Source organism: Indicator indicator, chromosome 2 (genome assembly GCF_027791375.1).
Source record: "Indicator indicator isolate 239-I01 chromosome 2, UM_Iind_1.1, whole genome shotgun sequence".
NCBI classification, from domain to species: Eukaryota; Metazoa; Chordata; class Aves; order Piciformes; family Indicatoridae; genus Indicator; species Indicator indicator.
Genome location: NC_072011.1, coordinates 15,796,206 through 15,940,384, shown reverse-complemented (window position 1 = coordinate 15,940,384; position 144,179 = coordinate 15,796,206). Strand labels below are relative to the sequence as shown.

At 39.3% G+C, this 144,179-nt stretch overlaps 1 protein-coding gene across 1 annotated transcript; it reads right to left on the bottom strand.

Moving 5' to 3' along the window:
- Positions 1-30,676: 30,676 nt before the first annotated feature.
- ADGRG6 (adhesion G protein-coupled receptor G6) lies at positions 30,677-136,011 on the bottom strand. Its single transcript, XM_054393684.1, has 25 exons — positions 135,912-136,011; positions 97,281-97,622; positions 91,208-91,828; positions 86,059-86,127; positions 82,941-83,024; positions 78,748-81,489; positions 75,784-75,869; positions 74,536-74,588; positions 74,402-74,455; positions 65,137-65,279; positions 63,685-63,799; positions 61,240-61,301; positions 59,592-59,799; positions 58,961-59,126; positions 56,423-56,563; positions 52,767-52,883; positions 51,593-51,638; positions 49,820-49,926; positions 45,492-45,619; positions 43,988-44,256; positions 42,359-42,473; positions 41,087-41,370; positions 35,920-36,021; positions 33,956-34,108; positions 30,677-30,855 (listed from the first exon to the last, which is right to left on the bottom strand). The coding sequence occupies exons 1-25, from the start codon at positions 136,009-136,011 to the stop codon at positions 30,677-30,679; spliced, it is 6,486 nt and encodes a 2,161-aa protein (XP_054249659.1).
- Positions 136,012-144,179: the final 8,168 nt, after the last annotated feature.

Below are 144,179 nucleotides of genomic sequence, written 5' to 3'. Positions count from 1 at the left end.
GTAATGACTTTATTTAAAATATTTATCATTATTTTAAACACATATCATTATTTAAAACATGAAAACATGCCATCATTGAAAAGAAAAACAACTTTAAGCAGATCATCTTACAAATGACTCTGGTTTCTCATTGTACATTGCTCAGCATGTAACTTACAGCTCTCTAAAGTGGCCCAGATTCTCTAAGCCTAAATAGCATCCAAATAGTTTAAACCTCAATCTCAGAGGAAAGGACCCAGAACAAAACCACTCTTCTTGCAGGGACTGTGATGCTACAGTCTGAGCTGGGCTTCCCAAGCTGGCACAGTGCAGAAGGCAAAGCGTGGCAGAGGAACACCAACAGTTCCATTCTAGAATGAGTGTAAGGAGTGCGCAGCATGGTCCAAGGCACATGTTAAAATTACCAGGAAAATCTCAGGCAGGGACTCTCCACTTTCCCTTTCAGGGTACGAACCTTTTGGGTATCCCATGTTGCCTGGAGGGCAGGAGGGGTGTGTTGTTTGTGTATGATCCCAAGAGCCTCCTCCCCATGATGCCATGCAGCTGCAAGACCAGTGCTGGCTGGGTTAAGGATTCCCAGCTGTGGGAACTGATCAGGGTACATAGACTCCCTCACCAGCTGTTTGGGATTCAACCTCAGCTTGACTTTTTCATGCCAGGTTTTGCACTGAGGTGTGCGAGCAGGTCCTCGGCAAGCAGCAGGCTCTGCCTGGACACGTTCCTGCTGTGCCTGGCACAGCTGAGGCTCCAAAGGCCCTGTCCACTCTGCACCGTGCAGTGGCTGCCCTTTAACTTGAAAGAAATACTCTCACCCCAAAGCACATTATGTTTTGTGAGGGGTAGTCTGCAGAAAGAGAGGTTATGCACACAAATGGTGACAGCATCACACCCTGACACACCAGGACTATCAGGTCTTAACTTCACATTAATTTTAAAAGACACTTTAGTGATTTAGGCACTGCAGGGTTAGGCTAAAAATATTTGATGAGCTTTGTTCCAAATTCTATCCTGATATCATCAGATATTCTGAATCATAGACAAGGATGCAAATGAATGGAATGGAATTATTCTCCAGAGCCATTAAAAACAGTAAGCAAGGCATGCAAAAAAAATACATCTGCGGGAAAATAACGTGATTATTTATCACAGTGTATTTTAACTGATTTCATCAGCTTTTATACCACTGCTAATGAGCAGGAAGTTTTACAAATAACTTACAAATTCCTTTTCTAAAGTTGCTTCATTGATATCCAATGTTTCATTGTTTCATTTGTAGTAGTTCATTGGTAGCCAAAAATTTCCTTATTTTAAGGCATTACATGGGATAACAGAATCACAGAATCAACCAGGCTGGAAAAGACCTGAGAGTCCAACCTATTGCCTAATACCTAACACTTACTGACGACTAAACCATGGCTCCAAGTGCCACATCCAATCTTTTTTTGAACACCTCCAGGGATGGTGACTTCGCCACCTCCCTGGGCAGCACATTCCATTGGCCAATTACTCTTTCTGTGAAGAACTTTCTCCTCACCTCGAGCCTAAACTTCCCCTGGCGCAGCTTGAGACTGTGTCCTCTTGTTCTGGTGCTGGTTGCCTGGGAGAAGAGAGAGACCAACCCCCACCTGTCTACAACTTACTTTCAGGTAGTTGTAGAGAGCAATAAGGTCTCCCCTGAGCCTCCTCTTCTCCAGGTTAAACAACCCCAGCTGCCTCAGCTGCTCCTCATAGGGCTTGTGCTCCAGACCTCTCCCCAGCCTCGTTGCCCTTCTCTGGACACGTTCAAGTATCTCAATGTCTTTCTTAAATTGAGGAGCTCAGACCTCGACACAGTACTCAAGGTGTGGCCTAACCAGTGCTGAGTCCAGGGGCAGAATGACTTCCCTGCTCCTGCTGGCCACACTATTCCTGATGCAGGCCAGGATGCCATTGGCCTTCTTGGCCACCTGGGCACACTGCTGGCTCATGTTCAGTCTACTATCAACCAGTACCCCCAGGTCCCTTTCTGCCTGGCTGCTCTCCAGCCACTCTGACCCCAGCCTGTAGCACTGCACGGGGTTGTTGTGGCCAAAGTGGAGCACCTGGCACTTGGACTTGTTGAATGCCATCCTGTTGGACTCTGCCCATCTGTCCAGCCTGTCAAGGTCCATCTGCAGAGCCCTCCTACCCTCTAACAGATTGACTCCTGCCCCAACTTGGTGTCATCTGTATACTTACTAATGGTGGACTCAATCCCCTCATCCAGATCATCAATAAAGATATTGAACAGGATGGGGCCCAGCACTGATCCCTGGGGGACACCACTAGTGACAGGCTGCCAGCTGGATGTGGCACCATTCACCACCACTCTCTGGGCCTGGCCCTCCAGCCAGTTCCTAACCCAGCACAGAGTGCTCCTGTCCAAGCCACAGCCTGACAGCTTGGCCAGGAGTTTGCTGTGGGGGACAGTGTCAAAGGCCTTGCTGAAGTCCAGGTAGACTACATCCACAGCCTGCCCCACATCCACCAGGCAGGTCACCTGGTCATAGAAGGAGATCAGGTTGGTCAGACAGGACCTGTCCCTCCTAAATCCCTGTTGGCTAGGTCTGATCCTTTGGCCATCCTGCAGGTGTGTTGTGATTGCCCTCGAGATGACCTGCTCTGTAATCTTGCCTGGCACTGAGGTCAGGCTGACAGGCCTGGAGTTTCCAGGATCCTCCATCCGGCCCTTCTTCTGGATGGGCACCACATTGGTCAGCTTCCAGTCACCTGGGACCTCTTCAGTGAGCCAAGACTGGTGGTAAATGATGGACAGGGGCTTGGCCAGCTCATCTGCCAGTTCTCTCAGTACCATAGGATGGATCCCATCCAGTCCCATGGACTTGTGAGGATCCAAGTGGCTCAGCAAGTCTCTAACTGCTTCCTCCTGGATTAGAGGGGGACTATACTGCTCCCTGACCCCATCTACCAGTTCAGGAGGCCAGTTATTAATTTGCTGATAGTCATTGTAATGGTGATCTTCTCACTTATGATTAAATATGTATTGTAATTTCAGTTCATTGAAACACAAGCATTAGAGAAGATATTCTGGAATAATATAAATACTGTATTAAATGTATAAAATTACTACCCAATAATTTGGTGGACATTTTGGATAGTGAAGAACTGCATTTCCTTTACAGAAGCACAAGCAATGTGCAAGACATTGTCATTGTGTTCACATAATGCAAGTGACCTGATACTTTTGTGTGGGATGCAGAAGGAATTAATCAAATTTTACAACCCAGTCAGGATTTCTGAGTGCTTAATAAATATACTGTGAAAATGGTGGTATAACATCATTGCCAGTGACAGCTTGAGCTGTGGAACCCAGAATCTGAATAGGAACATCAATTTCACTTTTTACTTTCAGATGGCATCAAAGGTCCATGGGAAAGTTGCTTTCATTAATGCATTCTTCACTGTTATTCTGGGGAAAAAATAAATTTTTTTTAAAAGCAGTGAATATCCATAAGTTTTTTTTAAATTTAAAGCTTCCTCAACATATGCTTGGCATTCTACTGTAGTAAAGACTTAAAAATGTTACATCAGATATTTTCATGTTTTTCTTACAGTCCTGCCACACAGCCCTCCCTGCCTCTTCTGTGAGAAGTTATTTTGGTACCTAACTGCAGCTGAGGCCTCAGCTTGAATAACAAGCATGAGGTAAAGCATAAACTGGGACTACTACTGACCATAACACACTGTGGAAAAGATCACAGTATTTTCTTGTGTCCTATGTGCATAGAATGTCTCACGTAAAAGAGAATCCAGGAACAGGTGCGGTGGGAAGGGACCTCTGGAGATCATCTAATTCAGCTTCCATGCTCAGAGCAGGGTGAATTGGAGCAGGGTGCTCAGGGTTGTGTCCAGCTGGCTTTTGAGCATCCATAAGGATGGACATTCCACAGCCTCTCTGGTCAACGTTTTTCCTGTGTTCTCTGAGCCATACAGTAAAAAAAAAAAAAAGTTTTTAATTATATTTGAGTGTAATTTTCAGTATTTCATCATTTGCTCAAAAAAGGAAATGTGATGACACTCACTATGACTGCTAAGTGGTCTTTCAAATTGATTGACTGAACCAAAGTCACTGTGCCCCCTAGGAAATTAGAAGAGGTACTACCTAAAGAAATGAATGTATAGGCTGGCGTGCTTAGTGTTAAATTTCGAAGAGAGGGAGACATCCACATAGAAGAGCAAACCTGGGTTAAAGCACAGACAGAAAGACAGACATTTTTCACTTGCTCCAGGTCATAAGGTTGGAAATCGCTTCGCAGGTGACCTGGCAAGGTCATCTGCTGCATAGACAGGCACAGAGTATTCAAATGCCAGAGCAGGTCTGAAATGCAGGCTGCAGGGGAGTGCCTGCAGGTTTCCATCAGCTATCTATGATGAATGTGTCAATTTTGTCCCAGTCAAACCACGGGAGAAGTAACAAATGCATGCAGCCTTGCAAAGACAGAAATTAAAGGTCTCTAGTTGTAAGCAGGACAGTTTATTTGTGTCTGAAATAATTTTTGCCCACTACCACAGTACCACAGTACATTAGTGGTTGGAAGGGACCTCAAGAGAACATCAAGTCCAACCCCCCTGCCGGAGCAGGATCACGTAGGGTAGTCTGCACAGGAATGCATTCAGGTGTTTTTGAAAGTCTCCAGAGAAGGAGACTCCACAACCCCTCTGGGCAGCCTGTTCCAGTGCTCAGTCACCCTCACTGTAAAGAAGTTTCTCCTCATGTTGAGGCTTGAATCCATTGTTTCTTGTCTTATTACTGTGCACCACAGAAAAGAGCTTGGCCCCCTCCACTTGACATCTACCCCTCAGATATTTCATATTTCTGCATTTATACACATTGATGAGATCCCCTCTCAGTCTTCTCTGCTCAAGACTAAGCAGCCCCAGGGCTCTCAATCTCTCTTCATAGGGGAGATGCTCAAGTTCCCTAATCATACCTGTGGCTCTCCTTTGGATTCTTTCTGGCAGTTCTGTGTCTTTCCTGAACTACTGAGGAACTCTCTTCAGCAGACTAACATTCTTTGGTCAGAGGAATGCCACAGTGTGCATCCTCAGTTCCCAGAGCATTGAGGTGGCCAGCTGAGTAAAAGCTGGAGAGCTGTTCCCTGCAGGCATACCTTGGGTGGGGAAATCTGGGCTCCATGCCCAGAGTCACCCATTTATGGACCCTAGGAGGCCTGAGGATGAGATGGATACAGGGAAGCTCAGTATGATCAAAGCTCAAGGAACCTTGCACTGCCCAGGGGCACACATTTAGAGACTCTGGTAGCCAATGGCAAAAGCTAAGGAGATACAAAATGACAGGCAGAGCCTCTGTCCCTATGCATCTTTTTACAGCTGTGCTCAGTGCCACCTGCAAACACACCTCTTTTCTCAAAAGATGTAGGCATTATGCTCCTGATTTATCTTTATCTATTTTTTTTACATTATAGTTTTTATTCACTCTAAAAACATATTATAGAAGAATGCAATAAGGATCTTACATCCCATAGCAGAATTTGGTCCTTCAAATCATCTGGTTGCTAATAGAAGTTCTATCCTGAGCCTTTCTTTCCCTTCTCCAACTGAGTTTACTTCTTTCATGTGCAATGGATAGACAGAATGAAACAACTGTGTCTCCTCCCTATGTATTTTGCTCATTTTCTGCAAGCTCAGTCTCTCAGTGTTTGAAAATTAGGGAAAATGTTTTTTTACAACAAATGTCGAACATGCAGTGAGCATGTCTAGAGCACTAGTCTGAATTGTTAGGCAGTAGGAAGAAAGACTTGCTCTCAAGACACTTAAAGTTATAATTACTGCCATGTTGAAGAAAAAGGAGGGCTTATACAAATGTTTAAATTGATCAGGCAATTTCATGATAAAGTTGTTTTTTTTATTCCTATTCTCCTCTCACAAATATTTGTTGGAAATCAGTAGCTTCATTTCACTCCAATAAGCACCAGATTCCTTTGGGGGAAAGATTGGCTCTAGGCAGATGCTCTGTTCAGTCAACTTCTTTTCTTTGGAGGGAACAGGAAAAGATGTCAACACAAACTCAACTCTGATTGATGAGAGGTTTTAGGGCAGTGGGGAATATTTCCAGTGTTAATTTATTATGCCCTTAATGATGAAGAAACTAAAGACATCCTGAAAGCTTATTTAACTTGCTTAAACTTATTTTCTCTGCCTCCTAAAAGCTAGACTTTTGCCAAGAATGAAATAAAACACAATAAATTAATTTGGTTTCCTCTGTTCAGTCAGGGATTAAAAAAATTGTGACATAGTTTTTGAAAGGCATTATTTGCACTGGTAAACAGATGTGCCAGCCTGGCACTATGAATATAATTAAGAGTGTGGTAATGAACCCTTGAATGGGCTGCTTTTTTTTTTTTCTCTCTCTTATTTGGCCACTCTGTCTAGCACAAAACTGACAACTCTTGTGGGCGATGTCAGCTGTGAGACCAAGAATGCAGTGGCAGATCAGCATCTAGTCTATCTTCTTAGAAAATCAGGATTGATTTTCTAAGAATGACTGAGCACTGCAACCAATGGGTATTGATTATTTCAGGGAATAGCTACCTCCTATTAGACTTGCTCCCTTGCCATTAATAAGAAGAAACTTAAAAGGGAGTTGAATCTTGAACAACTACACAGGAAGGGACTTCTGTCACTCACATCAGCTCAGATTTGTGTAGATACATTTGTTGCATTCACTCATATAAGAAAGAAATTTTTCCTTAGAACTTACATGGGTCAACAAGGAAAAAATAAAGTATTCTATGATATTAAAGTATTATTCTTTTCACATCTAGACAAGCCAGTGATGCCTTCCTAAAACGACCTTCTCAAGTCTGAATAAACTGCCTCATTTTCCAACCATCAGACTGATTTACTCAATCCTGTCTTAGGAACATATTATTTCTAGGAATTTTGCTCATTTGGTTTGTTAAACAAATGGAACTGTAAAATTAATGGGTTTTTACTGCCCTTGTGTTTTAAGACCTCATTCAATACTGGAAAGAATAAAAAATATTCTTCTACTCTATTTCTTGTTTTGATTTCCTCTAGGTTCTCTTCTAAAAAATTGTAATTCTTATGGTACAACACCTTTCATTCAAAAGAAGGAAAAATGTTTTCTTTACTCTTCACATCCAGTAGACATTCTTGATTTTACCTTTCTCATTTTTACCTCATTTACAGACCTGTAAGATTTCTTTTGCTTCATGGCTGGAGGCAGTGCCACAAAAAAGGCACATCAAAATAAGTTACCTTGGCCCATAGCAGTTACATGAAGGAGGGGGAATGAGGATGTACCATGTTAACAGGCAGCACCTGCAACAGGCAGAGCTCCTGGTATATACTGTAGCTCTTTCAACACTGTGGCCAAGGGATCTTTCAGCTGCTGAGCCTGTGCTTGAAACAGGTTCTCTGAATACGGTCAAGGTTCTGTTCATGCTCACAGATCCCAACGAGCATGGACTGTCTAAGTCTGAAAAGTGTTCACTGTGTGAGACATGGCAGGTCATACTCCATTTCCAGTCAAGCTCTTGATCATTGCATTTGACTTTAGGATTATTACCTAGAGTCTGTCTGACTAAAAGGAGAATGATTTCCTCATCAACACACGTGGTATTATTGGTAATTTGATTTCTTCTCCCACCAACATCAACATGCAGTCCCAAACTAGAAAGGAATTTTTTGTATTTGAGTGTTTCTTGTGGGGTGGGTTTACACCAGAATGTGGAATTTGCCCTAAAAGGGGAATTAACCACACATACTCATAATCTGGAAGTTAAATGAAAATAATATTTACAAAAGTAGACTAAATACAAAAGGTAATAAACATATTCAAATCATATGTACATACACAAGTAGACAATAGCTCAGCTGTCACCCTGTACAGACCTCCCCTTGTACACAAAAGGAGCCCACCCCCCCAGTCTGGACAAAGCCCAGAGGGCTGTGTGCCAGGTAAGTTACCTCCCTCTCATCCCAGCCAGTGTTCTTACCAATAGCCCAAACAATGATCAGCAGAGAGAGATGAAAACAGAGTTCAGAAAGGAGGCAAAGAGGGAAAAACAGGAAAAGAAGAGAGAACAAGCTGTGCTCCCAAAATATATAGAAATTTGCAGAACCAATGAAATGGGATAAATTTATCTTTTATATTCTGTTCAGTCCCTTTGAGATCATCCATCCCACTGGACTCAAAATCCCTGGAAAAACTTATTTACAATTAGGACACTAGTCAACCTGTAACACTCTTGTAATACAGAATTCTACCTTTCTTTTACAGAGAGCTATTCAGCAAATGTGTCAGCAAACTGCAAGCGCTGTCTGCAGGAGCAGTGTCAGTAAGACCCCTTGTGAAATATGGAACTCTCCCTAAACACTTCTCAGCAGCCAACAATTTAAATATTCAAAAACATATTTAATGACTTGCTGGGGATTTTTCTTCACTGGTGTGAATTTCCCATTACACACCAGAGGGACCTAACAGAAGAGCCAAGTGGTTTGCATGCTGCCAGTAAAATGGCAAGTTGGATGATTTGATAGGCAAAGAACACTAAAGAACATATCAGCTGTGAATTATTTCTTCTCCCTGAGTAAGGGGGCTTGCAGGACAACTATAATAAAGCCACATAATCTTGGGCTAGGAATGATAAGGAAGTTGGAGAAACTACTGAAAAGATCTGACAGAGTCCAGAAACAGCTCCCCCATATTGTCTAAGACTGCATAGTTAACATCTATAGTCAAGCCACAAACTGCTTTACACTCTTCTGAGGAAGAGGGAGTGAATGAAGCAGATTGGGACAAAGTCTCAGGAAAATCTACATCTATTCTCCTAACACAGCAAATATTAGATTTTTCTGAAGAAAGGTGTGTATGTGGGGAAAAGCTGTGGATTAGCACTCTTAGCAGACTATGGAAAAATCTTAGTTAACAGATGAAAGTTGGAGATGGAAAGATCTTGTTAATCCATCTAATTCAGAGTTATCATTCCAGGAGGGCTCCCTAATGATACTTTCTAATGACTCATCCAGCCTCACTTCCATTTGTATCTTTGAGTTTATTACTTTCTCTTGCTTTTTAGGAGTCATGACCATGGAAGGTGGGAATCCAGGCTTAACTGCTAAGAAGTTGAAATTTACTGCATCAGAATGCATGACTCAGCTCCAGCAGAATGCTCCCTTGTCCTTCCTCAATTAAAAATGAGAGCTTTTTCACCTGCTCCACAAATGTCATAATTCATGATGTCTTGTACCTTATATACTCCACAGAGCATGCCTAGATTTTTCTGGTTAGCTATTAGGGAACATGATTCCTTCAGTACCCAATTAGCTGCAGCATACCTATGGAGCAATACCAACAACAGGCCTTGATGTACACAGACTTTATTGGAGTTATGGTTAGAGTTATGGCTAGAGTGGCAACATCCCACTGCCTAGATCATGCTGGAAGATGTCCATGTGGGTTTTGAAATTCTCCAGGGAAGGGGACTCCATGACCTCTCTGGGCTATTTTATCTTAAAATGTTTGAATCATTAGTATTCTAACATTAGCAGAAGACAGACTTACAGGGCAATACATATGAATTGTTTCATGCTTACCATGCAATCAAAAAAGCAGATGAAACTCAGATAACGTTGCAAAGGTGATTGGATTCAGGAATATAACGCTAAGTAAATACCTGAATGCTTTTAGTTTATGACAGATACAATCCCCCATGTTTTCAATCTCTTGATCACTCATTTCTAATCCTGTGAGACACAGATGAAGTACTATGTTTTGGACAAGAAGTCAATTTTAATACTAGCCTGGCTATATCTAGCATGAATGATCATATTCTATTAATGTAGCTGTCAGAGAAAATTATAACCTTTTATCTTTGGTTTTATTCTGAGTACTCTAAGTGTTCCTGTAGAGATGCAGGAACACTACAGATGCACTTGCATTTGTGACATTCCCCTGGTGTTTTAAGAGCTCCTACCTGTGCCATTTCCAGAAAGATCTTGGTTGCCTAAACTGTTTCACAAAAGTAAAAAGCATCATCATCAGTGAGTTGTTCAGTCTGATTCTTGTCAAGTTGTCTTGCACTAAAAAATGTCTGCCAGTGGCTTTTATGCAGCATCTCTGACCATTGAAGGAGCAATGGGAGTGACTGGCAACTTGAAGACCACCCCCTCTCACAAGGATGCCCTCTAGAAATGTCCTAGCTATCTCTCTTTCTCTCTTCTGTAGTCTATATACAGTGTTGGATGGCAAGGTGGCATCAGGGATTGATACCCACCTTCAGAGAGAAAGAGAAATTACTGTGTTTTCCCTAGAACACCCTCTGCATATGGAGAGCCTCAGTGGAACAGACACTGTTTACTGTGCTGTACGGTCCTGGCCAGGCAGTAGCAAAAGGGTCATCTTTTCTCCTGTTTCTTGATTTTTATTTTTCCTGCTTTCTCTTCTCCCAGACATTGTCATCAGTCCTATACTGGAATACGCTGCACATATTTGAAAAGCATTATCCTGGAAAATTATATGCTTAAGAGTTGCAAGTATTTTGTGATCCTTATGTAGCAGTCAGTGAAACCTGGTTTATTGCTTAAACAGAACCTCTGGAAAGGGAGGAGAAATAAATCAGAAAATTGTTTCTGTCTGGTGAAGTAGAAAAAAAAAAATCTGTGGAAAGAATTCCCCTTCCTAAACTGTAGATTTTGCTTGCAGTTTATCGACCCCAGAACAAAGATTTGATATCAATTTCCTTTCTATTACAACTTGTGAACTCACAACTGGAATTTGCTTTTTTATAAAAGAATAAAAGAAGAACTAGAAAAAGTGCAGTGAGCCAGCTCATAAAACAATATTGGACTCCTTAAAATTACATTATAATCAACATTTTTAAACCTATATAGAATCATTACTGTAGTGAAATAGCTGAAATAAGATATTTTCAACAGAAAAGTTAAACAAAAAGAAAACCCAGTAGTATAGGGTAGGAAATTACAAATTGAAGCACACAGTTTCAAGGGGATTATGGATAATGTAAAATAGGCCTTTCACTTGACACTGCTCTGCTACTTTGGCAACTATGCATCAAGAGATAGTTGGAAAGCTGCGTTATTATATGATAGGAGTGAATTACAGAATATATAAGCTGAGAAAACAAACTTTGTGAGGAGTCCTCTTACGCCACTTGGGCATGCTTCTGTCCCAACAATGGTGAGATAGAAAGGAACACCAGAACAGGCTTCCTAATAAGGGCAAATGCTGAGAGTCAAGATCACAGAAACCTCTGATTCTCACTTTACATTCAATTATTCCAGTCTGTGTTCTGGGATAATTTTTCTGACAGATGAAGGAATAGCTCTGATTTCCAGTGAGGAAACAGCACACAGAGCCCACAGGACTAGAGCTAGGGCCAACAGGTTCATACAGTCAACAGCAAAGGGACTACAACTTTCCCTGGCTGGGGTCCAGCACCTTTTCCCCCTTCCCCATCTTGCAGTTGTGGTAAGGGCGACTGTGCCCAGAATTATGCCCCAAATATTGTCAAAACTTGTTCCTAGATGTTTTGCTCAAAGCCTCCTTCTCCCTCCTTTTGGAGTGGGTACTCAGCCAAAGATGAGTAAACCAAGGGCCAGGTGTCAACAAGCTGGGGTAAACAACCCAATCAGCCTTTTTTTTTTTTTTTTTTTTTTTGATAAATAAGATCACACAGCCATCATGTGGGATGCTTGTTCTTCTTCCAAATATAGGCATATTCTGACCATATGCTCTGCTATTGGCTACTGGTGTTACCAAGTACAACTATTCGCTAAATCCAAGCCTCGAGCAAATTATACATATAATATTTATAATATACATATTATATATATAAAATATTGTAATATAATATACATTATATTATATATTTTTATATTTATACAATATTTATAATATTTACAATTATAAATGTCCAAGTTATACATAACTTGCTCTTTTGCTCTATTGCTTTTGCTCTGCTTCTGCTCTTGCTCCGTGCTCTGCCTTTGTCCAGAGAGAAGCCTGCTACCCAGGAAGTGCTAGTGTGCCTCAGTTTACTGGAAGCCAGCAAAGAGTCCTTTGTGTAAGCTGCACTGAAACTACAGCTTAGAGCTGTATCTGCAGTCTTGCCGGAAGGAAGAAGCTGCCACCACGCCCCGAAGGGACAGAGACCCTGCTGGCAAAGCCTCACCAACCAGGGAGAACTTGCCCGAGTTCCTTTCGGCAGTTCTAAGTGCCTGCTGCGAGCACGAAGCTGCAGACCTGCCAGCCAACAGCCGGCCCATGCTCCCACAGCCCCACAGCCCTACTAGCTAAGTGCCAGGGTGATTCAGAGCACCGCCTGTGCTCTGCCGGGACTGCCTGTGAGCACCCCAGACAGCTTCACAAAGGACTGCCCCATTAGAAATCGAAAGCAGTCACCGAGAGGAATCTGCAACGCTCACTCATTGCCAAGCAGAGCCAGGGAGTGTGGGGGTTTGGCCCTGGCATAGGGGCCAAATGCCCACCAAAGCCATTCTATCACTCCCCTTTTTTAAATGGACATGGAAGAAGGGGAAAATAAAACAAAAGCCAATAATAAGATAGAAGCAATTTAATAACAATAATAAACAAAAGCAATAGACCGCATGGAAGCGAAAGCAGGGAGAGAGATATTAGTCACTACTTCCCATCAGCAGGATGATGGTCAGTCTCAGGAAGCAGGGATCTCTAAGCTTAGTGGCTGCTTAGAAGGATAGACACCACGGAAAAATCTCCCCACTTCCTTCTTTCACTTCGTTCTTATATCTGAGCTGACGTCATATAGCATGGAATACCCCCTTGGATCAGCTGGCTCAGTTGTGTCCCCTCCCAAGATCTTGCCCACTCCTCAGAGTACTCTTGGAGTGGGGAAATGTTGAAAAGACGAAGCCTGGATAAGTTATTCAACAGTAGCCAAAACACTGCTGTGTTATCAACTACTGCTGCAGAGCACAGGCCTATGAGGATGCTTTGAGAATTAACTCCAGCTCTGCCAAACCCAATACAAGGGGAAAGCTGCGCCGCTCTGTTCCTCCCCCCGCCCCCCGCCATGCTCTCCAGCTGCTTTGGGAGAAGAACCACCCCCCCAACAGCATCCTGCAGACTCCACAAGACTGCCAGCACTGCCAACACCAGGAAGCGCCTGAGAGCCTGTTCCAGATGAACCAGCCTCCAGCGTGCCCACGCCACGCCTCCAGAGTGATGGGAGAAAGCTGCCTGCACTGCGTCCGGAAGGGACCACCTCCTGAGTCAGCTACAGCCCCGCCGAGCCCCCTGAGCCTTGGTGGCAACCAGGGTAACAACCAGCGTGGCAACCAGTTTAGCAAGTGAAACTGGATCTCTTTTCAGTGTTCACATGTTTAACACCAGTTTGGGTTCTGTTTAAAATCCCCATGCTTTAGCCCACATAGTATTGTAATCTGTGGATTAATGCAGCAGCCCCCAGAACGCCCAGATCCATAACTTGTCATCAAAAATGGGTTTAAGTCTCTGAGAGGTTCCTTTAAAATTGCAGGTGCCTGACACCTATCCTGACTGCTGTATTCAGCTGTGCCGGTTGCTTGTCGAATCGACCCCTGGTGGGCAAATGGCAAAACTTCATCCTTTGTTCTCACTGAATAACTGTTTTGTATTCGAATTTGGTTCGAAATTGTTAAACTGTACCAGTTTATGGAGAATATATCCACAATCATACACTAGAATCTGTGTATATATACTGTTAAAAGGTTATTAATACTTTTATATTAATAAATTTACCTGGACCTGAGCATAGCCCAGTGGAGGCCAGTGACAAGCGAAGTCCCTCAGGGCTCACTCCTGGGACCAGTCTTGTTCAACATCTTTGTCGGTGACATGGACAGAGGCATTGAGAGCACCCTCAGCACGTTTGCTGATGACACCAAGCTGTGTGGTGCAGCAGACACGCTGGAGGGAAGGGATGGCATCCAGAGGGACCTGGAGAGGCTGGAGAGGTGGGCACAAGCCAACCTCATGAGGTTCAACAAGACAAAGTGCAAGGTCCTGCATCTGGGTCGAGGCAATCCCAAGCACAAATACAGGCTGGGCAGTGACTGGCTTGAGAGCAGCCCTGAGGAGAGGGACTTGGGGGTGCTGGTGGACGAGAAGCTCAAGATGAGCCAGCAGTGTGCACCTGAAGCCCAGAAAGCCAACCAGATCCTGGGCTGCAGCAGGAGAACTGTGGCCAGCAGGATGAGGGAGGTGATTCTCCCCCTCTACTCCACCTGGTGAGACACCACCTGGAGTACTGTGTCCATTTCTGGAGCCCCTATTAGAAGAGGGATATGGACATGCTGGAACGTGTCCAGAGAAGGGCCACCAGGATGATCAGAGGGCTGGAGCACCTCTCCTATGAGGACAGACTGAAAGAGTTGGGGCTGTTCAGTCTGGAGAAGAGAAGGCTCTGAGAAGACCTTCTTGTGACCTTCCAGTATCTGAAGGGGGTCTACAAGAAAGCTGGGGAGGGACTTTTTAGGATATCAGGTAGTGATAGGACTATGGAACAAAGCTGGAAGTGGGGAGATTCAGATTGGATGTAAGGAAGAAGTTCTTCCCCATGAGAGTGGTGAGAGCCTGGAATGGGTTGTCCAGGGAGGTGGTTGAGGCCCCATCCCTGGAGGTGTTTAAGGCCAGGCTGGATGAGGCTCTGGCCAGCCTGATCTAGTGTGAGGTGTCCCTGTCCATGGCAGGGGAGTTGGAACTAGATGATCCTTGTGGTCCCTTCCAACCCTGACTGATTCTATGATTCCATGAAATATTAATATTATTAATAAACAATAATAATATTTCAAATTTCATAATTTTTAAAATTAATAACCACAACTATCACAGTGCATATGAGTGTCCCAGAGAAGCAAATGAGGAAGAGGAGTAGGACAATCAAATCCACATAGAATGGTAGAAATGAAGATATTGATGCTCCTATGATTGTGGTGTTTGCCCCTTCCAGATCCATATCAGGCCACTGGAGCCCATGGGACTAATTCCAACCTAACCTAATGCCATATGACACTGTTATTAGTCTGCAATTGCTTGTGGTGTTTTGCAAGATCAAAGTGAGACCCTGAGTTAACCACCTAAACCTAACTGAAAAGTTTACCAAAAGTACTTACAGACACTAAGAGAAGATGTCTTGCAATGACCAACTTTCTAGCCCATATCTGCATCACTTATGGTCAGAAACAAAGGGTTCAGATTGTCCCAGCCTAAATATGTTGTTTTATAGACATTCATGTCTTAATTCTCTGATTCATTAGAGGGCTGGGAAAGAAGCAGCATGTGAGATCAATTACAGAATCACAGAATGTTAGGGGTTGGAAGGAACATCGAAAGTTCATCTAGTCCAACCCCACTGCCAGAGCAGGATCACCTACAGCAGACCGCACAGGAATGCATCCAGATGGGTTTTGAATATCTGCAGAGAGGGAGGCCCCCACAACCCCTGTGGGCAGCCTGTTCCAGTGTTCTGTCACCCTCACAGTGAAAAACTTTCTCCTCATGTTTACATGGAACCTCCTGTGACTCAGTTTTCACCCATTGCCCCTTGTCCTGTCACTGGGCATCACCGAGGAGAGCCTGACTCCATCCTCTTGGCACTCACCCTTTACATATTTATAAACATTAATGAGGTCACCCCTTAGTGTCCTCTTCCCCAAGCTAAAGAGCCCCAGCTCCCTCAGTCTCTCCTTGTAAGAAAGATGTTCCACTCTCTTAATCATTTTTGTGGCTTTGCTCTGGGCTTTCTCAAGCAGTTCCCTGTCCTTCTTGAACTGAGGGGCCCAGAACTGGACGCAGGATTACAGATTCAGCCTCACCAGTGCAGAGTAGAGGGGAAGGAGAACCTCCCTTGACCTACTAACCACACCCCTTCTAATACACTCCAGAATGGCATTGACCTTCTTGGCCACAAGAGCACACTGCTGGCTCATGGTCAACCTTCCATCCACTAGGACCCCCAGCAGATGTGACTAAAGATGTATGTAAAGAACCTGTGATTATTAACTGAAACAATTCAGCATAGATTGCAGTTCCATCAGTGTGACTATGCTGACTTATGTCAACGCAAGCTGGGGTGGGTTGTTTGTCTTAAATGCATTTACAAAGTAAAACATTCGTTTCTAATCCTCATGTTTGCAGAGAAGTGCTTGAAAACATAAGCGCATCTAAAATGAGGCAAACCTCATGTTATTATTATTTAATTTCGTGGCATTTAAATAAGAGTATTCCTATTTTAAGATTTTGATAGGAGTTCTGTATAATGCTAGTTGTCCTTGGGTTTTTATTTATTTTTCAAAAAAGTCTCAAAAGACAGTAAGCATTACTTAAGGTAAAATATCTTTAGCATGAAATCAGACAAGTTTGACAGTAGCAGATGTAGTGAAGATAGTAACTGAATTACCCTCTGCTTATCTGGGGGAATTGATTGACTGCATCCTGTACAAAGATTCTGAGAAATCTTTGACTCTAGGATTTGCAAATATCTTTTCTCAGAATTTCACACCAAAATAGTTTAAAAAAATCTCCTTTGTCTGAATTACCAGAAAGAAAAGCACACTGAAATGAATTCAAACTTTTTTATTATTTTCTGGATTTTCTTCCTTTCAGTTTAACATTGTAGACTGTGATGGTCTGATCATAGTAGTGTTTTGAACACACACACACACACACACACACACACACACATACAGACACACACATACAGACACACACGTCTCTGGGACCTGAAGAGATGCATCCCAGAGGGAACTGGCTGATGTAGTTGCCAAGCCAGTCTGCATGGTATTTGAAAAGTCATGGCAGTCAGGTGAAGTTCCTGGTGACTGGAAGAAAGGAAACATTACCCCCATTTTTAAAAAGGGTAGAAAGCATACATGTTTGGAGTTTAGTTTTGCATGTGCAACGTTTAGCTTAGGTCATTCTGTAGATACTAGGCAAGACAAAGTTCATGAATTCAGAGTCATATGAAACTATCAAACAAATAAGATCATTCATGAGGCAGCCTGAGGAGGTGGCAGCTCTTTGACTGCTCCAGCCTTACTTGCCCACTCAGAGAACAGTAAAACTATTTTGAACTCAACCATACAGAACTGTACCCTGGAGTGTCCTTAGTTGTTGAATCTTTACACTTGATGACTTGAGAAGAAACTTATGCTGGTGCCTTGAGTTATTAGATCCACTGCTGGGAATTCTCATTTTAGTGGATTTTCCCAGTGTTAAGCAAGAAAAATCCCAGTATTTCTTTCAAAATGGGAAAAATGTCTTGTCCTTGGTGTTGCTTTGCAGTCAAGTGGCACTGTTCAGGCATACTTGGGCACCTCTAAACATACTGAGGCACAGGCTTGAGACCAGTGTAGAATGAAAAAAAAAACAACCCCCAAACTTCATTTTGACCACTATTTGCCATAGTAATTTTCTTCTGAAAACATAAATAAATAAATAAAACTGCCTGCCAGTGTCTGCAGGTCTTTTGTACATACAAGTTTTGTTTAAAAATAAAAAGTAGAATAATTAAAAATATAGAATTTGTAAGCATGTCCCAGTAAAAAATAGTGGAAACGTTTCCAACATCTTGCTTCTCTTGAATGTCTTTGTTCCTTAAAGCATATTCATCAACTTATCTGTCTCTTTATCTAACTTTGAAACCAATTATACCAGACAGAAGATTAACATCTGGCATGTGAAAGACTCCATAGGAACACTTTTGATCATGAATTTGGGGCTCTGTAGTGTCACTGGTGAATCTCAGCAACATTTGCCTTTTCCTGCTTTCTCTCTGCTGTGCTTCTTCATGAACTGCCCCATAACAGAAGTCAAACTGAGTTTATTTAGCCAAGTATGCATACTAACACTTTTCATTCAAAAAAATGTAAATCCTCCACTTTTGCATTTTTTACAATGAGCACAAGCACAGCTACAGTTGCAACCATCAGCATGGCTTCTGGTGGCAAAGGTTTCCACATGGCTAAGCACAATTGATTCCATGACTGATTACCACAGATTATTGCTCTACATTTCTAGATGAGACTGTCTCTTATTGTTCAGTACCCTGGGCCTGGTTTACATTATTTTTAACCATCTGGCCATCCCTGAGGACTCCCAACTTGCCTGAAGCCCTGGGGCTGCTTGGTGGGATGGTATCAACAGTGGCTCTACCACCTTCCCACATGTGACTTTGTGCTCACAGCTGCACCTGCCACTGGGCTGCTGGCTAATAGTTCTGTAACAGCTAGAGTTAGCTTTAAACTCCTTCCCAAGGAGAACAGATAGCAGAAAACTCAGCACTGCTGAGGGTCACAGAGGAAGCCTGGGGCTGAGATAAAGAGCACAAGGCTCTTAGGGTGCCAGCAGGGTGCTTTGAAAGCTCTATCGCCTTTCTGCCTATGTTTATCTCCATGCGTTGGTGTGCTCTGGGTGCTGGAGTGCTCACCAGAAGATTCACAGGAAGTCTGAGGACAAGATGACAGCTGGATTAATGAACTCACAGAAAGGGAGCTTCTCCTAACACTGCTGTCAGGAGGAAGGTCTTGTTGCAAGTGGCATAGTGACTGCAAGATGAAAAAGAAAAGGCGAGGAATGAGAGGGAAAGATGAGATGGTGTCTTGCTCTGTAATGCAGTTTCCTGATGGGGAAATGCTTGTGATCTCATCTTGTGGTGCTCTAGAAAGACTCCCACTGAGCAGACCAAATTGGGTTCACATAACTCAGGATTTATGAGTGCTCTGTTGCCCTCATAATGCTTTGATGCCTGTCTCACATTGAGCTCTGTTTGGTCTCAGTGCAGAGTGCAGGAGCTCTCCAAGATCCCCGTTAAGGATACACATGGTGTCCACATGTTGGGCTGGAGGCTGAATGCTCGACCTCCTTCTGCTCCCTCATTCCCTGTTTTCCAGGGAAAGGGTGGCTCAGATAGGTGCCTTGGCAGGCCCTTCCTCAGGGGTCTGGACAGGTGCCAAGCCACTTGCCAAGCAGTAAATACAGATTTTCCCATCAGGACTACAGTCAAGGCTGGACCACTCATTGTAAGTCTGGTGCTCTTCCAGCAAATCAACCTCAAGGGCTGTCTGACTGGTACACAGTGTCACAGGAGTCACCCACCACCCATCCTGAGCACAGTCTCACAGGCCAGACCTCAGATGGCTTTTACCCCAGAGTTTCCTGTCTCCAGGAGACAAATGACACAATTTAAGGCTGCCCTTTGCCTTGATTTTTAGCTTTGGTTCATTCCTGAGTCTTAACTATAAACTTGGTTTAAGCTACCTGACAGTTTCTTGCAGTTGGTAGATTTATCAGGGCAACTGGAAACAGTCAGTTTACATTTTGTTAAGTGCGCTTCCAAGTGGTTTTCTGGTCCTCCCAGACAGAAAAATAGAAGATGTTGATTCAGTCTCATGCAGTCACTGGCCAGCTGCAATTCCCTTTTCCTTAAGGCTGTGAAATCTCTTTTCATCTTAAACTCCACTGCCATAAACTTGTAAGCAGCATTGTTTCTACTAATGTAAATATGGTAACTCCAGTATGATAAAGAACTTATTTTCCCTACATGTTATAATGTATGCTACTAAAAAATGTACACATTTTTTAGACACTGCCTATGTGTTATACAATGGTCTTGATGTTCCTGCCTTATAAAAAACTTAAAATATTGTTTACATCTAGAAATCATTCACAAATAAAACTGCCTCATTCATCCACTATGAAATAATTTATTCTTATGACCAAAATCATTGCAAAGACAAGAACTCATTTATTATTTTTTATATATGTCCTGAAGGGTCAAGCCCTAAACATGCTCTAAACCAGACAAGGGGCTAAGCGCCTGTGAATTCACAAACCTGGATATTTTCTGGGGTCCAGATGGTCCAGGTAAATAAGTAGCATGTGTAACTGACCTTGCAACGCACCTGTGAACTATGTGTGCCCCTGGCCATATCTGGACTTGCCCCATTCTATAGGTTAGCCTACAGAGTTTCTCTGTTACCAGTGGACATCAGTTGTCCTCAGAGAGTATTTAAACCATCCGAATTTTGCCTTGCTCTTACTGAGAAAGCAACAAGAGCCAAATGCTGCTGAATTTGCTGCTGAAAAGCTCGTCCTAGCAGGCAAACTACACCTGGGCCCTGTGCCTGGAACAAAGCAAGAGCCAAGCCCCCCCAGCAAGCAGGAGAGATCTTGCTGAGCAGAAAGAGGAAAAACTCTGGGAGAACCGAATCCCAGAAGAGCTGCGCTGCTGTAGCCCAAACCTGCAAACACTCCAAGAGCCCCGTGCTGGAGAAACCACTCACCTGAGAGCAAAGAACCACCAAGTCATGATAAGAATCGGTCTGAGAACCAAGAGAAAAACCCAAGACCTCTCTGCAGCCTCAGCACTTGAGAAGAGAGGAGCCATCCACCACAGACTGTGAGCCAACCAAAGCTCTGAGAGCCCCGTGCTGGAGTGCATGAGAGGAGAGAAGCCACCGTAGCCCTCTTTCAGCCAAGAACCAGCCACAGCCCGTCAGCCAGGAAGAAACCACTTGAATTATAGTTACAGTGTCCAGAAAGATACCAGACAAAGTAGCAAGCCATGAGTACCCAGCTCATTTGCTATAGGATCCCTCTTGTGAGAAACTGCAAATCGTGGCACCCCAATTTCCAATTTCAATCACCATAGTGGAAATCCTTGGAGTTTTACTTAAATTGTTTAACCTGCCTTCATATTCCTTGTATGTGGAATATATTACCCACAACCGAATATCAGAACCTTGTAAATATACTTTGTAAATAAGTTACAGCGGTGTCTGAAGATACCACCGCCTGAGATATTAAACATAAAACATATTTATATTTTATGACAATATAATTAGTTACACCCTGCTTCGTAAGCACAACAAGAAGACATCAGTACCACATCACACTCCATAAATCAGTGCATTGAGGTCTCAGGCACATGGCTCTGTTACAGCAATTCTGTATGCATCAAATGAGCGAGCACTGGCAGCATGTAGTTCAATTCTTAACTTGTAGCAAGTGTAAGGTAAAACATATTGGAGAGAAAAAGAGGTGGATAAGAACCTTTACCTTGGCAGTCCTAATGACATGGGGGAATTAGGCAGACTTCTAAAATGACAATAACTTGACTGTATGTCTGAGCCACAAGGTTTATGGAGAGGGAGAGATGAGTTTAGGGGACCCTATTCATCCCAAACTGGACAAACAAGTTATGCAAGAAAAGCAATCTTTGTTTTCTGAATTCAGGCACTTAGTCATCAGCAATTATTCAGAATGGGTAAATGGGCCAAAACACTTCATAAAGCAAAATTTTGTTTTGTTTTGCTTTGTTTCTCAGCTATTACATCTGCTGCTTTTCCACAACCACCTTAATATTAAAATTAAAATGCTTCTCTTGGAATTGTGCCAGCCATGGAAGAAACAAGCTGGTTGAAAGTAGCCACATGCCAATCACCATCACAGGACTGCTCTACACACATTGAAATATCTGGTTTATGGGAATAAGCCACCGCAGCTCCTATCATCAGGCAGCCAAAACCTTGTGATTTGTATGTGCCAAGACAATTCAAGGTTTGTGCTCATAGAAACCCTGTTAGCAGAGATTGTCATCTAAGAAGGAAGGACTCTCTGCCAAAGGGAGATTTGGGGTATGAAAATAACAAAAATTTGAGACATTTAATTAAATGCCTAAATGTGGCACTGGGTTGATCCATTTACTTTCAACTATCCTGGAAAACTATGTGTTAGTTTCTGTATCCTGGACTTTGGGGCAATCATAGCTAGTGTTTTGTGTTTGCAATGGATCGTGTATGCAGGGGCTTAGAAAAAAAGGAAGAAACACACTGTCTGTTTTTCAGATCTGTCTGGGATGCATGTATGTGCATTGGGATGTTCCTGCCTCCACATATGGTACCAATATGCATTGTTACTTACATTCTTCTCATCCCACTGCTGCTGAATACCTGCTGAAATGGCTGCTAAATAGGGAGCACTGCAGCAGCCTCTGTGCCTACATGCCAAAGTGTTTGGGAAACTAATCCTTGCCATCCCTGGCAAATGTCCACACTGAGTCAAACTTCTTCATGCTAACATTATCCCTAAAGCTTCTTTCTCACCTTCTTTTCTTTTTTTTCAGCCTTAACAAAAGAAAACACTGAAATGTCTTTTGCAGCATCTTCAGTAATGGATGGATTTATTTTAATTGGTAAACAAAGGACCTGTCAATTTTAGCTGGCAGGGTCAAAAGAGGTGCAGGCCATCATGCTCAAGATAGCAGCTCACACAAGCAACCACATGAATTTAGCACAAAGATTAAGGAGTAAAGCTTTCACACAGGTTTGACCTGTTATATAAAGGCACCATTCAGAAGCCCTGGCTTCTAGTGTAAATAGCCCACTGGATGTTAGTCTGAGTAAAATAATAATGAAAAAGGAAAACAGAACCAGAAAGATTTTTCCTCCCTGCTTTAAGGAAAACTTACCTATGTCAAAATCAGTCCTGATATACACACACACACACAAAAATGTATATATGTACATAGGTATATATGCCTAACAGAGTTTTGCAGCCCATCATTAAAAGGTGGTGGTGGTGGCAATGGTGCCTTCAACTGCCCCTCCAGCACATGCTTTGCCTGCACAGGGCAGGTTACTGCTGACCAGCTACACCGCAAGGATGTGCCAGTGCCAGGCTGCTCAAGGGCTGGGCACTGCTGATGGTGTGGCCATGTCTGCTGCAGCAGAGGCTTCAATAAGTGAGGCTGTTGCTGCAGTGAGGAAGGCTTGTGACTGGGGTGAATAATGGTGGTGTGGAAATGAGATGTATGTGGAGTCCTTTTTTGGGAGGGTGAAGCTACTCGGTGAATGAGGCAATTTCTATGAGCAAAGGGTTTACAGCTGAGAAACTTGGGAGAAGATAAACCATGGAGACAGAGTACTGATATGAACTTACTGTGGGAGCACTTTCCTCCTCATGCAGTGTACTGTGTTAGTAAAAATAGTTACATGAAATTAAAGAGGATCACAGGACATCTGTGTCATCTGATATTGCTGTCAGTGTTGATGGTGGCACCCACATTAGTGAGTTTAGGAAACCCAGGTTCAGCTCGTTCTTAGACATCTTCAGCAACAGAGGGTCACCTCTGTCCTGAAAGTCTTCTGGTGCTTCACCAGGACATATTTTTCACCTTTGCCTTGTTCAAGAGGCAATTTATAGACTATTATAATCAGTCCAGTCTGATTGCAGTTAGAGGGTCTCTGCCCAAATGTAGGAAACATCATATACAGCACCTGATAGAATAAAATATGGTCAGAGGATTGCGTGTTTGCGGAATCAGGGCATGCAACACTTTGGGTGAAAAAGACCCATCTTTGGGAGACATTAAAATCAATGGGAATGAAAGAGCAGGATGCATTAAACTCAGCTGGCTGTTACCCAGCAACAGCATCTGACAGCCACACTCCTTTAGGGACAGGCTGCTTCTGCCTATGCTGATCTTTTTTTGGGTCGATGTGAAATGAAATGTGCATTCAGCTTTTCTCTCATTACTGCCCAGCCACCAGAGTGAAGTGAGAGACTCACTTCACTCTGCCTCCAGCTGGAGCTTGTACAAAGATCTGTAAGTGTGTGGTGTGAGGCTTGAACAGGCTCACCTGTTCTTTGAAAAATCCAGTGAAAGACATCCTGAGTGTGATCCTTTGTCACCTACTACTAGGAGCTCTCAGGCTCGACTCCAGCTTTTTTTTACCTCTAGTGTACCTCAAAGAAATGTAAATTACTCATCCCTAGTAAGAGCCACAACCTAACCAGACCAGTGGTGTGGAGGCTGGTTTGAATCACCATTTTAAGGCCCAGTTTGCCTAAATATATCCTGCTAACCTGCAAGAGAAATTATCCTGACTACTTCAAGTTTTCACAGTTACTACCATCTCTAGGCTACACCAAAGAAATGGTGAAGAAGCCTTCCATAGGCTGAAGTCTAGCTAGGCTGCTGGAGCTTCATCCCCTCAAGCTGCCCTTCCTGCAAAGCTCAGCTTGGACTCAACCTGCACCAAGTTGTTTCAAACTCCTCTGAGAACTCTGAGCTCCACTCTGGACACAAACCCACAGTATTTCAGCCCCTGCCCTCCATCCCTGCAAAGCTTTGAGTACTGGTTTGCCATGCTTGCCCTCCTGAGCACCTTTGTCCTAAACTGTGAACTGCAGCTCCGTTATCTGGGTAGTGCTGTCACCATCTGCCCAGCTCCCTCTGTACCTTGGGTAGTTCTAGAAAATGAACATGTCTGAGCAATGAGACATTTGCAGCCAGATTGAGAGGCATGCTGGCATGTCTGCTTTCCTGGGAAGTGAGCAACAGTTGTAGTGAGCAACAGTTGTAGTGAGCACTGGCAAGGAACTCAAGCTGGCTCCTGCCTTGTGCAGAGCAGTGCTTGTGTAAGCTCACCAAGAGATGATGTGCCAGTAACACAGCTGTGCTGTGACTCTGAACTGCACCAACATCACAAGTTTGGGAGCCATGATGGTGTCACGACCTGTCTTGATGTACTAGTCTTGTGCCCTGCTATGTACACCAAACCCTTACTCTTCTTGGGCCTCCCTTCTGACTGCAATTTCTTCTGACTGCCAAGGCAGTCATGCCTACAGGCTCTTTTGAAAAAAAGGTGAGGCAAAAGCAGCTCATATCCTTCCCTGCCTTCCCCATCCCATCTGCCCTTAGACCACCTCTCTTGCCTTAGACTGGTGTCATCTTGGTGCTGCTGCAGGTGTGGGGTGTGAGGGACACGCCAGTGAGTCTCCTGGGACAACTACAGATGAGGGATTCAAACCACTTCAGATATTTTTCCCTGAAGAATTTGTGAGAATTGCAGATTTTAATTTCAACACAGCGCCTTTTCCAGTGGAGCAGCTCTCTGCTCAGCCCTGCCCATTACAGAGTGGCCTTAGGTGCAGCTGTACAGCTGAGCATGTAGCTGCGTGGTTCTGCACCTTGCTTGAGCTTACCTGGCAATACATGCTATGGGCAAAGAGTATGGGGAACAGAGGACCCAGCTGACAACAGATCTGCCCCTATGCTGTGGAGGAAAAAAGCAGTAGGGAGGTACAAGCTGGTATGCCACCATCAACAGAGGGCTGCTATTTCCTCCCCGGCCCCTCCTGACATTTATGGATATAGTGAATTTCTGAGTGGATTTCTGAGTCACAGGATGGCAGCCCAGCAGATCAAAGAATTTGCCCAGTACTGGAATAAACCAGTATGCAAGCCTGAAATGGTGAGCTGCCTCTGTTTGCTCAGCTGACAGCAGTGTAGCTGTTGCTAATTCCATTGCATCCCGTCAGGGCAAAATGGAGAAAATGTAGAATCCAGCAAGGGAAAAACTGCTCTTCCCACTAATGTGCCCAAATGCAGGCAGACAGCTCTTTTCCCTCACTTCCTCGAGCATGGAGTGTTTGCTTTATCCAGTGATGTAACAGATTGCTAAATAACAGACAAACCTGATATGAACTCTCCTTCTTATCCCTGTGCTGGTGCTTACATGGGGAGGAACCTTGTTGCATTTTTCACTTGATTTTCAGCTTTACAACTAGCAATATGCCAGTGCCCTCTGCTGGAACAGCATGAGAGTTGTGCCAGGCGAGTGGGGAAGAAAACCAGAGTGGAATTTTCTAAGTGCATAATAGTATTGCATTTACTGCACTTGGAACTGGAGTGCTGTGAAACGCAGCATGGTAGGGACAGCAGGAGCCCTTTGCCCATCAGGCAGAGCCAGATGCACTCCCCTGCCAGGGCCCTTTTCTTCCCTTGTGTTGGTGGGCTCGCCAGGATGGGAAAAACCTGGCAGTGGAAGAAAACCTCAGACCAGAGTTACCACATACGGAATGCAGCTGTGATTTTTGAGAAGTCTTTTCTATCTAAAGCTACGTTTGATGAGAACTCTTTCTAGAATAGTCTGGATACAAAGTGCCCAGTTTAGGCTATCAGGTACATGCTAAAAATTCAAGCTAGCATGCCTTTTGTATGGTAGATCATTCAACATACCCTTGAAAAAGCCCTGTCATTCAAACTGCTGTCAGATGGCTGCAGTTATACAATCCATAGGGACATCCCTACAATGTGCATTCCTCATGAGTATTAAATCCAGGACCAATAGCAGTTATTTGCTCTGAGCAAGCAGATGTAGCTGAGGAAGTGCTATCTTTCCAGAAAGGTTTCCATGTGATTTATTTAGATGCTGTGGGACTTCAACTCTATCAGGCTGATTTGTCGTTATGAGGGGCACTGGATTCTTCCTGAACTATACAGAGATCTTATTGGTAGGATAGTCTCTCAAGCATGGAAATACTGGAGTTGCTGCCTTGAAGAACTGTTGCAGATCATCTGCTTAAAGCTGGAGGGTCAAAAATAATAGTTATAATTGACGTGCACAAATAGCCATGGTGGTGTGTTCCACCTATTTCAATGGTGTGCTTCCATCACTGGTCAGGGTGACATATCCTGGAGAAAGGGGGAAAAAATCATGTGGAACATGCAGGGTGATGTAGGGCAGGCCTTGACAAACTACCCTTTCTTTTTGTTCACTTTCAGTTTCCCTTTCTCTTTTGTTCCCCTTTTCCAAGCACTGCAGCACATGATCGCCCTGAGGATGGGAGTGCAGGATATGTAAAAATTAAATGGACTGAGTAACCAAAGACCAGCTAAGCAGAGGTTGAAGGGGCTCCTTAGCAGAGCAGCAGCTGGAGCGCTGGGCAGGAAACATCTGCGCCACTGACTGTTCTGCATGACTGATTTCCCTGATGTTAACTTCTAAGCTCTTTGTCTAATTGGTTGGCCCGTAAATGATTTTACGCCTTTACATATTGTAAATGCACAACAACATTTTATAACGGCTCAGTGAATGACACGATGCTGCCCGTAACTTGGTAGCTGTCCCTGTGGTTGCATACATTAGATCTGTCTTGCAGAAGTAATATAATGAAGTGACACTTTATGTAACTCAATGGGTTACAGTAGGAAGCTGTTAACAGTAGAGGATTAAAATAAAACTGTTCTTGAAATTTAGAAAGTGATGAAACGAGGAGAAAAATAAATCCACCCCCACACGCTGCAAATCACTCCTTACAAGTTTGACATCTGCCAAGATCTTACTTGGAAAAAAACCTTGGGCTCCTTCACTCAGTCTTCCCACGCTGTTCAAGGCATAAAGCTCAGAAGTGGCGTTCACCCGCCATGGACACATATGGACAGACCACCCATAGACGCCCAGCATCCTCATTAATACATGCTACTTATCACTGTGTGGGTTTTTAGATTGCTTTCTAAACAATATTACTGCTAAACCTTCATATTCTGTGCATTTTCTGTGATGAAACTTAAATATAGAGGAGCAGATTTGACATGTTTCAGCAGGTTTCCTTGTTCTTTAAAGGTAAACAATTAAAAGTAGGCCATTAGTGTGTTACATTTAATGTTTATACATCAGTATGTATTAATCAAGTGATTGGCTGACTAAAATACTTCAATAGTAATCAGTCAAAGTATGACTACAATTTAAATCAAGTTATTGGTGATGAGGGACTACATTTAGCTGGAAGGAAATGTATGAATAGAAGCAATGCCTGAGTTTTAGATTATTCTTTTGCATTACTTCTAAAAGATCATCCCAGCATACTGTCTGTTGCCTTCACTTTCCTTTCATTTCCATGACACAACTGCTACCATGAACCTGCATAACATTCAGACTATTCACTAGATGTGGCATTGGGTAAATCACAAAAGGGAAAAACATATTCTGCAGAATGTGTTCCTCTGGTAAGATGGAGTTACCCTTGCACATTTATTTCCAATGTTTTGGCTAGGCATTTACCTGTCTCACATACTTAATAAACACTATTTTCCACAATTCCACTGAGCCGTTTTTGCCATTAAACACTAAAAAATAAAATAAAAATAAAACCAACCACTCACTGTTGAAAGACTTTAATTATCCGGAACACTAACATCAAGAACGTTTACTTGAAAATGTTTCCACTTTAGTCCATCTTCAAACCTGTTACACTATGTTCCACTGACTAGTATTACAAATTTCACTGACATGTTTCCTCATACTTGCCAAAGACAGAACTACAGTAAATTATTTCACAAAGTGTTTGAAGAAAACATATATAAGAAATTATTCTTTCCCTCTTCTTCTATGATGAAGCAGAAACTTAATTTTAAAGTAACAAGAACAGTCATTATAGAGCTAAATATATTTGACATATTTAACCTCACAAATAAATAAATATATACAAGGGAGGTTACAGCATGTCAACTACGAAGTACAAGCTTTCCGCTGTAGAATTGAGAGCATTCAAGAGCATCTAACTGACACAGAGTTTAAGGTTACTACATGGTAGTAAAAAAAAGAGGAAAAAAAAAATCTTAATTTAGCAAAAATATAGGTAGCTGTACATTAAACTGATAGGTTACAGCTCAGCTTCACTCAGGATACTGTGTTTGCTTTTTATATTATGCTGATTTATTATGTTTTACTGATTCCTCATTTTTTTGGGAAGGTTTGATTTTCCTTCTCTTCACTTCTGAACACCTTAATCAGGTAGAAATCTCACAGTAAGCTGCTATATGAACACTATTATCTACAGTAGTTAAGCAAGTGGGATGATAAAATATAAGTTCACTAAATGCTTGTACTTAATCTCTCCCTAAATTAAAGGTATCTGACAACACTCAACCCTGTTAATAATGACATTAGTGACTCGAGTTGACTTTCATTCATACCACCCTATAATGATTTGCAGTTACAAGACTGAGGTTTCATTAAGGTCCATGTAGCAACAGCAGTGTTTCTGGATGGTCAGGTCATCCTCCCCTCACCAGGTTTTTGCAGCCAGGGAAAACATGCCATTTGTGCAGTCACAGCATTAAATGATCTCTGCACACAAAAGTGCATGCAAAGAGCCAAGAAAGGCACAAATCCACATCCCTAATCACTGGACATCCACCTGCCTGCCAACTGAAAAAAATCTCAGCACAACTTCATGGTCACCTTCTGAATGCAATTAAATATTTGGCTAAAGATAATTTGGTTAAAAAGAAAAGAGCCTTTTTTTGAAATGAACATTTCCCTTAGGAGATATTCTCCTCTGGAAACAGTATTTGAAAATACCTTTGGTGTTTTGTCCCATGCCTTCAGAGACATGTGCAGTTACAATGCTTGTATCACCTGTCATGCAGTGAGAGAGATGCACTTTTGGCAGGCATGCCAACATGCTAATGTGTCACACATTTATAGGGACTAGAACAAGTAAGCATGTTATGTTTTTGTCTGCTCTCTGCACATATATGCACCTCAATCGTCATTATGCACACAGTATAGCAGTAGGGAACTCCCTAATGTTGCCTGAACACTGTTTCAACAAACTCTGCCTCCAAACAATCTCAATCAAGTCAACCAACAGGGGGGCAGGAGAGGGATACTGATAATGTTGTATGCCTAGAAAGTTGTTATTTATTTATTACTGCTAAATGTATTCCAGGTTATTGTAATGTTGCAATGCCATCTGATGGAAGTGTTCATACATACAGTATATCTGAAGTACAGAGAGTGACAAAAGAACCCAGGGGTTTACAAAGTATTGACCTTGTTTTTAAATACTTAACTTTTAGCACCATTCATTGTACTTAGATTGTCTGTGCTACACATGGTGGTTTCCTCTGTCACATTTATTGCATGATTATACAAATATATGTGGAGAGAGATCTAGATATGTATTTATAGATCTGTATCGAGTTGAATGTCTTATTTAGTTTAGTGAAAAAGAACATTAAATATAGGACTGTGATGGGAGATGCCACATTTCATATATGCCAGTCGATTACTGTTGAAACATGACTTCATGTAAACTTTGGATTTACCTGTGTACTTGTTCTGCACAGATGCAAAAGATCCATGCCACTGCCTGCTTCCATGTACACCAACAGGCTTAATATTTGCAAGAGTTATTAGCAACCTGCATGCCCTTCTCAGCCAGTACATCTATGTACTAAGTGTGCTTCTACATACATGGATACAAAATAGCCTGAATTTTGAGCACATACTGTTTTGGTAAGCATAGTTTGCATGATTAAGTCTATTTAGTGAGATATGGTTTAAAATAACCCTTTCAACACTGCTGTTAGGGTTTTATTCACTTATGAAAAAAAATGGACAGCATTAGACAGTCAAGAAGCAAGACTCTAACAAGTGTTGTAGGGAAAATCCATACTTTTCAAAAGAAAAAGACCATCAGTAAACTGTTCAATAAGAGCTTGCCTATACTGTGTGGCAGGTCTACTATTTTCCCCAGGAATCAAGACTTGCTTCTGTTTGAACTATATAATTTAGGTTGTTGGGTCTATTTACACAGGATTACAACTAGCTGTTGGCTGGCATGCATTTAAAAACAGCTCAATACCACAGTGGAAAATTGTCTTTTCCCACAATGTTACAAAGGTAGAGAAATTGGTCCTTGAGTGGAAGCTGTTAAGAGATGAACATTAAAAACCAGGAAAAATAATTAAACACATACTATGACATTCAGTATTCCCAATTCCACACAAACTTTGCTTTAAAAAATTCAGAAGAACAGTTAGAACTTTGTGCTGAGAGTAAATGTGTCAGACATGATGATATTTTCATAGAAGTTGTCAGAGTGAGGATTGCAGTATCTCTTAACCTTGACAGTAACATTGTGGACAGGGATGATTGATGTCTGTTCTCCATCCTCTTGAGCAAAATTTGAAGATGCCTTGTCAAGAAAAACATTCTCTAGGAAGAGGAAAAAGCAACAAGAAGTTAGGGCTTCTTAAGGAAACTCATAGCTTAAGAGGTGTGTCACTCCCACACAGATGTGCCATGAATTACCTCTACTGATGAATGAAATTAGTGACCTAATAGCCAGCAAACTACTTTTTGGCTTGGCTTGGCATTGTTTCTTCTAAATTCTTTCAAGGCACCTGGTTTTATGGAAGATCTCTCAGGTCTCTCTTGCAATTATCCTGCTATTCTTTTGCCTAAAGTATAACTGACTCCTACAGTCTTTTAATATATTAACTTACTGTTGATGCTTTGAATCTTACAAACTAAAAACATTTCAATTGGACTGGAACAGGGGTGACCTCCAATACACCCAGTAAATAGCATCTCCACATAATAAAGTAGTGGAAAATGACAGTTAAGCTGATTTAATAACTTAATACAACATTATTAATTTAATAATTTAATAAACAGTAGTGTTTTTTAAGCTATGCACAGAAATAATGTACTCAGCACAGAATGCAGCAGAAGCCAACTTGCATCTTAAAGCAGATAACTGGTCTTGCAACTAAACTTTGTGCTTTGTATTTTCCATAGCGTGCAGGATCTGGACTGAACAACTGTGTGGAGGAAAAGATGCAGAGAATTGGCATCTCTTCAGAGTTCATGTGCTATAACCAAAGGCTGGAACTGAAAAGAAATAACATCAAGGCAATTCCCAGCTGGGCTGAGAAAATCTGCTAGAGTGGCTAATGCTGTTGCTGTTCCGAGAGCAGTCAGTAGGTAGAGCTCATGTACTGGGCAACGAGAAGGAAAGAGCCTGTGTCTCACTTGACGATATCCTAATGAGCTTTCTCATCTCTTCCACTGTAGTAAATAAAGCTGCATTTAACTCTCTTAACACAGGCAAGGTTTGGACTGTCGCAAGCTGACAGTAAGATCCCGCGAAGCAACGTTTTTCTACAGGTGACATTTTTGATGGCTGTTTACAAGACTTTGCTGAAATCACCTTCAAAAATTCCCTGGCAAAGAATTCAGCGTATTGCCTAAACTATGATTTCATACGAAACCTTTTTTTTTTTTCATAGAAAAAATGTAACTAAACCAGAAAAGTAACCCACCCCTGCAGAAGTCATTACATCAAGCCATAAAAGAGTATGAAGTGCTGCAAAGGAGGAATGGATTGCGGAGTGAGAAATCAAAAGTTTCATTCATGAAAAAAGAAACAGGCATGGTCAGACACATCAGAATGAGGTTTTCAAAGCACGCAAGACTGTCCATGAATTGCAGCAAATAACTCCATGTCCAACAGCAAACTTCTGAGTATTGTGTACCTTCCAAATGTATGCATTTATCAGCCAATGGTATCACATTTGAAAGCTTTTCTACATATTCTGTATCTTATTACAAATATGAAAAGTTAATTCTCAGATTTTAGGGAAAGCTTTTGAAATTCCTTGTAGATATGTAGATGTTTTTTCACAAGGCATCATAACATTGTTCAGTACCAGATATTTCCTCATGAAATTTGCATGCACAGGAATTACAAAAGGCCTTAGAACCAGCGGAGCCCTGCTCTTTAGCACAGCGGGCTTCACACCTAAGTTCAGGGTTAAAATCCTGTATCACTGAAGTAACTGGGAGTTGCACCACCAACTTATCTGCAGAAATAATCTTAACTTCTAATTCTTAGATGTGTTATATATGGTATTTAAGTACTATCTACAACAAGTTTTAGACTCATAGACAGCAGCACCACAAAATGCCAAAGTGCCGATGTGATTTCTTGTATCCACCCAGTAGGGTCCACCCCATACTTGTGTCCCAGTCGGTGCATCCATCAGTCAGCCACCAGTTCACAACATGGCTTTTGGGCACATACAGTTTGTCATTCAGAGGTATTTTGGGAGAGATTTGATATGAAAAAATAATGGCTAGAGGACTAATTTCAAAATGGCCGTAGACCAAATAGAAATACAGTCTCTTAAAAGTCCTGTAATAACTTTAAAAAAGACTAAAAGGATTTCTAGGACTCCATCAGATTGGTTTTGCTTTTTTAATGTATGATTTGTGTATGGGTGTTTCAACTTAATCTCTTTTTCCCCAGACTCCTGTACAGAAGCATTAATTTCAGGACATGGTCTGATTTCTAAAATGGTATCTTCCAATTGCTTCATGCCCCAAGCAGAGCGCAGACACCCCGAGTTTGAAGCATGCTTATCCTCTGATTCAGCATCAATGGTGCAAGATAACAATAGTGAGAAACAAGCAGCATTTCGAACTGATTAGCAAAGTCCTTTGTGTCAGTGAGGACATCATGCAAGCAGCATCCCTCCACCCTGTTTAAAACATGCATCAACAAAAGCAATTCTCACTTTACCTGTAACGCTCCACCACTGATGAGGAAAGGGCCTTAGAAGACATTATCTATACCACAAACACATGAATGCTTGTGTCAATTCCAGAGAGCACATTATAACCATATTAACAAGAGCTGCCAAGACATGTAGCTATGACATTATTTGCCTCCAATTTAGCTAAGACATCAAACTGAGAAGTTTAGCTGTATTAAAAATCAGAATCTCAATGTTATTTTGTATTGTTTTAGCACGAGAAGAAATGTCAGTATTTAAAAACCAATTAGCAACAATTCTTTTGGAGTACCACATTAAAATGTGCATTTTTACATGCAAAAGCAAAATGTATTAAAATTTTAAAAATACAGAGAAAATATGTGGTATTCCCTTAATGTTCAGTAAACCATCACATTACAAATTATGATTGTATTACCAATTTTGAATGCAATTTCTCTTTATTTTGGGTGCTCTGTGTTTACAATGGGATAATAAGACTTACCTTCTTTTAGCCAAGAAAGGCTAAAGGCTAAATACAAAAAGCAAAATTTGCTTTCATCACACCTCCTTTGTTAAGTGTGGGAACACACTGAGATTGGAACTATGTATTTGATACAACATATATTAGGTTAGGAGTCCTATTAAACAGTATATTTTAAAAATACCAAAAATACATCAATAGGTGACATCTTCTCACTCTAGCTTTAACATGGAAATACATATTTACAGATGAACTGTGCTGCAGTGCAAGAACTCACCTGTGTGGCTGTTTCGTTTGCAATATGTGTTCGTTGTAGATTTTGATTTGGATGTTAAGTAGGTTGAATTTGAGCCGATAGAACTAGAGGATAAGGATTTCCCAAGATTATCAGAACTCTTCTTTATAATATTGGTTGCTGTTTTGCTCCAGTCTAAAAATGATTAAAATTTTTTACATAATTACCAGACGTACTAAATACCTAATTTATTCAATTATGAACATTTCAAGTATCAGATGTCTTTCTTAATCTAGCTTATAACAAACAACCCGTTCTTTTCCTGTCAGGTAGCCTCCTTGATTCTTAGGAAATACAAAAATTCCAGCTTAACTTATGTTGCTGCTTACAACAGCAGTTAAAATTGGAGCTCTAACAGTCTAAACAGTCATTTGGATGGATGGCAGAACTCTAAGATCTGGTTTGCCAGGATGCAGGAGAGCAGTGAAAATCTGTAGCTGTATAAGAATGCCAAAGTTTTATCACTTCAGGAGAGACATCCCAAGTGATGTATAGGAAAGGGATGGACAGGAGTATTTAGAGAGGTTTTACCATTTGAGGGCTTGATGTACTGAGGCAGATGCTAAATGCTAGTGGATTTGCACTTCCTGTTACAGGGTTTAGCAAATCGGTGCACTATTAATAACAATGGATTATAATGGTTATTCAGTAGTTCAAAACTGGAGAGTTTTGTCCTAACCACTAATACAACAGTTTTTATACTGGAACAACTTCCACAATTAAATTAAATAACTAATACCAAAAAATGTATTGAGGCAGACTGACACTGAAAAATTCTCACAAGTGTCCCAATTTCAGTCAAATAAATGTATCTAATTCCTTTGGTACCATATATTTGCAGGTCAGTACAGACACTTTCACACTGTCTTGTTGCCATTATTCACTGTACTTCAATGAAATTCACAAAATGGAAGAGGAGTACAAACCAAAGACAAAAGGGCCACTTTAGCCTTGATTGAAACCAAGACAAGAATTTTATTCTAAACCATTGCTATAAGGAATAGGTTACTATTTCTCCAATCTATCTCTCTGCAGTCATGAATCAGGTTTTCTTACCTACAAAGCGAAAGCATAAACATTTCATGTTGTACAATGAGAATGCACTCTCTACACAAAACAGAGCAAGACAAAGCAAAAATATTGATGGCAAAGCAGTTACTTAAAACCTTGAAACAAACCTTGGACACCAAGGATGCAAGACTATCTGGAGTTTATGCCACCTTACATGAACAGTAGATTTCAAGCCTGGTCATTGAGATACAGTTGTCTACACAAGAGTCTAAAGCCATCTGAGATTGCCAAAGGTGCAGGAGACTTAGGACACAAGTGTCCTAAATGTTGACAACCAACAGTTCTTCTGTATCTCTGAGAATTGCAGATGAACTTCAGTTCTGGAACTCAATCAGGCTTCTGCTAAAGGCATTTCCTATCATTTTGAGTCTCTAATGGTCTGTCTGAATTATATGTGAAAGGCAGAGCAGTTTGAAAAGGCAACGGTATTTGCCTCAGAGTATTTCCTACATCAATTCAGTCAACATACCGTAATATAGGAGAACAGGATTAATTAGCTTTTGAATGATACAGGGTTTGAACCTGTGGATCTTTATTTCTTTTGTTTGCTTGTTTTTGTTTAAGGGTCCAAAGGGCCTTCCAAAATCATACCTATAGCACTACAAAATTTACCAGCTTTCTTCATTGGAAAAATGAAAGAAAATACTTCAGAATTTTTTATGAAGCGGTATCTGAAAAGTCCCTTGGCAATTGTTATTACTGAAGTGACAGCCTATAATTAATCCATTTTTCCACATCTCTAGCTAACGTTGCAGCATATCAAAAATCATAGAATCACAGAACCAGTCAGGGTTGGAAGGGACACAGCAAGCTGTTGCCTGAACTTTCATGGACTATTGCAGCATCTAAGGAGGGAAGCTGTGAATTGCTTTTACCTGAATTATCTGCCAGTCGGAATCTGCCACAACAGAGATGTCTCCTCCATTGTTTCTGCACATTTTCTTTCATAGCACAATGGAATACAAATATAAACAAACCTGCAACAAAAGTAAATAAACAGTAAATGAACAGACAGATTAACTAAAATCTGCTATGAAGTATAAGGAAAGGAAAACAATCTTAAATTTTTCTTATTGTTATCTATGCTTCATAGAGTTAAATTAATTAAAGCTTTCCCATAGCTGCTGTAAAAGTGTCTGAGATATCAGAAGAGAGAGCACAGGACCCCTTTTATTGATACTGTTGGTTTAGATCCAGCTCAGTGTGTTTTCTTAAATTATTATTTTTGTCTTAGAGGGAAATAACTAAAAGGCTTTGTCTTTGAAACAAATGAGCATTTTATACCCAAAAGGACTGCAAGAGTCAGACTGCAAAGTAAATCCAGGCACTATCATATTATCAAGAAGATATTTTTATCCACCTGTATTCTTTCAAAACTGGAATTCTTGTAATTGGCATTAAAGAGTGCTATGAAAAAGCACACTTGGATTTATATGCATCACTTGAAATGATTATGAAAATGCTAATAATATGCTCATAAATGCTAACTAGGTGTCCAGTTACATGCATGTAATCACAATAAATGTGTTCAAGAATGTTTTGGCAGAGTTCATATTTCTCATGCAATTGTATAATCTTTATTTTCAAGACAGAAGATTAGCATCTACCACATGGCAAAGAAGGACTTAACTGGGTGTATGGTACAATTTCATAATTCTACAGAGATAGTTTGAAGCTAAATATAGAAGTTGGAAATCTTCTATGCTCCTGGCTCTCCCAAGCAGGCACTGATTGTGGAATCTTCCGTCATTCTCAGGTCAGCCTGTTCTTGTTTTACTCCCTGGGAGAGAGCCAACTTGAGCTTTGCCAACTGATGGCAAAATGATATTGCCAAATCCCTCATGATTACAATCTTAAGCATGAATAAATGCTACACAGCGTGGGCAAACATGCTTAAGTGCCATCCTCTAAAACTGTTCCTTTGCGATCATCTTCAGTAGTTCTATATACTAATGCCCACTATGTTTCTGCTGGAAAAACACAGTGTCAGAGTATAGCTTGGAAAAAATACTTTGGAGTATAAAACTAGCCTCTCTTCTCCAAAGTGCTGAGAATGTATGAGTACATGTATGAATGTCATTGAACTGGACTTGTATTTGGTTACAGCCATCAGGCCAGGCAGAGACCACTGAGATCAGCTAACTTTAGGTACAGGCTGTGTCATCAAACATTTTTGCAAAACTTTTCAAGAGCTGATGGGGAAAAAGAAGCAAAAGCACAATTAAAGAAAGGCAAACAGACTTTAAGGCACCCCATATGAAATCTCTGCTGCTTTATGGTTACTGTTGTCTGCATTTAGTAAAATATTTCTCTGTGTGATTTAAGCACAAAGTAATTCCAGTGCTATCACTAGCAGCTCTTATAGGCTTACAAACAAGCAGTTTCTGGCTCCAAGTACTTCTTAAGACTTCTGCACAGGTACAAACTTACTAAACTGATGCTTAATTAAATTGTGGTGAATGTTTGGAACATATTGAATAGTTAAAAATCTGTGTATCTATAGTAATAGAAAACGAATGTACTGCATTAAGTACTTTGCCTTTGCCCTGTCTGGGCTTGATCTCCAATTTTTGTTTTCCTCTGTTTCATTATTCATTAAGTTTACAATGTGCTTTAGTAATTTGGTTTTGTTTCCCAGAGCCAAATCAGACCCTAGGCTTGGATCTATCTTGGCTTTGACTTAAAAGCGTTTGGCTTGTCCAGGCACATATATAAAATAAGCAGCCAAAAAAGAGATGTTCCCAGATTTTCTGCTCTGTCAAAGAGAAAAATCATTTCCTATGTAGATGAAATAGCAAAGTACAGCAACACCAGTAGTTGCTGCAAGTTACTTTTTCACTACCAGTGCACAGAAAACCATTGATGGAGGCTGCTGCTATAACTTAAAATACTCTGCAGTTTTTAAAAACTTGAGAGAATAAAGATATTTACTGAGGCCTCAATAATTAAGCTCATGTTAATAATGATGAAAGACTTGCATACCGAACTACTTTTTGCTGCCTGATAAGAGAATAATAGAATCGTAGAATGTACTGGGTTGGAAGGGACCTTTAAAGGTCATCCAGTCAAACCACCCTGCAGGTAACAGGAATATCCCCAACTAGATCAAGTTGTTCAGAGCCCCATCAAGCCTGACCTTGAATGACTGTAGGGATGGGGCCTCCATCCTGGGCAACCTGTTCCAGTGTACCACCACCCTCACAGTAAAGAACTTCTTCCTAATGTCCAATCTAAATCTACTCTGCTCTAAGTTAAAACCATTGCCCTTTGTCCTAGCGCTGCATGCCTCTATAGGCCCTCCCCAGCCTTCTTGTAGGCCCCCTTCAGGTACTAGAAGGCTGGTATCAGGTCTCCCCAGAGCCTTCTATCCTCCAGGCTGAACAACCCCAAGTCTTGCAGCCTGTCTTCCAGCCCTCTGATCATTCTTGTGTCCCTCCCCTGGACCAGCAGGTCCAGATCCTTCTTGTGTTGAGGGCCCCAGAGCTGGGGTCTCATCAGAATCGATGGACATGATTACCTCCTCTGTATCTGCCGGCTATGATTCTTTTGACACAGCCCAGGATGTGATTGCCTTCCGGGCTGCAAGTTGGCTGATGAGCAGCTTTTCATCCACCAGTACCCCCAAATCCTTTTCCCTGGCTGCTCTGAATCACATCATCTCCCAGCCTGTGTTGATAATGAGGACTGCCCCTACCCAGGTGCAGGATCTTACACTTAACCTCATTGAATCTCATGATACAAATCTCAAATTTTTCTTTGCTTTATTCCATCCCCTTACAGCTGCATGTGCACTCCATAAGTTTTATGTGACTTTAAACATCTTCCTTCTTTCTTCACTTTTGCCTAGCTCTTTTTGACACAGCATCAAGCCTTTTCAGATATGGAATTGCTATCATCCTGTGCCCTATGTGACATGCCTGAGCATATACTGTGTCATCATTTCTACCACAATCTGAAAAATCTCATCACTCTTCTTTTTGCATTTACTCCTCAGGCTTTTCAGTTTTATCTCCTGACCTATTTGCCTTCCAAATACTCATTTTCCACCAAAGAGTGCTATTGTCCCATAGAGACTTTAACAGTGGTGGTCAACCTTGCATGCACTATGCACATACAACCTTAATTGACTGCACTGGAAATTCTGGTTATAGAGAACTTCTTTAATTTGATCCTTGGCATGTTTTTCAGAGTTTTAATATTTTTTCATGCTCTTCCCTTAGTTCTAATCTCTCTAGGCCCATCTAAATTTCTAACACAGGCATATTGGAGCAAATAGTTCATTATGCTGCTAGGGGAGTATCAGAATCTGTCCTTTGGAAAAGAAGTCTTTAGTAAGAACACCACATCTGAACAATTTTTGCCATATTGCCTACATTTTAGATTGAAACTGAACCAAATCAAACTCCAAGCTCAATAAATCTTCTAGTGCAGTAAATACATCTAAACTGTAACAGATAAAATCTAAACAGTGTAATATTAAGTACTTTTCCCATAAAAATGAGGTATTTTGCTGACGCTGGGAAAATTTATTTTTTTATCTCAATATTTGTATGGGACAACACATGTTCCCCCAATGACGTTCTTGGGTTTGGTTTTTTATGATTTTTGGGGGGGGAGCAGATTTATTTTTTATATCAATATGTGTGTGGTATAACATATGTTCTTCCAATGACCTTATTATTTTTTCTTTTTGTCATGTTTTTTGTTTTTCTTTATTAGTGGGTAGAGTAAGTGGAGGTGAACATTCTTACGTCATTTGGTGCATACGCAAATCTTAGATCTGAGATGAAAGTATTTTAAATGTCAACTATATAACTCTGTAATTTGTAACCATTCCATTACATTTTTCAGAAGGACAAACTATGTTGGAAAAGTCAAATATTCAAAATTTCAGTAAAGGAAACAAAAATAAGACGACTATAACAGTGGTTTGATGTTCCTTAAAGAACCAAAGAGCATCTCATACCTCTGTACTGTCTCGCCACACTGAAATAGGGCTGAATTTTGTTTTATGAGCTTCTCATGCCTCAAAATGTGCACTTCAGCCCAGAAGGCCAATCACATCCTGGGCTGCATCAAAAGAAGCATGGCCAGCAGATCCAAAGAGGTAATTCTGCCACTCTTTTCTGGTAAGACCTCACCTGGAGTACTGTGTCCAGCTCTGGGGTCCCCAAGACAGGAGAGAGATGGACCTGCTGAAGCGGGTTCAGAGGAGGATCACAAAGATGATCAGAGGGCTGGAGCACCTCTCCTATGAAGAGAGGCTGAAAGAATTGTGGCTACTCAGCCTGGAGCAGAGAAGGCTCCAGGGAGACCTTATAACAGCCTTCCAAACCTGAAGGGGACCTGCAGGAAGACTCGGGAAGGAGTGTTTAGAAGGGCTTGTAGCGATCGGACGAGGGGCAATGGTTATAAACTGGAGTAGGTTGGACATAAGGAAGAAGTTCTTTATAATGAGAGGCAAAATACTGGAACAGGTTGTGCAGGGATGTGTTTGAGGCCCCATCCCTGAAGACATTCAAGATCAGACTCAATGTGGCCCTGGGCAGCCTGACCTAATTGGAGATGTCCCTGCTCACTGCAGGGAGAGGGTTAGACAAGATGACCTGTGAGAGCCCCTTCCAACCTAATGCAATCTGTGAATCTGTAATAAAATAGTTATGAGCTTTACAGATTTCCTACAGGAATAAATTAAGGGAAGCAGCTTCCTATATTTGTTACAATCAATGAGAGGAAATCTTGAAGGTCGTATGGCATCTGTCTCAACAGAGATTACTGCAAACCATTAGGTAGGAATAGCACTATTATAATACAGTGTATTTTATGGAAAAGATCATGAAACAATTCATTTAACTCAGCTATTCAGCCCATATGTAGTTGGTAGCATTATTCCACATAAACGGAAACTAATGACGGTTTAGTATCAAGCGAAAACCTAAAGAGCTTGGATCTGAGCTCCCAAGCCAAATTGCTGGACATAATAGTTTCTAGAATAACAACATCTGGAATATTAATTGTTCACAGAACAGAAATTCATCTTACCTTGCAGTGAATTGAAAATTGAGAAGAGATACATGAAAGGAAGAGTTAAGGGACCCCAGGCAAAAAAGGCAAAGCCCCAAGTCATGCCCAGGAGGAAGGTCAAGCTGACCATGCTACGGAGGTTCCTCAGAATCTCTTCCTTCAGGCTCCGATTAGTTCTTTTCCCATTCCTCCCACATATTTGCACCATCACCACAATAAACATGGCAACATTAATCAGAAATATGACTCCAAAGTAGCCGGCACAAGTCACGTAAAAGACAACTTTACTCTTGATCCAGCAGCTGTGAAAATACATGAAAATAATCACTTTTAGATAACGCAAACTATCTGCCAATTATCTGTATGACTACAAGGAAAATCAGTCTATATCTGATACAACTGATGCTGTGCTATACTTTAAAATGAAACCTTTCTCTACTGTTTGTAAAAAGTATGAAGCCCAGTGGCATCTTAATCTGAGGTTTGCACCTGATTTTAGTTAAAACTAATTAAAAGGAAACCTGACCTCTGATACAAGCTGTGGGAACCGCAATCATGGAAAGTTTAGACTCCATATGAGTACCTTCATCAATTCCATGTGTGTGAAGCTTTAGTTACAGAATGGGCAAATGTAGACCTTTTGTCAAAATCTCAACTTTCTACCATGTGATCTAAAGGAGAATTCATTCATCTCTGGGGAAGGAGGATGATGGATAGTCCTTTAAGAGAGCCATTTGACAGTCTCTCATGTAAGAGACACAGTTTATCCATATAGCAGCAAACTGCTGGAATGCTTAGCATGATACTATAATAAAAACACAGAATGACACTTTTCCCAAAGAAGGAACAGGAAATGAGGTAATAGTCATATAAAAAAGTGGACATTTGCAGATTATTACCTGGACATCCAGAGAAAAACATAGAAAGCTACTGACAAGTCTCATATATTTACAAAGGAGACTGTTTTAATACTAATATTTTCTTTGCTGTTACCTTGAAGATAGAGCTTTTATTTAAGATAAACCAAACCACGTGTTATTTTTATTTTATTTTCATGACAAATCTTAACATTTTTCCTTTTGATAGAGGAGTGGTTGTACCTGGCACTGGGTAATGCATGTTTCCTTCCAATTTTTATTGTAGCCTTCTTCACACTTCAGATTCAAGCAATTTAGAAGATAATTTTGACCACCTTGCTTGTTCAACACACCTCTGACTTTTCCAAAGCAATCTGACCAATGCTATTTTTCAGATTGTAAATGCCAAATTGCAAGAGATTTAAATACTCACAAGTCATCTCCTCCTTGCCCGTTAGCATCTCTGCCATATAAATCTTTGCCATAAATACGACTTGTATTTGTATTAGCACTTGCTAAAACAATTGCTACCACCAGAGCTGGCAAACCTGTAACACAAGAAAACCTGCAGCTTGCTTTCACATCTCATAAACCTTCAAAATCACCATGAAAAGCTGAATTATTGATATCTCCCTCCTTATTGTTTTAGTACAGAGTATCCTAGGTAGTTACATCAGAAAACTGCACTCAGAAGTAGAAGAAAATACTTTGTCAAAAAAGTACAAATATATAAAATTTTCAAAGCACTTAACGTATATTAATGAATAAGCCTCATAATGTTCTGTAAGGTAGAAAATGTTATTTTAATATGGAAACTAAATTAAAATAATCTCTTTTATTTACCTAAAGCTAAATTTGCAATTGCACTTAGGCTCTCATAACATAGTAAGAAGATTAACAAACTATTACAAAAATCAGATCTAATGGAGGGATGGTATTGTGATTTTTCTAAGAGTTTTTTTTTTCATAGATGCTAGGGGCTGCATGATTAGGCTGGGGAACTGGGAAATATGAAGTCTATAATTTCTCCACTGCTTCTCTCAACAGTAAATGCCTTTTTCTACAGCATTATGTATCATTTACTTAAACGTGTCCTCCCAAAAATGAAGTAAACTGTGTATTTTTTCATGAGATAAAGGAAATATTGTAGGACCATAGACAGCTATGTGGGAGAGAAGTCTTTGCAGAACTCTGTACAGCTCACACACAGAAAAAATGTATGTTTCCTGACATGCCTTATTTACATGTCTTATCCTTGCTATGATAAAACAGATTCAAAGGGGAAGAGGTTAATTTGCTTTTCTGACTGCTCATTCCTTGTCCTCTGCTGAGGTTGCCAAAAAGGATGCTAGTTGCCAATGGAAAGGCATAAATTATCAGCTGGACTGAGGTCAGTGCTCTAGTCATGAGGTTAATGGTTTTGTATTGTGTTGTATTATTTCAAACACAATATGTGCATTCAGACAGAAGGCACAGATTCCTGATATAGAAAAAAAGCCTTGCTGCCTGAGCCTTGCAGTTATTTTTCAGTATTACATTTTCCATTTCAGTCCTGCTGTGTACACTGCTTTGGGCAGGCAGGATCTTTCTGTGGTTTATTCAAACAATTTGCTGAAGCACAGGAAATTTTGGTTGTTTCTGAGTCCGGCCATGGGCTTTGTATTTATCAGAAAGAAACATTAAGCTGGATTGAAAGTTTCTGCAGTACCTGCAAGAGTTTCTGAACTTTCTGTGTGCCATGACTCTCCATCTCTGATATGACAGTAACATTTTTCCCCTCCCATTCTGGACTTTCTGGAAAGTTAAGACCAGTTTATCTGGTCTCTCTGCAACTCCTCACACTGTGAGCTGCTCTGGGCGCTGAGTGCCAGCTGCAGTGTATTTGCAAAGAACTATACTGGGGAGCATGGTGACAGAGAGGGTTGGCTGCATGCCAGCAGTGCCAAGGGTGGGGGAAAGGAATCGCCATGCTGATTTTGATCCTGCTCTGCATTTGTGATAGCTTTTATATCCCATCATTTCAAAAGCCATGCTATGTAAATATTGCACCTACTGAACTCACCCCAGCCAATGACGCAAAACTTCAGTATGTATCGCCGGATGTACGTGTTGAACACTTTCACTAGGGCAATGTACATATGAACGGCTTCCAGTCCCATCCATGTAAAGGTGGCCAGAAGAAAAAAGTGCAGAAGTGCAGCTACAGCTATGCAGAGGCCATCTATATTAAATGATGCAATCCAACCATCGAGCAAGAAGATCAAGTTAAGGAAGAACAAGGCTGTGCTCAGATTCATCAGGATTTTGGATGGATAATCTCTTCGCAGCTTCCTAATGAGAGAAATGAAAATGCATATGACTAATTGGCTTCAATCACCCAGGCCACTTGGAGCAGTTGGGTGTATCAGTATACAACATAAATAAAAGCATAGAGCTTTTGTGGCAATAAAGCATAGTGTGATTATCTGCTGTATGTGGTGGGGGAAAGTTACTTCTTTGGGTCCTTAATGAGCTAATTAACTACCACAATATTTTAGCAATGGATTTATTAGCACAAACGTTTCAAATCAAATATAATGCAATGTGTTTTGTACTTTAAAAAAGAACTGAAGAAAATTAAACCTTTCAAAATACAGCTGACCAGATCATCTGTGATAATTTGATACGTAAATTTTTGCTTAACTTTTAGAATATACGGTCCAGCACTTGCTGTTTTATGTTCAGTGGGGGGTTTTGTTAGCTTTCCTTGCTTTTTGTTTTAGGAAGACTGAAGATCAAATCAATTTTCTTTTTTAACTGATGCACATTGAAATGCATGAACTGAGTGGCAATACAACAAATTTTGCTACCTTGGACTAGAACACTATACCATAGGTAATAATACAAGAATGCAATTATTGGAGATATTTAGAACTTGAAAATCCCTTTTCCTGTGCCCCCTAGCACACTATTCTTCTTTAGCAGCTACACTGTGATGTCCTGTTACAGATAGAATGGTTCCTTTGTTTGCTATGACTTCATTTTCTCTTTTCACTGTTCACAGAACTGTACCACTTCAAAACTTTAACATTCCCAGGAGTCACTTTCCTATTTCAGTAGGACTGCTGTTGAAATTGTTGCAACAATTCACAAATTCATTTTATTTCTCTTTCTACTGCCTTCTGAAGGGCTCTAAAATGTAATTATTCTAGTTGGAAATTTCTTAAGACTTCTTATGCTTACACAGGCAAGTTTTGTTTTTACAAAAATCCTGGTTGCAGATTTTAAAATAATACATATCTGTTCAGAAACCAGAGGATACTGTACTCCCAAAAGAGAAAAATTTGAGACACATGAGCCTTATTCCCAGGGCTGAGCAGCAAAGCACATTCATTGGAAACAGGAGGAAAGAGTCTGATCTTAAGTTCCTTTGAAAAACATTCTGACCATGATTTTGCATATTTATTTTCTTAAACATAGATTTCCCTTCCTAGACAAATAAACCACCCTAATCTTCTAACTAATTTATTTTATTCATCACACACAGGTACTTTCTTTGTGATATTTTCCACAGAACTAATACTTACTCAAATGCAATATATGTCAGAAGTGTTGCAGCTGAAAATATAGCAGATATCCCACAGCCTATGTAAGTGATAAAAGTGAGGACCTTAGTATTCTGTGGGTCAATTTCTGCAGCAGCTCTCTGAAGATCCTGTGTGAGAGGGGTAAGAGGCATCAGTTATAGCAAACACCTCTTCCATGAACACAACACTCTTTCTTGATAATTAGTCAAGTAAAACTCAAAAGCACTTTCACAGAATCAAAGAATCACAGAATATTAGGGGTTGGAAGGGACCTTCAGAGATCATCTAGAACAACGCCCCTGCCAAAGCAGGATCATCTAGGGCAGGCCACACAGGAACGCATCCAGACAGGTTTTGAAAGTCTCCAGAGAAGGAGACTCCACAACCTCTCTGGGCAACCTGTTCCAGTGCTCCATCACCCTCACTGTAAAGAAGTGTCTCCTCATGTTGAGGTGGAACATCCTGTGTTCTACCTTGTCTTCACCATTCCTTGCCCTATCAATGAGCAACAACAAGAAGAGACTATGACCTTCACCTTGACACCCACCCCTCAGACACTTAGAGACACTGATGAGATCCCCTTTCAGCCTTCTCAAGACTAAACAGCCCCAGTTCTCTCAGTATTTCTTCATAAGAGAGATGTTTAAGTCTTGCATTCATCCTCGTAGCTCTTTGTTGGACTCTCCAGCAGATCCCTGTCTCTCTTGAGAGAACAATACTGCTATAATCCTGACGTTAAGGTTCACATTTACTGAGTAACCTTAGTCTACAATTGTTTCATCTCTTAATTCCTTCCCATTTCTATCCAAAACATTGCACTTTAAGAATTATAACTGCTGTGATCAGCAAGTAGACAGAGCCTGATACTAAACCTTATATTTCAGTATCAGGAATTCTAATGTCCTTCTCTGGAAAAATCTCCCCTTTTCAAACTTTTTAGTTCCACTGCTCTCTTGAAGAAGATGCAAGATTTAGGAAAATGTAATTTATAGTTATTCATACTGAAATGTGCAATATTCTGGGAGTTTCTGACATCACTGCTTAAACATTAAACACGTGTAAGAGTCAATGTCCCTAACTCATGTATGGGTGAAACCGAGGGCAAGATACTGCTTTTTTGTTTTATGGTCTGTTTGGACATGCAAACTATAGTTATAAATAGAATTGGTCAGAAAAATAGTGACATAGACAGCATTAAAAACAAATAATTTGGAAATGGAGCAGGAACGTTCTGAGGATTTTTTTCCAGTTTTCTGTCCAACTGCAATTGCCACACCATACTGTCTGAGAATAAATGCCAATGTCATTTCCTTTTTTAAGGAGAACAAAAAATGAGAATGTTTGGATCCATATCACTGTGGAGTAAATGTAAGCAAATACTGAAACATAATGGTGCCATTCTACAGTGTCACTGTTGTCCATAGTAAAATCATCCAGCAAAAAGAAATTAATAAAATGCTACAAAACTTGCCATTCTTCATAGAAAAAGGAAGCAGCATTTTTTTCATACTCTGTCCCAACTTTATATTACAGTTTATATATGTATAAGGAGAGTCCTATTTGAAAATAATTTAATAGCTAAATTAAAGTCAGAAAAGATTATTAAAATGAGAAAGTAATTAGAAGGGTCAAAACTGTTGGAACATAGCCCTGATTCAAAGAACTTCTGCCTTATTTCCTACTGCCACAAAAGCGTTCAGGGAAGAGAAGGGACTCATTGAATATATCCTGAAGAAAGCCCTTTTTTTTCTCCCTTCGAGGATGAAAAATGAAACAAGACCACAATTTAGCTTGCAAAAAGACAAAAATCTTGTGGCTTTTTCATATCTACATCTGAGCATGACATGAAGAGAGCAGCTCTATTAAGGAGGATTTGAAAGGCCAAAGCTGAAAAAGTGCACATGGCTCCCTAATGTGGTTAAGTCCTACGTGTCACTGACAAGTCAAATAAACCCCCACTGCTGTGATCAGGGGCAAACACCTTTTCAACAAGTGTGTTTCAGAGGCCAAAGTATGTTAATTTCAGATGGGAAGAGATATTTCAGCCCACTTCTGATCTTTAAAAAAAAAGAAAAGATAGCAGTGTTCCATCTTTTTCATACTGGGAGTTTTTTCCCCTCAAAAACACTTCACATGCAAACTACTGTAGGTACCTGAATGCATCTCCCTAATAGGCTGCTCTCTGCTTATCTCAGACATCCAGTCTGGAGACTTTGCTTAAGGCTCTGAAAGAGTAGAGTTATATATTTCATATCACCCCTCAGAGGGGAGACTTCCTCCAAGAGGCAGCCTGTACTGTGTGGCATCCCCAAATCTGATTAAATTTATAAAAGAACAGCAAGTTCAAATTTACAGCAAGTTCAAGGCTTACACATTTCACCAAAGAAATTATTGCTTCATACTTTTTATCATTAGATCAATATAAATCTGGTCACATTTGGAAACCTACATTTAACTTCTTAAATCTCAGGATGAAAGGGAAGTATTGTGCTCCCCTGACTTTTCATTTCCATCAGCGGTTTTATTGACTGTAGGATATTTTTCTTTCCATGACCGTTTTCCCTAGCAATACAAGTCTTTTTTTTGTTTGTTTTTAAAACAGCACCTCAACTTTTTCTCCTATCTTCTTTTATTCTGAAAACAACTTGCTGCTTTCCAGATTTTGAAATTTCAAAACTACGTAGACTTGTTTCCCATTCATTCCTTTTATGTTACACCTTCCCATCTCAGATGCAAGTCATTTGTACCAGACTGTATTGTTAAGGGAAATGACAGGGATGTTCTGCACCTTAGGCCTCATTAAGATCAGCTCTTTCCATTTTTCTATTGGAAATGTTAGTACTAGGCCTTGGTTTTACAGTCCCTGACTTTCTTCTTCACCCAGCCATATCCCAGCTTTCAAAGAATCATAGAATGGTTTGGGTTGGAAGAGACCTTAAAGATCTTCTATTTCCAAACCACCAGCCATGGACAGCAACACCTTTCACTAGACCAGGTTTCTCAAAGCCCCATACAACCTGTCCTTGAACACAGAATCACAGAATGTTAGGGGTTTGAAGGGACCTGTAGAGATCATCTAGTCCAACCCCTGTGCCAAAGCAGGATCACCTTGAGCAGGCCATACAGGATTGCATCTGGAGAGGAAGACTCTGCAAACTCTCTGGGCACCCTGTTTCAGTGCTCTGTCACCCTCAGTGTAAAAAAGGTTCTCCTCATGCTGAGATGGAGCATCCTGTGTTCCAGCTAGTTCCTGTTCCTTGTCCTGTCACTGGGCACTGCCAAAAAGAGACTATCAATCACCTTCATATTGACACCCACCTCTCAAATATTTATAGCCATTGGTAAGATCCCCTCTCAGCCTTCTCCTCTCAAGTCTAAACAGCCCTACTTTCCTCAGTCTTTCTTCATAGGAGAGATGTTCCAGTCCCCCAATCATCCTTGTATCTCTCCTTTGGACTCTTTCCAGCAGATCCCTATCTCTTGAACGGGGGAGCCCAAAACCGGATGGAGTATTCCAGGTGTGGTCTCACCAGGGCAGAGTAAAAGGGGCACACACAACCATCCTCACGATAATGAACTTCTTCCTTACATCTAACCTAAATCTACCCTTGTTCAGTTTAAAACTCTTATCCTTTGTCCTATCACTACACTCTCTAATAGAGTCCCTCCCACTCTTTCCTGTAGGCATCCTGTAAGTACTGGAAAGCTGCTCTAAGGTCTCCCCAGAACTTTCCTTCTCCAATTTGAACAACCTCAACTCATCCAATCTTCATACAGGAGATGCTCCAGCCCCCTGACCATTTTTGTGACTCTTCTCTGGATCCACTCAAGCAGGTCCATGTCTTCCTTACACTGGAGGCCCCAGAGCTGAACACAGCACTCCAGGTGGGGTCTCATGAGAGCAGAGGGGGAGATTCACTTCTCTCAGTCTGCTGAAGTAGGATGCTATAATACGCTTTTTGTATTTTGGGATCACTCAGAAATCTCAACTCCTTATGGGGCACAATACTTTCAAAATTTAGAATACTCATACCGCCATATTTTACTTTTTATTTTACAGTATTTAGCCACCTGTAAAAACATGGTAATAGTAATACACTTTCATTGTTAACTTTATTCATTACATCATTCTTCAGTATTTATCGCTAGCTATTTTGTTGTGAAAATACAACTTAGTGACAATAAGGAGGAAAATGATGCCATATTATTAAAAATTATGTGCAAAAGGAGTAACACAAGTCATAAAAATGAGAGTTGTCTTCACCCAAGACAAAAACTGCATTGCAGTTTCTTGGAAAGATAACTTAGTGAACAGGGAGTTTGCCTACCATTAGGACCCCGAAGTGTGTGAGGTGGTTGCATAAGCAAATGGTCTCATTTTCATTGGACTCTGTGCCCACTTGGCAGCCCTCAGGGTTCCAGCCACCATTGCCACCTGTGGAAATGAAAGAGGAGAAATTGTTCTTTCCAACAAACTCACGTCACTCTCTCTTTTAACAGATTCCTCACTTTATCTCATGCAAATGCAGAAGTATTTTCTCAAGTTGAATGAATTTACACTAAAACAATCAGGACAGAAGCAAGTGTTCCATTTCCCAGTTTCTGCAAGGAATCACACCACATGAGCACTCCAGTAATGGAGTACTGAGCAGAAGCAATAGATATCTATAGATAGCAGGGAGTCTTTCGGTGAATGAGAGATCAGTAGAGAACTACTTTCTGGGTCATGCCTTAGTTTCATCCAACAATAAGATAGTTTTTAAACTCTCTTTTACCACAGTGATGGGATATCTGTACCTGCCACCCTCCTACCCATATATCCCCAGGCACATGAAAGCATTTGTGACCCAGGAGCAGTCCTGTCCTTCCCCAGAAGCATGTAATGCAGAAGGATCCTCTGAGACCTTAACAAAAAACATGAAGTAAACTACGCCCTACTCATTCCATCTGAAAAGCCCATTCTGAAAAATAAATGGAAATTTATTTTTTGTTAATTAGATGTTAAAAAGTAAAATTTATACTTCTGATTACTTTCCATTTTCCCCTGCTAAAATACTAACTCATTTTGTGATATCGTTCACATGCTCTGAACTCTTAAATGAAATTTTTGCACAACTCCAGACATTCATCACATTATCTGACTGGCCCTGTAACTTTACCTCAAATTCAAGACAGGATCTCTCAAAAAATTGTGAAGATCTTCCAAAACTACTTAAAACTTTCCCCACTCAAGCAGCCACTGAGAACAGTTTTCTCCCTTTGTGTTTCTCATTAAAGTGCTTCTTTTAGTCTTTTTTTCCCCCTCATTTTTATCCTTCTGCATTCTCCTTGATTCTTCTGTCTGAATTTTCTGCTTTCAATTACAACTTTGGACGGTAAATTTTATTTCTCGCAATACTCTCTGTACTAAACCCCTCCACCCAAAATCCTACTGCTAAGGATAGTTACTTCTCCACTCTCTGTTTCAACACGGGGAAGAGTAGCATCTCAGCATTTCAGAGTGATCTCTGAAATAGAAGGATCTGGAATGTTATGTGCAAAGAATGAAGAGCCTGAGTATAAAATCACACACAGGCAGTAGCAATGAAGAATGAGCTAAAATACTGCCTTGTTCATGTGTGTCTGCATATGGGACCTCATCAGAGTGACTGTCATCCATTTATAGGGTGGAAGAAGTGGGTGCAATGTAGTTTCTAACTTTCCTCAAAAGACAAACCAGCTTAAGATGTGTAACGGGCACAATCTCCTAATTAAATAACCCAGTGTTTTCAAACTTATGAGTTAAAAGTATGAGTAAGAACCTTTCATGTGTCTGAGTGGCATTACTATTTAATTTGCACACACAGACAGATCAGTGAAAATCTGTCATCAGATACAGAGGATAATTTTATTTTACAAATTTAAAATGTTAAAAAAATTCAAAAAGGTTATTTAACATCTGCTGTTACAAGCAACTGTACTAACCAGAAGAAATGATACAACCTGAAGACTTCATCTCATTCTGCAAGGATTAAGAAGTAAAATGGCCAAGACTGTGACTGATTTAACTTAATATATCTTTATTCTCCACATAAAAGAAATTACAGTATTTTTAAACTCACCATTTTTGTTCATATCCCAGAAGACACAGGTAGGCTTAGGATCTTCCTAAGAACACATGCAAAAGTAGACTTTGTACACCTTTTCAAACACAAATCTCATCAACATGTACATTTGGAACATGTTTTACTATTTATCTTTTTGTCAACAAGCAGAAGAATAAACATTATTTGGATTGTTCAAATTTCATCTTGTGTCAAATTGGAATTTATTCTGCTAAAAAGACAGATCTGCCCCGATTACAAAATCTAGACCACTGTTCCTCTGTGCCGTTCCCTTTCCACATCAACAGAATAATGAAGTTTTATTGTCTCACTAAAACCATCTGTGAGTATGTGTTTAGAGAGTCTAAATACTTTTAAATGTTTTCTTCCTTAGGACTTCTCAGTGAATTCTCTATGTAACCGGCTTTGAAAATGTGAAAAGCCTGCTGAACCTAAGTGTAAGTTGTTTTGCCTGGCTGCAGAATAATCATTATAATGAAATGCAAGAGAAAAGCAATTTACAAACCAGGTTCTCATAAACAATTTACTTAAGTATTGCATTTTAACATCTACTTTCTTAATTTCTCTAGTACTAATGTCTCTGTTGGAGGAGCTATTGACAACATGTCTGAGAACTGAGTCAACCTCACATGTTTGTTAACTGAAACAGTGTGTGTCAAAAGGTTGCCTGTGGTCTGTATTTCCCTATATTAATCACAGTCTTTTTTTAACAACGTGGCCCAGTCCATTCCTCCTTTGTTGAAAACCACATAATGACAAAATAACTTGGAAAACTATTAACAAATCAATTCATGTTTGACCAAAGAATTTAAGTAATTTTAAAGGTCCAGTGTAATAAATCGTGTCCTTAGTCACTGGTAGTGAACATGGTCATGAACAGAGGTTTTGCCCACAGTTATTGTCACAGAAATTGAAGAATCAACATTCTTTCAGATAAATGTTAGATCATGAATGCAATTGGAATGTGTGAGGATGGCAGAGGTAATATTTGGTTTTCATTTTTGCTTACTTATTTGGGCTTTTTTGTCTTAGAAATTTTATTTCCATTTGAGTTTCTGTTCTTACTCAAAATTCATTCAAATCCATCAGGCTATATGCTTACCCTTTACTATATATAACCTACCCTTTACTATACATAACTTACATTCCTCAATAATAAATCTTATTTTACCTGAACTTTGGTATGTTTAATTGTAACCTTCACATAATCCTGAAGATCCTGAATGGTTACGTTTCCAATACTGCATGCCACCACAAAACTGGTCAAATTGGCAGGATTTTCTGCATCCTTTGAAAGATTCAGAAAAAATATAATAAATGCTTACACAGCACACAACATAAAAGCCAGCACATGCAGTTTCATTTTTGCAGTGTGCCAGAATAAATAAGTTGTCAGCATTTTTACACTTTTGATCACGCAATATAAGAACACTATGTTTATAAAATCAAATTATGGGTTTGTCTCATGGAAGTTTCCGTATTTTCCTTATAGTCATAAACGTATATAGGCACATTGTAGGGAGAGGTTAGAAGGTAGAAGTTTCCTTTTTAATCATTATGTCTGATGCTAACAAAATTGTAACTCAAACAGTGTAGACATTATTAGCTCATTTTCATCAACAAGAATGAACTACCTTTCTTATCTTATTGTTGATGCTATCCTTTTTAGTAGATGCAAAGTATTTGGAAAATAATTTGTTCTCTGTATATAGTTGCTGCATCACTCTCTGTCTTACAATGAATGACTAAGTAGCTGTAGGTAAAGTCAAAGCAATGTCACATATTGTAGGAGATTACATTTTCTACGAGGTCTTATTTGATGGGAATTTAAATAGAAGATTGACACTATCACTGAGCAATACCCTTTCTAACCTGTAGTGAAAAAGCACCATGCTAAGAGATTTCTGGAAGAGAAGTTTTCCTTGGATTGATGATTTTATTAGAATGGAATTGCTTTATTTCCTTTAAATGAGCTTCCATTGAAACCTGCATAGTTACATGCCTGGTTGGCCTTATGGAAAGCTGGTAAACTTGGTCACTCTCTGTGGCAGATCTTACATCAAATGAAATCTATTGCCCCTCACTCTTCCTCCAAAAATCTGGGCTGCCAAACTCCTGAACTTCCCTGATTCCTTCAGTCTAGGGGTTTTGTCATCCTGACAAGATGTCAGGTAGCAGCTCAGCACTGGGTTCATAAGATCCCACTACTCTCGAGAGACAGAATAGCTTTAGCTATTTAGTGCACATTTTTCTTAGAATAATATTTAATTTCTTAAGAACCATTTCAGATTATACTGGAGCTTTGTGATTTAATTTACAGAAAACATAAAAAGTGCAGAGGAATGAAAATGCAGTTTTCTAGACAGTTCCTGAGCATTCAGCTTAAAGAAAACCTCATGGATACAACCTAAATTTCAATATAAGTCTATGAAAACCTTTGGACAGAATTCTATGGGTTTCAGTGGATTCTGTCTCTAGCAGATAACAAAAACTTCTTTTCAGAGAAGAAAATATCAGATGGTCTCTTCAGGGAAGGCAATTTAATATATTCTTACCTGTCCTAAAAAAGGGATAGAAATAATGTGTGTATTAAAATAAAATGCAGATAACTGCTTCTTTAGCTACAAGGCTGTGCTCAACTAAAGTTAGCAGTAAGTCTTTAGACTATAAACCATATAGAGCTACAAAGTAAAGCTATGCTGAGGCTACTGCCAATGAAATAAAACTGGTCAAGCCTACATTACATTTACATATTTGGACATTATCATTGTCTCAGAACTCATGAATCCATTCTAGCATTTCTTAACATAGTTGGTGACAGGACACTGGTACATCCAGGGCCTAATTTATTCCACCTATTTTATACACCTAGGTTGAATATGGGTTGCCTAAAAATAAATCTCCTGTCCAGTTTCCAGCTGCTACTGCAGAAAATCTCACATCTCTTACAGGTTCATTGTTGCATGTCTGCCAGAAATGCCTTTGTACTTTGGGGTGTCTTAAATTGCACTATGCTTCTTTGTCTGGAGAACACTAGGATGTTCCAAAGAACACTTTGTCTGCACTAGGATGAGGTGTCACATCTCAACAGAGTCCTTCTTTTCCATTGACAAGCCTTGAAAGCAACTTATGGACAGCAGTTCAGGCATGGGTATGTACATTGAACACACCTATCTTTGGTGAAATGAATCTCATCTTGAATAGCTTACATCAATTTGTCATATTGTCTTCTAAGTAATACAATGATCAGATATTAATGACTGACAAGATAAAACTCACTAGTATTCTTTCAGCTGCAATTAAAAAACCCTCCAATGCTGTAAGATAAGATATTTCACTGTTATGTGGAATGCTTATAATACAACTAATAGCAATGGGATTTTTTTTTAATTGCAATTGGAATAAATATAGTTATGAAACACATTTATACTAATGGATATTTTGATTTCAATTGGCATCTGTATCAATTTATATTTAGGCTTTATTTTTAGCATTTATTTATTTACTTACTTGTGGGTTTTTTTAGACTTACTGAGTTTTGCACATTTTGAATGAATTCTGTTGAACACATCACATGCGACAGTTTGAAAAACACATAATATAGAAAGAAGCGTGGTCGCAAATTTTCCTGGTTTTTGCTTTTTAATTACTTATAAAGTATCCTCTAGAAATACATTTTAATACCATTAAAGGACACATTCTGACTTCATATGATTTTATGCCATTACGATAAAAACCACCTGTATTCTTCTGGTTTCTTTATTAAATATATCCATCCCTTTTTTGTCAAAAGCAGGCTTAAAAAGAATACGATTTTAAATAAAGATACTTTGGGGTGTATTTCAGAAGGCAACTGAGGGTCAGAGGTATTTTCTTGCCTAGATTATCTGAAGAATCTGGATACACTGCCAACAAAAATGATAATATAGGGACAATACAATACTACAGAGTTCTGCGGATGCACAAGAGCCAAAGGTCACTAATGGGAAAACAAACTCAAATCTTCTGAGGCTTAGCCTACAGTTCACTATGAAACAATGTTTCCTTTTTAATTAACTCTTTTTTTTCTTTTTTTTTCCTTCAAAATAAGTATGTTTTGGGTTGGTTTTCTGTGTGTTTTTTTTTCCCCAAGCTGTGAATATTTCCTAATTTTTTGGCATGTACCACCCAGAACTATTTATAATTATCCTGTGATGGGACCCAAAAGAGAAAAGATCAAATCTTCCTGAGCCCCTTTAGATTTTAGGCACAAGTATTGTTATCTTTATTTCATATTAAATACAGTGTGCTTCTAAGAACACATGTATGAGAAGAACAACTGTATATATAGAATCAAACGTTCTTTGTTTGATGTCTCTCAGCCTAGAGTTTCCAACTAAGTAGCCACATGGGTATGACCAATCAACTCTTTTAACAGAAAAAAAGAGTACTTGGAAGTGTGGAAGACAAAATCTCTTCTGACAGAAAAGAACTTGGCTCCACTGAACATCAAGGACTTATATTAACGCATTTTAACAAATGTTATGCTGTTTTAATAATTGTCTATTTTATTTTGATTATATGGACCTGGAATATAGTTTTCCATAGATTGTTCTAAGAAAAAGTTTCTCTCTCGTGTAACAGGAATCTGCAGCCTTTAATTCAACTTTGCCATTTTCACTGTTTTGTCACTCTGAACGTAACATTGTTTCTAGTGCTTACATCTGCCATCACCTTCTCATTCCTGTAACTCATTAAATGCTGTGAAATTATTACACTACAAAGAACTTTTAGCAGCTGGCTTTGACTCACTCTAACTGTAATTACTTCAGACATATTAAAGTTTACCTGAAAAAGACCATTTTTATTGAAGAAAGTAAATTGAGCCCTGGATATAACTTCAAACTCATCTTGACTTAAATTCTTCAGTAGACTTGGTGGCAGTACGACAGAAGCCAAGGCATTTGTAGGATCCTTGTCAAAATCTATCTGTTAAAGAAAAACAACAGAAGAACATATTCAAACTAACCCCATACAATCCACTGTCCACACTTGGGTTCACAGCCTTATATAGAGACATCTAAACAAGGGACTCAAACCAATAAACACTAACAAGACCTGTACCTGTGCAGGAGTTGATACAATAAATACATTTTTTTAAAAAAGCTTAGGATGTTTTTCCACTATTCCAGAATTATAAAAATGTTTTTCAAAGGACAATTCTACCACAAAAAATAGTGTGTGTGTGATAAAGATGTCCCATTAGGTATTTTCTGCAAATGGAGTGGCAGAGGCTTCTATAAGCATATATGGATATAATATTACAGGAACAATTTAATAATATGAACCACCAAAGGCTAACTTAGTCAAAGGTTTGGCAAGAAACATAAAGACACAGGGGACTGAAATAGAATCTTTCCAAATAGCCATGGATTCATTTGCTTGGTATCTGATTTAAGAAAAAAGTAATGAAATAAAATCTGGAAACATTTTGACATACAGTTCAAAGACTTTAATGCTCCCTGATGATCCTGGGATAGATCATCACATCATTGGTGAAAGACCTGGGCTTTCACAAGGGAATCTCCCTGCAGCAGGGATAGCATGGAAAATATAAAAGGTGACCACAGCTGCTGCAGACTCTTCTGGTAGGAAGGATGCTAAGAATTCCGTCAGCTGTTGGAAATGTGAAATCCTAAAAACAAACTCATGTTCCAATAGGAACATTATAAAAAATTTGACGGAGTTTGGATTTTATGATTATTTAGACAGTGCTGTAATAAATGATTCCAGGGCAAGAAAATTCCTGGATGTCCTCATACCACAGATGGTAATTCTTATACATGCGAACATCCCAAACCTGGCTTCAGAATTTTTCCTTTCCTCTTTCTGTAAATACAGGATGAAATCTGGAGAAGAAGCGTTCCTTTGACAACAATCAAAGAACACTCAGATACTGAGCTTTGTTAATAAGAGAGCTAAATGGAAGAGATTTATGTCCATCAAAATTTTCAAATAAAATAAAATTCATTCCAAGTAATTTTAGCCAAAATGTCCATGAGTATAGACGTGAACACCCAATTATATTAAATCTATGTATCAATTTAAACTCGCATTTGAGTTTTGAAACAAAGTGTATATACACAGCATGTAAAAGACTTGCAGCACATTTTATTTTACTACTTTTTCTAGTACTATTTTCATTACTTGTTTTGATTTTTATAGTACATAGCATTTTAGAAAATGATCAGACATTTATTAGGATTGCTGCCTTGCCAATTTGCAGTGGGAATTAATTCGGTTCCATAAGATGCTTATATTCTAGTGATAAGTGTTTAACCATTTTTATAACTTGTTTTGTTTGAGCTCAGTCTTAGTTCCTCTGGCCCAAACATAGCAGATTTTTAAATTTTCTTGTTTAAGCTTTTCTGTGCATTTCTCCAAGTAAGGCTCACTGTATTTGAACAGTTAGATTCCCAAGAAACTTAAGATTACATTACCTCTGTCACAGACTTCTTACACAACTGTGAAAAATAATGCATTGCAATGACATTTTTAAAAGCATTTCCGTATCATGAGATGCAAACAGGCATATAGTGAAATTAAAAAGAATCTCAGCACCTCATTGCTACTGATTTCAATAGAACCTTTGGAAAATCCCAGCAGGTGTTTATGTACATCTCAAATGCTATTTCACAGGTTTTAGATATCTGAGCTTTTCTATGTGTGAAAAAAAGAAGGAAAAACATTTTTGAGGCAATGACAAATATCTTAACTACCGCAGCCTGTCTAGGTACTGTAGCACTGAAGACCATTCTGCGTTTTAAGTGACCTCTCTTCCTCTTATTTTTCAGGCGCCACGTGAATGTCTTGAACCACCCTGTAAATCCCAAATGGCACAAGTCTAACAACCTATGTGGGGGATACCTGGATCAGTTGTAGGATCTGCTAGCAGAGACCTATACTGGAAAGCTGAAAACCTGAAAACCTATTGTGTATCTGCATAAATCTACATGCAATTACCTACCCCCATTTAAGGTGTTTTATTCTAAAGATGAAATGCATCAATGGAATTGCTAGCTAATGTACAATGGGTAACACAGCTGACTGCTTATTATCTCTTTTCATTAGTAAAAACAACCTACAAAGGATAAAGTCTGTTGTGTATTTGTAAGCAAATCACTTTTCGCCCATACGGAACAAGTAAGTTTATCTGGGTTTCCTGTCACTCAAGGAAATACTACATTAATCTGGATAATTGCAGGAAAAAGGAAATAGAAAGTAGGGGGGGAATTGGGAGTTTTAAGTGGTTTTAGAGGAACGACAGTAAACACACTTGGAACAACAGGTACATTTCATGTCCAAATACAACTGGTGGCTCCATACCTGGAAATCAGATGCATTATTTTGTGGACTGACACTGAAAGAACCACCTCTGAATGAAGCTGAGCTTATAGAAGACACTCCAAGTGCAAGATTTCGTGTTGAAATACTCATGGATGGTCCAGTGAACTGGATCTTTAAAGCTAAGGCATCAATAGTTTTTAGAGCTCTAAAAACAGAAATAAAATTATTCTAAAAAACTGAAAACAGAAAAGAAGAAAATATTATGCTGTGTATGCTCTCCTCATTTAAGATAACTCTCATTATTGACTATGTTTGTATTATCCCTCTGTGTATTCACAAGGAGACTGTCAGGCTGTAAACTTAGGCATCTCTGTTGAAAACAAAAGCTTTTGATTTCCAGAAACTATCTGACTACATGTCACTGGTCTTGAAATAAGTTTGTAACAGTACTTAAATCTCTGCTGTACCATGTAGCAGAAGACTTCTTTTCCATCCAAATACTTTATCTTTGTCATGTGTATTACTTTAAGTACAAGATGAAATATCTGTGTAGCCAAGACGGAAAGTTCTTTTTGATGGAGATCAGAAAAGTTTGATTTTTATACTGCAATTCTTTGTCTAACCTTGCAGGTTACTCTCAAAATCGTGTCCCAAATGCAGAAATACTTACTCTGAGGATGATGCTGCCAATACACTGTCTGAACTGTTTAGAATATTGGAAAAAATTGTCACCACGGTAGAACCCAGTGATTCATCAATTTCTTCATCGTTTACAATTTTTTTTAGCTTCTGCACAACATCATTTACTTTGTCTGAAGTTAGCTGCTGCCCTTCACCAGTAAGATTCAGAAGCTGATTGGCAATGTCAGCTGCATTTTCTGTAAGTATGACGTAAAAAGAGCAAATAATGATTATCAGTTCTAAAGTAAGTCAGAAACACAAATTTTTGTTTTCATTGGGGAAAGCTAGAGCATGTTCTGTGGCACTTACAATGAACATAATATGTTGTCATTCTATCAAATTTATAATTTTATGAAAATATATATAGAATCTGCTGATTATTATATACTGTACTCAACAGTATCTTTTTTCTTTAATTTGAGTTTGTAAATTTAAGGGTCTGACTGAAAGAAAAAAAAAGGGAAAGTAAGGAATTTTCTTTTTTTCTCCTTATGTGATCCTTTCTCAGTGGGGAAATTAGTTTCACTCTTGAAGTGAAAGAACTATATCCAAAGTCACTATTGTGGACAAACTATTCACACTTTTAAGCCTTGGGGAGAAGTTTGACCTCACTGCAAATGGTTCAGTTCCTTCAGAGGATTGTACTCTTACTCAGAAGGTTGGCAAACACAACATACAAGCAAATTTCATCAGAATAATCTTCCTCATAAGGAAAGTTTGATAGTGTGTCCAATGGTAAAACATCAGTGTAAATCCCATGCTAAACTGTAGGTTTGATGCCACCTGGATGGGAAACTGATGCAAACACCAGCATTTTACAGTATTTGAGATTTACTGAAATTTACAAGTAAGACTTTGAAAGATCAGCCTTCTTTAGTCTGCAACTGGTTGTGTTTTTTTAATCTTGTGTTTTATAACAAAGTTTTTAAGTTTACTCCAGAATGTTCACTTTACATGAAAAGATGTTTTCATATTGCCTGATTGAAAGTACTCAATCAACTAAGTTAGGTAGCTGAGCCCCCTTGGACAACTTCTATCAGTGGAGAAAGAAAAAGAAGCTTCTCCAAGAAAGCCATTCATAACAGGAGCTTAGTGTATGTGCTCTGAATTGCTTGTAAGAGTGTAGGAGTATATTTCTCTTCACTAACTCTGGCTCTAAAAAAAAGGCCATAAATTGTTGTCTATTTAATTTATTACTCCTTTAAGGCCAGAATGACATCAAGGGGTATTTTACAAACAGTATAAATCTGAAAATGTCTGATCGTAAGCCCAGTGAAAAGAGTGGGAGTCTTTCCACTGGCACTTACAGGCACTGGAAACATTTAAAAATTTGTCTAAACCTGAATATCAGGCTGAGGAAAGCTACTACCTGCCTCTATTCTAGCTTAAATTACCTCAAGAATTTGATTTATTTAATTAATTGCTATCTAGTGCTTCATATGAGTGGACTGATTTCAGCCTGGTGCACTTCCCCAAGAGTTTAAATATTTATTTTGTACTGATTTTTTTTGAAAGATTTTAAACAACTTAGCATAAAGAAAGAAGATACCTTCCTTAACATAAATTCCTTATAGGAAGCAGTGATCAACAGTTAAAAAATTATTCCTTTAGTCAAAGATCAACATCAATATACTCACCTGTGCAATTTCTAAGATCAGGTTGCCCCCAATATGATGTGTAATTATGCAGACCCAAATAGCTAAAGAAGAAAAATGACAAAATTCATATGAAATACAACAGCAAAGTCATGTAAATGTTTCATTAATTATTTTGTAGGTGTCGCATTGGTCCACTCTTTTCAATTCACTCTTTTCCTATCAGCGTGGCCCCTGGTAAAAAGAAATATGTATGCTTGACAGCGGAAATATGTGATCAATAAAGTGATAATGCTGACAGAAACTCTACTTGTTTTGGATAAATTCCCAGCTGCCTCCTATAGTGATATGATAAGCTGCATCAGTGGAAATTCCAGCCTTGTATTTCAGAAAAGACCTAAATGTTGACACAAATTAATTATTATGTCCCTATTGTGGCCTAACCAGATGATAATTTTCTTTTGATAGCAATGGCTTGGGTCAAATCAATAGCAAGCTGTAACAGCTCTCAGAATAACATGCACAGAAGCTATGTGGAGACATAAACTTAGGCAACCCGGGAAAACTACAGCAGGTCACCATCAGATCCATGTCCAAGGTGAGGGGCAGATACAAAGATACCTGTTTTCAAAACACTTTTTATAAAAGCCTTGCCATAGCAAAATACTCAGATAATGTGTCCAAAATCAACCACATAGAAAACCGCTCCAAAATCAAACACACTTTTCCCTCAGTTTTCTTTAAGGCAATCACATTATTGTTGCATGGCAAAGGCAGAATGGAGAATATGAAAAATTAATCCTTTCACTTAGCACATGATAGAGCCATTCTTCAGGTGATCACCTTTATTATAACAGCACACTAGCAGGTTACCTGCTGTGGGATGCACAGGACTAGAGGAGACCATTAGCAGAGCTTCCTCTTCTCTCAAAACACATCCCACCTGTGCTCCATTCTGGCAAAAGCTAACAGTGTCAGAGCCAAGGAAAGCATAGCACAGTGCAGAATATTGTCATCTTTTAATGAGAAGTGCTGTATACTGACAATTAATGGCATTGTGTAGACCACAAATGAGCAATAAAGATAAGCAATACTGGGGCAGCAAAGGCCAGAAGCCTTAATTTTTAATGATTCTGAGGCTGTGACATGAAAACAATTTGACTTCTGCACTACTCACTCTACAATAAAAGTTGGTCAATCAGAATCCAGCAGATCTTGTACAAGATTAAGAGGCAGAGGAAGCAAGTTAGTTAAATGTAATGCTGGCTGCTTTCCTGTTTGGCACAGAAACTTAAAGATGATTCACACCCATGTTACCATATTGTTTCAAAAAGTAAAAGATTGGGTCTTCTGAGAACACATTCCAGATATAATGTGGGCATAGTAAGACTACAAATGGGAAATAGAGATACAGCATCTAAATTTTTTATAGATATTCACATAGAACGCCTGCATTAGGGAAAAATTATCTTCAACCTTAAAAACACAAACAAATACAAATCTTTAAACAGATTATTCCCACCTTCAGTTAAGACTAACTACTGGCAAAACACTTGTTTCACAGAATTTCTTTTACTTTCCCTTAACAAGATGAAGGGTTCTGGATTAAACCAAATACACACCTCATCTTTGTAGAATTTTGTTGAGAATTTCTTATACATGCCAGATAGTAGTAGTGGAGTGGCCACAAATGTGAAACTTTGGTTTTCATAGAATCATAGAATGGTCTGGGCTGGAAGGGACTGAAGGTCAGCTAGTCCAACTCCCTCTGCAGTAAGCAGAGACATCCTCAACTAGATCAGTTTGCCTAGAGCCCTGTCAAGCCTCACTTTGAATATCTCAAGGGATGGAGCCCCAGCCACCTCCCTGGGCAACCTGTTCCACTGTTCCACCACCCTCATGGTAAAGAACTTGTTCTTAAAATCCAATCTAAATCTGCTCTTCTCTAGTTTGAAGCCATTGCCCTTCATCCTATCACTGCAGGCCTTTGTAAACAATCTCTCTCCATCCGTCTGGTAGGCCCCCTTCAGGTACTGGAAGGCTGCTATGAGGTCTCCCTGGAGCCTCCTCTCTTCCAGGCTGAACAACCCCAGCTCTCTCAGCCTGTCATCGTAGCAGAAGTGCTCCAATTCCCTGATCATTTTTGTGGCCCTCCTCTGGACCTGCATTACTCAAGGAGGGAGTAGAGGTAACATCAACATCATAACTTGGAGAAAGCAGTTTCATTTTGCAAGAATGTGCTGGATTTATTGTCACTTTGAACATGTGTTAACTGTGAGCCTCAGTATGCCCTACAGAAGATGAGCCTTTTTTTCTTACCTATGAAGTACATACTTTTACACTCACACATAATTTCTCACAATATAGAAATCATCTTCCTGAAATAAAATACCAGCCAATAGCAACCATTATGGAGGAGGTAGTTTAACTATTTAACCAGAAAGTTGCATTTGAAGCCTTTGTCTTCTCAGATATGTGAATGCCTACCAGGTTCTGGATGCAGTCTGAACAGAGCTCCCATGGCATAATGTGAAATTGGTCACAGTAGGTCTGGTATCTGGCCAAAAATAATTTGGAGGGTTTTCTTCAGCTAAACATTTTTCTGTAAAAATAAAAGTGTATCAGTGTTAATGGTAATTTCTTCATCCAATCATTTCTTATCCTGAGCTCATCAATTAGTCAATAGCATAAAGCTGCCCTCAAATGAATGCTTGGTTGTTATCTATACAGTAGTGGCAATGGAATGGTGCACAACTGGGGACAACATACACTGCTGCTGCTCAAGGGAAAGGATTGAACATCCATGCTGCATCAACTTGCATTCCCCCAGTCCCTCATCTCCTGCCTCCCAAGGGAAGGGCAGTCTCTGACTGGAAGAAGTTGAATGGAAAACGATGAGAGCGAAAAGGAGATTGACTAAGAACAGCAGCTGGCAGGAGCAGAGCAGCTTGAGGAGAGGGCATGACGGGCCGTGGAGGTCCAAAATGTCTCTCTAGCTCTGGCTGTAAATCCAGTAATAGAACAGAACAGAATTACAGAATCACAGAATCAACAAGGTTGGAAAAGACCTCAGAGATCATCAAGTGCAAACTATTACCTAATATCTAACACCTCATGACAACTAAACCATGGATCCAAGTGCCACATCCAATCTTTTTTTGAATACCTCCAGGGATGGTGACTCTACCAGCTCCCGGGGCAGCACATTCCAATGGCCAATTACTCTTTCTGTGAAGAACTTTCTCCTCACCTCAAGCTTAAACTTCCCCTGGCGCAGTTTGAGACTGCGTCCTCTTGTTCTGTTGCTGGTTGCCTGAGAGAAGAGACTAACCCCCACCTGACTACAATCTCCTTTCAGGTATAGAGCCATGAGGTCTCCCCTGAGCCTCCTCTTCTCCAAACTACAACAACCCCAGCTCCCCCAACCTCTCCTCATAGGGCTTGTGCTCCAGACCTCTCACCAGCCTCATTGCTCTTCTCTGGACACGTTCAAGTATCTCAATGTCCTTCTTAAATTGAGGAGCCGAGAATTGGACACAGTAAATTAACCAGGCTGGAAAAGACCTTTGAGATCATCAAGTCCAACCTATCACCCAACACCATCTAATCAACTAAATCATGGCACTAAGTTCCTCATCCAGTCTTATTATTATAAATCACACCTCTTTCTCTTCTATCAGAGTAGCTGTCAGGAACCATCCCAGCCTCTTTGAATGACTCAGCAAAACACTAACTAAAGCAACCTGGACAACTGTCTTTGTGTTAAAAGAGCTATCTTGAGCACAGCTCTCTGAGATTAGTGGAACACTGAGGCTTAAAGGGGCAATTTAAGATCTGAAAGTCATACTGTTTGCAAATGTGATAGTTTTGACACAGATGATGCTTATTTGTTGACAAGCAAATAAAATCTGTTGTGTAATAAAGCTGAAAGCTACTTACCAACTGGATCGACATCCACAGTATAAAGCCTATATCCTCCTTCCATGGTTCCATTATTATTTATGAGCTTCTGTCGGATGTCTTCCTCTTCTAAATTGATATTGTTGGTAGAATTATAAACCAGAAGAGCCAAAACCTCAAAACTGCAAGGAAAATTATCTGAGTGTTTGAGTCAGAACAGCAGAAGCCAAATATTTGGAAACAAAAATATCTGACAAACTCTGGTTTTCTGAGTATGGAACAGTCTCATCAAAACAATGTTGCTCATTACTATTTTTGTATATACAGGGCCATGACAAGAAAGTATGGTTGGGAATTTTGTCCTTTAATTACCATTAATGAAACAGCTTATCAGAAGAGCTAAGAAACATTTTTAAAAGATTCTGATAATTTTCAAAGGCAAAAGCATAAATCTGAATTGTGAGTTCTAAACAGGCCCTAACTAAATTAAAAAATCTGGTTGCTAATGCTTAGGAACTTAAGAGCTGATTCATCCCACCTCATGGAACATGTCAGGATAGGACAAGCCATCCTTCAGAGGGTCTATCTCTTTGCTGACTACAAAGGTAGAAGATAAACAAAGAACTGATGCCTAACATTTAAATGTCTAAATGCTGATAGAGTGAAACGCCCCCCAATACACTGCTGAAACATTTAGTCCTAATTAGGAAAGTCTATCTGCTCAGATGAGTAAGTTTGAGTAGTAATGACTATTTTGTACTGTAGCCCACTGCTCCTTTCTGGAGTATAAGAACTAGTTCAAAGGGCCCAACTAGTTCAAACTAGTCCCTTTGCTGTGAGAGAAATAAAACAATCCTCACCCTTGTCTAAAAACACAGCTTTTCTGGAAGGGGAAAATGAACACAAAAGCAGTTTTGGCAGAGCACAGGAAAAGAAGTCCCGAGTGGGAGGCTCAAAAATTTCCTCCTGGGACTCAGAAAACACATGTTGGAGGAGAGAATACATTGGTACCCAAGAGCATTGCTTGGCTCTGGCTAGTAGGAGGTGGCGCCACTGAAGCATGGAACATTGGAACTCCATGGGAGCCAAAATGTGGAAAAAAAGAAAAAAGCCTGCTTTGGGCTGTCTTCATCTTAGCTTTGCCCTTGGATACCCAGAAGCCTGAATAAAGACAGACCTTCACAGTGTGTGAGCTATTCCTGGCAGCCTGGCAAGTGGCAGCACTGCCAGCACACACCAAACAGAGCTGCTTTTGCCACTGGTCCCCAGTGCAAGAAAGCAGCAGTGAGATAAAGGGTCTTGTAGTCTACTTAAAAGTCTGCGGTAGCACTGTATGGGAGAAGGACCATACAGATCAGGACTTCATTTCCAAAAATCTTCTAGGAAGACATCCCCATGATGACAGGTCAGAGCTATACTTTCCAGAGGTACCTAGTTTTGTACAGAGTAAAACTACAGCTTAGTATACAGATGTTGTTCTTAGATGGCAGATTTAACCCTCTTTCTGTCAGACATCATTCCAAAAACTGAACAATTTCAACCAGTAACTCTGAAGTACTCTTATTAGTGAAATGGCATTAAAAGAGCTGGCATTAGAAAACAATCTCTTGGTCTACATAAAAAATAATTAAAAAGAGAAAAGTAAAGCCCAAACCTCATTGAGAAGTCATGAACACGGAATAAATATTCCACACATTTCATTGATGCAGATGTAAAGAAATAAGTATATACACAGACCCTGGTTGTGTTTTAGGGTTTTTTTGTTGTTTGGTTTTGTGTGGGTTTTCATTGTTCTTTTGAGTTTGTTTGTTTTTTGCCTTTGTTTTGTTTTGAGGGTTTGTTTTGTTTATTTGTTTGTGGGGAGTATTTTGTTGTTATTGAACACCAGTACACTTTTTCTTCTTCTTGCCATATCCACTGTTTTACTGGCAACATGCTTCTGGAGAAGATGATTAAAATGTGATCACCTGCTGACTTGGCTTGTTTTTTCCTCAAATGATCCATTTTAGCAGAGAAATTCCAGCTATCTCTGGCCAGGTTGCTCCTGCCCTGCCTTCACAGACGCTGAGCTCCTAACAGTCCTTCTGTGTAGAGTGTTCAACAATGGCAATAGTCCCAATAGGGTAGCTGTGCATTAGCAGGCTCTTGCTGTATACCTCAGATATATTATGAGGCACAAGTTTATGATGTCATTTATTTTTAGCAGAAGCATGGAAATTACTTACAAGATTGCCAGTTCTTCAGCCCTCCACTATTTCAGCCCCAGAGTCTCCTGGCACTTAAGCCATCTTTCCTAAAAGATTCTGGCTTCACTCATCTATTCCCTTTACTTCAGAAGAGGAAAACTTAATATACTGATGCCACTCCCTACCTCAGTGCTTTGGCTGTAAAACAGAAGTCATAACTGAAAAGTCACTGCTACTGCTATGCTGCATATTGCAGGACTTTCAACTAATTAAAATTATATTTAGTACCCGCTCAAAAGGATAATGGCAACAAAAAAGAAGGGATGATGATAGATGAGGTAGAACTGGTTATAGTTATCTTGAAAAGTTGTAAAGTATTGGCTATGAAGTACTGATAATCTGTTAAAAAACTTTCTTTTCCTGAGAAACTCTTAGAGCACAAGACTGCGTAATAAGACCCTGTTCCATATTTTGAAAAAATATAATTTCTATAAACTTTTCAGAATCACTCATGCTAGGTTCCCAAATTAAATAAATACCTTTTAGCTTGACAGCTGATGCAATATGAAGCTTGAGTGCTTCCTTCCACTTTTGTCACACTCAAATCTCAAAAAGAAAACAACGAAATTCTCCATTTGGGAAACAGTAGGCTTGCACTCAAATAAACAGGAACACTACCATGCTCTGCTGAAGTCATCGCATTTGCTGCACCCAACCTTACACCTTTTATTGTATGCTGTATAAAAGCAGAGGAATTCTTACAGCAGTAATCAATTACAAATTACAGATCACCTACAGTGACCTGTACTGCTAGTATTACTGCTGCCATGATTAAAAAATGGACTGTGGTGCTGGTAAACACAACAGGAATAAGCACTTATGTCTCTCTTCTCTTTGACTGAACTGGTGACAGCTGGAGCAAGAAGGAAAGCAGAGGAAGATTGGTGTCTGTGCCACTTTGCCCGAGTCTGTCAAGCTAAACTGGATCCGAGAAAGGAGTTTACCAAGCTGCACCCTCACCAGTGGCACAGGAGGCAGTGAGGGAGCCTGCGCTGCCACAGCACATACCACAAAGCCTGCTTTCTTCTCCAGCAGCGTGACTCAGAGCCATTCCAGGACAGTGTGCCTACACACAGGCTGTGGGCTCACTCATGATGTGAGAAGCCTGAAGGAAGGATTACAAACCACGCGGACCGTGAAGCACAGACCGTCTCACACCTGAAGATATCTGTCTGATAGCTAGCAATGCATATTTCTCTTCCTGTTTTGGTTCTACAAGACAGGCTGAAAAACACTGAATTATTGTGGTTGTCAAACTGTTTAACTATTAATTTCTCTTGTTGTAAATGTTACTTGAGTTAAAGTATATAAAGAACACTTTTTAAAGCACCTAAGTAATCAAGAAATCTAAACTTCCACTAAAAGTCCCTGTGAATTTCATTCCTAACTAACCTAGCAGTTTTAAGATGTCAGAACTGAATTCTTTACCAATCTTGCTGTTATGTTGGCTTCAAAGATAAGCAATGATGGGCAGCTATAACTCAAGAGTGGTAGCACAGGTAGGCCTACCTAGTCACCTGCTAACTTCTTCACATTGACTGGACAGACAAAAAATGATCTGACTATCGTGTAAATCACTTAGTGAAAGTGTAACACAAACGGCAGACAAAACATCAAAAACCACACAGAATGAAGCAGAACAAAATATGAAGATAGGGGAAAATTAAAAGCATTCCACAAAAGCATCTTAGTTGTGGATAAACTTCTATGATTTTTTACTATGATGCCATTACAATGTTCAGAATAGAGAGCAAAACATTAGGACTGGTTCTTTTCTCAGCAGAAGCTGATGTTACAGAAAACTACAAAATCTGAGACTTCAGGACACAAAACTAAAAACTGCAACTAATTTTTGGACTACTGAAAATTTAAAAATTCTAAACCTTCCTTTTAAGTTAGTGGCCATTGTAACAGAACAGCGCTGTGAGCAGCATGGTCACGTCTTTGTGCCTGTTCTTTTGTCTCTGGGCCTTACCCCTCCTTGTAAATATTGTGTGGGAATGCAAACAACTGCAGCACTTACCATATGTGATGATGTGGTAGGAAGATTGCTCATTATTAGAGAATATAGCAGAAAGGCAAAGCAGAAAGGACTGGAATCCCTCACATTTCAACAGCTGTTCTTTGCTGAAATAAGTTGTTGGTTATGCTTGAACAATTCACCAAACAACAAAGAAACCCCCCATTCCACAATATACTAATTTCCTAAAAATGGCATCTAATGTCAAACCTACACTTCATCTAATTAAAATCAATGCAAAGAAAAAGGAAGCCATTGGAAGCTGGATCAAGAGCAGGCACCTTCAGCAGGACACTAAGATGGGATCAACCTTTAGTCACTTGGGAAGAATTCCCAAATTCCTCCATCCACAGATGGAGTCAAAGATGAAGTCTTTCTTTACACATCATTGACATGAGAGCAGGGCACAGTGGAGAAACCCTACAAATTTGTGCTTGGTCAGTTTTTCAAGCAGAAATATTGCACATAATGAGGTATTTTAAAGAGCTGTTCAGCACTGCTCAGGGTTGTTCCTTACTGCCTTTGGTAACACTGTGAAGGTGAACTCAGGGTGAGCAGAAGTGAGCCAGCTCCAAGCTGTTCCTAAAATCCTTGTCCTGAAAGGTCAAACCCCAAAACATGCCCTAGCCCAGACAATGAATTGCTGTATTGGAAATGCTTGAATCATTTAACTCTCTTTATATGTGCAGTGTAAACCCACAACTGAATAATTTAACTGTAAATGCACTTTGTAAATATGTCACGGCAGTATTTGAAGATACCACCACCAGGAAATATTAATTACAAAATATATAAAAACATACATTTTATTACAACCTCACCAGAAGAAACCAGGAATTTAAAAATTTTTTAAAATGGGAATAGGCATCACAGGTGCATTCATTTGTAAGAAGAAGAGCATTATTATTTCATAACAAATAATTGAAAGTACATCTATGAAGATTGTAAAAGCCTAATACTTTATTTGGTAAAAAGACTTACAGCTATAAAAGCAAAATTATGCTACACTGATGTTGCTGTCCAAGACTATTACACAATCTAATTAGCTCAATTTTTATCCAAGTGTATTAAACTTTCCATTAAGCCACACAGCATCCAAGAACACAGCATGCAGAAGCCTGAATCTGCCTGACACTGGTGGCAAAAATCCCATGGACTTAAAAAATGCAGCACAAGGCAAGGGCACCACTGATTTCCTGCTTTCCTCTCTATTTTCATCCCTAAGAAGAGATTTCTGTTTAAGTTGAGTGGTCTTTGTACAGATTGCTATCACCATGTTTTTTTAATTTTGTCAAAATTACAATGATCAAGTAGTGAAAGTTGGAGCAACTATAATCTTATCTGTATGTTGAGACAAGCTTATAAATTAATTGGAACCTGACTTCTCAGAATTGCTTGTGAAATCAAACAAGAAAGGAGAAGCAAGGGATATGAGCTGCTTAATAAAGATCAATTCCCCTACAGGGGCAGTGCTGTACAGTCATCTGACAAGACCAAGGATCAGAAGAATCCTTCTGAGAAAAGCAGTAGCAATAGAAATAGAAAATTTTGACAAAGCTGTAGAGACATAAAAGGCAATGAATTTATCAAAGATACAATCACAATGGTAACTTATCTACACAAAATCCACAAATCAGCTTCACTTTCAAACCTTTGTGCAAAATAATGGGGCACAAAGAACAGGTATGCCTGTAGACCATTCTGAATGAGTCTACTTTATTTTGAGCAGCTTAATTAAATATTCTAATTAAGTTTAATAAAGAAATAAAATAATAAAGAAATAATTAAGAAATAAATTGATAAATAAAATAATAAACTTTCATAGCATCATTTACTTTGAACAGCTGCCTTCTTACTAAGAGGGTGGAAACAGTGTGACCAGAGGAAAAAATTAAACACAGACAGAAAGTCAAGTATAGCTGTGATAAAATTCTATTCAAATAGTTAATAATCTACCAAAGCATTAGCTTGATACATCACTGCCATCCAGTATTAAAGGTGCTGATAATGATATGCACTTTTGGACTCAGCACTCTGTCTCTCATCACCATGTAAATAAACTCATAATAAGCACAGTGTACTTTGGATTTCTGCAGCTCATAGAACACAGCAATGAAAGAATAACAATCCACTTCCATATTTTTATTTTGTTATGCTTTTCTCCAGAATGCAGTACAGTTTAAAATATTGATATGGAAAACACCTATTTTTAATGCACCAAAAAAAGTCAGCTTCCCACCTCCCACTTCCAGCTTCTATTTCTTCTCTGAATCATTCTCTCTAATGATTCTTCCTTTCATTGGCAAGAAGACTAGGTGGGGAGTCTGATAACAGAAGTTCCTTGATAAGCTAACAATGTGGTAAATAAAGGTTGAAGCAAGGCAAAATCCTTAGAAAAGGCTGGGAAAGGTTATTTTGTTGTTTAGGGGTTTTTTAACTGCTGTATAAAATACTAATCCAAAAGGTAAGGAAAAAAAAAGATGTGATCTTGATGACAACAAAAATTGTCAATGAGCAATTTCAAGAATTGTAATAATGCCTTAGTAATAAGGCTATGATATTCTGGAAAATTTGGAAAAGAGAGGTAGGATTTAATGAGTTAGAGTAAGAATAATATGTTAACTTCTGTAAAAGATAAAGTTAAGGCCAGGATATTTATGGGTTAGGTCTTAACTTTTAACTGTGGAGTAAGATTCTGTTCAGATGAACATGAAGGTAAGGGGAATACAAAATATTCAAAACTAAGGGAAATGTCTAAAGCTGCAACAGACTTATCCAAACTTGACTATCCAAAATGGAGAAATAAGAAAATCTTTGGGCAAGCTATTCAAAGAGGTAATTTACAGGAATATGTAATTAATTGAAACTGCATGAAATCACATCATAAGCAAGTTACAAACAAGAACCCAGTCATAATATTTCAGGGCATTATCTGTGCAGTGAGAAATTAACGTTATTTTCATCAAGGATTAAGAACTTCCAACCTGTAACCTGCTAATATTTTTTTTATAACCCAAAATGTTACTCTGGTATCATTAAGGATTTCCTTAGAAACATACCCTGGAAAAACCCAAGAAATTGGGAAGTCTAACAAAATGTCTTGAAAACAATGATTAGGAACTGGTAGGGGGGGAAGAAAATTACTTTCTGGATCTTCAAAAATTGAACAGATTTTTTCCTCGCAAAATCTAGAAACAGCTTTGTGAACCCTAAAGAACTAGAAATGTGGTGATGAAAGCCATGAACACTGAAGACTGGGGAGGTGATTCTTTATCAGGTAGCTCAAGTAAAATTTTAATTATCCCTATAGTACCCCACAGGGTAAAAAAAAACCAAACAAACAAACAAAAAAAACCAAACAAACAAGAAACCCCACAGTTTTTCTAAAAAAAAAAAAAAAATATGCACAGCATCGCAATCCTGATCATTTGGAAAACAGTAACGTTTAGTGTGACATGGTTTGCATTCATACTAAATCTTTCAGAATGATGACACAGTGCAGTAGTGCCCATGTGAAGACTAGCTCTCATTAGAGAGCCTCCCTCGAAAACCTTCATGACTTATTACTAACATGCAGTTCTATTGCCTTATGCTAAGGTAAGTAGATAGGAATGGGGTTAACTCCCCGTAACAGTCATGCATTATTAGAGGTAATTCAGTGCCACACGCATTGTATCTCAGAAAGGGAAGAGAAGGAAAGGAAATTACTAGAATAAAATCTTCTGCTTCACCTGTTTTCTTACAGACCTGGAAGAAGAAACAAAACCCAGAGGACAGGATGGTGGGAATATAAGACAAAAAGTCAAGTGTGCTGTGTAGGGGAGAACAGATGCTGACAAGCTGGGCTAATAGCCTTGTAAAAGAAGCAGAAATAAGGACAGGTGAAGTTTTACATTCCTGGATTGTTGGTAAGACCTGAGGCATGGTCTCCACTTAAAAGGTTTTGCTGGCATAACCGTATCATTTATAAGTGTGAAAAAAAATCCCACCCACATCACTACACCCTACTGCAAATGTAGGTCAAGCAGCAAAACAGCCTATTCAGAGACTAGGTTTACACTATACCAGTTTAATAGCTCTGCCAATTAAAGCTGTCTCTGCTGTGGGTATGTGGGAAGGAGATAGTACACATTACAAATCTTTTCATGTCTAGGTAAACTGTAGAAAATTGGAAGCATCAGTATGGTAAATTGTGAATACTGGGCAATCTCTGAAATTAAAAAGCCCAGCTGTAATCACTGTAATTCTCAAGAGTCTGCAGATAAAGTCTTTTCCTATGAGACTTTTGCCTACACTGCAAACAGATATATCACATACCAACTTGTTGCCCCTTTCTCAAGAAGCAAGACTAGTGTTTTGGCTTCCTCTCCTTCAACTGGTCCTAAGATTCACCATCTTCCCACATTATCACTTACAAATCAGCCTGCTTCTTTCAAAGACATCTCCTGAGACCAAATTTTCAGGGGGTGTGACCCATCTAACTTTCTTTGGCTGCCTTTGAGGCCATCCCAACTCTGCTGCCTCTGAGCCCAGCAGAAGTCAGGAAATGAGAGCATATGGTAAATAGTTTAACTCACACCACTTTGGCTTTGAATTCTAGCATGGTTTTTCAGCGTTTTGCATCTAGTAAGATGTTTTTCAACTCAAAAGGCTCTGGTTCAAGAGAGTAAATCCAGTGAGCGCAGATATATACCCGTGTACCAAAGGTTGCTTGCAGCTAAATAAAGCTGGGTGTGCCATAATACATATATATATGACTGTCTAGTAATCTTTGTGACAGATGAAATCTGAGCTCTGAACAAAAACCAATCTGTTCAGGCTTAAAGCTTGCTAGGTTTAAACAAAACCAAACATGATAACCAGTATTAGGTTTCTGAGCACATCCAGAGCACTCAGCTTGCCAGCAGTCATGTATTTACAGACTAGCAGCTTATGTCCACTAACAATGAATTCCAACAACAGACACTAAAGCCTGCTGCAAAGCCACTTGTAATAGCAGCTGCTGCCCCTAACATGAAAATGTCTTTTCAAATATTACCTTTTAATACTTCTTTTTTCTCTTGCTCCCTCTTTCATGGAGCCAGGGTAGATGCTATAAAAGAAATAAACAATAATTAAGGTGGGATCATTCTCAAAAGGAACACAGCATAAACATCTTCCCCTTCCATTTACCTGATATTGACCACGTACACCGTGTAATTCCAGTTCTGGAAAGTACGATTTAGCTGAAAAAAAAGACATTGATCACATGAATGGTGAGATGTAAACAGTGCTCTTTGTTGCCTGAGTTAGAATTTCACCCTCCTCCCCATCAACAAATCCCCTTCAGTTTTTCAAAGCAAAGAGAACATTCTCCAGTTTCAGTGAGGTGATTGCTTTATTAGATTTACAACTAGTAGTGATGGATGTGAGCTTTCTTACATGTGGCCTTTTGCACAGTCTACCAGGGATGAGTGACGCCTTTGTAGATTCTTTCCTTAGGCATCTAAGTACTTCACCTGGCTACAGCTGATAAGAGAACAACCTTGGCAGGTGTGGATGGCTACACTTCTAGTTTAGTGACCTGTCTTCTTAGCTTCTGAAACCCTTGACATTTATAAAAGGAAAAATAATAATTGGCACATACTTATGACATATTTTCATGTAAGTAGTTGGTAAAAGGCTACTTACAGACTGTGTGAGTACCACTACGTGATCTGTCAAAATAACAGAGTATCTGTATTCAGACAAGAGGAATTTTCAGAGGCAGGAACTTCAAGAATTCTCCACCCAGAGGCCCCAGAAAGGAGCTTATGTCTGCTAAAATGGGATGGAAAACACAGGGGCTACTAGAAACCCCAACAATATGGTAGAAGACTTCCAAAGTAGAGAATATTAGGTAAAATCACAAAAGTGTATTGCCTCAGGCAAACGAATACTGCCTGGTTGTGGGGTTTTTTTTTTTGTTGTTGTTGTTTGGGGGTGTTTTTTGTGGTTTTTTTTGTTTGTTTTTGTTTTGTTGAGGTTTTTTGTTTGTTTTAGGGTTTTGATTGCTTTGGTTTTGTTTGTTTGCTTGGTTTTTATTATTTCTATCACAATGTAACTTCAAAACTACAAAAGTATTTGAGGGGAAAAATTTTGCCCTGCATATAGTGATGCTGGAACTTAGACATCTGCCTCTTTCAGTTGACAATTCTGATTTCTGCATACTTTCCAAAATCTCAGCTAGTATCCATGTTTCTTAAGAAGCTATTTTTAAATTTTCTCCATGGTGCTTAATAGCCCCAGCTAGACCTGAATTCATTACTGTGCAAACCAGTAATAGAAAGATCCTGAGATAACACATGTTAGCCTAAGAATTTATTTCGATTTTTCCTTTTCAGATTGATTACATCAGTGAGGCAGATTCGTATATCTGATTACACAGGAAAGAAAACTTACCCATTCTGCAACCACATCATGTACTTTCGACACCGAGTTGGAGTTGGTACTAAAGACAGTTATAGATATCCTGTAGAATAGCCCACCTGTCCATTAAACACAGCATTATAACATTAGAAACTCCACAAATGTACCTTTTTAATGATAAGACTATACTTTCATGATAAATATAAAGATCGGGCTGAACCTGATACTAGAACACCTCAAGCTTTTGTTAGTGTTACACAAATTTGGTGCGAACAAGCCCCACAGACTTGAGCTCATTCTCACTAGTCCTGTTAAAACAGACAAGAATTCCCTACCCCTCTGTATTTTTACAGACCCTTGAAATGCAACACCAAAACTCACAATGTACAGCTAAATAGTATTTTGCATATGCCTTTAATGTGGGGTGTAAAAGCAAGATCATGAATATAAAAATAATCAATTACTGAAGTCTGCAACATGGATAAATTCTGCTCTCAGCAGAATATTGCCATAACGCACAATTCAACCACTGCGGATTGGACTTAAAACTGAGAGAGCTGATAATGTTCATCATCTGAAAGTAACAAGATAACTGAGGGCAGAATTAGGTGGGAGAAAGGATATTCAGCTCTTTTTTTTTTTTTTTCACAGCACAGTCTTGGCTCTCAGGCTTGGTGATGGCCAGATAGTAGAAGAAGCCACATGGCCAGTACTAGGCTGCTCCACAAACCATCTTTCAGTCACAAAATGTTTAACACTTGGCTTGGAATAATTTTATATTCAGTAAAATTGTTTTGATAGAGCACTGGGTAAATATATATTCTCTATATTTAGGCACCATTACAAGATTTCACATCCAATAAATGACATGAAACCATCTCATAGTTATGCTCTGTGTTATAAGTCTCTACTTTTTACAAGTCAGTTTTTGTTAAGATACTAAGAGTTCTGTACACCCTAGTTGGATAAACTCTCCTAGGATGTGGGGGAGGTTTAAGAGCTTCTGAATCGATTCATTTGCATTATCGTGCACATGGCATTCTTGGTTCACAGCTGTTACCAAATGAAGTTCTGTGTCTTTATCACAGGTACATGTATTTATACCAATATTATGTGAATCTTACAGAGACACTACACTGGACAGATCAGGTCGTGACAACAATTTTACGGAAATCTCTTTCTGTCTCTTGATTACAAAGGAACCTCTCTATCTTTCTGCATCTAAATAAAAGGCTTTCTATTCTAGATGGAACAAATGTCATATTTTACAACTTCATAGACAATCATTTAACAAGAGCTTGAAATACAAGTAACTGGAAAAAATATGAAACTCAGTATTTTCCAATTTAATTGTGCAGATCGGTTAGTATCCTATTCATGAGCTAGCTTGAGTATTGTTCTTTCTTTTCATTATGGAAGTGATAAAATGATCACTGAAAGTAGTATGAAAATTTCTCCATGATAAAATACTGAATAATCAATTTCTTGCAGGAAGATGGTTTACCAATTACCCTCTTTGGTGAGTCATGATTAAATTTTAGATATGAGTAGAATGCTTGCATTTTGATTTATTATCTTTTGTTCTTCCCTTAACTCTGCAGACACACAAATTTGGTGTGCAGTTTAATTTGAAAATATACTTTAGTTTGTTGTTATGATTACTGTGACAGTTTCAAGAAAACAAAAACAAAGAAAGGAAAAAAAGTCTTTGGATGTAGAAAAATGGACTTTGGGCAAGTTAAAACACTTGCAAGACTTGGATCTCACATATGTATCTTTGTTTATACATACATTCCATTTTCTATGTATGATGTGCCTTTTTAACGTACTATACAAATGTTAGTTTGTGTTATATATAGTCTCAAGCATTCATATATAAAATTATAACCTTATTCATGTAATTATGTATATGGACAAAATCACCTTAATATAGGAATATGCAAAGTATTTTTAAAATCAAATAGTAACTACAAACTAGTCATCAACTTCAAGGCCTCCACCAGATGGTGAACCTAAGTATGTTTTATGAGGTGAAAAAAGAACAAGAACAAAGAACTAATCTACATTTTAAAACACTCTCAAGAGACTGCAGTGGTAGATAGTGAAAGCTAAAAATGATTCCTCACTCTCCAAATAAAACAGTGGAAATCCCACCTCAAAATGCTGAATAAAAATAAATATTTTTATGGGCACAAAATTTGATGAAAAGTAGCCAAAGATAATCTGAAAAAAGAACCTGGAAAAACAATTTTCCCCACACCCAGCACCAACTACAACAATACAATGATCAATGAAATACCAGCATTGTTTTCTTTTAATTCTGTTATGCAAATGATCCAAAAGTTTCTTTTGGAAAATCTTTGCTTTTTGAAAGTTAAATCCTCAAAAACATGTGAACACTGTAAGTGAAATACACCCATACAACCTCAAACAACAGCATAAAAATATATAAAATATATAGTAACCCAATACATTATCCTCACAGTCTCATGAGAGCTGTCTTAGAGAAGTATACAAAAGTTAGAAATCACATGTTAATGACATTTACTATCACTAAGATGTTACAAATTCCCTTCTACTGTAATTAAATCACTATTCCAAAATCTTTTCATGTGCTAAATGGATCTATATCTAAAGGATGAAAGCCAGCTACTTCTATATTCAGTCTACCAACTGAATATCTACTAGATAAGATGATTTGGGGTTTTTTTCTACATCTGACTTAATGGCTTGACATACTGTAGTAGACCTCAGGTTGACACAGGCAGCCCAGCTCAGTGAGGGAGTGACATACACAAGATAAAAAACCTGCAGAAGAGCTAGCAAGTTGATTCACTGTTGGGTAAGGGATGGTATTTTGGCTTGTCCCAGATGGTACATTGATCAAGGAATGAACATGTGCAAAAATTGATGACTGATGGTACATTACAGAAGAAACTGGCATTTGGGGCTGCATGAGAGAGAGATGGATTGCTGTGGCAGGTGTGATCGAAGTACCCTTCAAGATGGTCTCTCTGTGATGAATAATAACTTCACTATGTGATGATTGCGAAGGTATTGCACCATTCATCACTGCAGTTCTTGACAACTCCAAAACAGAGGACATATTTGCAAAATGTTCATAGTCAGCATTTTCAAAATCTAAGGCTTGAGTACTAACAATATTCAAAGATACTCCTCTGTTGTTGCTAAAAGATCCATACCCATCTGCTTCCACATCCCATTTGGAAAGCGTCAATATGTTTGTTGATGTCGGAACAGCAGAATTCCTCACGTCTTTGTTAGCACCAATGATTTCTTGTTCTGTTGCCCAAAGAGAGTATCTCAGGCTGTCCCCTTGATTTTCAACAGAGTTCTGTCCTAAAAGATTTAAGTGACTTCTCCGTGTTGTTGTTGGCGACCTTAACTCTTCTAGATCCCACTGAGGAATCAGGCTTGAAGAAATTCTATCAAGATGGTTCTGAAAGCTTTGCGGGAGTGGAGGTGTGGAGTAGGTGTTAGGAGGTACACTGATGCTGAATTTTGAGTCTGAATGAAGAAGATGCCTTAATTCCAAAGACAATGTCATTGGAAGGAAGTCAGAACTCCTCAAACTGATATTTTTTAAAAAGGCACTTGCATCTATTTGAACTTTACTTCCTGCTTTATCAGTGGTATCTGTCACAGCATCATTTCCTGAAAGACTTTGAGACTGTGGTGATCCATGTGTTCTTGTACTGTCTACCAAACTCTTAACTGATGTATTCATTGAGAAATCAGCTTGACTACCTCTTGAATATGAAGGCTGGGTTTCTGGAAGTGCAGTAACATGCTGCTGATTGTTTAGGAAGGTCATGTTGGTTTGATCACTTACTGTGTCAGTTCCAATTTGCATCTGCAAACTATCAAATATTAATTTTTCTGTGGAGTTTCCAAGTACCTTATCAAAGGGACTTACCTGTACCCATATGGAGGATTGACTCAAAGGTGCTTCCAGGGAAGGGAAAGACAAATCAAAATAAAATTCGCTTTTGGAAGGTAGAGTTGGGTTTGCAAAGTTCATTGTTGACTGCAACTGTGATACTGTCTTGCCACTACTTTCTGAAATTCCCCTTGAAATGTCTGCAATAAATGAACTAAAGATTTGTGTTTCCAAAGTTTCCTGACTAGAAAAGTTAGTTTCTTCAGCCTTGTGACCTAGTAATCTAATGGCAGATGTTTGTTCAGAGATGCTGTCAGACTTAGCAGGTGAACTAATGGGTGGCAATCTCTCTGTGGGGGAAGAAAATCGTTTGTTAAATGAGAGCCACCAATTTTCTGATGGTTCCCCAGAAAAGACTTGAGATACTTCTTCGAAATTATGGGAAACAGTCCATAAATCTGCTGTTAAAGAAGGAGAAATATCTCCATATTTTGTTGGAAAATTCATGTAACCTGAGTCCCAGGAGCTGCCAAATCCATTCATGTTCCCTGGTTCTATTATGGAAAAAGAAGACTCTTTGTTTTCATTATTACCATGAAATGCATCTAAATTGTCCTCCAGTACTCCACTTCTGAGGCTCTCACTTGGGTTTTGAATATATACTGACTGTTTTAAATAATGAGACCAGTAATTGCTATTAAATAGGTTGTCCATTTCCAAATATATGTGAGTCAATGATTGTTGATTAACAGGCAGGGTTGTTACAACATGCTTCAATGCTGAGTCTGCCCAGTCTGTTCTTACTAGAAGTGCTGACAATGTTAGTAGTTCTCCACTGCGTTCTAGGGCTGAATTTGTCAGTTGGATGACAGGCATAGATTTAGTGTATGTCACTTTCATCTTCTGAAAAAAAGTTGTTGGGTTTGCATGTGGAGTCTCTGCAGAGGTTAAATTTGTAATGACTCCTGAGCGATGTTCCTTAATGTGTGTAGATTCACTAAGCTGAAAGCCACTATTTGCTGCTAACAGAGAAGTTTTCCTATCAGCACTGCCCTCTAAATTTTCAGGTGTGAAGTCTAACAAATCTAGCTTTTGTTGGACCGATGAGTTCTCTGTAGGTGATATAGATAAGCTAGAACGTCTGTCTTGAATGTCTAAGGTGATAGGATGATGAAATACAGTCTCCCTCCACCAACTCACAGGCTCCAAGGTGTTGCTTATATATATGAAATTGGTTGTGCTGCTGTTGGAGGACGAAATCCACTGAGTTTCTTTTTCCTGTTCATAAGCAGCATTGCTGCTGCTGCTAATGGGCGAATGGAACGCTGACTCAGAGTTGGAACGATCTAGCCCATCTGCCAAAGTCTGTGCTACCTTTGCATTAGGATGTCTGCTTTGAAAAAGAGGAACTGCTGCATTCACAGAAGCCTCTGTAACAGCAACTGCTCCATCAGATGTGCCACGAAATGGACTTCTGGAATCATTCAAAATATTTTCATTTGGTAACTGATTCATCACAGTATTATCTAGGTTGATTTTTTCTGTAAAAGCAGCCATGGTATTGTTGCTGGGCTCCTCGGAAGCAGCTGGTGTGGACACAGTTGGAAGAAACAAGCTGTATGTGTTTTTTTTCTTTGGATTCTCCTCTGCTGAGTTTTTACTGAAATGAAGAGGCCTTTGTTTCACTGGCCAAATAATTGGGGTTGAAATAATTCCTATGGTTTTGACCCCTTCTATCTTAGATTCTTGCTGTTTCTGTGGTTGTGAATGGGAGGATTCAGGTGAATTTCTCTTCATTCTGAAGATAACTGTGGCAGGAAGTCTGAACTCCTGCAGGTCTGTGTGTAGTAAGCCACATAGTTAATGGATTAAAGAAAATATATGCAACTTAACTGTCTGCTCTTGGTCTGAAAAATCAATTTATCAAAGGTGGAAAATGATACCAGTTAGCTGAGTGAAAGTTTAATTTGCTTCTACTGAAAGTTAATTTGGCTTATTTTTCTTAGTGTTTCTACTTTATCTTGGGAGTTTCAAAGCCAAAGAAGGGACATAATTATCTAGCTTTTATCCATACTAACATCAATAAAGCACTCAGTTCCTTCTGTAGTTACAAAAAACAACATTAATCGCACATGGTGAACACAGTGTCTCCACAAAAAGAAAAAAAACCACAATTTGAAGGAAATTTTCAATACTTTCTTCTTACTTTTACAGTTTAGTAAATCCAAACAGGCTGAATTCAGATAAATTCTTTCACATTGTCTACTGTACTGCCTGACTGCTAATGTACAAGAAATGATCTGCCAAGAGAAAAACAGTAGTCCAAGAATTTCAAGTCCTACAGTAACTACTGATGCTTTGGGGGAAAAAAAAAGAAATAAAAATACCAGAAACCCACCAAAAAATCCCCAGAGTCTAATTTATTTCTGTGGAGCACATAGAAAAAATAGATCTGCACAAAAAATATCTTCAAGCCTCAGATGAAAACTGCAGAAATTTATCTCTGTGTGGCTAATAATGGTTAACAACTATCTTTAACAAATTAATAAATATTTCATCAGTGTCACACAAAATGATGCTCTCTAGGAGACAGTGATATCACAGAATTTGACAAAATCTCAAAAGAAATCCCTGCTTTTTTTCCTGTGCTAATAATAGGCTCATTTACTACCTTATTTTTTCCCTTAATCTTTCTAAATGAAAAGTAAACGATATCTGATACTGTCAACATTTTCCCTAGTAAAGTCTGATCCAGCTCTTCTTGAAGTCAGTGGAAAGATTCCTGTTGACTCAGTGGAAGTGGCTTTGCTCCATAGGAATGGTTCCACTTGGCTCCTGCACCTGACTAGTGAGGAACAGACAATTCTAGCATACTACCACCCTGGCTACATAACCAAGAGCTCCACAGCACTTCATAATGGAGCCTTATGACATTTAAATCACAACGCAGAATACTAACCACTATATGATCATGGCCATGGTTCTTCTTGAACCCTTTTATAAAATCCTTCCCTCCTCCCTCTTTGTTTGCATGGGTGACACAAATTTGGTCCCTTTTGTATAAGACCCAGTTAAAGGTAATAAAAATAGCCAAGTTTGGTTTGTGTTACTATTTACACTGCTCTTACACGGTCCAGTGAAGCTACTCTTGATTTTTTTTTCAATGTAAATGAGATCAGAACTCAGACATGACCCTTGACATTATGATAATAGGAAGAAAAACACCTTGAAACACAATCAATCTGCTCTAGACACAGTACAAGGAAAAATGTAACACAGGATTTCTTACCATTGTTTGGCTTATCGTTTCTGTTAGTATCAGGCATGTTAGTGGTGACAGTGGGTGGTGTAGGAGTAGTAGCATTTACAGTAGCTGGTAATAAAGATGAGAAAGAGGTGAACTTGAATGAAATATGAATGTTAATAAGGTAAGACAAAATGGGAACAACGCATGACAATATAAAATGAAACCATCTACACACAATGCCATAAATGCCAAATAAACACGTTCTTTTTTTCTGCACAAAGTGATGAATGAGCACGAACTGAGATCCCAACCATGCAATCTTTACTTTCACTGACTTCAGCAGGAGTTTTGCCAGTGTAAGGTTTGCAAGATCAGTCCTACGCTGCTTTCATAAACTGAAAATCCTCTCGTGAGAGCTTCAGATTCAAACATCTATGTAAAGACCAGAAAATAGATCTTCTAAGTTCTAAGATGTATGCATTGAGAGCATTGCACGTGACAAGAGTAATTGTCCCTACTCAGAGACTGAAGACCAATAAATGTGAAACCGAAACAAATGTCCATGTAAGGATCCAGTCAACTCCACTGAACTCTGTACGATGAAGAAAATTGAAATCAGATTTGGAACAATTAAAAGTGGAATACGTATTCTGAAAGCTTCATGTAGGATCTCAGCTGTACTGTTCCCACTGACACTAACAGGAGACACTCCATAGAATCCTGGCAAGTGTTTCCCAGGAAAACCAGGTAGAACACTTTTCAAAATCAGAGTGAGAAGACTAAACTGCAAATTTCCCCCTCAGTGGATTGGGAGGGTGTACATGCTAAAGGAATTTGAAGATCACACCATTAAATTTTCAAATAATAATTTGGAAAATCATTTAATTTTGGCTAATAACTCCCAGGGAATGAAAATCCATTCACTGACAGATTTCTTTTTTTCTGATAACTCTTTTTAAAATCTGAAGTTTGATGCAGTATAACCTCACAGTGCTACAAGGCTTTTATAGATTTTGACCAAGAACCAAACCAGAAATGTTAAGCAATCATATTTTAGGCAAGAAACGGCATTTTTTTTTTTTTTGTGAGGTTGTTTTAGCTTATCTGCTGATTCTGAAAGTCTCAGGAAGCAGCTTCATGTTCAGGTTTCATCAAGTAAGAAACTCAGGGATAGTGAAGGACGAATTGGACACTGCAGCAAACAAGTTCTAGCTGGGAAAGTGAGTATATAAAATGACACCCTGTAATATAACAAAAGATCTTCTTCCATGAAACTTCAGGGCTGTACTGTCTGAAAAAGAGGTTATAAGGCTTCTTACTGATTGTGTCTTTCAGTCAACTCTGTTAAAGGAGGCATCTTCCAATGAATGAAAATATTTGCTAAGCATCATGAAGAAAACAGCTTTCCTCAGACTGCACTTGACATAATCTGGCACTCACAAACTTTGTTACTGGTGCTATTGCATAACACACAACAAACAAATAAAAAAGGAAACCAAACTGGCCTATCAGTTTAAAATAGGTCTGCAGTGCTGAGAGAAATACACAGACATCTTCTTACAACTTTTCATTATTTTGACAGTAAAGATGATGGTGATGAACAGGATAAATTTGATCCCCCACGTCCAAAGTGACAAACAGAACAACAGTGACACTTTACCAAACAATTTTCAGAGAAGGAAAGAATTTTACCTTTGTGAAAGTAATCATAGTCTTTATTGAAGATGTGATGGTCTAAGAAGTTAAGAGAGGCAAGTTTGAAAGGTAGCATCTTTTATTAGAGGCAATATCTTCTACTAGACAAGTTAACAAAGCTGGAAAAAAGCATGAGGCTTTTAGAAAAGCAGGCTTGTTTTGATGAAAGTGTGTCCATTTCTACAGCCCTATTAGCTGACCTAATGAAAGATATTCTCTCTCATTTCACACTATGCCATTTTGACAGAGGAAAATGCTCATAGTTCTTCCAAGAGAATACACAAAGTTCTTTATATGGTGGCTGTATTACCTTTTACATAGAAAAAGACTGAATAATTTTTGCTATCACATTTACCTAAGGTATTCAAATAGTAGTATTTAGATCATATTGTGCTTTATGAATATGATGCCTGAAAGTTACTGTTTGAAATCTGATTATGGACATACCTGGCATTGCACTTCCCATGTGGAAATCAGACCAATATGCTCTGAGAACCTGAGCCAGATTTACCTCAGGCAAAGATTAACACAGATATCTTACTGGCTTCCCAAGCAGAATGCATTTCCATTTTTAAGCTACCTGTAAATGTCCATTTTAAAAGAGTTATGAGACTTCCTCCTACCCTTTTGTATTTTATTCTTTCCTGTCACCTTCTTCTATCATTCAGTCTGTGAAAAGGGTTACAGAGCTAGACATTGCTCTTGGTGCAGCTGCTGCAGTGATTAAAGTTTAACATAGGATGCAACCTCATTAGCAGGTGTTCATGAAGGTATTGTGGAAATGGGTTGATGTTCATTTTGAGCATGTTTATAGAATTTCAGCCTCTAAGCAAAGCAGAAAGACTTAACTGCCTTTGCACGTCCAATGATTCACATGTCATGGAAAATAGGGTTCACCAATTCTTCAAATTCAACTAAGCTAACCTTTAAAGACACCTTATGGATCTTTCTATGTGGCAATGTTTACACTATTAAACCACCAAGTACTGTAACAACTGTCTCGTTAACTAATAGCTGCTGGATGTTGCAGTTCAATGTTAAATTTTTACCTGCTAATCTCAAATTACCTAGCCTCAAAATAGCTTATTGGGGAAAAAAAAATAATACTAGTCAGTTCCTTTATTTACATCTGCCCAGTCATTATTTACAGATGTAGTCATTTCTTATCCTGATTAATACTCTACTGTCAAAATGTACAGGAGGAAAAGAGATGGAGAAAGAAATTAAAGCAGTTAATTCCATTTTAATACAGTGGAGACTATTTGGAAAATGTATTATCCAGGGAGTGATCACACTTTTTTCCACATATTATAGGCACAGAACTCCACACACTTGATGAGATTGAAGAATTCCTCCTCTTGCTATGTTTTATTGTAGTTCACTGTTTTTGAATCACTAATTAAAAAAACAAGGAAAACAGATATTCTTCAAAAATGAACTTGTGAAAATGACCCAGGCTTCTTACCTTGGCAAAGGCTTCCCAGGTTTGCACAACTGGTTGGTTCAATTGCAGAAGAGGGAATTAAATATGAGCCTTTAGAAGAAGAAAGCAAAATAATTAGAAATGTTTGGCTATTGAGAAGAAAACTGTCAGAATATATTCATGTTGCAGTTACATAGTCCTCTTCCTAATTTCTCTGGTGAAACTGATGCCTGTAAGACTTGGGGGCTTCTTTGTTTGTTTTCTGTTGCAGCTGATTGATCTGTGAAAACCCCACAGACTTGCAAGTCACAGTCATGTATTTAGCTTTCTTTAAATAACCACATTAAATGAATGCAGCTTACATGTATCCTGTGAAATGGGTTTAAGTAGAGGGGCTTGCGTGGCTACAGGAGTTATGTGATTCTGTGTAATAATGTGTGTCTTGGAGAACCACTCACACTTTGCTCTTGTAGCACAGGTTACCCACCACACACCTCTGAGTAATCTGCCTGTGACAGACACCAACTAGATAAACGGTGATTAAACTCGTTCCTCTGCCCAGGACGTGGGTGTGATTAATATTCTGGTATGCATGATTTATAAGCAGATAATGTTGTAAGTCTGTATCCCTACTGAATTATTCATACTTCACTTTGATGATATGGAGACAAAACCAGGGCATACAAGAATGGCTACTGAAGAAGTACTGGTTAATTACACCTTGTGCATTAATTACACATTGTGTATCCCAGAAGTTCAACCACAGACAGAGCTGCTCTTGCATACGGTGTTGTAAATAATGGGGCCACAGAGCATAACATAATCATGAACCTACTGTGAAGGTTGTCCATTTGGCTTTAGCTTTACCACTTCAGAATCATACTGACTCAGTGAGGTTCTCTCTCAAAACATTGTATCTTTATAGAAAGATCCACCACCCATCAACTCTTTGAGACAGCTAGAAAAATACTTCCTGTGATACAAGAACAGACAAAGCATGGGGCCTTGAAGCAGAAATCGTGTCATGCCACAGATACCATCACATGCATTGCTGAGAAAATAGGACAGAATCTAAAACAGGTTAACCTCAACAAAACTCAGCAAACTCCAGGAAGGATGTTCTAAGTGAACATACGCACAAAAACCGTAAGATTTTTTTCCCCGCAAAATATATTTGTTAATATTAAACAGTCAATATCCAACCCTGCTGTAAGTTAACTCCTTGTTTCTGTATGAATTTATTTGGTAGAACTAAAAAAAAAAAAAATCCAATCCAACTTTACAAACAATCAAGTCAGAAGACTTTCATCGGGTTTGCGTGGCAAGGTTTTGGTAGTGGGGACCTAGAGGGGTGCTACAGGGGTAGCTTCTGTGAGAGGCTGCTAGAGGTTCCCCTATGCCTGATAGAGCCAATAATAGCTGAATCCAAGAGGGATGCATTGCTGGCCAAGGCCTAGTCCGTCAGTGATGATGGTAGTGATTCTGTGATGACACATACAAGAAGGTGAAAACGCTGGTGCACAACAGCAATTGTAGTTGGAGACAAAATGAGAATGCGTGGGAGAAACAACTCTGCAGATGCCAAGAATGGGGAGGAGGTGCTCCGGGTGCTAGAGCAGAGATTACACTGAAGCCCATGGTGAAGCCCATGGTGAGGCAGGCTGCCCCCCCTACACTCCACAGAACACCCAATACCAGAGCAGGCAGATGCCCAAAGCACACTGTGACCCCAATCAGATGTCCACATTGGAGCAGGCTCCTGTCAGGACCTGTGGACCAGAGTCCACACTGTGAATGGGTTTGTTGGCAGGACTTCTGATCCCATGAGGTACCCAAACTGCAGCAATTTCTTCCTGAAGAACTGCACTACATGGAATGGTACCACACTGGAGCAGTTTGTGAAGAACTATAGTCCATGGGAGGGATCATGATGGAGAAGTTCAGGGGAGGACTGTCTCACATGGGAGGAACTCCACACCGGAGCTGGAGAATAGTGTGAGGAATCCTCCTTCTGAAGAGGAAGGCATAGCAGACAACATGTGATGAACTGACTGCAAGCCATGTTCACCAGTCCTACTCAGGGAAAGGAGGTAAAGAAATCTGGGAGTAAAGTTGAGCCTGAAGAGAAGAGATAGATGAGGGGAAGGTGCTCTTAAGACTTGATTTTATTTCTCATCCTGCTATGATTTGATTGGTAATAAATTGAACTAACTTCCCCTCATCTAGTTTGTTTTCCACACAGTGGTCACTGGTGAGTGATCACTCCCTCTCAGTATCTTGAGCATGAGCCTTTCATTGTATTTTCTTTCCCTCTGTTCAGCTGAGGAAGGGAGTGATACAGCGGCTTTGGTGGGCACCAGGTGTCCAGCCAGGCTCAACCCACCACAACTCTACACTTTAAGGAGGGATACTTCCAGTGAATATATCAGCTTTTTAAAATTTTAATTGGATTGAATTCTGGCAAGATTTTCCCAACGTGTCCACTAAAGAAAATATAATGATTTGGATGTTAGCAGATACTCGCCATAAGCTACTTTATGAAGCTAAATAGCACGGTCAGTAATGTGGCATTCAGTAAAGTGAACAATAGATATGAACACTTTGATATATCTCACTCATTAAAGCTGAGACATCTGTATCTGCTTGTCACACTAGACTTTCTTATAGAGTCAGCAGAGAAGAACAGGTACTTCAATAGCAAAGAAAACTTCTGACTTCATTGAGACATCTTCTCCAGTATGAGATGACCTCTGGAACAGCATTTTTCATTCCATTAGTCATAAACAGCACTGAGGTCAATTAGCTCATCCTGAAACATCATTCAGCTGCCTAAGGTGGGCAGCAAAATAAGTATTCTCGCCCTTGAGAATGGAGGATTTATATGAAGTGTATCTGAAGCAAATGCAATTGTAGGCATGGACAGACAAGCAGCAATGTCACCCTTAAACTGAGCAGATCATATAGGTGTATATGTATAGTATAGGTGTAGCCAGTGCAGGCTCCAAAATCAGTACCAGCAATTGGCTACACGCTCCCCAGTGAGCCTGCAGAGAGCTCTGAACTGGTGGCGTTACACTGCTGCCGTTACCTAGGCTACCTGTTTTAAAATTAGTCCGGGTAGCCAGGCTGTGTACATATACCTTTAAATGCAAGCTGTGCGGAGGTACCGCAATAAAAACAGAATTCCATCAAGTCTTACAGAAACACCCCACCATGATTGCACAGCTGTGAAAACATTAGTCTAAGGAATAAACCAGGAGAAGGTAAAGCTATGAAAAGATTATCTGGAACAATTTGCCAGTGTTTTTATGCTCCATAAAGCTACTTGTAAGAGCTTTGTCTGAATACCGTGAAAATAACTCTCCTTGAAAAATGTAAGCACTGTTCAGGCATAGATAGGCTGAGATCACTTCTAAACGCTTGGCTTGCCTTTTCTCAAGTTACGTGCTGCTTCCTGGGAAGCATTATTGGAGCGCTGCAAAAGCCTCTTTTCTGCAGAAACCCTTCCACTGCTGCTAAATGAAGCTTGATCGGTTTGAGTCATCTCCCCACTGTAAGTGGTTTATTCATAGTTGATACCCTGACTCATCAACTCCCCTGTTGAAGGCTGGTTTTACAATGAAGGCGTTTATTCAAGAAGCTGAAGGCAAGAAAATTCTAACAATTTCATCTCTGGGATTAGTGACCATTTTTGAAATGGCACTGAACCCAGTGTTTTCTTTCAGGAAATACTCTGGTCCAGGAAAGCCTGTATCACAGTGGGTGATGCTTTGTCAGGACACACATATTGACATTACTTAAACTAAGTTTAAACTATTAAGTAGTAAGGTGTCAAAGGAACAAAAAGGCAAAATTGGAGAGGACAACATTAGATATGAAAACATACCACATGGTTCAAAAAGAATAAATGTTTGTAACTGATTAACTTTTATATTTTTTAAACTAATGTGTAATTGCTTTGACAGAAGGGCTCAAACTAAGGTCTGATAGCATCATCTGTGCATGTATAGGCTACTGTTGGCCATGATTCAGATTTTCCCCTACTCATTTTATAATTATCCAAATATCTGTAAAATTGCTACTAACACAAACATTTTTTTAAATTTATTTTTTTTAATAAAAAATTTACATTTTTTTTTAAATTAAAAAATATTTTAAAATAGTTATTAAAATAAATGGTCCAAAGTGACAATGACTTTTCAGTTATTTGCCCAGCGAGGTTGTGGAATCTCCTTTCAAAACCCACCTGGATACGTTCCCATGCGGCCTGCCCTAGGTGATCCTGCTTTGGCAGAGAGGGTTGACTTGATTATCTCTGGAGGTCCCTTCCAACCCCTAACATTGTGTGATTTTTTTTTTTTGGTGATCATATGGAAAAAAAAAAGTTCCAGTAGAAAACTGTCAACCAGCTGTAGTGACATACGCATATATAAAAATTATACCTGGATACTTATGAAAATCAAGAGTCTGAACCATGAAATGAGAACAGGTTGGGCAACATACTGAAATTTATATTTTGGAGTAATTCACAGGAAGAAAGACTTTCATTAATTACCAGTTAAAAGAAGGACTGATAATATGCCATAATTACGATAAAACATGTTGATTTTGATCTAAACCCCTTCCTGTCTGCCTTCCTTAATTTAAATTTTTCTTGTACTTTTCTGTCTCAATCATTGTTGCTTTGTCACTGCTTCTGCTGGCTCTGCGCACACACAGCACAAGGCTAGGAAGTGCTCTTTCTGATTAATCAAAGGGCCAAAGGGCAGGTACAAAAACATTTACTAAATGGTTAGTTAACACCCATTTTTTTCTCCAGAGACCACTGTAATCTTATTTGAGGCTAGCAGGTACTTGCCTATTATGCCCTTTTTGTATGAGCGGAAGGCCAATAAACAACCTTTTTGTACAAACAGAAGCCAAATAAACAAACTGTTTAGTAAATACTTTCATCTGCAGATCATCTGAAGCAGCTAATCAGTATTCAAGCGATTTTTTAATTTAGAAATCAACTCTCTACCGTTTCAAAGCCTCTATTTATGGTAAGAGTTGAGCTAAAGCCTAAGAAGGTAAAGCCTAGCTGTTTTTCTTTCACAGGAACCTTTTTTTTTTCCATGCTGGTATGTATGTTCAGCACAATGCACAGTGTACAGGGAAAATAAGCAAAAAAGATTTGGCAAGGCATACTTACCACAACTCAAATTGTTTTCTGCTTTCAGTGCTGAAGTTGGAATACTCCAGAATTCATTTTCCCAGTCTACAATGTTTCCTTTCACATCGCAGCTGAGGTTGGCCAGTGTTTGCAAATTCATGGTGAAATTCCAGAGGCGGAAGTTGTAAACGTCCCCATTTAGAGAGCTCACTTCATTGCTATTAGAGCCTAGCACCAGCCTCCCATTTCCTGGGATAACTTTGCCAAAGATATCCGGACAGTATTCTATATGATAGGTGCTTTTGGTGTATACAGCTATAGTGCCTGAGAAGCTGTCCCCTACAACACAGAGCTGTTGAAAGACTTCTGTGAAAAACTCTGCATTTCGGGGCAACGCATTCTCAAGGATGCACTGCTTGCCTGAGATGGACAGAAAATGGCCTTTTGTGGTCTTCCCAAAGCTGAAGAATTCTGTTGAAAAGGTGTCAGTGTAGGAGAAAACTTTCCAGTCATCTATGTCATCGCTGCTGCCCTTGGTTGCTTCAAAGCACAGTGTAAACTGGCTAAGCTCTGGCACTGAGACAGTCTCTGACAGGGACACAGCATCGACATCAGGAACCTGGGGAATGATGACCTTCTGATTCCTCAGAGACACAGCAACTAGAACCAAGAGCAGATAAATAAATGAACAAAAAAAAAATTCATTGTATAGAAATGAAGGCAGATTGGCAGCAGGGGTTAAACACTCATTGAATCGAACATTTATTGTGTGGTTTCTATCACTGTTAATACACCAATGGCACACATCTAGGGGAATTTGACTTGGGAGTGCACTCAGCTGAAAACAATGCAGGGTTTCTTTTCAATGGCACACAGAGTGCTGCACAACACATAGTTAACAACCCCTATAGCTGCAGGAAGAGCAGTATTATGATTTATTACCTACTAACTTCCAACACTTTAGAAAAATTACTACTCATTCATCTAACAAGGAGGCATTAGGCAATGGAATAAACCAGTTATTTGAAAAACCCAGCATGATTTGCTTTTACAATATATCATTTTAATTACTTGTCTGCATGACTGCACTACACAAATGAAGTTCAGGCCTTGCTTCTTTTAAATATTGCAATAGAAGATATCTCCTGTTACATTTTGTTCCTGAATTCAGCTAATGGCCTTCTACAAAGCATTAGGCTAATTTTGTTCCCAGCAGCCTTCTGGTTGAATACTGCAGTTGCATGTTCATGAATTTTATATCCAAGCTGTCCACTATTTGCTAATATTTGGGTCAGCATAAGTACCTAGAAATGGCTAGTCTTCTTGTAAATAGACACTGCAGGAAGGGTATTTAGGTACAGTCAGAATTAGTCTGTCTCTAATCGTTATTAAGTATTCTGATTTGTGTGGGCAACACTGCAGTCACCAAATGTGAAGAACAGTATCATAGAATATATGCTGCTTCTCCATGAGGATATTACTGACGATTCTGTTCACCCTAATTTGGAGAACATTGTTTTTCAAAATAAAATGTTGATATGATCAGTTTTATTGGCACACTTACGACAGCAAAACTCTTCCAGTAAATTTCTCCACAGAGAGAAGTTTCAGGTTATCAGTCATGCAAAGGTATCAACGTCAACAAGACCAGACTGCATCAGCCCTCACTTTTACTTCTGCCTCTGCAGTTCTGTGGCCTAACCCACATCCAGTAAACATCTGCTACCTCTTTTACACATTTTCAAAGTGTATATGCTAGAAGTGAAATTCGCTTTTGCCAGACCTAAAGAATAAATGCTACAGTAGTTAATATCTAGTCTCCCTTGGAATTTTTAAGTGATGCCACAACATACATTATCTCAGAATGAAATAAAACCTTTTCCATATCAGGGGATGACACATGTGGGGGAAAGGCGACTGTCATGCCACACTCAGGAAAAAAGACAGATACATGGGGTATAAGGATTCTGTGTATTCTGTGGTATTGCAATTTCCCTTTGCCAGCTGCTTGCAAAGACTCTGAGCTCCAAACTACCATATTTGGATATATACACAAGGGCGTAATTTGACCAATATATTATACAGTAAAATAATATAAAGCATTGCACATTATTTGCCAACCCCGCAACTGAAGAATGGGTGGGAAGTGAGAAAAATACTGGGCTTTTACAGTTACTGGATTCACTTCAGAGACTTCTTTTTTGTCTTTCCAAGGGCAAAAGTATGTTGCAACAATTTTATAGATAGAAAATGTGTTCAACTCTCCATTGAAAACAGAGCCTTTTTTTCCATGGGTTAATTATACTGTAAGCTTCTTTACATAACATGGAAAATGTTCCAGAAGAAGTAAAAGGATTCAAGACTTGGAAAAGAAGAAAGATCGTTCACATAAGCACTGTGTAGCCTGTGTTAGGGTGGGCAGAAGAGTTATGGAACACCTGGTCACTTTTAAACAGTATAGGAAGAGAAATAAATAAGAGAGGATGTTGCTCCAGTACCAAAGAAGTCTACTACACTCTGCTGTATTCATCTGAGAGATTTAAACACTGGCACCTTCCCCACACAGTGAAAGCGCAAAACTGACAAGTATTTAGACCACGTAGAGAAAACAGAATCCTGCCATCAACATTAAGTCCAGATTTCTTTCCCAAGTACTGTTGCACAGCCAGTTGTCACACTGATGAATTTCAGGTGTTAATATTGGAGAAACAGGTTATTCTCTGAGGAAGAATACATTCTAGGAATAATTATCCAAGTCTTTAGACTACTTTCAGAATGATGTTAGATTGTTTCTGGTAGGAAGATAACTGGATTACAATGAACAGGGGTTATTTTGGACACGTTGCTATTTACTCAGGAAGAATGTACAAAAGTCTGCCTGGATGCAGCAGGAGCAACCAGACACTGTTCTGAGACCCACTCTGCTTTCACAGGAGTGCTGGGATGACACAAAGCCTGCCTCTGCTGCTTTTCAGAGCCCCTAGCTTACTTGCAGCTCACTGCCGCACATCTCATATGTCCCTTTACGCATAAGCAACCCAGGAGTACTTAGACTGTATTTTACAACTCCTTGCAGGGAAGACTGCTTTCCTGCCAGGTGATGGACTCTTCAGCATGGTTCATGGTTAAGTGGTGGCTTCAGCTGTTCCTAGCTTCACTGCTTTCATCTGCTCCTTCTCTGACGCTGGAAGAAATGCATTAACCTTAATGACACCTGCAAGTGTGTATGTACCAAATAGCTGTTTGAGAGGTTTTCTGCTACTGATGTGCTGAATTGTGCTTTTAATTTGGGTTGCTGCGTACTGCTGAACTGTCAGTTAATTTTACGTGACATTGTTACAAGCATTTCTCTACTAACAGAGGTCTGTTAGTTCTCCTTTTTGGTAACTGAGTGACTTCTAATTATTATTATAAAATAATTTACCATGCCAGCTCTTCAGCTGATGTAAATTGATGCAATTCCCCTAAGACTAAGCTGCATTCATTTATTGTCACTGAGGATCTAGTCCATCCATCTCCTCTTGATGTACTGCAGGAGGTGACAATGAGGAAAGCCAACATTTGTGTGGGCGGTCAGCTTGTTGTGGATAACAGGATGTGCCCTGTGAAACTCAACTTGAAACTGCTCTCACATGAAACTAAGCAGTCACACAAAACCTGTTCTATTCTTGTCCAATTCCATCCCCAAACTTACTCATTTATATTTGTCTTTCCCAACATATATTTTGTCTTGTGTACATACTGTACCATTAACGTATTTTTAAATACTATATAGCAAATTGCTGTGTTTCTTTGAATACACTTTCCAACTTTGCATCACTCTGTGAAACACAGAATTGAAAAAACTACTTAGTTTTATTATTTACATATGATAATTTCAGAGAAACAGAAGTTAAGTATGAATAAAACACTAATCCACTCACTCTGGGAGAAATAATGATTGTGCACAGGTATCATATTTATATAGTCATAGCAGTGGCATCAGCTTGACGACGGAGCTTTGAAACTTCACTGGGGACCTGGAGTGAAAGGGTATGCAATTTCCCTGATGGCTTTGGGAATCCTTTACAGGGACAGGAGAACATGGTATTGACATCTGCCATGCAGCTGCATCATGATTTGTATGTGTGTGTGCACTGACATCCTATTGTCTACATGCTTTTATAACATGAAAGCAGTACATTATCATTGCTTTACCAAGCCCCTTTTCTCTATCCATTGCCAGATTAAACTTGCCATGATCTTTGTAACCCAGTGTTACAGACACTGCAAGACTGTGGTCAATAAGCAGAATGCAGTTATAATTTGCCACGTATACATGAAGCCAGCTCTTCTGGCACCCACAGTCAAAATCAAGATGTCAGGTTAGAGTTACAGATTCAGAGTAATGAAAGAAAATCCAGCAGATGCTTAACAGCAAGCCTTAACAGAGTTTCTGAAGTAGCATGTATGTGAGTCATTAAAATATGTCACTGGTGAAGATCACTGATATTACTCAAGCTGGGGAGCAGCTGTATTACTCAAAATGGAAGAATATCTTCCAAGACTATTTAACTTTAATAGTGCTATCCATGAATGCAAGGTACAACTCAATTTGGCACTGGGGCAATATTTTTCTTTTTATAAAAATACATTACCTACAGGTATATATATGCAAGTGGTTCTCTAACTACATTTGTAGACCTTTCCTCGCCTCCTTATTGAATATATCTGAGGGCAGCATTGAATCTGTTGATTCCAGCTGAAAGTCATCTTATCCCTTATAATCAAACAATATTAAAGAGAAGTATAGAAATAAATCATTTTACATGATCAGATTGCATTTAATTTTTTTATGATCTACCTGATATTAAAACTTCCTACAATACAGCAAAAGCTGCTATTTTCAAATGGAGCCACCTTTCAGAAAATTTGCTTCCACTTTCAGAAAAGAATAGGTGTTCCTACAATTATTACTGCATTCATTTTGTCAGCATGAAAGAACCTCAGTAGAAATAAGTATTTTTAGCTCCTCTGATATGATGTTATCTTTTTTTTTTCTTTTCAGAACTGCACACAAATTTTGCTGGCACAATTAGGACTTCCTTTGCCTTATGATTTCTGGGGGTTGCTACCTTCATTATTTTAAAATACATGATATCTATGATAAATATTAAAATCAAAATAAATCACAGGGAGGATCTCCTTGTAACTGGAGAGGGAACTGCAAACCTCTGCACTCTGTATTTCTAGAGCTGCCAGTCAATCAACAGAACATGTGTGCTACAGTAATATAAATGCTCAATGCAATACTATATTCATTCCAAGGTGTGTAAGCCTACTGAGATCATGCAACTGCGAACTATAACTCTGAAGTGGATGAATGGTGAAGTAGCAGAGGGGGTCTGTAAGTGATCACCCCCTAATGGTCTCCACTACTTTCCTGCCCTTTACCATCATGTAAGAGCAGCTGGTAATTAACACTTTAAACAACAAAGCAAACACCAATCATATGTTATTTGTCATCTTCTAGTGGAAAAAGCATGAGCATTTTTTTTCCCCCAGTTGTTAGGCTTTTTAAAATCTAAGCATTACCATGTATTTAAAGAAGGGAAAGAAAGGTCCAGGACCTGGAACATGCTAGTTCATCCCTGGGAGTTTGTTCCTAGAGCCTGGAAGAATCCCTGAGAAGTTCTGCTTTGTGCATAAACTCCTCCCCACTTTTGGGTGCCTCATGGGGCCAGAGGTCCAGGCTGGCCCCACTTTTGGCTCAGCTAAGTTCCCTCTTATGCTCTCCCTTCGATGTCCCTCTGCAGGTATATTGACCTCGTGTCCTGGTTCCAAACCCTTCAGCATAAATCTGTCGGGAGAGGCACCATTAGGCCTAAGATCCTTGCTTGTGAGAAGTTTTTCTAACATGGATCATGTCATGTCCCAGAATAATATAATTTTTTTTGTTCCAAAGAAAAATAAATTACTTTAAAAACCGTAAACTGTAGTTTTATCCTGCGAGCCTCCCCATCATCCTCTTTTCATGGAGGACTTGATTTCTTTGGGAAGTATTGCTCTAATTCTTATAGTACATTTCCTTCTAACATCTCTAAGAGGGATGGAATACTTTGAGGTTACTTACTTCGTACATAGCTGGCATTAAACCCTTTCTTTTGGATACTGAAGTCACTTTTAAATGACACAATCATTTCATTTCCGGTAGAGTTATAAGATAATCCTTTGGCAGTGATGCCACAAAGGTTCATTGGGCTTTCACCATTGTCTAATGTCAGTGAATCATAAATGCAGCCTGGAGCCTCCTCGATGTCAAAATCAATAAATGTCAGCTGTATGATGAACCCATGAGGTGCTCGGATGATCCACTTGCATGCTTGACTGTTTGGGTAATCACTGGGGAAGCATGGAGAAGTGAAAACTCCAGAGGGATCAGTTAGCACGATCCTACAGTCATAGCATCCATAAGCTGGCAAAAAAAAACAGAGAAAGGTTGGAAGTCAGGCAGACAACAGGCAAGTAATTGTTAACACAGCAACTAGAAGTATTTCTACACAGAAAAACAAACAGCTGGCCAGAAGAAAGGCAGAAAAAGGCCTTGTTTCTCGTGAGCAAAATTCTAGAGGAACAGAATAGCAAAAGAATGTTTTATATGAGAAATCCTACACAAAGAAATATAAATTATGCCGATCAATATGCATTTGTGAATACTATACAAATCTGCTACGTATACTGACCTGAGACAGGCAAAGCGGAAGAAACACTTTTGAATTCAGAAAGGCAAACCAGTTATTAAATTGCAACTTCTAAAAAGATGACTGGTATCATTTACACTTTCTAGCTGCTGGTCTGATGCTGACTGGTGGCTATTCCAGCAGCTTTGTACCATGCCGTTGTTTCCAGTGGAATGCCCCTGGAATGCAGCAGCACAAGAGATGGGTTGAAGAGCAGCAGGAGCAGCAGCTCTGCAGAGCCCTCGAATGTTAGTCATCGGCATTTCCAGCAAACAATCTCCACATCACCCAGAAGGGTAGCAGTGAGCTACTGGCTTTTGAATCAACAGCAGATTACTGCATTCTTCCCATGCTGACTCAGCTCCATTGACATATTTGCAGCAGTCAGTCTCTAAGAAATTCTTATTCTGTTCCTCTTACTACTTACTACTTACTGGCTCACCTGCTGTGCTTATCCAGGAGAACTTCAGACCCAGCTAGTCCCCAGGGTTTTCTTTCTTGTTTGATTTACATTTGCTCATTTACCATATATTTACCTACTGTGTTATATGAGATAATTACCGTGAACCGACTGTTACTGAAATCTGTAACAGTTTGCCAAAGCGGCACTGGACAAACTAGGTGGGAATTGAATATTGTCAACCAATAACTAAAGAAACTAATCATCACATTTATGTTGAATTACTTTGCAAATTAGGCCCCAATCCTGTGTAAAGTTCTACAAGTATAAAACAAATAGGACAATGTGAACACGCATTGTGAGTTGCCCAATCTAAAAGCAACTAGAAAAGTTGTCAAGAATAAACTACACACAGAGCAGCTAGAAACTAGGAATGAAGACAAAAGATTTCTCCAAAGAGCCTTTGCTGTTTCTTTCCACTAATTTGGTCCTGATATTGTTCAGTCACATTCAAATGGTGTTGGCCTAAGCAAATGGACTCTGTGAAGTGGCATGGCAAAAACAAAAGCAGTTTATATCTGCACAGAGAATTGCAAGGTCTATTTCACAGACGTTTAATAATTTTTTACTTGCAAATCACAAATTCATATGGCCCCAAAGAGGGAAAGAGCCCAGTACAAGTTGGTTACACTAAAAAATATCAGTGAGATGCATATTTGTTCAAATGAGAGAAAAATAAAGATTGTCTGAAAGATCTGAAGTTAGCTTTGGGAAGACTTGGTGCTCATGACATTGGAAAACTTGTCAAAGAGGAGCTTGTTCCTTCTTAATTTCTCTGCAAATCTTTGCAGTCAAAGGACTATGTTCACCTGCTCTAAAGCCCTGCTGTTCCATTTATTAACCAGAGAGGGAATATTTACCTATTAGTATGGTGACTATAAATCCTGCAGTTGTATGAAGAGATAATACAGAAGATTTTGCACAGATAGGTATCAGTTTTCAGAGAGCCACCCTAGACTGAAAGTAGGAAGGAACAGGGAAAGCATGCTCAAAGCCACAAGCTACTGCAGTCTCCTAGTCCAGGGTGAGTGAGCCTCTTCAGGGCAAAGCAGCTGTAATATGGCTCTGGCTGGAGCTGCCTGCAGCTGGAAGGCTCCGTGATTCACGTTCCTGCCTTTGTTATTTTCTCGGATGAGGGCTACAGGGGCTAAGGCTCTGGCAGCATGCCACACCCACTATCCTACTCATTCCTGCCAAAGAAATAAATGGCACACAGCTATCTGGGCAGTTGAGAGCTTTCCATGAGCAGCCAGATGGACTTAGACTGAGCTGTTAAGTGATGTAAACATGTATAGGAACACTGCTGTTAATGTATACTCATTCATGGGCCCCTAAAGTAAATCTTAAAGGAATTAAAAAAACATTGCCAAACAAGAAAAAATATGCCACTTGTCAGTAAAAGTGTATCTCTCAAATTGATAGACTATTACATTTAACCGAAGACTGGAGAAGTCAAATTTGTTCATTAGAAAGAATAGAGGCATTCTTAAGAGAAGCTTGCCTTTATTAATTCTACTGATTACCATCAGCAAAACAGTACTCAGCTCTTCTATTTATTTCTCTCGAGTACTTAGCATTGTTTCTAAGCTGTGTGGAAAAAAAAACCAAAACCAAACCTCAGTACATGTAACAAAAATACTTTTATCCCTGCTCTTTGTCACTGCAAATACTAAAACATAAATGCTACTTATATTACTGTTGATTTTTTCTACCTTAATGTTTTCACTAACACAGTCTCATTTTACTATATACATAGTTTTGTTAGTTTTACAGATCTAATGCAAAAAAACCAAAAACAAAACCAAACAAAAAACAGCCCCTAAATTTAGGTAGGAAAATAAGTGCTCTAAACTTTACATACACGGAAGAAACAGATTTGGTGAGGAAAATAGTTTACTTTTTTGAAGTGGGTTGGCTCCATTTTGGCAGAGTAGCTATTCTGTCCATGACTGCAATTTGAAGGAGAAATATCCTGTTTTCATGCAAATGTCCACAGTAGTAAGTAAAAAGAAAAGAAAACAAACAACAAAACTATATATAAACAGAACGGTTTTGAATGGAACTTTTTGCACAGCTTCTCAAGAGACAGTTATTTTTCTATAAACACCACCTCTTTTACTCATTAAAGATAAAAAATGCTGTGGCAACCTTAGGCTGTCAGCCAAGCTGACCGATATTTTGCAATCCCATTGGCCCAGAGCAGTTCTGAACTGTGGATACTGAATACTTGTTGCAATACACACCACAAATATTTCTACAAGCAACCTGAGATAGTTTATTGATTTTATTGAGAACAAACTTAGGTATGATATTCTTGGTCAGCAATCCCACATACGCAGAGTGTGCTTGTCAAGGATTTGTTATCACCCTAGACCACAGGAAAGTCACTATCTAAATGTATTTTATCCAACAAACCCCTTCATCTTTTCTTCCTGAAACCAGAATGAACACTCTCCCCATATGGTGAAAATGAGCACTTAATTTCAGTGTTTCCTACAATCAAAGTTTCACTGGTCAATTCATTTTTCTCCATCATGATAATACCATGGAGTATGGTTTTCATTTCATAACCACATTTTTTTTCCCCTTGCAGGACTCATACTTCCTATAGTAAAAGTTTAAGTAAGTATTTAGTATGATACTTCAATGCTATACTGAAAAGGAAAATTAGTAAAATCCTCTGCAGTGCGTTAGAGCTTTCATCAAAGTTATCTAAGCAATTCACATTGACTTCAGAATGGGAACTGAATGTAGGGGAAATGGCTTTTTCCCCTCCAATCATGCCCACTTTATAAGGATAAAGTTAGGCATGGAGATAAAGGGGGTAAAGACAGAGGTTTCCAAAGCACACGATCAATGACTTGAAAACGCAGCTGGGACAGCAGTCTGCCAATCTGTCCCACTGTATTAAATAAAAAAAATAGTATCTAGCAGCTGATGGAAAATTTTGGTCAAAGCAATTTGGCCATCTTTAATAGGAACTTATCAGTAAAGGCAGGGATAGAATCCCTTTCTCATAGTTGCCAATCTTCCTAACCATGAGACCATTCCATCTCTTCTATGAGTCTCCTGCCTATTCCACATATATATATTTTCATTTCTATGAAGAGGAAAGTACTCTATATTAGTTTTTCCTACACCATGCTGAATTTTCTGAAGATTGTCCAAAAGCTAAGGAACTAGGGGGAACAGTGCGAGGCTCATTAAAGATTGCATCACACACACACACACACAAACCTCATATCCCATGGGACAAAATGAATTGCCCAGCTTGTGCCATCTATTGATTTTGTCCCTTCAGAGCCCCAGCACAGAACTGCACCATTTGAGCTCATAAAGCCTGTATGCACCGAGAGACACAATTTGAAAGTAACTTTCACAAGCCATTTGTGGGCAGCTGAAGCCATGGTCAGACTCAGAGCTGTAACATTGAACTGCAGATTTGGGAAGGAAACATTCTGTATATATTGTCCCCTATGTTTATACTTCTCTGGTTTTGATTTCTTCTTACATGACTAACACATTCCAAAACTTGCTTCCAAAATCTGTGCTGATATTTATATTTTCTTCTAGCTCCCTACATGTCCCTACTTCTCACCACTGTAACCATTTCCCCCTAAAACTCCATCTTTCCCACGTGTTTCTCAACCATGAGTTTTGACTTCTACCTCTCCACCCACTTTAATTTCTCTGCTTTCCAAACCTTGGAGAAATGCTGGACAACGAAATTTTGTTTGGGCAAGAATTTTTTTAAAAGAGCAAAAGCAGAGCAGCTTGGGATACTGCTGAGGAAGTTAGCATCAAAATAAAACAGGGTCTCTGAAGAAAAGTGCACTTGCAATTTGTGCATTATCCAGTTTGTTTTCACATGAAATTACACCCTGCACTGGATTTTTCTTTTTCCAGTTGTAGCATGCAGCAGGCCTTCTATACAACATTTTCCACCTAACAAAAGTGTAAAAGACAACATATGCACGAGCTGTGGCACCAGACACCAATGGTAGCCAGGATGGGTTCAATCAACAGTAGTGGTATTTTTAAAAATCCATTTAAAACCTTCTTCATAAAAGTAAGATAGAATGCTGCTGTATTTCATTTTGGCATGAAAATTAACTCTACTTCTCCCAGTACAGGACACAACTTTCATATGAAATGTCCTGAAATAAATCTACATAGCTCCGAGACTGGCTTTTCAGAAAACAAAACAAAGCAGTTCATTTTAACTCTAGTCCTACTCAAGTGAACAATTAAAATCTCCTCTGCCTGACTGAATTAGGCCAGTCCTAAACCACAGAAAATCTTAACTACAGTACCTAAGCAATTTAGACATAAAAAAGTCATGCAGAATTCATTATAATTTGCTTTCCTAGAGATCTGAGAACCTTAAGCATTTTACATACATTTGAAAAGGTAGCACTTCGAAGGATGGTCACTTTGAACTAAGAGAGAAGCATAGGGAGATGATGCAAGCATGTGGCAAAGTCCAAAATAGAAGTGAAACCTTACAATCACTTACTGTGGCAGGATGAAAAAAAAATACCAATTTTGATGAACATTAGGCAGAAAATTCTTGTTTCATAATAAGGAATTAATTGTTTGGAGGGGAGGAGGTTGTTTCTATTTCAATGATGGCATAACAGAGATATGTCCAAACATTAGGTTAAATGTATTTATGACTCCAAATAGATGGGTGAATGAGGTCAGCAATGGACACACCTGCAGCAAGCAAGAGGAAGGGCCAAACCACCAAGATGTGGGTGGGCTGGAAAGGCTACAGAACAAACAAACCCATGTTACTCCAATGAGACACAAACACCAAACTCAGAACAACTATCACATGGCAAAGGCTTCAACAGTCACTTATCTTCGCTTTAAAAAAATAATTTTGGAAGGGGATCTGTAGATCTACATAAAAACCTGTACACAAAATCTGAATATATTAATTGCAAGTAAGTATCATGTCATTCAATACAGACAAAACATAGTGCTCTGCTTACTCACCTGTAAGCTAGTCATAAGACAAGACCTATACATTATCTTATGCAAAACATTAAGCATGGCACTCTTCTGGAGCCTCTGCACATCAAATGTTGTCTGCTTTCTGCTCAACCCACAATTTCAATGAGATCTGTCTGAGAAAGTGTAAATAAGGAGCTATGGCAGGCTTATTTTTTGCTTCTTTACTTAATTTCATAATTGTAGAAACTGTTTGATCCCACCAAAAGTTCCTTAAATTGCCAGGTTATGCTGGCTTTGATAAAAATTACTCCACACAACACATAATTTAATGTTAGCATGGACTGTAACCCTCAAATTAAGCAGACAAACATAATTATAACAATTCAAACACCTGGATTAAAAAAAAAAAAAAAAGAAAAAAAGGAAGGACAAAAATAAAGGATGAAAACAACAAAAAAGGATTATTTCTGCAATAAATAGAAGGGAAGTCAGATTCTTATCCTGATGCGTGTAAGGGTTTGTCCATGCACATATGACATTACAGGCCTAAGGTCTACTGGTTGGAAATATGATTTTGCTTGTGTTCAGATGTGAGTGTTCCCTATTCTATAATGATGGTATGGAACCATTTCTACTTCAGCATTTCTACAGTGTGCACAGCCCTAAAGTCACAGAATTCTTGAGCGAACTAAAATCTCACAGATGAGAATTGGATTTAAGCATGGATTTAAAATTCAGGAACTGTTTAAATTTTCCTGCACAATGATGCCTTTTAGACCTGTATTTGAAGCTTTACAGTCCTATCTTCACCCTTGCAGCCCCCTCAAGGCAGAACGGAAGGACATGACTCTGTAATTGCTGCCATACAAAAACCACAGGGGAGGCACTGCGCAGACCCAAGCAGATATGAAGGCTATGCTATCCTCTCCATTTCTGATCACTTCTTTTCCTCTGAAGGAAAGGAGTCATAACTGGACCAACATATACAAGCAGTCATTCAGGGAGAGAGATCCACTCTTTAACACACAGTTTGCATATGAAAAGTCAGTTACTGTGTGATTAACATGAACCATTTTACACATGGCTTAATGTTCACACAGCAATCCATACCCTTCATTCCTTTTCTTGCCAACCCACTGGGCACATTTGAGATTTGCAAGCTGCTCACTGCACTTGGGAGGAGCAAGAGGTTGATCTTTTATATCACACTGTTGCACAAATAGTTCCTTCCAGCCTTGGAATTGTCTTCCGAAGTTACTTTCTGCCTAAAGATCAGGAAAGGCAAGGTTTAATTGTAAATCACTCATGAATGTTCTGTGAGTGTTAGGAAACCATGGAATGTCAGAGTTTGGAAGGGACTTCTGGGATCATGTAGTCCAACCCCCTTTGCTAAAGCAGGTTCACCTACACCGGATTGCATGGGAATCTAGTCAGGAGGGTTTTGAAAGTCTCCAGAGAAGGAGATTCCATAACCTCCCTGGGAAGCCTGTTCCAGTGCTGTCACCCACAAAGTAAGAAGTTTTTCCTTAAATTCAGGTGAAACTTTCTGTTCTAGTCTCTGTCCATTCCCCCTTTGTTCTATCACTGAGTACCACTGGAAAGAGACTAGCCCCATGCTCTTGACACTTGCCCTTTAGATATTTGTAAGTATTGATAAGTTCCCCTCCAAGTCTGCTCCTCTCCAGGCTATAAAGCTCCAGGTCTCTCAGCCTTCCCTTGTTAAGAGAGGTGCTCCAGACTCGTAATCATATTTGTAGCCCTCCACTGGACTCTCACCAGTAGTTCTCTGTCTCGAACTGAGGAGACCAGAACTGGACACGGTACTCTAGATGTGGCCTCAGCCAGGTAGAGTAGATGGGGAGGCAAACCATGTCCCCAGGTCAAAGTCTCTTATTCCCTGCCCTCTCCACTTAAAAATAGAAGCATTCTTCCTCTAGGCAGGGTTCAAGCCTGTCGCATCACACTTCGTCAGTGGGATGTTATATTAATTTCCAGCTCTATAAAGGTGTCAGTAACAGGCTTTTATGCTGGGACAACTTGTGTGTGGAAAAATATATTTCAGCTCACTTTGAGAGGTTTTAAATTTTCCCAGATACTGAATTGCTGGTGACTACAATACTTGGCAGTGTAGTGCAGATTGTCAAAAATATGAAACTCAGTACGGTTTAAATAATTATCTAAAGCATTCTGAAAATATTTCTATTAAAAGATGTAGAATACATAGAACAGCCAACAGGATACACTATACCAGTTTTTATGTGAAATCACCTGCATAGAGTCAACAGTACTACAACCAGGATAAATTAAAAATTAGAAATCTTTTAGGTTTCATATGAGTGGAACTATCCTGCTTAAAGTCAGAACACATAATCAAATGCATCTTGCACAGTACGATTATAAGAAAGATATTATTAGAAAGAATTTTTCATCTCTGTGTTATTATTAGTTTGCAAATGTTACCTTTTAAGCACTATTGAAAACAAAGTTCCACTATCATTTTGCATCTTTCCCATTGCATCATCTGCATAGTACTCCTTGTACCCAGCAAGAATTTAAAGCCTCCATATTCCTGACTGGAAATAGCACATAACCCTGGCAGAGCCTTTTATAATTCAATCAAAGACAAGATTGTGCTCTCATAAAATAATTCAACAATTGGGTTTTGGTCACTGAAGCCAGGAGACAAAGAGAGTACTATGCCCTGGCCAGTCATATCAGCTTACTTCACATCTTCTTTTGCTGATGCAGTAAGTTCTGCAGCACACACTTTAAATGACTGAACCATTTGGTGCACCTAAGGATAATAAAATGGTCTAAAAAGAAGTCTCCTCATAGGCTAATGGAAGTGCAACTCTTGTCTGTGAAGTCATTTAATATTCCTTCTTCCTGCTGCTCTAACCCTTATTGCTTATCAGGCTATTTACAAATTAATTCTTTTTGTCACATGGAACTAGACTTTGTTTTCTCTCTTTCATAAGCAAAGAACAAGGCACTTCATAAAATTACATGTAGCAACTGAAATCTGATAAAAGGCAGTATTATGTTACACTGTCAGCCTGTGGAAATCCAATTTAAAAAGCATCAAAACAGAGAACATACAATTCAGAAAGCAAATAGACGTTTTTCCAAGCTTCTAGTAAGACCTCTGAATCTCTCCAGATATATAGTAATTGATGACACATAACTGTAAGGAATTGTAAACCTCCTGGCTTATGTTTGGAACTAATCTCATCCAATCAATAAGTAAAGTATTAATAGCTCCACCTTGATGGTAAGCATGACCCCATGCTCTGGGACTTCACTGCCTGTACAGGCACAGCATAAGGCTGACCCTGGCCAGTCCAGTGAAGGCCTAGTGCCCTGCCTCATGTGGCTTCTCTCCCTTTCCTACACATGCATTGGCCACTTCTCTTCTGGTAAATGAGACATGCTCAGGTCCGTTCTCTGCCTCAGGCCAGCTCATGCCATGTTGCAGATGCTCATAAAAACTAGGATAGCTGGTATTGAGGTTTAGTGTTGGCAGTGGTGCCTGAATTGTGCTGGCCAGCTATCCTAGTTTTTATGAGCATCTGCAACATGGCATGAGCTGGCCTGAGGCAGAGAACGGACCTGAGCATGTCTCATTTACCAGAGGAGAAGTGGCCAATGCATGTGTAGGAAAGGGAGAGAAGCCACATGAGGCAGGGCAGTAGGCCTTATCTCGTGTATTTTATGTAGGAGTGAATAGAGCAGTTCTCACTAGTTTGGTGGTTCAAACACGTAAATCCGGGAGAAACAGGTGGTAGTACATCCTGTTTCTAGCATGATAATCAAAATTATCTTTCAGGATACACTTGAGGTCAATAACATTAATAATGCACCAAAAAAAACCAGGAAGAGCAAAGCTTAATTTTGAAACCTGAGGTTCAGATTAGAAAAGCAGAAGTGAGAATAGAACATTACTGACTCAGGAAGCATTTACCATGAACACAGTCAGTAACTAGCTACTACTAAACCCACCAGCAGACTTTTCATGAAAACCAAGACAGCATAAGCTGATCTGCACTTTCTCATGACACAGCGACATAACATGGTCCTACACCAAGAGAAATTTATTTACTTGCTCATCATTAAATACATAAACCACATCGAGATTCTTAATCACTTCCATAGGGGACATAGATGGATTGGAACTTTACACCTATTTAAGGTTTATCATTCATACATGGGCTGTTGAGACTTTGGACAGAAAAGTTCAGGGAATTCTTGACTCCTTTAGACTTGCCCTGAAAGGGAGCCATCCAGACATTAACATTACTGGCATTTGTTAATATGCCAGATCTCTAAAATGCTGTGATAAATGTGGAAAGATCAGAGTTCTTCACTCTGAGAGAGTGGGATGCTAGCATGATACAGAGATCATAAAAAATTCAGTGTGCTTCCAGATATTCTGTACGGCCCACAGCCCTGTTTTATGCTGGAATTCAGTAGGTACTTCTGTTGGGTTGTCATTGTCAGTAAAAGCTCTAACTGCTCTTGATCACTCTGGAACAAACACCCTCTGACAGCAACCAACTTTACCATACCAGTGACTGAAGCAGGTTTTAAATGATCTGGGAAATTGAGGGAACCAGCTACAACAGAAGAAAATATGTTCTGAGCCAGGGTGGGGGCCCTGCACTGCCTATTTCCCCTTAGTTGTTTGGTTTTGTGCCAATAAAAATGGAAGTGGAAACAAACATACTGACTGGGTAAATCTGCCCTGACCCATATGAGTGGAGTTCACACTGTAGACAAAGTTATGGATTTCCCCCAGAGGGAGGGGGTAATGTGAAAATCCTGTGTTACACCCATTGTAACTTAAGAATATTTTCTTTGGCATTCCAGTGATAATCTTATAAAAATAACAGAATTGACTTGCTAGTTTTGGCCTGAGTTGGAATTTTTTTCCACAAAGTAGAAGAAGTTTGGGACAAAGAACGGTATTGACAGTTTAGCTTAGATATGCTTGTTAAAAATAAAGAAAAAATTAACAAGTAAGTATATAGGCTAGTGCAATAAGCACATAAGCTTAACACAGGTTATGAAAGAGAAGATGATGTTAAGGAAGGGATAAAGTGGGAACAGGTGAGGTTTTTGGTGAGGTTGCTGTATGTAACATGACCTTTCAAACTGAGATCTACATATTACACTCCATCACAAATCATGCTGAGATTTACAAATGGGAGTGGTCATCAAGAATGCTGTATTTTTGTCCACTCCAGCAAGAAGTCCTGGCTGCTGGCTCTTAGCTGTTTACTTGCTGCATTGATACAAAGAGGATCACATCCTCAGGTGAAGTAAATCCTTGTGTAAGCAAGTGTTGTGCTTAGCTGGGGAGCTGTTCAAAAAATAAGGTGTGAAAAGGGCTGACAATCTTTTAATAAGCTGTCATTTGTAGGAACTGCAGATCCCACAAAACTAGTTGCACAGATACTGGCTAAAATAATGTTATATCTGGGCACAAGTCACGTTATTAATAGAAGTTATAAGATGCATACATATTTGCTCTACATATACACTGGACACAGACTAAAGAAATTGCTAGGATTCAATTTGTGGGTTGTACAGTTAAAGTGGAAAATATTGCTACTTCACTGGGTGCTTTATCCAACAAATCCAACACACACTCTCTATATCCAAAGCAGACTCTACTCGACCTGTGATGCATTCAATAATTTTTATTGCTTATAGGAGTACAGCTCAATTGCAGAATTTTCTTTTCCAGACTGCAGTGTTGGAATACCTTTTTAGGATGCCATTATCAGTATTCTGAAAGAGCTTAATTCTTAAATCTTATTAAGATCTGCGGAACATGCAAGGTACGGGGTTAATGTACTGCTAGTCAGTGACATTCTTCAAGCTTTCTGTGTTTATAAGCCAAATTTGGGATGTGGATGGCTTTTTTAGAAATTTTTTGGCTATCCCAGAGAATCTGCTATTAATGATGTAGATCTCTTGCAACAGAGGTTGAAGATATAGTTTGCTGCTGTTTAAGATATAGAAATCATGCACACTCACTTTACACTGGAATTCACTATTATACTACAATACCAAAGCCTTCTAGACATACTAGAAAACACTGAGTCAAACCCTATTTTATATAGAGCCTACCAATCTTTGTGTGTGTGTTTTATTACCTGTACATTCTATTAGTTTTCAACTATCCATTTCAATATATTTTTTGCTACTTATTTCAGTACTTCAGTATTTCTGGGCCTGTTAAGCAAGACATTAAAAAATAGATCTGTCTCAAGAAGGAGTAATCTGAGCTTCAATGGTTGTAATTTTTTACCATCAGGAAATAATAAAGTTTTTCTGTTAAATGCAGAAATATCTGCATATCTACCTCATCACAGAAAATTGGTCATGCCTTTACCTTCAAAAGACAGTAACATATTCAGTGCTAACTCTTACTACTCAATCAGTTTTGCCCAGAGCAAACTGAAAAGATGTTCCAACTAATGATATCAGGTATTGTATACTATTTTTAATGGATGGATCAGAAGATTGGAAAGGTATTAGAGCCTCTTTGCTAATTGAAGCTTTTACCTCTCATACTTCAATTATGGACTTGCTGTAAACTGCAAAGCTACACAAGTAAAAGTGATAAGAAATTAGTTTTCTGGAGTTTTGTATTGCTAAGAACAGAATAACTATGTATAATATAGCAAACTGGTACCTTTTGCAGGGGAGAATTGTGTATATTTTTGACATTTAGTGTTACTCTGACATCTCTAGTCCTGGATATTTGCTCTATATTCTCATAGAAACTATTCAAAATTATAATGATTGATTTAAGTGATACAGCATCTAGAACTGCTTTCTTATCATGGTTGCTTTTATTAGATGTAAAGACGGAAGGGATACCTAATTCAAAATAGTAATTCCTTCACTGCTGTATTACTTATTTCTGCCCTTGCTTTGTTGGTCAGAGGATCACAGGATGTTAGGGGTTGGAAGGGACTGCTGGAGATCCTCAAGTACAACACCCCTGCCAGAGCAGGACCATATAACTATATAATCTAGTGCAGGGCATACAGGAATGCATCCAGATGGGTGTTGAAAGTCTCCAGAGAAGGACTTCACAACCTCTCTGAGGAGCCTGTTTCAGTGCTCTGTACAGTAAAGAAGTTCTTCCTCATGTTGAGGAAGTGCACAAGTGAGAAGAGGTTGTCCCTTCCTTCTTGACACCCAGTCCTCATATATTTATAAACGTATCCCCTCTCAGTCTTCTCCAGACTAAAAAGTCCCAGGTCTCTTAGCCGTTCCTCATAGGGCAGTGCTCCAGTCCCTTAATCATCCTTGTAGCCCTCCATTGGACTCTCTCACGTAGATCCCTGTCCCTCTTGAACTGGAGAGCCCTTTACATAACAGCAGGAAAGAAAACATTATGAACACAGACAGTAAAGTCTTGTACAGAACAGTCAGGAGTCTCCTTACTGCTTCCATTAAGCTTACAATGACTGATCTTTGTGTGACTACACCTGAACCTTTTATTTTTGCCAGTCTGGGCTATGTGATTTATTTTTGTAACCTCCATCCAGTTCTCCAGCTGCTCTAGCCACTGAACTCCCACTGCAATCAATCAAGATTGATTACACATTTCAGTGCTTTTTTCCAACTTCATTAGATTTTTCTACCAGCTCCCCACAGAAAAGCATTCCATGGATCAATGGATTTCAAAGGTGAGAATTTTACTCTGATCAAACTACATATATTTAATTTCTTGAGGATGGACAGTGTTTGCCCTACTTCTCTTTTCTGCATTTTTCTTCTTTACTGAGAGCAAGAAAACAAATTCACAAGGGTCAAATCTGAAATAAACAACTGATCTGTGTCTTTTTTGTCAACTATGGCTGCTTAGCGCAAAACCCCAAAATATTCTCTCTTTAACAAGGAAATTACAATAGGTTTGGCTAAGTTTGGCTTGAAAACCTCTCTGTTTGGTTTCAGTATGTTTTGTCTTGTTTTTATTATTTCTTTACTTATTAATGAACAGATTTCTGGATGCTGAAATGATGCATTTTAGCATGTCTGCTTACAAACCTAAACTGCTCTCTTTGTTCAAAACATGTATAGCATTTAATTATGCAGTACTGGACAGCTTCAATCTCAGATACCAGAAAAAAATTCTTTACTGAAAGAGGAATTCTGAAAATAGAGTTATAACTTCTTGCTTCCCCAAATCAAAATCATCAAGTTATTCAGGTTATTATAAGAGCAAGAACCCTTTCTTAGTCTTAACAGAACTTGCTTTATGTGAGGATACTTATTTTATGCAACAGTTCTGCACTCATCAGCATTATTTGGAAACAACATCTAAAACACTTGTCACTTAATGGAAACTGCAGTTTTACAACTGACTTGGTCTGCAACTTCTGAAACCAAACCAAGCCAATCAACCAAAGGAAACCTCTTTCAAGAATCTGTTACTTACATACAAAGCAGACAGGAAAAAGGTATTTTATTAGCTCTGGAGACACAGTTTAAGGAGGTTTTAAAAGATTAGGAAGTATAATGACAGGTGCACTGTGTTCCTTGAAATAAGGCAGGAAGTGAGTAGGAGACAGAACTTTACAGCATCATCTTTCAATAAAACTAAATGGACAAACTGTTCTCTCTTAATAATGGCGATAGACTAACATTTACAAGCAAGTATTGTACCTTCACTTGACCTCTAACACATTGTACTGCATTAATTGCCTTAACTATTCTTTTAATGACATCCAAGCCCTGGGTTGCTCCCATGTTCCTGAGGCTATTTTATGAAGTATTTTTCTGAAATATTTAACTCCGCAGGTGTTTTGTATTCAACAAAGCTTTGAAGTTCAAGCAAGCCAACATGTCACCACCTCAGAACTTAGTATCATCATCTTGTAGTTTTTTAGCCAATGTTTCTATGAAAACCCATGCTCAGCAATCACTCATGACTATGGTGCTCTCCAGAAGAACATTTCCAACATGATTTATCATTACATTTCAGCTGTTCTCAGCTGTTCTCAAGGAAAGCCTTTTTCAAATGCACACTGAAAAATACACCTTCTTGTTTAGAGTCCATTTATCAATTGTCTCTGATTTTGCACCCAAAATACGAACAATATGAAAGTAACCATTTAAAATCTGCCATCAGTATTGAATCACAGAATAATAGAATTGTTTCAGTTGGAAAAGATCTCTCAGATCATTTAGCCCAACCATTAACCTAAACCCGTGGCCATTTAAAACATGTCCTGAAGCACCATGTCTACATTTTGTTTTAATACCTCCAGGGACAGTGACTCCACCACCTCCCTGGGAAGCCTATTCCAATGCCTGACCCCTGAATATCTAGTCAGAATATCTTGACTTGTCTGAGAATCAAATCCCAGTTTGACTTCAAGATTACTATATCTGACATTTTCAAAGCCTCAGAGATTGAATCTTTCAAGATACTGAGTCAGGGGCCTTCCAATGATGGAGCCTGACTGACACTAAAATAAAATAGGCTTAATAAAAAGAGCAAATATGGAAGAGATGCTAATCAAACTCTAATCAATGCCTGACTTTGAAGTTCCAAGAGTGCTTACAATTCCCCTTGTTTACACATTACTTACCTTACATTACAGATTTAATCACAATTACTCTAATTCTGCAAATACTCAGAATCTTCAAGTTTGTGATTTTTTGACCTAGCAGTTGAAGAAGCAATGGTGCAAGCCCAAAGGCTTAAACATGCCAGCATGGAGAGGATAAGCATACCTCTCCAAAACAGGGGGAAGATTTTGTCTCCTGAACTTAGATTTACTTTGCAGTAAAAGCCAATAAAATAGCTAGCAGCAAACAGTTAAAAGTCAGTATCTTTTTATTCATGACTACAGGGTTGTGATTATGCTGAGTTAACTGCAAAGTCTGGATGGAGAACTTGAGAGAAGTATCTGTTTTATGGTACAGAATGATTAACAGAAAAGCAGTTTATCATGTGACAGATAATAAAATATCAAAATATAAAGCGTATGCCAACTGCTACAGCACATGCCATTATGTTAACAGTATGAACCTTTACAATGCTCTGAGTAGTAAGGTATTTAAACTTACCTCATGCAACAGAAAGAATAAAACAGTGTTCTTCGGGTTTTCTTCACCTAACTCCACATATGCTATGTAAATTATTAGTCTGCAAACTGCAAACTGCAAACATAAATGAACCCATCAATGACTTAGCTCGGTTCATTTAGGACTTACTTCAATGTGATGAAACCTATCAGTAAAGTGTTCAAAAGCAGTCTAAGGAGACTAGCAGAAATAGTTTCTGTCATCCTATCACCCTGTCAAGTACAAAGTTAGAGTGAATTCTACTAACTGTTGGCACTCAGATGCCCTTGTTATTTTATTGCAAGATCAGAAAAACACTTAAAAAGAGGAATTCAGGGTAATAGATTTCAGGTTTTGAAGAAGATAATATATTTAAACATATTTAATACAATCCCCTTTATTTTAGTTTAAGATGCTAGGCTTACTAGAAGCTTTTCCCTTCTCATGATCTGCAGCCAGGTCTAGTTCTCTTAACGCAAAGAAATGTTCTCACTGTTTGCAGTGGTATTTGTACCAAAACATGAAAACCGTACTTGAAAATACAGGAATCTCAGAGGGTGACCTGACTGCTGTTCATGTACAGCTTCTGAAACAGAAATCAATTACCTACTTCAGTACCTTAACACACAACATTCACCAGAAAAAACTTGCTTAATGTGTGCACCTCAAGTTAGGTAATTTTTCACATGGAAAGCATACTACCCCTATGAATGGTTATAATACCTGTCCAGAAAATAGCAGGCAACAGAATGGAGAATATGTTCCTTATTACTCCATAAATCTACGTTGTTACCACAACACCATTTTGCTTGTCAAATGATCGTGTCACTGTACTTACACACAGGTGGATCAGAAAAAGGTAGATAAAGTCTGATGAAAAAACACTGAGAACTGTATCTGACTCTCCTTTTGGAGATATTCAAGATCTGCCTGGATGCATGATAGTGTGATCTGGTATAGGTGATCCTGTTCTGGCAGGGGGGTTGATTTAGATGATCTTTTGAGGTCCCTTTCAGCCTCTAACATTCTGTGATTCCCCTAATATTATCTCCTTCTGAATGATATACTGCATCCTGAGAGCAAGGATATTCCAAAACATCCATCAGGCCACCTTATGGATAGTACATTAATGCTGCAATGTGTAAGTTTGAGCCTGCTGTACAGACTTGCTAAAACACTGCACAGCATACCTAACATGTTGGTTAATGTTCTTTGTCATTCCACAGTGGGAATTTTTTTAGTGGGCGTATTGCACTCATGCAACCAAGAGAATCACAGAATCATAGAATGTTAGGGGTTGGAAGGGACCTCCAGAGATCATTGAGTCTAATCCCCCTGCCAAAGCAGGATCACCTAGGACAGGCCACACAGGAACATATTCAGGCAGGTTTTGAAAGTATCCAGGGAAGGAGACTCCGCAACCTCTCTGGACAGCCTGTTTCAGTGCTTCATCATCCTCACCTTAATGAAGGTTTTCCTTGTGTTGAGGTGGAACCTCCTTCTGGCTTGAACCTGTTGTTCCTTGTCCCATCCCTGGGCACGACCAAAAAGAGACTGCCACCTTCATCTTGACACCAACCCTTAGATATTTATAGATGCTGATAATGATTGCATAACAGGCCTGCAAAAATTAGTCCACCACCAAGGTTATGGGAGAAGTAAGCTGGACACACTGTCAGAAAACTGAGGAACAAGAGTCCAAACCCATCATTAAGACGCACAGAGTAAAGAGAATGGAGTCTCTGTAAACAGGAAATAAAGGAAGTCTTGCATTTCACCCTGACCACAGTGTTTAATTACCATGGATAAGAAAAATTAAACAATTCCTTTCACACTACCTACATGCATAACCAAGTGGTTATCACATTCTGCATGCTGTCAACTTAAATCCACATTGCTACTGTCCTGTGACACCATTACTTCTTCGACATGTCAGTAACTAAGACAGGAGCTGTGGTAGACCCCTATAGCAGGAATTGCAGAATTTTCCAGCAGATATCTGGGATTTACTTTGATTTATGGCAGATCCACTATGCAAAGACTAGGTCTTTGGTCAAGAGTTCAGTCAATAAAACTTAGTGACCTCATTTTTTCTTCTAGATTTTTCTATCAAGGACTCTCAGTTCATAGCTCAACTAAGATACAATCAATATAAATAGCTCCTTAGTTACAGAAGTGTTCATTTGTATTCCAGTTTCTTCAGCTGACCCCACTGCCAAGGTCTGCAAAACAACTGCTCCCAAGAGTTGAAGAATGACTGTACCTATTTTCTCCAAACAGACAGGCTATTACAGATCTCCTAGCTCTTATGAAATTAAACTCATTAAATCAATTTTAGTAATTGTATGGCTGGCAATAGCACCAATCACTGCAAGTTTTTCAGTGAAAGTTATTGAGCTGTATGTGCAAACCAACAGGGAACTCTCACCATGGTTCAGGATAGCTTCAGTATATCTCTTCCACAGAATGTATGGAGAAGTTAAGAGATCTTTTCATACCTGCAGATATTAAACCTAATATGAACCTAATAACTGGTCATCTGATCCAGACATGTTAATTTGGTGTAGCAAAGAAGCAGCTGGAAGATTAAAAAGCTGATAACTAATAACTGAATCTCCTGACAATAAGTAGCTTAGGAATAACTAGACAGTAAGATTTTTGTTGTTCTTTTTGTTTTGAAAAGGAAAAATAAAGATGTTTCCTTCAAATAAGTATTTTGTAACATAGTATCAAATGTATCAAAACATTTAATTGTTATCACCTTTAAAAATTGTAGGAAGCATTTTTAAATATTGAAGTCAATTTAAAACAATTACTCAAAACCTTGCTTTGAATTTTCAAAGAACTTTTCCTCCTTCATCAAAACATTTCAGCTAGAATTTTTATCCTGTCACTTTTCTTCAAAACTGATATATTTTTCAGTTTCAACAAAACCAGTATATCTGGAGAGCAGGGGGGGAATGAAAAACACCACCACTCTGATTTCATAACAACTTAATTCCTCATCCAAACAGCTTTCCAGATATTTTCTTTCCTCTTTGTAGTTTTTAGGTGTTATTATGCAGTAAACTCTTGCAGCTAGACAGAGTGCTGGAGACCCATCTGTAGTCTGAAAAGCCTTTAGGTGTGCTAGACAGCTCTCCTGTGACTTTCATGACTACAGGGGTTTCTCCATTCCAGGCAGTTCCCAACCCATCCTTACTCAGTCTCAAGACTACTCAACCAGAACAGCAAAACCAGGCTCTGGCAGTATACAGTACTAACAGGAATTATAGCATGTGATAATTGAGTCATTATGACCAGGCTGCTACAACTACAAAAAGGAAAATTCTTATAATAACTGGGATGGTAACTTCTTGCATATTTTCTTTAGTTTGGTCTGGATCAGCTATGAAAGTGGCAGAGCACTGCTTAATGATCTGCCTAGGACACAGTTGGACGAAATGCCTGCCTTCCAGCTGAGGAAGGTCTACAACACTGAACAGACCCATTCAGGTACCACTCATATGTATGCAATGTCACAGAAACAAAACGTTTATGTAATCACGATCTAAGCAGTCATGAAACTCTGACCACACTTCCCAGTAGTGAAGTGCAGAATTGCATACTGCATTGCATGGTAGTAATGGTGGCAGGATAAACACCTTTTGCCTCATCTGGTAAATCTGCTCCAGCCTGAACTCTAAACTGAAATGAACTGCCAGCAGCAACTTTAAGCAGTTAGTAGCTATGGAAAAGGCAAAGGGTTGTTTGTAAGTCATCAGGCAACTACTGGATCAGTTACCAGCTATGACTTGCAAACATTTGTCAGAAGTGTCCTTTTATTTATGGCTAGACAGAAAATTGCACGTCTTCCTTTCAAACTTCTTGGTTGTTCACAAGTACTACCACTGAGGCTGACTCTACCAACAAAACAAATGCAAAAGGATTGCAGAGACAAAAAAAAAAATGAATACTGTAACCTAAACCAACTGTCCAAATGGGACAAATCAACAAAAACAAACACCTCCTCTGGCGTAAGCCACATGCTCACATCTCTCTTTAATGGCAGCAAGGCCACCTTGGGCCATACACAGCAGTACTACAACTGCTGTGTTGCCTGTAGCAGACTTCTGCACAAAGCAACTCTACCCTGCCTGAAGCTGGGCTTGCTCCCAGCACTGTGTCTCCATGACTAACCAAAAGCTCAGTTCCATCTCAAAAACCATAAGAGGAGCTGTAATGGGAAATCACCTTATTCTGACTGGAATCCATGATGCTCAGCACAGATGCAATGCAACTTCATGGCAAATGACAGGGACAATAAGGAAACAGTAGTTCCAGCCTAGAAATTTCTTAAGCTTAGGAAGTAAAAGCGATGGTAAATATTGTAGAGGACCAAGATACCATGGAAAACAGGTATATTAGGAATGTATTACAATAATCAGAAGAACAGGATTTTCTTCCCTTTCAGTACTTAAAGTGGTAAAATATAACTTTAGAATAGAAACATGGGGAAAACAATTCTACAGAAGATACTAGGCAGGTATACACTAGGCAGACAAATACTTGTGACTTCTTGCCCATGAGACTCTCCTTGCACACCACTAATGTCATTAACTTACAAAGAATTCTCCTAAATTCTAGCTATGAATCATGCTCACTGTCCTTATGTATTGTAAACAGGGATGTATGAAAAGCTCCTGTTCTAGTTGCAATGCTGATAGCCAAAAGAATAGAAAAGCCTAATAGCTTAAATAAATTTAAAAATTTGGCTATTCTTGTTCACATTATTGTATCTTATACTTCCATCTGCTTTAAGCCAATTTTCTTATTCCCTGCAAATGCAAATCTTGCCATTTCATTTACAAGTTACAAGCTTTCCTGTTCTGAGAAAACAATTGCTTTCCAGGAAGTAATAGTATCAGAAGTTTTTTATGGCATTCGAGTTTACAAAACCAAAAGAAAACTAGTACAACAATGTTATCTTCCACTTAGAACTCACTTCTGCATGGTCTATATGGTCAATTACAGGCTGACTCTGTTCCTTCTGCATTTTAGTTTATTCCTGTTTCTTCTGCGTTTCAGAAGAAAGCAGAAGTTCATGCTTTCTTACTCAAGTGATGGTTCTTTTCTTTCCCTCACAATCTGAGGGAATGTTATATTAAAATAGACATTTGACTCCTTCCTCGAGTTGGTAAAACTGTGGTCTAGCTATTCCCTGCAACTGAAAAGGTTCTTCAGCTGATGTTCACAGTTGTGAGCTACAAGAGTGGCTCTAGGATGAAATTATAATGAGGAACTACCACTCAAGTGAGCTGCTTGAATCTTTCATTACACTGTAATAAAGCCCTGATCAGTCCTTTCCGCTGCTTGTCAGCATGACCAAATGCATTCTATTATTTTCAAGATCATTGCTGCAAGATGCAGTCTTAGTCTACACTGGAACAGGAGTGTAACTATAAATCATACATCCTGAAGATTTGCTAATAACATTAACGTAGAGGCTGCCAGTCACATAAAACTGGCAATTTATTCCAATTTTATTTTTCTCACTGAGTAGACCAGTACCTCAGCTACCAGAAGGGATATGTGGAATAAGAAATGCTAGAATTAGTGGACACCTGGATAAACAAAATCTATTTTGAAAAATCAACATGACTACTGTAAAGCAATATTTTGTCTTAAAAACCTCTTGGAGTTCTCTGCACAGCTCAGTCGTGCTATGTGGGTAAATGTGACCCAATTGACACAGTTCACTTGAATATCCAGAAATTTTCTGGCAAAGACTTTTCACCAAAAGAAACTAAGCAGCCATTACACAGTAAGGAAAGCTCTGGCACAGATAAATGACTTGTTAAGAGGTTAGGTGTAGGAACAAAATTGAAGGTGTAAAAAAGCAAGAAAGTCACCAGCAGAGTTCCACAGGGGTCTTTGCTGGGATCCACATTACTTACCATATGCAGAAAGTATCTGGAAGTAAGAGTACAGAAAAAGTTTGCTCATGACAGAAAGCTACTCCAGATAACAGATACCTTGAAGGCAAACTAAAGAACTGAAAATTAATCTTCTTACAGGACAGAGTGACTAAGCAATAAAACAATAAATAAAATCCAATATAGATAAGCGTGACAGTGCCCTGAGTGCACTGAAAGTCCTTAATTGGCTTTCCATTCTTGCTGGACATATGCTGTAGGTGTATTTGTCTCTGGTCTTGTCTCTTGCCACTCCTGATCTGATTTCTTGGATGGATTCTGGACCTGGTTCATTGTCTCACTGCATCTGTTAACCTAGCTCATAAATGGTGGCACTGCGCCTGGTCAGTGATCATCCTTTCTATGCTAGGGTTCACCCAGCTCCCAAATCCTTCCGCATCATAGGCCACCTAGCTCCTGCTGCTCTCACTTTGCTGACAGCCCAGGGCACATGTGGTGTCTCAGTCTGGGCTTCCATGAAGCCCTTGAGCCACGGGCAAACAGGTGTGGCTCCTGAGTTGGAATGGTCAGGGAAAGCAAGGGAGTACTCAAGCGCTCTTCAAGCTGGGCAAGAGTTGATGCAATGGGGAGCTCACAAAAATCTACAAAAGGTCTGTGGGTTCTGAAAATTGCCACAGTTATTAAATATTTCTGGAAGACATATTTGTCCTACCACTAGCTACATGTTTGGAGGATAAGAAAAACAATCTTAACTCTAAAGGAAATCCTTTTTCAAATATGATGTTAAGGATTACAATCCTTGTTCTTTTGGAGGATGTTGGCACCAAAGGCACTAAGGAAGCAGGGGGATGCTTGGCACTGCATGCCAGTTACAGCCTTTCATCTAGCAGAAGATCTTCACATCAAAGCTATCCTACCCTTGATGAAGTATATTTATTTACTTACTTATTTTATTTATTGCTGAAGAAGTAGATATCCTTCCATAAAATTCAGGGCACCCTGCCATTACTTCAGATGCACACAAATATTTTATGCATTTCAGAGAACCCCACTTCCTACCAAAATACTGCCATCATTCCAACCTCATTCTACATAGGACATCCTCATCCTGATTCCAATATTCCCCAAGTGCTCATCCAGAAATGAACACTGCAGTAGAAGCCTTAATATCTCTAGACAGATATTCTCTCTCTTTTGCTAAGTGTAACTTTGAATCCTCTGTTCCAAATGCAAAGTGTTTTATTGTCTTTTTTCAACATAATGACACAAATGAATCATCAATAAACTAAGACTTGCAGTGCCTTAGAACAACAGCAACACAAAACAAAATTAAAAAAAACCCTCATGTACAGTATTTCCCTGGAAAGAATATTGAAGAAGATGGAGGAATTATGCATTTCAAATATGTAACCTATGTATAGAATTAAAAAAAAAAGAAGGGAAAAAAAGTAATAGTAGCATTTAGGAAATACTACAACAGAATACCTCTCTTTTTAACTTTTTTAAAGCTTTTTTTAAACTTTTCATTATGAAATACTCTGTACTGGAGTTACACAGTTGTACAGAACCAGGTTGCTCTTGTTCTAACTGATGGGTCATTCAAAAGTCACAATAAATAAAAGTAATGTCCTTCTACTCTTAAGCAAATTGCTTCATAGTACAGTGGCTTGATTACTCCAATCACTGTCAATCATACCTTCCTTAAACATTCTCAAAAATACATCCTGATTAGGTGATAATAAATGAACCAAGACTTAACTGTGCTGCATTTCTGTGCTGCGTATGGGTTAAATTAAAATTCTAAGTAATCATCTCTAACAGTGACTATATCTGCACATACACATGCACACACACCTCAACACTACAAATCCCTTGCAGAAACATGCAGACATCATTAAGATTGCACAATCAACGACAACTGAAGTTAGGAAATACCAGAGTTAACCTTCCTTTGGCCTTTGCGCACAGATAATTGAAAAGAAATCTTCAATTACATAACAACACACTACATTTTTGCAGAACCTTATTCAGTGCACAGGAAGGACAAATCCCATTAAAAAAGGAACTTCTCAATATCCTGCTTTATGTCCATTCTTCAATGTGTCACCCTCAGCCTTGCAGCAATTTCAGTCCTCTCCTGCAGTTTCAGTCTTCCTCTTGATACAGAATCACTGATTCCCTCATGACCTCTTCTGTGGTGTTCATTAGTATAACACTTGAACATTTTTCTAGCAGTTATTAATTAAAAACTTATAATACAACTGTGAGGGGAAAAGTATTCTTAATTTAACAGAAGGGTACTTGGGGAATATAAAGATTGGAAGAATCCTCTGACTTTAAGTATCTAACTTCAAACACCCAAGACCTGACTTCATGATTTGCAGCATTATATAGAGGTTAATATAGTCAAACACAGTTCCTATTCACTTTAATTGCAATTATAGATGCAAATGCCTCTATAGCTTTAAATCAGGCACAGAAAATGAGACAAATTAAAGACATCCATAAAATTAATTTGCTCAGCCACCCCTAGGAGATAAGAGTAATAGCCAGCATTCACTTTTCTAGCACAGCCTTTGATCATCCTAACCAAGAGATCTTCCTGCAGTCAATGCCTTGTTTAGTGTACAGTCTGGCTATACATTAAGCAAAGATCTTAAAAAAGGCATTTGCTTTCAGCCTCTTGGCATATCTACTCTGAACAAAGCTGGAGGTCAACAACAAAAACAGGTGACTGCATCACCACAATGGATGTGAAATGGGAAATTCCACAGACCATCTGAATTCTTCAATGCTATTATTTCCAGATTACTGAATGATGAGCTTTCAAACCTTGTTACTTTCTTTATAATAATTTTCTTCCTAAAGCTTTTTTTCTGTTATTTAAAATAAGTGAAACTTTGAAAACTGCCACTATGTGACAATCAAATCTACCCCACTGGGTGATGCATTTAATTTCACTACACAGGTCTCTAACATTTCAACTGAAGTAGCAAGGGTTGATTATCATTCTCTATTTCAGTTTACTAGCTGAATCCCAATCTTTTCCTCACCTCCACATAAGACAGGAAATTATTAGCATGTAAAAAAAAGGTAAAGATTTTAGTCTGTTATAATTGGCCAAAATGAAGGGTTGTGTTGCTTTAAAGCAGTAACAGATAAGTAAGAGACATTTAATAGCACGTGAAATTCCAGAAATAAATGTGCTGTGTCATAATTAGGTAAGTTACACAGAAATGGCAATATCCATGTGTAATTGGGAGTCTGGATATTCATGCAAATCCCTCATATTGCTGCTGACAAAAAGGTGCTCACAAAGAGAAATGTTATTCATTCCAGTCTCATACAGATGTGTTTTTCCATGACCAAAGCAGTCCATACTCAAGAACATAATTTATTTATAGTGTGGACAAAGGCTCCATGTTATTGGGCTAGACTTATATATCTGTCAGTGCTCACAGGCAGTACTGGAGATCCACCTGCACAATCCAAATACACACTCAAGTGCTTCCATATAGATATTTGTCCTTAAACTGTTCCAACACTTTAATAGAGGAAAATGCTGAGCTAAGGTTTAAGTTGCGTCATAAATATATAATTTTTTCTAGATATTTTTATCAGTCATTTTAATCACATTATCTTTTCTTAATTGTATTTTTAAAGTAATGGCAAAGAACAACTCAAGTAATATTAATGGCAGTACAGAAGCATAGGGTAATGACCGATCCAACGTTCAAACAATACATCTCTGGTGAGATATGAAGAAGTATTAGTGTACTAATGGCACAGATTATCTCTTTGCATTTCAGGTAACTGGGTTTTGAATGTATAGATAACCTTGGCATACAAAGTCTATGTGCATAGCATTTGATTATAATGGTATTTGTTATTATTGGTATTCATATACACACTTCTAAATTTACACTCCTATACTGTAAGATTTATGAGGAATGACATAAATAGATTAACAGAAACTGTTCATGAGAACTACTGTGAGGGCAAATATTAAAAAAAAACCCACCCAAACTACAAAGAACAAATTGCAAGGACCACAGAAGGGCTTCTTGGCAAGAAAAAAAAGGTTCTTTTAATTTCCACTAACTGCTGTTAAATAATTTATGTTTGTGACTCAGAATGTTTGTGGGGTTTTTGACTAGATTCTAGTTCGAAACTTGTTTGCTTTTAAAACATGCAAGTTTATTTTCCATTCTGCTGTCACTGTATCATTCCTTATGATGAGTTCTGCAAAGGAAAGCTAATACAAATCTAATGTGAAACACCACAAATTGCTAAACCCAGATTTTTTTTTTTTACTTTGGCTTAATCCCTACTAATAGAAGATGTTTCTTCACATTTTCACATAGTTCAAGTGAATAAACACAGTAGCTGATTAAGATAAGAAGCATTGCAGACCTCAACCTAAAGATTAAAACTCTTCCAGGCTGAGCTGTCTTCTCACTAGGCATACACTACAGTGAAATATGAGGAACACTCAAAAAAAAAAAAATCTTTCATGCCACTGTAACAAAAAGCAATCTATTTAAAGAAGAAAAAGAAAGATTTCTGCTGTGTGTTAGGACTAAACATCAGGCAGACCAGGGTTGAATGTGTAGATAGAAACAAGAGTGGATGTCTGGATTCTTATGCTGTTTTAACTGGCTCTGCCAACTACTGAACAATCTGAACAGGATACAGTAAACATAGCCACAAAGAGGGCAATAGAGCAAAAATGCTGTCTTCACCTCAGCTCAGCTTTTTTTGAGTGCTGAGAATGCTCACTTGCCACTGGATCTCTGGGGATATAAGGTGCTCCTAACTCCTGTAAATGGTACCATGTTCTGCATAAAGCATGAACAGTGCTGGAAAAAAAAGTCAGTATTAGTCCTTCTAGAAGAGTTTGTGCAGTGTGAGTTTTTTGCAGGAGCTCAAGTCAATTCTTACGTACCAAGTTAAGATTCACATGACAGGGGGATTACACAGACAAAAAGCAGAATACAAAACCCTCTTCCATTTCAAGCTCACTGGGTGAGATCACAGCAATCTGCAGACAAACCCCACAAGATGCAGCATATAATTCCTGCCAACTGTACAAAGTAACTCTTTCGCTTCTTATGCCTCTTCCTTCCTGAGCACTGAACAGCAATGTTGTGGCACCATGCAAGTTAAATCTTTTAAAGAAGTGAGGCTGAACTTTGTCTTCCTGTGACATAACACGGCTTGTCTGAGACACTAACTTGCAAATAGTCTCTATTTGGACTTCTGAGGAGGGATCTTGACCATCTGAAGAACTTGAGAGTGTACAAGTTCATGGGACCCGATGGGCTCCACCCATGGGTACTGAGGGAACTAGCGGATGAGGACCCTAAACCCCTCTCTATTATATTACAAAAGTCATGCCAGTCCAGGAAGTCCCCACTGACTGGAAAAGGGGAAGCATAACTCCCATTTTCAAAAAGGAAAAGAAACATGATTCAGGGAGCTATAGGTCAGTCAGTCTCACTTCTGTGCCCAGTAATATCACAGAGCAGATCCTCCTGAAGGTATTGCTGAGACAGAAGAATAACAAAGAGGTGACTGGGTACAATCAACACGACTTCACCAAGCACAAATCCTGCCTGACAAACCCAGTGGCCTTCTATGACAAGGTCACAACACCAATAGACAAAGAGGAAAGCAACCGATGTAATTTATCTGGACCTGAGCAAAGCCTTTTTCAGTGTCCCACACAACATCCTGATCTCCAAGCTGGTAAAATATGAGTTAGATGGATGGACCACTTGGTGGATAAAGAACTGGCTTGATGGCCGTCCCCAAAAAGTGGCTGTCAATGGGTCCATGTCCAAATGGAGGCCAGTGACAAGTGGAGTCCCTCAAGGATCAGTACTGGAACCAGTCTTGTTCAACAGCTTTGTTGGTGACGTGGACAGTGGCATTGAGTGTACCCTCAGCAAGTTTGCTGATGACACCAAGCTGTGTGGTGCAGCAGACACGCTGGAGGGAAGGGATGGCAATCCAGAGGGACCTTGACAGGCTGGAGAGGTGGGCCCATGACAACCTCATGAAGTTCATCAAGACCAAGGGCAAAGTCCTGCATCTGGGTCAGGGCAACCCCAGACACCAGTGGGCAGTGACTGGCTTGAGAGAAGCCCTGAAGAAAAGGACTTGAGGGTGCTGGTAGATGAGAAGCTCAATATGAGCCACCAGTGTACACTTGCAGCCCAGAAAGCCAACTGTATCCAGGGCTGCCTCAAGAGAAGTGTGGCCAGCAGGTCAAGGGAGGTGATTCTCCCCCTCTACACCACTCTCCTGAGACCCCACCTGGAGTACTGCATCCAGTTCTAGAGCCCCTATTACAAGAAAGATCTGGAGGTGCTGGAATGTGTCCAGAGAAGGCCATGAAGATGATCAGAGGGCTGGAGCTCCTCTCCTATGAGGACACGCTGAGAGAATTGGGGTTGTTCAGTTTGGAGAAGAGAAGGCTCTGAGGCCTTCCAATATCTGAAAGGGGCCAACAAGAAAGCTGGTGAGGGACTTTTTAGGGTGTCAGGTAGTGATAGGACTAAGGGAAATGGAACAAAGCAAAAGGAGGGGAGATATAGATTAGACATCAGGAAGAAATTCTTCACCATGAGGGTGGTGAGACACTGGAACAGGGAGGTGGTGGAAGCCCCATCCCTAGAAGTTTTTAAGGCCAGGCTGGATGTGGCTCTGGGCAACCTGATCTAGTGAAGGGTGCCCCTGCCCGTGGCAGCGGGGTTGGAGCTCGGTAATCCTTGGGGTGCTTTCCAACACTGACAATTCTGTGGTTCTGTGATCTTGCAAAGTGTTCAATGTATCTTGGCTCTTATTCAAGGAAGCAGTAAGACTTGCACTGATTTGGTAGGACCAAATAAAAATCCATGTTATGCAATAGAGTTACAATGGAGGAACCACTACATTCTATACAGCTGAACGTTCACTGAAGAGTTTTCTTATGGCTTATTCCAAAAGCTATGCAAAACTATTTCAAGGCTAAAGCAGATCTGTCTCCATTTCACCATCCTTAAGCATAAAAAAAGCAAATGACATGCTTGCTATGGATTTATTTTATTAATTTTTTTCAACTGTGCTATTAATAAGAGCTACTTTACTTTCTTGGGAAAAAAGAAAAATCACTATTTAAGAAAATTTATTTTTAAAAATAGGAAAATATGGTAAATGTTTGAAATTAACATTGGCATTTTCTCCTTCAAATTCAGAATACTTATTAGATCAGAAAACTGATTATAATGATAAAGCAAGACAAATGTTTTGAAAACAATAGCTTTTGAAACTGGATTATTCTCAGCAACATTTCTGGCATCTGATACATTCCATTGCTCTGATGTGATATTCAGAAAAGATCTATGTAGCCAAGCACAAGAAAATAGGCCATCTTTTTTCCTAATATCTTGAGTTCATCTACTAATTACATAATTAAACTGCAAGTCACTCAATTCTAATGTTCTGTAAATAACATAGAACAATTTCAGATAATTTTGTTTAGGGAAGTAGTCAAAGTCAGTAACTACTGGAGATGCCTAAAAGAGGATGCTACTACATCAACGCTGCTACAAGGGGATGAAGAACCACCCAAACTAAACACAACCAACTAAGCCAGACATATATTATTTGCAGGTAACTTTTATGTTTCTAATGTTTGGCAAGGGATTGAGAAACCACTCATTTGGTATTACTTACACGTGAAAAATATGCAGATTTTATTAGAGGGATAGAGTGTATACAGAGAGATATTCATCTTTTTAATCCTCAGTACTATCTTATGATTTCCATGTGCCACCAAAGACAGAAATTCCTTATACCAAAGCTATTTCTACTATTTTGACTTTTCCTGAGACCCTTCTGAGAAGGTGGAAGGGTTAAATGCAATTCATTGCCACTGCAGGGGAATAATTACTTAACAGAAAAGTAATTTCCTATGCACACAGACAGAGAGAGGGAAGCTCTAATTGGTGGTATTGTTGCTATACAGTATCTTTACCAGAAGCACACACAACTCAAAATAAGATCAAACATCATGGCAATGTACTGCTGAAATCCGACAGGTCAAATTAAAAAGCCAACATTTTATAAACTATTTACATAACAAACTGTAACCACAGTGGCTGGTATCCCTAGCACATTTGAGGTACCAGGCCTATACATGGAAGGGATAGGGTTCATTGTTATAGTTACATTTCCTTTAAATATTTTAATTAGTAAAATAATATTTTGTTTTCTAAACACCCCACAACTTCAAACGCATTGTATGAATGATGCTTTTGTTCAGCACCAGCATTTTACCCTTTTACTTCTATATGCATATTAAAAATATGATTTCTTGAAATAATAATTCTCTAAGCCAAAGTTAAAATCCAAGACCAGTTGAACACAATTTGATCTATTTGTTCTTCGAAATATTGGATAGATGGACAAATATACCAGCACAAAATCTGTTATTTTAGATTTCACTACAAAGGACACAATATTGGTGTTCCTTGTGCATGACTCACCAGGCAAGGTGATTTCTGCATTCCTTGTATACTTCCAGTCTCTGTAAAGCGCAGTATGATGTATTACTAACATACTTTGGAATCAGAAGAAATTAGAAAACAAAAAAAAAAGTAAAAATACTTAAAAATTATACTCACTCACAGGCCCTTCCTGTAAGTTCATGAAAATGTGGAGAAAAAAACCCAAAACACCAAACAACATGAACAAAACCCACACACGCTTCCCCTCACTTCTCACACCACAAACCAAAAGTCAACCATGGGCTGATGCTTGTACAAATGCTTCTGTGATAACTTCAAACATGAGGCCTTTTTCACCACCTAAAAATCAAGTTCAGATTAAAAAATGACTTCAGCTTTATAGTATGGATTTGTCACTGCACAGCCCTTAATGAGAAGAGCAGTGAGAAGCCAGAGCATGCATCTGAACAAAACAAACTCTGTTCAAGATAGGGTGCTGCAGTTTTCTGTGTGACACCCATTAAGAAGCATATTCATGAGGGAAAAATCTCGAATTGGAAAACTCTGATGGCATTGTATCCTTTCAGAAACTAGGTCAGTTGTGTGACAATCCTTTCACGGATCTGCCCTGTGTTCTGCAGGGTATTCTTGCAGATATTTATCCCTGAAAAGCAGCTGGTTTACAATATACTGGAAGACAAATGACTACTTTAAGGGTGTCCAGAGAAGTAGTTTCAAGAATGGGAACTAACTTTCTGCAACCCTTTAAAAGAGTAAAATGTTTTCCAACACACTTTTTCAGTCTACAAAAACTTCCAAATACATACTTTCTCTGAAAACATGCCATGCTGACACTTCCATAGAATATTAAGTATCTTACATCCTAATTTATATAAGTGTAGTTTAGGAGTATTAAACATCTGAGTCACCACCATGGTGTCCTCTCTTGCCAGAGCTATTTGTTGCACCAGAATTTGGACAAACCAGTAAACAGTGGAAAAGATGTTCAGAAATTACCAAAGGGAAAATGTTTAGGGGTTGAAATATTGAAGACAATTAGTAAAATTGTTTTCAACTAAGAAATTGAAAATGGTCAACATACAGCTAAAGGTGCTCTTGTCCAGACAAGATGAAAGAAACAACAAGATGAAAGATGACCAAAAAAAGGAGTAGAAGTTCATTGTGGTACTAAAAAGTTATAATGGGAGTTGGGTTCAGAGTGGAAAGTGACCTGATTCTTCATGAGAAGACCAATAAAATGAATTAGTATGAATGATACCTTGAGTCCAGACCACATAAGCATAATTCTAACTATGAATTATGCACTTAATTTTCCTGTTCTGCAGGAAGAGTTTGAGCTTAGTCTGTCATTTACAGGAACTGAGCAGACCAGAGAGCATTGAATCCAGACAAAACAAGAAGTGTTTCTAAAAGCCCTGCCTTCTCTTGATATGAGGGCATATATAATCATATTTAGGGCAGGAAAAGTAGTTTTAGTTCAATGTATCACAGTAATGGATGTGCTTCTCTCACCTAACACCCTTATTACAGTAATATTTTAGTCAACTGTAGACAATTTTTAAAGCCTATAACTGAAAAATTTTCTTTTCCTGTAACAGGAGAGATATTTTTCTCTTCTACAATGAGAAGAGAAAATTCTGAAACAGTACAGGCAGATTATTTAATCAGAAGTATTTTTATAAAAAATATTAACAAGGTAACAGACATCTCTATGCTGGGGTTGCAAGAAAAACTCAAATGTTAAGATTTCAGTTATCAGACAGTGATTACCGAGGCCTTGATCTAGTGCACATTACATGTGACACCTTATGCAAATCACTTAAGCAATCCAATATTCTAGCAACACAATCATGGGTATAACAATATTCATCCAAAACCTGCAAGATCAGCCTTTCTTATTAATTGACAAGCGATGACTTTACGGTAGTAACCACTCACACTTCTAAAAGATCCACTAGTATGTGGAATCAATCATTGTAATTACTCTGTATTAAGTGTAATACATACTAAAATGCATGTCATGTGATTGCTAGAATTACACATGAGGACTTTTATCTAGAAAGCTGTTCTATTCCCATTTAAAACCCTCACCTGGTAATGCAACATTTCTCACATTACTAATCCACAAGAGAAAAAAAAGTGACATTTGCAAAGACTTTTAGTAAGACAGAAACTCATTTTGTTCTAAAATGTTCATTTGCTTTACTGAAAGCAATTGCTGAATACCATAAAGAATTAATTTCTTTACATAATACCCTCTCTGAGAGACAGCCTTTTGCAAAGCACAGTCCAGCTGGCCACAAATTATTTAGGGGGACTATTGCTGGATAGAACTCTGAGCTAGATACTTTTGATGTCATCGTCATAGACGATATTGACAAACTGCCAAATTCTCATGTGGCTATGGTTTTCATTTGTAACAGTGAACAGAAAAAATATGGCAAAAATAAATTACACACACATTCTAAAAATCTACAGTTCACAAAGACAGGACCTTCAGTGAAAGGTATATTCTTCAGTGAAAGGTACATTCTTTAGCCTATCTTCCAATGAAGGAGTGCAAAGATCCTGTAAGATGAGTTCCTAGTCACTTTTTAATTTCTGTGATGTTTCACAGTATTTCACTTGTTTGGCAGAGACCCTGTAAGATGAGTTCCTAGTCAGCTTTTAATTTCTGTGATGTTTCACAGTATTTCACTTGTTTGGCTGCAGGTGCATAGCAGAGGAAAGAGGAAAAAAAATCATTGCGCTTTTAAAGCAACACTGTTATGGTTAATGCAATAAGGTCCAAACACTTTAGGGAAAAGAACTATCAGCTCCATCAAAAAATTATAGCAAAAAGAGTAAACAGAGGTAATGAGAGGCAGCTTCCTGTGAAATTCATTCCAACAGTGATTTACTTTTATATTAACGAACTGTCAACTAAGGGAAATACAACAAAGCCAACTAGTAACCTTTTCCTCTGCAAGATTTAAATGAACAGTCATTTTAAACACATGCCTCAAAACAGTAGAAATTTAGTTATTAAACAGAACATAAAGGATTGCTTTTGATTTGTTTTGTTTACACTACATTAAAATATAAAAGGCTGTCAGAGAGAGGGGAAATAACTATACTTTGGAGCTATTCATTAAATATCCAAATTCGTTCTGATTAATCTCTTAATAACACACGATATAAGTGAGCCTGTGTAAGGAAAAGACTGCCAGATTGAATACTTTTTTAAAACTTTTTATTTTTTCTTAGTTTTTCCATAACTTCAGAAACATTCATTTCCATGCCTTAGTCAGGAATAGCCTTTTTTTGTTCACTCTGCTCAGCTCATTCCTATTCTGGGGACACCACAGAAGTTTCAAAAAGCATCAGTAATAATGTTATAAAATCATCCCCCAACTCTCTGCCAAATGCAATGTTTGTGCTGACTGGTTTAATATCTTGGCACTTTGGTAGATAAGGAAGATAAAGGAATGTGCTGACCGCCACTTCATCATTCGCTTGGCAATTCGGTCCTCGTCTAGGGTAGGCAGTTTCAGATCTTTGGTGAGAATACACACTTCCTGACTTGGGACATACCAGATAAAACCCAATCCATTTTCACAGATGGCAACGTGACTAACTCTTGCTGCTAGCCACTGGTGGCATGAGAAATATTTCTCACCATACCCTGTCCTATCTCTTAATAGTCTCCTGAGCCTGCAGAGTCACTCTGAAACCCTCCCATAATGCCTTCTTTACACAGGCCCAATTAAGGAACATGATGCACAGAGATCATTCTACATTGGAGACCATTATGAGCCATGAAGGTGAAGGACCTTTCAGTTTTGTTCCTCTCACTTCTCTTTTTCTTGATGAATTAAAGACACCACAAATTTTTTGCTCTGAATTGCCACTAAAAAAAATGAAATTAAATTGTCAGTGCTGTAATAAAACTGAAACTTACTGTTTGGTTAGCTCCTGGGAATTGATTAAAGCCCTTTGAAAACATGGACATGTGACTACAGATACCAACCCACTTTACTGATGGATGAACACAAGACAAACGCTTGCTCTGGCATTAGCTACAGACAAATTAATTCTATTTTATGGGGCATAATGAAGATATAGGGTAATAAGATCTGTAGATGTACTCATGGCTTTATTAAAACAAATATTTCCCACATACTGAGTAAAATTAAATACGGTTGCACAGCAGTCAAACTTTAAAATAGCTATTGGCTCTTACATAATTATGTATCTATTGATGACAGAAGAAGGTAAAAACTCCAATGAGAATGTTGAAATCTCTTCAAAATTTGCAAGTCTTCAAAGCCCTGGAAGTCCAGTACCAACAAGAGACTTGAAAACTAGACTGGAAAGTAATTAAGCAAACCGTAATCTGCTTTTAATGTTACTGAAAAAATGTTCATTTCTGCTCCTGGGCTACCACAGAGGGCACAGTGAAACCCAAGAGACAGTACAATATTGAAACATTAGACATTTTACTACAAGAGCAGAAAAGCCAAAAAGGTGAAACTGAAAAGAACACTTTTTGTGAGGTTACACGTATCTGAAGCAACAATTTTTACCTGCTTCTTCCTTATGTCAGATAAAAATGAAGCGTTGCAATAGGACAAACACCAACATAATTTTGCAGGCACAGCAAAAGCACTGTCATATTCTGAGAAGTGTAATTTTTAATATATCTCCTCATTTCCCAGATTTTGAACCAAAATAGATTCTACGGGGCAAAGTTCAAGAAAGCACTATAGAAACTAGGGGAATTTGGGAACCCTCTAATGTCTTTCTCAGTCCCAAGGGAAGAGGACCACAGATTTAAAACATTTCTGGCAAATATTACTATACATTCCCAAAGATTGAGATTCCTCAGTCTTCCCTGGCAATCTATTCCACTGCTATCTATACCTTTCGATGAGATGTCCTCCCCTCATTTATCTTGCTGTAATTTAAGACCATTAGTTTTGCTCTTTCATCTGCCTAAAAATATCAGTCTATTCCTTCCCACTGAAGCTCTCTCTTTAAATATTCTCAGTTCCTATACATTGCCCCTTCTGCCTACTCTAGACTAAGAAATCTTAGTTCCTTCTCTCTGCCCTCATTAGTCATGTTTTCCAGAATGCTGTTCACTCTTTTTGTTCTGTTTTGGGCTGTCTTAAACCAATGAAACGTACATACAGACAAAAAGTTAGGCAATTCTGAATCTCAGATTAAAAAAACCAAAACACCATTTAATTAATTCTGTTTAAAACTCCACTGTTCTAACAGCTCAACTTCTATATAGTGCGTTCACTGGAAGACAGACAAGCTGTTTACAAGGAAGGCAAGACATACACTCATCATTATAGTAGGGAAACTGAGGCACAGCTAAGTGACTCACTGAATGCCTACCCCAGACAGGAATGGAAACCTGTCAAGTTGCTCACTGAGCTGCTCTGTAATTTCACCCCATGTCACAACACATGACCTGAAGCCAGTATGCCCAAATAGTTACAGCTGTTGAGATTTAAAATAAAGTACACAATGTATTTTTTCATTATTTTTATGATTTCTTTCTAAGTGTCAGAGTCCATCCATTGATTCATCTGAGATATTCTGAGATTACACTTCACTGCTGCACCTGCTTGTCAATGACCTTACTGATCAATTTGTTGCTAAACAGTCTTTTCTCAGACCATGCTGCTCCTGTTCAAAGTTTTCTGCTGTGCAATTCTTCTCCTAAGCTTTGTTCCTGAAAGCAGGGCAAATCCTTTAGTTCTTCTCAAGTCAAACTATAAAATTCTTTCTTTTGCATTTTCTGTCATGTCACAGCATGGCTGACATTTTTATCCTTATGAACAGCCCCTTAAATAATCCATATAATCTGCATCTGATGATCTTAATCCCTCACTTGTATGTAACCTCTTCTATGCAAAGCTTAACAAGCCCAAATAGCTTTCTAAGCTTAAAGCTCACTAGTGAAGCTGGATGAATATCAGACTTTTTATGATATTTCTACCATAAGCTGCCAGAGAGATTATGAATACCATACGAATCCGCAGCCAAAGTGACCAATACATTTTAAGAACACAAAAAATACAGAAGCAGCAGTGTTTCCCACCTTGTCTGCTGTGCTCTATTAAAAAGAGGGCTCCATTTTGCAGCGTAACGTATGGCTTTACATCAACATAAAAAGAAACACAAACCCTGAGGGTCTACAGGCTAGTTTGGCCAAATGAGAGGTTGCTGTAAAGGTGAATGTCTCATTTTCACTTCAATCAAGTATTATGAGCAGACTATTTACAGTTTCCTTCAGTGCTGAACAGCAAACGACTGTCTATTGACCCGGGGTGTTTCCAGTGTACCTTACTTATCTTCTCATCATTCAGATAGGGAAATGTCTTCTCCATTTATTGAAAATATTAAAGCAAATTAAAGCAAGAAAGAAAAAGCTCCCAGGGGCACATGTTTGAGACGTAAAAGGTCTCTCCTCTGACTTCCATCCTAACTACCTTCCATCATAACCACATGGTTATGAGTCTTCTACACGCTAAACCAATGCTTTAGAAAAGAGTACAGACAGTACCTATAGCAGAGACTAAATTATCTAGAATGCTTTGGTTGCTTTCATCAATCCAGTGGCTCCAAACACTTTATTGCTGAAGCAGTCAGCCAGGAGCATATATGATTTTGTGGAAGTGTATCTTGGAGTTTGGCATGGGGCTTTTTGACATATCTGCTTTTCCTGTAACAGCACAGGTAGCCACAGTGTGCTGATTAGTTGATTGCACAAGTGAGCTGTAGGTGGTTTCTCTGTCCCCATGCATACTGGCTAGGACCTTCTGGCTCATGGGACTTACTCTTGCTGTGTCACCTGCACTTTGAGTAACTAAACTTTTATCAAAAGAAATTATCAAAGACTAATAGTCTTTGAGTCTTAATGTTCTACTCACTAGATAATAGCCCACAGTAGCTGCAAATTACAGCAGCTTTTGCTGATTTACTTTATGCTGAGAATGGCAGCTGCATGGCCCAGGATCACATATGGCCCAGGAACACAGGGACAAAGGCTACGAGCCAGTGGAGCCACAGGTGAGAGTTGGGTCCTAAATGCATTTCTGGCTCCACAATTTAATGGAAATGGAAAACACCGATCAAAGTGGCATGAAGTTGGAAGCTGCTGTTGAACAGCTACTGCATTGTTTTTTCTCTAAACAAAAAGGGCAGGTTTAAAAAAAGAAAACAAAAAGAAAGGTTTTTTTGAGGGGAAAAAAAATCAAAGAAACTAGACACTCTTTCTATATATAAACCATCATTTTTCCAATGGCAAGTCTGTAACAGCAGAACTACCCACTTGATATGGAATTAGCTGAGCACTACAAGCTGATCCAAAATTTTCATATGCTCCAGAATAAACTCCAGAGTTTTTTTTTCCAGCAAAGCAGCTGGAGCTGCTAAAATACTTTGCACTCTAGTGGTTAGGAAAAGACATTTAGTAAATGTAATCTCTCCTTCATATATTTAAAGAAAAGAGTCCCAACACATTGTATTACTCTGTACTCAAGTGCCACTACGTGATGGTAAATTTAAATTGCTTGTCCTTTACAGTGTGTGATTGTATTTATGTACATATAGCTTGCTGAGAAATGTTTCTATTATTTGAATTATAAAAGTGATTAAAAATACTAAGCACACCACAGTAATTTTACAGCTTTGAACTAGAAGGAAGGGCACACATAATCTATAGGCATAAACAGTAATGTGGAAAATAAAAGAATTATGTGATTACCCCTAGTATTCCAAGAACCTGAAGAAATTCAAAAGAAAGGTAAGCATTAACAAGGTAAAAGCAAAGGAAGAGCACAATTAAAAAACTAAAAAACCAAAGTCAAAGAAAAAATATTAATAGCAAAATTATAAAAAACCAACAAAAATGAAAATCATCAGTAGCAGAATATGACCTAATCTATCAAATCACAACTAACAATTATGTCACTTTCATCAAGATGTTCCACTGTAGATAATTCAGTCATACAAATGCATAATCCTTAGTCACCAAAACTTTAAGCAACAAAACATTTATTTAAGCAACAAGATAATTTGCTGACTTACCTACTTGCTGCATGCATACAATATATGCAGTAAACAAGCAAAGACAGTGCTGCAGCTTCCATTTCCAGTGATAGCACCACATTTCACTTAGATGAAACATCCTTCTGGAAAAAAAAAGAAAGCTTTACAACAAGCCAAAAAAAGGGGGGGGAAAGATGTAGATTTTTTTTTTTGAGATTGTAAAGCTTTAGTTTACTTATTTACATATATGCTGTTTACATATGTAACACATACATATTTTTTATTAACTCTACAAAGATGGGAGGTGAAAATCTGCATCTGCCCTTAACCAGCCTTCCACATTTTTCAGTGCTAGTATCTTGATATCCACAACATTTTCTGCTGACAACTTTAATGAAAATCCTGAAACTTTCCTTGCCAAAATCTAAGGGCTCATATGGGCTGACACAAAGGCCAGGGACTTCTATATTATTTTATAAAAGAAATAAATGCAATTATACAAAAAAATCTTTTATCAGTTATAGCTTCAAGTTTCCTTTGCCTTGAAGCATTCATGACATTTAATGACTCAATGAAAATGTTTCCTCCATAGTGGGCAGAAGAGGAAGCAAGAAAGACCCAATAAATTTCATCAGACTTGAAACCATGTATGAAAAAATGAATGGTAATCCATTACATTCCTGTCTCATTCTGTTTAAAAAGTTAGCAGCAACCAAAAGTAAGCAACAAGTAAGAAAACACAACGTGCAGTATTTTGACTGAATCCTTCCCCTCCTATTTGGCAATAACTGGCTTTTGTTCAGTAAGATATTATCAGCTTATACTGGGACAAAATCTCTAACAGAATCCCCAAAATATTTCACAAGTTATTCCCAGTAACAGCATGTGAAGAAGGACCACAAATGAATAGTCATGAAGAAACACCAATGAACACAAATGTTTTCCAGGTTAGTGCATATTAAACACAGAAAAAAAAGACAGGTATTTGGAATGGCCACTGATATGATTTATTGGGATGGAAATGTGAAAGCTAAGTAAAAGAAAGTACAGAATTCATCGTTATTATCAAGAAAATTCATTTTTCTTAAACTTGGGAGAACAGTCTTTCCTCTACACCACAGACATTGCTGTGAAGCCGCCTGTGAAACCAGGAGACGGGGGGGGCAAATGTAAGTCCTTTTCAAATATCAGCTTCTGTTTCTTCCCATAGTGGAGTTCTGTAACATAGACAAGCCAACCCTAATGCTGCAAGATAAACCATTGTGATAGAACAACTAATGTTTCAGTTTTAAAAGTAGCATTTCATCAAACTACTCCTGTGGGCAACGTGCCAATGGGCCCAGGTAAATGGCACTTCCAATAGACTGCTACAGTCAGTTAGGTTTCCCTTCAGTGCAGTGTTACATAGCACAAGTCTCTGATTACAAAAAAAGCCCAGTTCTTTATGGGGAGTTGTATCAAATTAGGAATTTGAAGCGGATTTATTTTTCTGAGATATTGTAAAGTCAAACTTAACAAGTGTTGAAGACAAGCACAGAAAACACTGGGCTCTAAAATACAAGAATCTCTTTGATGAAGCCAGACACACAAAATAACCAGATTATCAAACAATAGAATTATTGTCCTTCACTTAATGACCTAAAAATCCCTATTAAAATCTCAAGACACCAGAATGATGAGGTTTGAGCACAGTTACTGTTCAATGTATATAATTAATAAATCCACAATACTCTTAATATTTATCTAAAAAATTACTTTGGAGTCCTTTTAAGACATAAAGAACAGTTTTATGCACATGCGTACGCAGACAACATGCACATATCCTCACAGAGTGGCGAAGTGAAAATGCCGAAGATAACAGCATGACATACCAGAGATACAAAATATTGGTGTTTCTACAGAAGAGGCTGCACTACTGCCAGGATACATGCCAGCCTGCTGCATAATCTACCAATGCAAACCTGTCAAAGTGAGTGAATTACTGGGTTTTGTTTGTTGTTTTGCTCTGAGCAAACACAGTTAAAAGTATCAGACTAGGAAACAGTTGCAAACAATTATTTATTAACTCAGAAGAAATCTATGTTGATTTTCATGGTATTGATACATTTTCAACCTGTAATACAAAATTATCCCTGTTGATTCCTCTGAACTCAGATGTTTTTGCTCATTGCATAGCTGGAGAAGCCACGACACAACTTTTGAGATACTCAAGAAAAACTAACATGACAAGTTTGTGCTGCCTAGGTATGGAGTAAATCTATCCAGTCACATGGCCTTTAGTGCCTTTCTGAAGAATCTGAGATTCTGTGTTAGTTTGAGAGAGCTATTTAAATTTGGCCAATTTCTGTTAATGTTTACTTGCATTGAGGTAACACTTAACAAGCCAGTGGTGTTAGTTTACAGTTTGTTTCCTCATCCTCACTCTTGTAAAAAGCACAAGTCATGAAAGGTTTCAAGAACATGGATAATAAAAACAGAGCAGAGCATAAATAAGTGCAAGTAAGGGAGAAAGGAGTAAGTACAACGGGTTTTCCCCAGAGAAAAAGGGTAGGGAATTTTACAATTGCAATAAAACGTATACAATCCTTCATCACAATAAACTAATATGTAAAAAGTAGCAAGCCTGTCTTTTCTACTTACACTCCTTCTGCTGAAGAATAAAACCATTTTCTTTACACATCATCTCAGTTGACATGAAAGAAAGGTTTATGAAACTAAAACAAGAATGACCACAGAAGTAGCATGATACCAAAATGCTCCACTAATGCAGGAATCATGAGTAAAATCTATTTCTTTTTCAGAGGATTTTCAAATATCTATGCTACAGAGCATAATGTCCAGCTGAATGCCATAAATGACTGAGGAAATCAGTTCTTTACATAGATTTTGCATAGACAAAGACAAAATTTAGAAACCTGATTGCTCATGGCTGTGATGTGTGTGACACCCCTGTTCACACAAGAAGTTGTCAGGGATGGAAGTCAGATAACACATTGCCAAGAAAAAGGCTTCTCCTGTAACAAAACTCATCCCTGATATTTTTATAATGTGACATCCCAATTGGCAGACAATAACAAAAACAAGCCAGAGCAACGACTAAATACTTCCCAGATATTAACAACAATCCAACTTAGCTGCACATGTTATTCACCCATCAAAGCCAACTACATTTATATTTAGTTTAAGGTTAATCTTCTTGATTATTACTGTAAATTAACATCTGGAACTGAATACAAACAGCATATGAATAACTAAACAGAAAAATTAGCAAACAGTTCTGGGCTAGTTTATAGCTTACCCAGGGATTATATGGTCCCCTGTTACAACAGCACTGACTTGATAGCCCAAGAAACCCCTTTGGTATTGTGTTCCTAAGTAGAACTAAAAGGATGTGTTCTGTTGTTTAATATTCACCAATGACATAGAGAATGGATGTAACAACAGCAATGTACTAAAACACATTCACAGTTTAAGTACGCAAAGCAGTCCATAATGAGGATTCTCAGAACATGTACAGATTATTTCAGTCTTTCAACTCTGAACACATCAAAATTGCTGAACATGGTTGGGTTTTCGTCTCTATTTTGTTTCCCTTTAAATGAAAAAGCCTTGTTCTGTTCCCAGCTAATAAGACACTAGCAGCTCCAAATAAATCATTTTACTTGGGAACTGTCAGAACACCTACGGTAGGAGTACATCCATTACAGTTGGCTAAGTCTCACGACAAAACTCCCCTCTTAACATTTGGTTTTGGTGGTGGTGGGGTTTATTTGGTTGTTGCATGTGTGTGTAAGGGGGTTAAAAAAAAAAAAAAAGAAAAACTACAAAGTGACCTTCTATGGAGTTTGACAGAACGACTATTTTTTCTATGGACTTGCACTATTCCAATTGCAGACACTGTGGGACACGGACAGCTATGCACTCTAGCTACAAATTCAATACAGTCCAGTCCACAGCTACTTTCATTTCTATAACATAGGAGACAATGAGCTTATTCACAATTCATTTCAGAAGAGCAAAATAGACATGTAATTTATCTAAACCATAAATGGATGGCAACTTGACATAGTAGGAATCTTGCTACATCTAACTACTAAACCTTGTATTCTCCATGCCAGCAGCCAGCTAAAACACCATCATCACTTTTTAAAGAGGATACAGCTCTGCAAGAAAATATGCACAAAATGGGAATAATTCTAGACTATTTCACTTGTACACTGTATGGCCTTAAAACATGCACAACTTATTTGACTACTTCATCGTCCTTGTTCAAAGCTTCAGCGAAGTTCCCCAGAGTAGGATGTGAACTATGCCTCAGGCAGGCTGACATGACTTTCTTTGGTCTTTTATATGTCTAAAGCTATTAAGGAAAAATGTTGCTGACATTTTAAAATAAAAAAAAAGATAACATCAATTTCACAATTCTTTTTTTTCCCCTCTCATATAGGTTGTAAACAAGAAGACTTTAAGCTTAATCATGTCTAAGTGGAACTACAAGTGAAAGGTGATTACAACTCACAGTTTAGCTCCTGCAGGTTAAGAGTCGATTTTAACTTTGAAACTCTTGCTTTAAACTCAAAAAGCACACGAAATGTCTTGAAAAAATAATCACACAATGCCACTTAAAAGTTTGATTTTGTTAAGTATTACTTGCTCTCTTACTCTTCCAGTCAACCCTGAAAACACCCTCACAGTCATCGAAAAAGATGAAAGACATAAGACATTGCTTTTTAATTGAAACAGTGCCAACTGTATCAGATCCATTTTAGTCCTTTGGCTTTCCTTTCAAAATTAACTTTTCCCAGTTGCAGGAAACTAACCTGCTGGCCGTTTGCAACTCTGGAGGACTGCGACGCTAGGTCTTTAGGAACTCCTCGTTTCTGCCTTAACTTACTTCACCGTGCACTGTTAGAAAACCCTACCCTCTTCCCCTTGGACCCATTCCCTTAAGCCCAACCAGAGCTCCCCTCCCTCCTCCGGCCGTGAACGCACCGGTGAAATGCCTAATCCCAAACTTCAGTACCTCGCTTTACCTTCGGTGAGAGCCTGTCAGGAAAGGCAAAACATATCGGGGAAGGCGCTCAGCGGCCACCGGAGTGGCCCGCCCAGGACCAGGAGGCGTACGGACAGGAGGGAGAGAGGGAGGGCCCCGATGCGACCCGCCCGCGGCACCCCCGACCGCCCCTGGCCCCCAGACAGCGACGGAGCCCCGCGGTGCCTCCTCTCTGACGAGCGCTGCGGGGAGGGAGGAGCGGCGGGGCTGGGAAGGCTTCGTGGAGACCGCGCGGCCCTCCCTCTCTCTTTTCCCCCTGCTTGTTGCTGGCACTGCACCTGGAACGGCTGGAACGGTGCCTGTGGCGGACGAGACTCCTCGACGTGAGCGACCACGGCCCCGAGCCTACAGGCTGGATCGGGCGGGTGCCCGGGCTCACAGCGAGCGTGGCCGGGAGCTTGCTACTTGCCTCCAAGCACCAGAAAGCTCACACCAGATCAGTCCTAAGGACTGGACTACCATGCTCTGAGATGAGCAGCGGCCGCCCGGTACCCCGCAGGGCAGCCGCCAGCGCGTCCGGAGCCCGGACAGGGCAGTGCTCTGCCCGCCCTGCCCTCTGATCTCTCAACGTGAAACTCCCTTCGTTTCCCCATTCCTTCAGCCCTACCTATCTGCATGGCTCAAACCTTACATTTACTCATCGCCTGCTCTGGGGGAGGCGGTGTGGGGGTGTAAAGCTCTGCCTATATGGCCAGAACTTCTTGCCCCACGAGGGAGCCCGTGGGGGTTATCCGCAACCATCGCGTTAGAGTCCAGAGAGGAAACTTACATGGTGACATTACGGAGTGGCTCTCCTCCGGGTCTCAGCAACCATCCTGCCCCGCTGCCGCTCGCTCTGCCTCTGGACCGCTCCCTTTCAGTCTCCTCGCGAAGGTCATCGCTGCTCGCCCACCTCTCTTCCACACCCGCCCCCGCGCATGCCGCCGCCGGCGGCCAGGACCGCGCCAATCCGCTTCTCCGCCGCCAAGATGCCCCCCAGTCCCCACGCCGGGACCTGCCTCTCCCGGCACAAGTCGGGAAAACTTCGGTGTGGAGGGAAGCCGCCCTCGCGGAGGACAACGGTCGCCCCGCCCGCCGATCCCCGCGCACGCCGCGCCGGGGGCTCAGGTGGCGGCTCCGTCACGGCCCCACCCGCCGCGCCGCGTGGTGAGCAGGATGGGACCCGCTGACCGCCGCCGCCACCGGGGGGCCTCGCTCTCTCCGAGGACCGGCTCCGCGGGACGAGCGCGCCGCGCTGAGGAGAGGGGCGGGTTCGGGGCCGCGCCGCCTGATACCGACACTTCTCTAAAGGGCACTGCCCACATACAGCCCCCTGGCTCACTGGTTAAGGGCTAGTGCTGGGGCGCAGAGGCCCCAGGGACACTTATTACATCACCCAGGAGACGGTAGCCACAGGCCCAAAGCCAACCCCGAAGGACACTCCTGAGGAGATCACGTACTATCCTCGGTGGTCACAACCTCCAGGGCATGCAGCACGCCATAGCATCCCGGTGGCAGCAGGTCCCTGGGGCAAACAGTCTGCACACCCGCTATGCTATACACAGCAGAGGTGAGTGTGCACAGGTCTGTCCACGTTGATTCTGGGAAACAAACCACCCTGATGCATCCCATAGCTGCTGACACGAACCCCAAGACATTTACTGTGTACCATTTCTCTGTGATGCACTATACCTGGAGTAGAAGATAAGTAGGTGGAGGGGTTGCATCTCTGACCAGTAGCTGCACACTACTCAAACATACAGTGCTGGCCCACACCTCCTGGGGAGCCTATTTGGAGGATGGTCATTTGCACCATTTCCTAATGATCCTGAGCTGCTTTGTTCAATTTTCTGTAACATGGTACTCCACTATAGTTAGCTAGGAAAACATTAAAGTGACAGAAAGGGAAACACAGCAGAACAGAAGGTCACAAAAGAAGTCCAAAATTTTCGCAGTACTCCCCAGATCTGAGCTTGCAGAATAAGGAAGGATGGGGGAAGAGAAGACTTGGGATAGTGAACCATTCAATGAAGTTATCAGCATGCAATGGCAGTTAAAAGCAAAGAGAGCTCCTACTTTAAAAAAGAGTAAAGAAAACATCACTAAATTTTTTATGAACTTTATACTGAACATTTACATTCTGGTCAATTTTTATCATCTGTCTTTAAAACCAATAAGCTGTAGGGCTGCTTACATTGTAACTTCCTGGCACTGAACACAGGTGCAGGAACTGCTGGGGCCGGGTTAGCCAAATCTGCACGGCCAACTGTCACTTGAAGGCACTATCACAGTATCACAGCATATCAGAGGTTGGAAGAGGCCTCAAGAGATCATCAGGACCAACCCCCCTGCCAGAGCAGGATCACTTAGGATAGTCCACACAGGAATGCATCCAGCTGGGTTTTGAAAGTCTCCAGAGAAGGAGACTCCACAACCCCCCTGGGGAGTCTGTTCCAGTGCTCTGTCACCCTCACTGTAAAGAAGTTTCTCCTCATGTTGAGGTGAAATCTTCTATGTTCTAGTTTGAACCCATTGCTCCTTGTCTTATCACTATGAACCACTGAAAAGAGCCTGGCCCCATCCACTTGACACCCATCCCTCAGATATTTATACACATTGATCAGATCCCCTCTCAGTCTTCTCTTCTCAAGACTAAACAGCTCCAGGGATCTCAATCTCTCTTCATAGGGGAGATGCTCAAGTCCCCTAATCATCCTCGTGGCTCTCCATTGGATTCTTTCCAGCAGTTCTCTGTCTCTCTTGAACTGGGGAGCCCAAAACTGGACATGGTATTCCAGGTATGGTCTCACCAGGGCAGAGTAGAGAGGCAGAAGAACTTCCCTAGACCTGCTGGACACACCAAGAAAGTGACTTTGTACATGGTTGGCCTGTTCTTCACTTTAAGAGCTCTCTGAGTAGATATTGCACTGCTTTCCACCCTGCTTCTGGGTCTGATGTCACACAGGGGATGAGGAAGGCACAGAGAGGAGTATTTGTCAGCTTTACTCCAAGAGTTGTAAACAAATACCCTGTTGTTTTCTGCAGTGATCTGCTTTATTTCTGGATTAAGTCTGTGCAGATAACTTTAAATTGCATTTGCAGTGAGTCCATGGTGTCAATGCACATGAGACTTAATCTCTTATGTGCAGTCAGTTCGTGCTTGGACAAGAAACCTCTAAGTTCTTGCTACCTGGATTTATTGTTCAGACACATTTACCTCACATGCATAGTAAAGGTGGTTCATCTAGAATGCATTGGATTTGCTGTACATGTGC

What these genes read in the sequence shown, in the direction of transcription:
- ADGRG6 (XM_054393684.1), bottom strand. Translation starts at nt 136,011, where the DNA reads ATGTTTCATCTAAGTGAAATGTGGTGCTATCACTGGAAATGGAAGCTG. An exon ending in TGTGGATGTCGATCCAGTTG is followed by an intron (nt 63,800 to 65,136) that starts GTAAGTAGCTTT and finishes TTATTTTTACAG; the next exon opens with AAAAATGTTTAGCTGAAGAA. An exon ending in ATAAAAATGGTCTTTTTCAG is followed by an intron (nt 52,884 to 56,422) that starts GTAAACTTTAAT and finishes AATCTTTCAAAG; the next exon opens with GATGCAGAAAATCCTGCCAA.